This window comes from Aptenodytes patagonicus, chromosome 7 (assembly GCF_965638725.1).
Source record: "Aptenodytes patagonicus chromosome 7, bAptPat1.pri.cur, whole genome shotgun sequence".
NCBI classification, from domain to species: domain Eukaryota; kingdom Metazoa; phylum Chordata; class Aves; order Sphenisciformes; family Spheniscidae; genus Aptenodytes; species Aptenodytes patagonicus.
Window position 1 is genome coordinate 22618140 of NC_134955.1, and position 137220 is coordinate 22755359.

A 137220-nucleotide genomic window follows, 5' to 3' on the forward strand; every position below is an offset into this window, starting at 1 on the left:
TAAAAAATTGACAAAACCTGAAAAATGCAAAGTAACATAGACATTTCTGGTTTGACAGAAAAGCCCATCCATGCAGTTAATTAGCCTGCCAAATTGGCTTTTTTTAAATGGAAAATTAAAACTTTTAGCCAATCCCATTCTTCTTGTTGACCAGTGGGAGACAAAGCAGTCCCAGTGGAAGGTGGATATGTGGAAGAAACAGTTTCAAAAGAAACAGAACAAGTTAAAGGAGTTTATGCTATTTTTTTCCTTTCACATACCATGTGTAGATCATCTCTTTTGCAACACTCTCTCATACTCTGGTTTACTTCTCTAGTTTCAGTCATCAGTTGAGTTCTCAATAAGTAGCTAAATAGAAAAGAAGCTGAGAAATCTTACCACTGAACTTCTATCAACAAAGCAACAAAAAAAGGATACCTAGCCTTCCAGAACACAGCTGATACAGAGAAAATACATTAGCATCAATCTTCTAAGCTGAGTAATGCTTGGTATTTAGGAAGGTAGTTACAAAAGGCTGGCTGCAGCCTACTAAGACTAATCATTTGAGTATCATCTGTAGTCAATGAAAGCTTTGTGTTTGCATATGGGTTTGGGACATGCAGGATATGTGATGCCTGTGTTGGGAGAGTCAGCAGACAAACTCATCGTAGGTAAGTGGCACACTCTGCACAGCACTCCAGGAGGAGTAAAAAGCCTATGCAAAACATACGCTGGCTCCGGTGTCAGACCAGATCAGTTTGTAGCAACTATAGATTAGTGCTAACAACTAATTCACTTAGTTCTACTAAGTTAGTCCTACTACTTAGAACAAACCTCTCTCTATCTTGGTGTTTGGAGAATTTCAGTGGAAAATCAAAAGAGAGAGGATGACCCAAGAGTTACCAAGATGGAAATGTCTTACTGAACTTGCCAGACCCAGCAAAAAGGATTTTGGATATCTAGAATGACTTGGCACCTGATACTGTCATCCTCAAGCACATGAAATGATGTGGGATTTGGATGTATCAGGAAGCAAGGACTGAGCCTCACGCTACTATCTTCTAAGGATAACTTGCTCTCTTCCTGATGCCTAATAGGAACCAGGATGCACCTGATCAGACCAAACAAAAGATGTAGAGATTAAACTGCACCATTAGTGTGCAGTAATGAGATGACTGGAGAAGATCTCTCACATGCCACAGCTTCATTTCCATGCTGAAATGATTCACTTCTTTATCAAGTCCACTTGAATCAATATTTCATCCAGGGAAATTAAATGTGTGTGGAAGAACAGCTGGCATCTTGACCACAACCTATGCTATGGATGCGGATTTAAATACACAAGCCTGCAGAGTTAGATATTACTAATGAAAGAAATAGAGCAGAAAAACCATTTGCATATGGTTACTCTTGCCAAAAATGTTACAGAAATCCTGAAAGGTAAATGAAGAGTATTTAAAAGATATAAGAAAGCAGAGCAATCACCAAATACAATTTCTCACAGCACTGCTGTTTCACTTCACAAGTAGATAATTGATTTCAGCAATGTAGGAAGGGTGGCAGAATTATCTGCTTATAATTATCATCCTCACAGCTTTACGACTCTGTTACTTGTTTTCTGACTTTCTGGGAAAAAAATTTATAGCTTGTGAATACTCCTGTCCTCCCCTGCTCTAGACCAGAAGCAGTCACGATATTTTGGCATGGAACGTTCTATTTCTAGAAACTGCTAAGGTGAAATTTTGCTTATGATTTCTCTGTAACTTTCATTATCATTTTAAAATCAGCTCCTGCCTCACCCCTCCTCAACCGCAGGAGACAGGAGGAGGGTTGGAGAGATGGTGCTGAAGACGGCGGTCCTGTTAGGCACCACCTTCGTGCACCAGGGATGATGGCACTGCACTGGCGCCATCCGGCAAGAAGTTTTAGTCATTGCTAACACGGGCTATGAATTGTAGTTGGCTGCTGCAGATGAAAGACTCCATATCCCAATTACTCACTGCTCAGCTATCCCACACACCCAAGGTTTTCAATTTGTAATAAAAACATTTTGATCTTGATTCTCTGGAAAGAGGGCAATTTGTTAACCATGAACTGATAGGATTGCCTCTTGTCATACCAAATAGTTCAGCTGTGTTTTGAGAGCTTTGTAAATTCACTGTGGCACAGAAACTGGAAACATCTTCTGATTAGAGTTTTCCCTTGCATTTACAGGGAAGTCACCTGAAATCTAAGATATGATGTAACTTTTCAGCACAGATTTCAGTTGAATTGTCAGTGAAATGAAGATGTCAGAAAAAAATAATGAGGCATTTCAAGTTGGTTATGGGAGAAATCTTCACAAACAGCTATTTGCATTCATGTGAAGTGTTTCAGATTAATATTTATGTAATTATGAACTGATAACAGATTTACTTTGTTGTTGAAAAATGAAGTTGTAGAGGCACATGGCGAATCATTCAGCACAACTGACTGAGAAACCTTAAACCCTTCCCAGAAACTGACAAGAAGGGGCACACAGAAATGCCAGGCAATGCACTTTGATACTTGAACTTAAAGCAAACACCCTGAAATGAGCTTATAGTTGGGATCTGAGCACCTTACGGCTGTCATCACAGCACCCATCATCCATTGAGCCTTGCCTGGCGGAGAACAGTGTATTTTACTGAGGGCAGATCTACACATTTGTGCATTTTTACAGGGGAGGACAGGGGCTGTCCCCGGCTATGCAGGCAGTGCCAGGGTGAGGACATTCCTGTGGCTTGTTTCTGTTAATCTGATACATTTCTGTTCATTGTATGGAAGAATACAGTCTAAACAAAAAATCTGGCAGATGGGTGACATTTATGAGGTAGTTCAAACTAGCAGTGGAAGAATTTTACAAATAAATGCAGGTGATCAAGCATTTGAGAGGTTTTTCACAAGAAAATGTCAGCAAACTTCTATTTTTTAAATGCCAGGAGGAAAGATTTGGCAAAGCGAGTGCAGGTCACTGGGGAGCTGCCCAGGAATAACGTGTATCACTGTGGCCTTTCAGATGCCTCTGAACAAAATCCGAGCAGTGAGTGCCTGGTGGAGGCTGGGTGCTTGCCGGTACCGTGGCATTTCCTGCAGAGTCCCTGTAGGTCACACAAGCTTGTCCCCTTCCCCCGGTGCTTGCTTGGCAATGTTACAGTTGCTTTTGAATGCGGTAGCCAAAAATAGCTGAGTTTTTTCCTGAGGTGACTTTGTTTCTCTTGTTTTACAGGCTGTAGTCACACATGCTTTCGGTGATGACGGGGCACAGCTTTGTGCAGAGGGCATAGCTGATGGCTTTGCCTTCTTAGTCCCTTGTGTTCAGACCCTGCGTTTCTTTCCACGTAAGCTGCGAAACACTTGGCTGCTCTATTGGTGGCTGGTGGCGTAACCCAATGTTTATCTTGAAATGTGGGTGCTAAACCAAGCACCTGGGAGGTAAACCTTTGTCCCCTAGTAACCGTCCCCTCTAGTTTCTGTATATAAAAAGGTAATTTTCTTTATATCTGTCATTTTCTTGTCTCTTTATGTTACACGTGGTGATGCTAGAGCAAACTTAATGAGGAGATGGTGAAGTTGCAAAAGGAGTCAGTTTATCTGATTGTATTTGTTTTCCCTCACTGTTCTTTAAAAAATAATTATATGTGATTTGTAATATTTGCTGTAGCCTGGCAATATGTATAGTGGCAACAGATCAGATTCAATCTCAGATGAAGCCATCATCCTCAGCTAATGTGTGTGGGAGAGGCATGCAGACAACATTTTCAGCCCATTTATTCAGTTATATAATGGCTTTTTAAACATTTTCCATTTATGGTCTCTATTTAATTTACTCTAAGTCACAATAGTTTAATGTAAATCCAAGCCATAACATACACCAGACAGCTCAACCATAAATCAGACCAACCTTTGGTCTTCATGCATTTCTTCTTTAATGTAATAACAAAATGTCCATTACCTGCCCTTTAAAACAAGACTTGAGAAAATAAATCATTTTGGTTACTGCATAGAACAAACCAGTTCAGGGAGACTAGGTCTTTGCCCATAACAAATGCAATAAAGGTTTAGAAACTCTTCCTTTTAAGAATATTTGCACTCATCTTTTGTGTTATCTGGCTTCAGTCATGACTGAAAGAGAAAACATGGTGGGGAAAATCACTCCTGCAGTATAACTTTCAAACTCTCCAAAGTCAGGAGCACTGGAAGGCTCTTTTTGCAAGATTTCCATGTGTCTCATTAAGGGAGGTTTGGATTGGTGTCTAAATTAGGATATTTACTGAACTAAGCAAAACCTTGGCTCTAGTGTAAACAAGTCATAGCATGAGTTTCAGCAGTGTGTGCTTGCTCATTTATCTTCACTTTAGTGCTTCACTCCCTGCTCACCTTTTCCAATCACCATGTGGCTAACATACCAATCGAGGATTTATCTTTTTTTGTTAAATGTGTCAATGGTGAGTTACGTTATTTGGGCTCCAGCCTTGGGAGTCAATGCTTTTCCTTCCATCCCTCCTATCTCTAGGCCCTGTACCGGAGGCATGAACCAGAACACAAACCTCAAAGACGGGGCTCTAGGGGATGTAACCCAAACCCCATGGTTTCCACCGAAGAGAAGCACAGCCCAATGTGGACTGTGCTGGTTTATGCAGTTCAGTCAGGCCCCTCTGCAACATGCACCCCATACATCTCCCCCAAAAATGAGCAGAAAAAGTGAGCGAGGAACCTGGTGATGCCGGTAAGAGCTGTGTTTTTAAGAAAAGTATTGTGGTGCACTGACGCTCCCCCTGTGTCAGAGCCAGCAGATTCAGCTCGGGTGTGACTTAGGACAGGGTGCAGCGCGGGGGTGCCCTGGGTCATTGTGTGCAGCCAGGCTGGGTGCTGGAAGCAGGCTAGCCACAAAATTAGCACAGCCCCTCTGCTGAACTGCCTGTGCACAGCACCCGGTGCAGCACAAACGCATCCCAGGTGGTTTTACGCTTGCTGTCCGGGGCTGTTGTAGCTCCACGTTGTTAGCAGGGTTCATCTCTTACATTGTTAGGTGGATCACTGCTCTAAGAGTGATGTTTCTGGTGTTTGGACTGGCTTGCACACTTTGGTGTGGTACTGCCCTGCACTCTGACAGACAAACTGATCCATCCATCTGATCAGTAATGGGACCTGTAATGTCCCTGTAATGGGACAATGAAAGGCACATGGACAACTACTCCCCTAATTTGTCAATGTAGACAACCCATGTCATAACAGAATATGTCAGCTGGGCATGTGGATGGATCCGAGGTAGCTTTCATTTAGCCTGCTCAGGTACTGACGGCATTTGAACTGGGACTGTGTGCGGCCAACAGCCAAACCTGCCTGGGAAATGGGGTCAACCCCTGAGCAATCAGCCCAGGTAGCACTCTGTGCAACCACAGCTAGACCTGCAAGCTTTGGGTAAAAGCAGCTGGGGTCTGTCTTCACTGTGCTGCCTGCTGTACGTCCTCAGGCTGCACCCCTGGTGTCCTCAGTGCTCCTGGTGCTGACACCCACAGCAGGAAGGCGAGGGATGGCTGCGACGCTGGTGAACCACCTCGCTTCAACACCAATGGCCAGAGCTCAGCCTGACCCTCTACAACTGCTCTCCAGCTTTTCCCTGCGGTGCTCCCCACATTCTTCTTTAACATATTTCTTCCTCATTAGAAGGGGCACATTAAACTGCAGTAAGCCATATGGGTGGATGTTAAGGCTCTGCCGGCTAACTGATTATCCATGTGGATGCCTCCCTTTTAGCTGCAGGCAGAGCTGGGGACAGAGGTCAGTCCCCTACTGAAGGTCTCCAGAGAGGTGCTCCCAAGAAACCAAGATGCTGCGTGGTCCTTCTGCCTGGGGGAGAAGTTGGGCAGATCCCTTCTGTGGCATTTCTGAAGGCCATGTGCACTGGTGAAAAAAGCACAGATCTTTAAACTCCAAACTCCCAATATTTCAACCCAAGAGGCTTGTCCCCAAGTCTGTTGGGTTAAAAGCATAGTGCAGAGGGAGAGTGGAACTGCTGGGCCTATTTCTGTGTTAATGAAGACGGACTGTACCCTATATTTCTTCTCTGTATTGACTTTATCAGATTGAAATCTGATGGGTCTGGTATATTTGCGAGAGCCTTGTGTGCATTGTTCTGCTGTTTGGTTTTGATAAAATGTGGTATTGTACTTGATGTTCTTTAGCTACGTCAAACCTTGCTTCATGGCTAATACATGGCATTAGTCCATACCACAAGTTGTGCAACACTTTGCAGTAAAAATATTGATGCTTCTTGGGGATTAAGAGGGTTATTTCAGTATGAGTTTAAAGAAAGAAGGGAAGGCAGAATTGGAGGAAGCATAATTTAACTGCAAAATGAATTTTGGCAAGTTGATTATAAGGAAAAAGCCCCTCTTTCTTTACCCGTTCAAGCATTATGCATTCATCTGTTTCTGGATGCAAACTTTTTTTTTTAAACTTTTCAGTTTTAATTTCAAGCTCAAGCAAAACAGTAATGACAAAAAAGCAAAAATTTTTAGCTGGAAGCCCTTCAGAAAACACATCTAACCAGGGCTAGAGGAGAGAATGATGAGAAATTTTACAGTAGTCGGTCTCTCTCCCAGTGGGTATTTTCAGTAAAGTCTCAAGAACTGGGACTTCAAGCCAGCATGAACTGTGCAGTGTTTCTCTCACCTGACCAAATGCCTATAATTCTGCTGAAATGAATGGGGTGATAACGGAGGTGGATTTGGTCTGTTCTGCACAGAGCTGGCACTTGGATGTACTCTGGGAAGCTCTGATGGGAACTAAATGCATATGGCCTCTGTGGCTATATCTGAGCTGCTAAATTAAACAGTGAAGAAACAATCCTTGCTTGATTGTTTATGCCATTACACTCTCACAGCATCCCTGGCATGTTTTGTCACTTTCTCAAGCAGTTCCCAGCATGTTTTAGGACTAGCTGGGAACCTAGCAGTTCCTCGCCCCACTAGCAGCCTGCATGGGACGAGGGAGTCCGATGGCCCCGGGGACTGCAGGGTTTAGTTTGCCTGCAGGGGCATAGTGGCAGGATCTGCAAACTGAGTGGGCTTCGCAGTCCTGGGGAAGCAGGGGTGACTAAACCAGATGGCACTTGGGCACCCCAGGCTGAAGGATGCCTTTTTAGCTGAGCCCTTCATGAGTTTGCAGCACTGGGTTTTTGGCCTTTATGGCAAGAACGTGAGGTTCGTTTCCTGTGCAAAGCGCAAAGTTCCTTTCTGCCCTAGTGGCACTGAATTTATCCTGCTCCTTGTATTTCCTAGCCAAGGAGGCCCCTGTGCTCTGGAAGGCAAGGACCAATGCAGATGAAATGGTCCTGCTTACAGGAGAAATGCTGCCTCCATTTCTCTAGGTAGCAGTAAGATAATGCTCTCACATCCACCCTTTGGACTCTGATTCATGAGCTCTACCCATTCATGCTAGGCTGATCGAAGAGATTAGCAGCATGATGGGCTGCCACACCTGTCTGCTAGGGGTTATTGCCCTGCAACGGGGGCGACAACAAGGCAGAGTATCAGCTTCTGACGCTCTCTAGGTCATAGGCTGATAAATGCACACAAATTGCTCTTTTGCTTTTGGTTTGTATTACTCTGCCTTGAAACGTGGCAGTGTGTGGTGGTGATTCATGACCCCTCAGCTGCAGCTAAATAAAATCTGAAATTTTATTTCCAGCATAAATTCTTTGAGGCTGATTCTGGCTTTTAGTTTGTTTATTTTTTTCACAAAGCCTAGTACCTACTGAGACTGGCAGTTGCTGCTCTGATATTAGCACCAGTACTATTAACCACAACAATAGCAACAGCAGTGAGTACCTACATGAACCAGACAATGAGTTTATTAGATGTCACAAACACTTTTTATCATGCAATGCAAACGCTTATGTCATACAGCCTAAATGCTTTGACTCCAGCTAAAAACCAGACCATTGGCTTTCTTCCAGAGTATTTCTGAGTATCTGCAGAATAGCTTCGGGATCAGAGCGTCGCATGTCAGCCCAGAGCGGGGCTTTCCGAATCCAGCAGGTCAAAGAGGGATGTTCCACACTTACGCAACAATTTCTTCCAGTGAGATTGCTCCATCTCACTCTAAAACCAACACTCATACATATTAGAGGAATCTCTGCCCACCAGAGTTTGCATGTGGTGTTTTTGCTTATTAAATTCCTGAGTCCTCGGGTCATCATTTGCATTGTGTATCTTCCTCTCTTGGGCTGACAATGTTGCAGTATGAAAACACTGAGGCTAATTGTTCTGCTATTACAAAGGCCTCTTGAAACAAAACAGGTTTGGAGGATAATTCAGAGCAGGTGCTCAGTACATGGGAAGTTCAGATACCACATGAGGTTACCGTCTCTGGTATTGGTTACATTAGTCTCTAGATGTTTCAAGCCTTCATAAATAGAGAGGCAGCTTAGATACTCCAGGAGTATCTTCCATATCTAATGCTATAAGCATATCATTAATTGATGTTTTGCATAACTATGCATGTTTTTCTGGAAGTAAGTCTGCCTTTATTTTACTGGCACTGTTTTATAGCTGTTAGTATCTTTAGGGACATAGATTCAAAACTGCATTTAAGCACTGTGGATAAGTTGTCTTGAAAAGATGAAGGAAGGAAATCCTGCAAAGTCCAGTAGAAATCTTTTCAAGTCATGCATAAATACTTTATTTTTTTTGGTAGGATGTTGTAATCCATCCTACTGAATTTAAAAGAACGATATTGCTGTAGCAGAGCTTCATAGATTTTTTTAAGTTTTTACAGAAAGGTTAGCCGTGAAATTCTACAGAATTTCCAGGAGGAAAAAGAGGATATATGCCTTTATTACGACTATTTATACCCAGGCTGTAGTAAGAGAAACAAAAATTTTAGCCAGTGAAAGGAGAGAAAGCTGACCATCCTATTACAGATTCCTTGCAAAATCCATCCTTTTCCTTCAGCTGCAACTGTTAATTGGTGGTAAAAAAAAGCAAGCAAGGCTGCAGTGGAGTCAGATATAGCAGCAACCATATAAAGGGCCACTGCATTTTTAAAAATAAAACTTCCATATTCATATGACATGAAGGATTTTTAAATATAAACTTTGATTTGTTCCAGGGAACTTTGTAGTTGCAATCAAACCAGAATAAATCTAGGAATGTCAGAAATATTGCTATAAGTTATTCATGAAATACTGAAGCAAAACAAGATGGAAAATAATTGTAGAAACCAACAGGAAGGGGTTTTAAAGTGGGGTGTTTTTTTGTGCTTACATACATTAAATATATCTTTTTCTTCAATAAAATGTGAGTAACATAGGATGAAGGAAAACCTAACTATGATGCGGCAATTCCAAAATAGATCCTGCAGAAGTTGTGCCATGATTTTACCCTGAAAGAAAAGCTGGAATATCTATGTTTAAGCTAGTCTGTGAAATTTAGTGTTTGATTCAGATGGACATTCCAGGAAAATTACTTCCACATAATACCTGAATAGTTCAACTACAAATGCACTGGCAACTGTAGCAATATCTAATTACAGCATTCGATAGTCAAGCAACATTATTTTATGGTAATTAGCTTTGATAGCAATTCCTTGGTGTTCGTTTTATGTTTACTGTAAAACAGGCTCATAATAAAGTATGCTCATAGTGGCATGACTTTTTATAATTATATATATTTACATACTGTACCTCATCAATGCAAAAAAACCCCAACAAACCAAAAGAAATAGTCATACTTAGCAGCAGAATGGGTAGGGGAAATTAAAAAAAAAAAAAAGAAAAGATTTAACAAAACCCCAAATCACATGGAAATGAACACTTATCTCTTCCTGCTGTGATGCCCAGATGCATAGACAAGAATTACTTTCTGCTTTTTTTATTAACAGATTGTTTTGCAGAATTATATATGTTTGGTTCATTACCGAACTGTGAGCTATAATTAGGGATTTCCTAGGTGCTGTGCAATGACCTGGTAATTCATAGTGTTGTAGTGGCTCTCACATTAACCCCACCACATATATACGCTTGCAGTGCAGTCAGTGTTAGCAGCTAACTGATGGAGTAAATGAGCTGTAATTACTGCATGTGAAGAGTTAATGAAGAGTTGTTAATACACTCTGTAGTTATCATTTAGTGTACTACTCAATTATATACCTGTGAAGAGGAGCTTGCAGCCTGAACAGAGGATAATTTTGTGGATCATTTCTCTTTTTCAAAAAGAATGCTAATTTAGCATTCCTTAGGTGATAGAATTGATCTCCATAAAAATACATGGTAAGAATTTGGTAGAAATGGTAACTAATTGTGTACTGCTTTTGGAATATGCATTTATATTGCGTACATCAATGCCTACTTTCTAACTGCCAGTTAGGAAACATATGTATGTATATATATATGTGCATTATGTGAATGGGTGTATTTATTCATGTTTTTAAGACAGTTTTTAGAAAGGAATTCAAATATTTATACTAGTTTTAGGAGCATCATAAAGTTAGGTTTCTTAATAAATAGCTTGTTTTCTTTCTAGAGGTTATGAATCACATTTTATGTTTCTTAACTACCTAGGAGTAGTTCATGAATAATCAGTCATGCAAAGCTGTCACACTTGGTTAAATAGCTCAGTCCTGTTTTTACTGCTTCAGTCCTTTATATCTTTAATTACCTTTATTTAGCTGATATAAGTCACTCTAGAACACATGCTCTCCTAAGCAGGCCTATTTCTGCATGTATTCTGCAAAGTACTGATTGCACTTCTGGCTGAAGTGTGAAACACAACAATTGTATCTCTTTTTCTTTGGCATGGTTACGGAAATCTTTTCCATACTTCTTAACTCTTTTATCTAGAAAGAACTCGTTCTTCCCCCCCCCCCCCCGCCCCCTCTTTCTTAGACATACTTCACTGCATTGGTATTCTTGCTCAGTTGCCTTCTCATATAGGTACACACATTTTTGTTTTATGCAAAGTCCCTTATAAGAATATGTCATCTTTTCCAGCACCTTCACTACTGGAACAAACTTCCTTGGATATGCAGCCCAAAATGCGTTAATGAATTCTTCTCCCCTGTTTGCAATTGGATCTGCACTCGTCTGTGCCTGAAGAGCTTTGACTCCAAAACTGCTTCATACAGCCAGTCTCTAGCTGACAGCAAGATACTCTATATTTAAGAAAGCAATTCACTCAGAAGGGGTTTGATAACTTCAAACATAAACAACATTACTGTCATAATAAATGCCTGGAAAAGCCACTTGGCAACCTAACCTACTCAATCGGGTAGTTGTAATGAAAAAGTGATGATGGGTTAAAGTCATAGTAACTAGAAAAGCCAGTTGATGGCTGCCAAAAACACTCTCAGGCTAATGTGAATGTCACTTTCCATTTATTTTCTCATAATCTATCTGTCACAGTGGACAGACAGATTTGCTGTAATGGCTAGTGTCTGCAGATTAAATGTGATTAATTCTCCAAAATGAAAGGAGTGCATCTTCATGCAAAAAGTTAATTAGGTTCTAAAAATTGTCTTGCAAATCTCCAAAAGAAAGACAGACAAAAAACCAAAGAAGATAAACTAGCCAGATTATTTCAGGATGACAATTTAGTTAGATCTATTACTTCAGATTCTCTCCTCTTTTTTTGAGTATGTTTTAACTTCTGTTCAAGGACTACAGCTGATTATATATATGATATATACATGAATATAAACAAATGACTGTAGCTGGGAAGATGAAGTCAGGTGTGCTATATTTCTGATTCTGTAACAGGCTTGTGACCAAGGACAAGGTATTTCATGTTTCTGTGTTTTGGACTAAGTATATGTGAGGATTCAGAGAAGCTTTGCCTCTCACTTCTTCCCTGTTCCCTCGAGCTTTCATACTGTTTTCAAAATTTTCCCTTGAAACTTTCAGCTCATGAGTAATAAGGCAACATCTATAAAAACAATACCCACCATGAAAATATCTGCTAAAGGATAGCTGCAAAATGTCAAACACATCAAGTCATTAGCACCCTAAGCTTCTGATGCATCATCTGACATCAGCAATGCCTGCAATCAGACTGGCAGAGGCTGCTGTTCTGGCTGGTCTTGCTTTTTCAAATTCCTCTTTGCATGTTCACTGCCAACTGTACAAAACTGATACGCCTTTTTGATGAAACAAAGGAAATATTATTGGACAAGCTACTGATAACAATATGTTGTTATTTGCATATCTAAGTACTGGCTTGTGAGTAAGTGCTGTAGGCCTGGGAATGGGTGGGTTTCTGTTAGAGGTGACTCAGACCGTACCTTTGCCTAGTACGGGAGATTTAGTGAATAATAATCACCAAGTATCCTCCCATTGTATGTACACAGAAAGGTAGGAGCCACTCTTTCCAGTCCAGGGAAACCTTCATCACTCAGTATATATAGGAAAAAGCAAGCTTTTGCTCTAAAGTGAATTTTTCTTGGTGTTCCATGAAAACATTGATAATTTTCATCACAGAAAGTTCCATGAAATTTTCACAGAGGTTTTTAACCAGGTTTGGTGTTTCTGATACCCAAAATTGTTAAGACTTATGACCCCACTTGAGTCCGCTTCTTTGATTTTTCTAATGCAAATGTGTCATCTTTTCCAGGCCTCAGACAATGCAGCTAACAAGATCATTTGTACCCCAATCTGAATATATTAACCCTTTAATTGGGATCTAGTTCCAATATTTCCCCCTTCTTTCTCTTCCCTACCTACCTACTTACCTTACCTGCCTTTTATAGCATTGCCCCTCCACCTTTTTAGTGATAAATATCAATGTCCCCTCCAGCTCCCCTCCTCCAGTTCCAATTGTGCTTCCAACATTCAATCTATTTTGCTAACAAGTTGATAAAGCTGCTCTCTTGCACATTATACTGGGTACACCAGTGCTAATAGTGCAGAGCTGTACACCTACTGCTTATTTATTCCCTCCAAAGTAAAGCATGCACTTGGGAGTCAGCCTGGTTAGAACAGCTCCAGGTAGCCACCCTTTGAAGGGAAAATCCCAGGTAAAAATCAAAATGCCACAAACTCTTTATGACCCGTAGATGTGTTCCTTCTATAACAGGTGTTTCTGACAATGGAACTTCAGGTGCTTTTTGCACTGCTCCAGGCTTTGGAGATGGTCCAGAGCTGCTCTTGGAAGACCCTGGTAAGACATAGGTGTATTTTGCATGCAATAAGCCATCGTGTCACTTGTCCACAGTCTCTCTGAACTCCATCATTTCCTGAAAAAAAGGGGCGCTTCCTTTCAAGTCCTCTGATGGGTGAAGACATTTCTCAAGACATTACAGCTCTCCACCCACAGAAGAAATGAATTTGGAAGAGGTAGGCAGTGAGGCATGAGGGAAAACTCTCCTGCCCTGCATTTAGCTGAGGAGCAGGTGCTCTCTGTGCCATGCCTGGGCACAGACAGGGGAACATGAGTCCCGTGGCCCCGTCACGCCCACACCACTTCCAGGTTGTGGGACTGGGACATGGTGGTGATATGCAGGGGGCAGCATGTACCTGGGTTTCACCCTGGTGTGAATTTGTATGTGTGTAGCAGTGTCTGTAATCAGATTTGAGGGCTCAGAAGCTCCCTGACTCCCAGTTTGTGTATGCATGCTTTACCTCCAGCAAAGCTGTCCAAATAGTGATGTTATTAAGGAATCCTAGGCCAATGGGGGTTGTGCTCATGGTGATGAATACCAAGCCATGGAGATGACCCACCTGGGATGTTTTAGGAAGTACAAGAAGCAAGAGACAAAGGGATAAATAAAGAATGGGGGTAAAGCAGCTGTGTGCAAATACTCAAGTCAGCGGCTGGACCTTCTCCCCTGTGTTTGTAGTTCATGCAACACCCAGATCTTTCCACTGGCATGCTCACTGTAAGAGCGCTAGTGTAAAAATGGGACCTGGGTTGTTGTATGAGCGCTGCATAGTAGACTCATTTATGATGAATCTGTGGGAGATGATTCCTGCCCTCGGTCTAACAAAGCTAATCATCTTCTCATGGTCTATTCAGCAGTTTGCCTTTCCAAATTGCCCTGGCAATTTGGAAAAGTCGCTATGTGAGCACTTTTACAGATAACCCTACAAAGAAGTGAGAGTATTAGGCAGTTGATGGACATCTCTGTTTAGTAGTGGCATTTTTAAGAGATGATTGAGAGGGAGCTGCTGTGCAGGGGTGGTTGTGAAGCAGATGATAGCTCTAACCAGGGGGTGAGTGCTCCAGACTCCTCCAGGGTGTGTGCTGAATGCTAAAGGTTGCTGAGAGCCAAGTACCCCTGAATTCTCCTCTCTGCTGTGATCCAAAGTAGGGTGTTTTCATGGTGCCCTGCAGGTCCCCCTCTGCTAGGGCTGTGGCAACAACTGGAAAGGTGAGTTTTCAGAGCTCTGCAGAGGGCAATCCTACAGGCAGCAGCGTAGGTGCACCCATCCTGTTCCCTGATAAGCTTCTGGAGGGTAGGGTATGAACGCTCTGACCTGGTCTGCAAGGCAAGATTGAGTAGGTGATGATGCCCTCTAGTGACTTCCCAAAGAGAAAATAGGATGGTGCAACTAACAAGGGAATGTTTTTGATCTAGTATAAGACCTACGATGAGAAAGAATTCAGATCCTCGGTCTTTATTTTTTCTGTCTGACTGAGCGCAATTATTGTATTTATTGCCAGCAGCATGTTAAATTGTTCCAGCATAACAAGAGCTTTGAAATATTGGGCTTGGTACAGTTTGAGTTTTATCTCTCAAGCCTTTTTGTTAAAGAATTCTGCTCTACTAGAGTAGGGTTTGCATAAGAGAAAATGCACAGCTATACTAGTCCTCTTTAAATAAGGAAAGACCTTTTTATAATACAAGGGCTCTGTTTCCGTACAAACCTGCTTAGTCATACTATGACTGTTTCCTTGCCATGGGAATACTTGAAATTCAGGTTAAAAAATATAGTAACTGGATTTATTCCCTGCACTCACTTAGTGGACCTTGCTTCACAAGGGATGGGATGTCTTCACAATTTCTTTATTTTTTCCAGCTGAGTTAGGTGGAATCTGGATCAGACATTTTTATAAGAATAGTGTTAGTTTTGCAGGCAGTGTTTTCTGAATGGAGAAGATGAGTCATTTGTGAGGAGTGCAGGAATGGTGGATATAAAAGGTTTTTATTCAAAGGTGCTCTGATCCACCCACGCCCTCCCTTTGCTATGCCCTTAGTTTTTTGTGAACCCATCCATTCTGCAGAGATGATCTTGTTTGCTCCCACACTCCCATGTCTGTGCAGCTTTTCTTATTTCCCCCATAAATGAGCATTATGATTTTTAAAGCACTGCTTCTATTCACTTACTACCTCTAAAAGAGCTTCTTCCGTGAGATCTATCACACATACACATACTAGTTAACTATCATTCTTGGATTACAATTGGAGTTTTGCTGTTTGGTATCCCTTCTCTTGGGAAGAGAGCTCTTTGGCGGAAGGACTTTTTTTTTTTCTTCCCCTGGTGTGTGCTCTTATTACTGAAAATATGTCAATGCTGAATAAAAATTTCCAGATCATCTCAAGTCCAAAAACTCTGCTAGTTTCCTTGCTTGTTTCACCATGGTTGTTCATGGCTTTGTTTAGCCTCAGTCTGAGGTGAAGGAGTAGGAGAATGAGGAAGAGAAAATACATCCCCTTTGTGCTTGGCAAAGGAGCCACCACCCTACATTTTCAGTGCCTCTTACTTCTTCCCAGAACACATGAAAATGGCCAAACATGTAGTAAACGTAAATATTTTACCTTGTACCAAATCTGCATCCTCCTTGTTTGCTTCACTCCTTGCGTCTTCAAATACTTAGTCTGCAAGATCTCTAGGTGAGGATTGTCCTCCTGCTTTGTGGGTTATACCCAGCCCAGCATGGCCCTCAGCCCTAGCTGTAGCCTCTAGATCAACACCTTACTGGTGGGTGGTCAATCAGTTTGTGAGGGCTGCATAAAAAGCCTACAGGCAAAGTGAGGAGCAGGTAGTATTGGAGATGGGAGAGGTGAGAAGGGATGAAAAAGGGGAAGGGACACAGAGGAGAACAGAGGCAATAAATTGAAAAATGTAGGGAAAAGAGAGAGATACATTGGGCTTCCAATTCAACCAGGTTCTTTGTATCTCAGTACTTCTCCCAAAAGCTGGGAAGCAGAGGCACCATGTTTGCAAGGGGTGAACAGTAAGGAGGCAGATAAAGAAGGAGAGAAACAGAACAAAGAAAATTGTGTTGGAAATGGGGCAGACAAAAACCAGGTACGTATCACAAGATACCCGAGCATTTTATCTTTGCTGTCACTTGCCAAGTGACCATCTGAAATAATCAGTAGGTATTAATTAGATTAGCAACAAGAATTCAGTGGGTGGAAAAGCGGGACAATCTGCTTATATTATGCATGCCAGCACGTATGACTTCTGTGCTAATTCAAGGCGTCTGTTTTGCCAGTCCTGGGTGTTCCTTCAAGCTGACAGAAAAGTGCTCTGGGTGGAAACAGATGTACTTAATTAGGAGCAACACCAATCTGTATTTTATTACTTACAGTTCTCAATTAGAAGAGGGTTAAAAATGTGCTAGACCCTGTACTAATAGGTCCTGTATGAACAGGGCATCATGCCTGCAGAACCTCCCCTCTGGGAGGATGAAGTGAGGAGTGAAACACAGGGAGGTGTCTCTATTTATTTGGTGTTTGGTGTCCTCAAGTAAGACTGTCAATTATCAAAGTTAGTCTTATGCTTTGATCATACTTTTTCTTGGTGTAGGGGCTGTCTCTTTGTTATGTACACAAATCTTTAAAAAAACTAAGGCCCTACCTTGTTGCTACTACTATAATTCAATTTTTTTTATTAGTAGCTTTTTGTGCACAGGTTATTTTTATATATAGATAATGTTTCTGAAAAATGGAGTGAGTTCATGCAGTACTGGAGGAGGAGAAAGCAAGCCTCTGCTGATGAGTTTGAATGAGCAGGTCTCTTTAGGACATGCATTGCACAAGCTTAGGACTGTATCATACGGTCTTACTGGCCTTTATGTCTGCACTTGTGAACATCCCTTCAGCAATCACTCTGCCTGATTCCCCCCAATGGAAGAGCATTCCTTAAGGATGTGCCTCACCATCAACAGAGGACTGTTTCAATACATTCATCGTTTTTCCACGTACACAGTTATTACAGAGGGTACAGGTGCAGGACCCTACGCCTGTATGCCCACACAGGGTTAGGAAGAAGAAAGGTTTTCTCCTTGTCAGACAGGGTGATGCAAAAGCAGAAAGACTTTCCTAGATGTAGGCTAAATATTGGAGCAGGGATTTGTAACAGAACTGGGGAATGTCTCACTGCTATGTCCTTTTTGTCCAGCAGGGGAAAAAAAATTATTGAATGAATTAGTAATTGACTTCTGTTAGGAATTGCTGGGGGAGGTGTAATTTGTTTAACTTATCCCAGTATAATGGTTTACTGTGGACCTGGAAAATCTTATTTCTGAGTGCTCACAGTCCTTGTGTGTTGATGTGGTGGGGTTTTTGTTTGTTTGGGTTTTTTTAGTATCAAGTAGTCATTTCTGAAAATCAGGTATTTGAGGTATCTAAGTGCACGTACTCAAATCACAGGGCTTCTAAGTTCCCTGTTTTTCCTTAGTTTTCTTTGGTTCCTGAATGTTGTGATTTGATGGATCAAAATCAACCCTCAGGTTTTCTTAAATGCCATCCTACACTGCCTCAGTTAAGTTTTAATGAAAAATGCTGTTCACTGCAGTTGTAGTGATCAGCTAAGAACCACGCCCAGACCTCAGTTAGGAATTACTGTTCTACAATATCCAACAAAAATACTGTAAACTCACCAGATACTGCAAAACAAAACTATAACCTCTGTTGTTCTTGTCATTGGGCTTATCAGAAGTTCAGTCCCTGAGTTACCAGCACAGAATCGGGTCAGCTTCTTTTAATAAGGAGCTTTTGTTTTCATTTTTTCCTTCCTTTGGTCCTTTGAATGTCAGGAAAGTAATGCTTTTTTTGCATTATAGTTATTATTTAATTACCAGTTCTTCACAATTGCATTTTTTCCCCTATTGTGTATATTGTGAGTATTTTGACTTGCTTACTTTTTGGGTCTTTGCTACTTCCTACACAGGATAACTTTGATATCGGTTTTAACCTTCAGCATTTTATGCTTTCGGATCTACAGTTACTTTCATTGGTTAAAGCTCCTTTGGTTATTTCAGCCAGTGCTGCACTCTTCCAAGGTAAAATAATATAGGAAATAAACTAAAAATTTTGGAAGCTAAGAAAAGTCCAGCTGTCCATATTATTTATATAATACTCTGCTTTTTCAGGATACACTTCACATACCAACTAGTCTTCCAAATACTTCTGTTTAAAAAAAAAAAAGTTATTTCTTACTGTTCTTGCTCTGGCTATAATGATGGAGGAATACAGAACAATATGATGGTGCTCGCACTAGAGAGTTTATATTCTAAGCCTGAGGTAAGAAATGCCAGTAAGTCACAGAAGAAAATCACAAGATGCCAGCAATATAAACATTATTTTCTTCAGTAGGCATTGTGGCTAAGGAAGATAAATGAAACTTTTGTGAATGAATGAATTTTTTTATTTATGCTTTTTCTTCATACTGTATCTGAAAAAGCAGAATAGATAAGAGAAGCTTATTACCTTTCCAAGGGAATCAACACTTGGGAATGGATGGCTCCTACATTTAAGCAAGTTTTTCTTTGCCTATTGTTGATATATCGCAGAAAGATTGAAAGGAATAGGTTTGTGCAGGTAGAACTGGGAGCAGAGTTTGGCTGCAAAGCCTTGATGACTGGTGAGGTTACACAGAAGGGCAAGGACCTGTGTTGTATTTGCATAACTGACAGTTGAAAAACCCAATGCTTTCAATTATAAACTAAAAAGTGCACAAGAAACACTGAGATAGCAATTCCTTTAATCCTACACTTTCAGTCACATGATGGGACAGGACCACACTTTGAGGCAATCTGATTCTCTTCCCATAGATTTAGGATTCTGCTGCAATTCCCTAATTGCTGTGGAATGTTGGTAATAACAAGCAGGGCATTATCACTCCATCTGGATTGTACGGTACTAGAATAGTTTGCATTTCTTTAGTCTCATTTACCATGGGGAATTTAGACATAACCTGACTGGTGAACCTACATGACTAATATTCCCTTTTTAGGAGTGCAGAATTGAGATGAACGATGCTGGTATTTTTTTTCCTCCATGCTGTACAGACTAGGAAAGCCTGAGATTGGAACAGGGTCTTCAAATCCTTAAAGGATTAATTGCTTTAACCCCTAAACTATATGTACAGCTTGCACAAAAATCTTCATTCTCACCTTCAGTGTCTTGGGCATACTCTGAAGAAATTTATAGTAGAAACTTCTTTAATGGTGTAACACAGAACAAGTTTTCTCAGGCTTTCAAAATATATTGCATTTTTAAGAAATATGTAAGAATTTGTATGAATATTGAGAACATACATAATCTCTTATTCCTGAGACCTGTTTTGTGAATACTCTTATGGCTAGCATAGTTATCTGAGTGGCCAGTTCATAGTTCTACCATTCCTTCTAGGGTCTACTTCTGTAACACACAGAATTCACATGCTTCTTAACTTATGGTTTTGACTACTAAGACAGGAAAATATTTGAACCAAGGGCTTACCTGAACCAAGTCAAACTTTTAATGCTATAAAATCCACACAGATTATTTCTAAATACCACTTTCTTTTGAGCAAAATATAGTAGGATTTTTACAACAAAATGCAGGATTTCAGTTTCTCAGAATTAAGATTTGAGGAAGGTGTTGGCTTTTCCACTCCTCTGACAGGTGGGATTTACAATTTAAGTGGAAGTGTGTCATGCTGACTACTTTTAAATGCTTTATTGTTTATATCTCCTTTTTTTCCACTCACAGCAGAGAAATATATGTAATACAACAGAGTGGTCTGGATGGTGATTACCAGACAGTGGCAGAGAAAGAACTAAATATATTAAAGACAAGAGGATCATGTGTATGGCTTGAACTCTCTCTGTGAAATGCTCTTACCATGTTAAGGTGCAAGGCATGAGAAGCAAAATGACAGTACCTCCCTTGCATGCAAGTGTGCAAACAACTACATACCCTGTGTTTAGGAGGAGGAGAAAATTTCATCATTACATGGGTATTCTGTTTCCCAGTAGCACAGTCACCAGTACTTCCAATAGCGCATTATACATTATGACCCTAAAAGTGTAAAATCAGACTCACAAAGAAGTAGCTTTTTGTCTGAATTAGCTGGTGAAAGGTCAGGACCAGCTGAGGCACCTGGAGGTGCCTATATTTTGTATCCCCCCTCTCCCCTTCTTGTTATTCTGAAGGATGTGTACTGAAATGACCAGCTCATTTCCCACAGTCTATCAGCCATCTGATGACCGCTACTGACCTTGACTAGACTGGAATGACTATTTAGCCATTTAGCTGTGGGAGATAACATTAATCCAAGTTCTTGGCCATACTTCATCAGTTTCCAGGCTAGTGCATGTAGGCATGATGAACCTATCACAGCTGTGGTTTAATGGGTATAAACAATTAAGTAATTATAAATCAATGAGCTCTGTAACTCTGGTATTATAATAATTACATTTTAAAAGGCACTACTTAGTTACAACTCAGGGATTATTTACAGGCAATAATTAAGGTCAAACTGACTTCCTCCTGTTACACAGAGTATTTGTATGAGCAGCATGTCAAACAATAATTAATTTAAGGCAAACCTAATTGCCTAGTGTACTGAAGTGTGTCATTATCCTAGAGAATATGCTCTTGTGTATATCACTGGTTATATTTTAAAGAGAAAAGTTGTCTTTTTTAAAATAAAAATGCAAATTGTCTTAATATGTTATTTTTGAGTTAGAATGGTATAATTTCCTTCAGGTTTTTTTTACTCAGCTCACAGGAAGGGGAATAAAGTAACAGGAAAAAGAGTATGGCACATTCCATGTATGAAGCAATCCTATGAAGAAAGAATAGATGGGAAAAATTAGTGCAATCATTTTACAGGATTATTCCCTACAGTATATTTCCCAGTGCTTTGTCTGGTCTAGTTTGCAAAGATGCAAATGATGTCATTTTTATTGCTTCCCTTAGGGGAGATTATTCCAGTCTAATAACACTCACAGTTAGGAAATTTTACTGATGTTCAAACTGTTTTTCTTTACCTGACTTTACCCCATTGCTCCTAGTTGTAAACTCCCGCAGGCAATTCGGAATAGCTCCTCTCCTTCCTGGGTGTTCTGAGCCAAGCAATACACAAGTATTTTTTTTAATCTTTCATCGAAGTCTATCTAAATGATGGACGTTTGGGCCTTGGAGAGCCTCCAAGTTTGAACGCAGCCCTGTGTCCACATGTATGTCTGTGCATTTTCACATTTATGTGCAGACTCATGAAATGCTTACCCCAGACAATGCCCCCATGGTACCCACTGACGGATGAAGCATTCTCTTGCAAATTGGTTTCTTTTCCAATTAGAAGAAAAGTCACCTCCAAGGCTGGTAGCCTTGTGAATTCGTAGGGTCAGCACAGAGTCATAAAGGTGGGAAGGGACCCCAGGAGGTCTCTGGTCTGACCCCCATTGCAGAGAAGGGTGAACTATAAATGCAGACCATGTTGTACAGGGCTTTGCCCAGTTGTGTCTTGAAAGCCCTCAAGGGCATAGGTTTCCCAACCTTTCTTGGTGACCTGTTCGAACACTCCATTTTCTCATTGAAATATTTTTTCCTTTATACCCACTCAGAAACTAATCTTGTATTTGGTAGTCTTCGGGGATTCATTTTACATTTGACTTTTACAATACATTTCACTTTTCAGCAGAAACAGCAGCTGCGAAAGGTGGCAGCATGAAAAGTGTCTCGTGAGCTTCAAAAGGCAGCACAGGCTTCTCCAGTTTTGGGTCAGATGAACACTGTCAGGATACATTCCCTCTCTGGGTTTTGCTTTCCTGTCCACTGTAATTTGTTTAAATGATAAACCTGAAAAGAATAGTCTTTGGAGTAACATCTTGAAAAGGCATGCTTAAAATGGGCTTGTGTTAAAACACTTTAGAATTTAGTCATATTATGAGAGCCATTTCATAAAATGTTGAAAAGTTTCTGCTGTTTGATGAAATACTTAACACTACACGACCATTGGTAGTCACACTGTGCAGTCTTTCTGCATTATCTGTATGAAAAGTGGAACCTTCCACAGGAAATAGCCTTCTTCCTGGTCATGATGCCTACATCAGATCACCTCAGTGACATCTCCTAAGGGGATTCACTTTCAGACCCTGGTGGTACAACTAACTCTGTCGCCATGACCCCATGCTTCATTCCTGCTCAGTGCTCCTCTGTTTTCTCTGCACTCCTACTGCTGAACTGGCACTGAGCCTTCCCCAGCTCCACCTCACTAGCATAAACCTTCTCCTCTTTTTCATCTCCGTTGGCACTGGATAATTCAGTCATCTACTGGTGCCCCTCCCTGAAATATATCAATATATCTGGCAGACTAGACTTGATTATCACCTTGGAATTGCGCTCCTCCCAGCTGGAGGTGTCACTGATAAAGAGGTAATACCTATCCTTTTTGCAACAGAAAATGTAGTGAACATTCATTTTATTTTTTTTTTTTTAGCTAACAAGCTCTAGTTCTTGCAGTCTTTTGAAGCCCCCCTGCCCCTTCTTGCTCTCTTCTATGTCACTTCCAGATGCCATATTTGTTGAAGTGGGGTTCCCAGTCCTAGGCTCAGTATTCCAGCTAAAGTCTTACTAACAATGAAGACAGATATTTCATGTGTCTGTCAGGGTGTGCTCTGCTTTACGCATCCAAAGGTGATGTTAGCCTCTCTCATTTTTTTGTTGTGGCAGCATAATGTTTACTCAAGTGCAGCCTGTGCTCAGGTAGATCCCCTGCCTCCACATACTCAAAACTATTTTCTGAACAGTCATTCCCCATTCTGTTTTTGTACAGTTGAACGCATCTGTGTAAGTGTAGCATCTTCCACTTGACCCTGTTATTAAATTGTATTTATTTTTCTTCCAGTTTCTTGAATTTTCTTATTGATAACTACAAGAGTCAGCACTGTTTTCTAAGGCTGTTCTCCGTACTTTGTTCGGAAGTAAGGGTTTACTAAAAGGTAGTTGCAGTACTCCAAAACCCAACAGAACAATTTGATTAACATGTCAGATGGAGTTCTGTTTTGTAAAAGTCACAGTATTTGTAGTGGGGAAAACAGGCATTACTTTAGGAAGAGATATATGTGAAAAGGGAACAAAACAGAATGCCTGCTTTATAAATAGATGCGAGGGAAAAATTAAATGTCCTTATGATATAAAGTTTCCAAAACCCAAGGATGAAGTATTTCATACAAAGGCTGCCTAGGAAGCCATTTCAAAAATAACAAAATGAAAGAGCGACTGCGTTGGTTTTTCATTTAACAAAAAATTGGGTTTACAATAACTATTTTGTAGAGATCTACAGATACATATAGAACCCAAAATAATAACTGAGGGATACTGTAATATCCTTTAGCAGAAATATTTCAAATGGGACAGGCTTTTCAAAAAACTTGGCTTCTTTTTAAGAACCAAAACAATTAGCAGCATTCTTAGAGACTTTTAGCATGCATGGCTTTGAGCACTTCTGAAAATTTGCCTATAGAGGCGGATGCCGAGCACGTGAAAAAATTATCCTTGAGCTTTTTGGAAAATCTGGCTACATTTTAGACAAATGCCTGTTCTATGATCTCTTGCCCTTTGATATACCAAAGCTTCACATTGCTATTTGGTGAACTGCTAGTTGACAGATATTTATCAGGTTTTAGCTGGCTTAAAAAAAAAAAAATAAGGGGGGGGAGTGGAATTTTGGATTTTGTAGAGATGTAGCTAAACTTCATATTTAGAGGGAAAGTCAAACAGCCAGCCAAGTGATCAATCAAATTTCTCAGTCCCTTGAGAGGACCTGGAGTATACATTCCAAGCGCAGGCCTAGAGAGTCTTTCTTGCACTCCAATCCTTAGTTACATCAAGGCTTCATGATTTTACTAATGCTACTGAGAAATGTTTGCACATATTTTTCCACCATTAAATGGGGAGAAAATACAGCAACCTTTTATGCTGATGCAGGGAATGATTAGCCAGTTTGGAAAATATGTTACAGGTAAGTACCATAACTAATCCCACTGCACAATAAATTGTTACTAATAAAAGAAATAATAAGAGTATGTATACTTGGATGTATCCAATATTTCACAAAGAGCTGATTTTTAAGTATCACAGACAATTGCTATATTAATCTAAGTTTAGTGTAGCACCCATTTACTAAGGTTTCTGGATTGCATTCATGTTTTTCAGGTATACATTTTGACACAATACATCATTCCTATTTTCAGTCCTGCTAGTGCTAATGTTAACCTGGGAGTTCTTTTCCAGCCTCCCATCCTCTGAAGAGCACCTAAAGTGAATGCACAGAGTTTCCTGGAAAACTCCTTGTGTATTTAATTGACAATTAAAATCTTGTCGTGGCTTTCCTGTATTTCTGAACATATAACAGCCAAAATGCAATCTGATGCAAATCCAGATTGGATCAGCAGGAATATCTTGGCTGGCCTGAAAGTGTCCTAGGTGAAACTGTAAGGCTACCTGTTGAATTATACCCCCAACTGTTACATGGGCGGTAGTCAATGCCTGACAAACTGCCTGGAAGAACACTGAAAAAGGAAAAACATCCTTCTTCATCCATGTATATAAAAATGGCCCAGTTTTTTGAACATATGCCTCTCTTGCTGTACTCATGGATGTTAAATCTACAAGAGCAGTAATTATTTACAGCACTAGGTGGTTAACTTGCTCTTGTATCAACTACCAGTTCTATCCTGATTCATCGGTATTTAATTCTGCATTCCACATCTCTACTGACCTTTAAAAATATTTTTTGCTACCTCTCAGACAATTGTATATAGTAGGAATTATTTTAGATCTTATTTGGATGATTAATTCTTTGTTTTTCAACTTTGGTGGGAAGGGTAGACTTGTTCAAAATTACAAGTAAGTAGTTTCTGAGCAATAGAAGTGGCAGAACTGTGCCATGGGTGTGGTAATCTGGACTTCATGATAGAAGAAGACATTAATGTTTCTTTTTAGAAGTTATTTGTTTATTTATTCCCCATAGCCTCTTTCCAAAGATTGTACAAGAGATGCTTAGCTATAGCAGCAAGGTAAAGATATGATTGCATAATAGATATGGTTTAGGATGAGTTTTAATCTTTACTGAATCTTCTCACTAAATAGTGAATGATACATAGCTGATGGAAGAGATACAGGAGTGAAAGAGCAGCTGGTGTTTTGACTGAGTCTATAATATTGTAATTATGTTTCTAAACATGTGCCAGGTGCTTTAACAACTCTAACTAGGTTTTATTTTATGTGGATGTAAATAAATAAAGATTGTGGTTAATTTTCCTGTTTCCTGAAATAAGATTTCATAGGTGTCAGTGAAAACAATGTAACTGATGCCCAGAAAAAATAGGAGACTTACTTAATTATTGGAACCGTGCAACTAAAGTAATGGGGTGCTTGAGAGGTTGACTGGGTAGCTAGGGAGGAGGTGATTTAGCAGGCTATTTATAGTCCATCAAAGGGTTTGTACTTGTCTTTTAATAAGGACATGAAAGCCAGAGAATGACCGAATATAGCCTTCAAATACTTACGGCATGAACACATGGTGCGGACAATGATTGGAGCTAGCATGGGTGCGTATTGTATGGATAAGTCATTAATAATTGAAAAAAGTGTTGCAGATTGATGACAGAAGCTAAGCAGTAGGCAATGCATGGTAAAATGTAAAAGGAACAGATTAGATGTAAATAAAGGGAGGGGGGAGAAAATATTTGCATACAAATTTTTTGACTCAGCTGCTTGAAAGCTTGACCGGCATCATGCTTCATTACTTACTGTGCTACATCAGTAAAGGGAACCTGAGCAACAAATCTCATCTTGATTTAAATATGTGTTAAAGGCGACTAGGTGAGTGAAAGTTCCTGACTGGTAGGGGAGGTGCCAGGCATGCGGGGCTAATGGATGAACAGTCAAACCTGGAATAGCATCCAGGGACCCTGGAGAGTCAGTGGGAGTGGGGCATGGAGGGGGAGAAAGGATTTGCAGCTGACAATGGCACACATGTCAATTTTAGGAGAGCTTAATTATTACATTCTTACTAGTTTAACTTGATTTATATTTAGATGTTTATTTTAGTGCAACATAAATCAGATAGCATTAATAATAATATGGTATTATCAGCTCCTAAATAACTGTATTTAACACAGACTGCAATTGTCTCCACTGAAAGCATAAAAGTAAGCGGGAAAGAAACAATCTTGTTCAACCCACAGTGGAAAAGACTCGAGACTTTTGTGAAATGCAGTCGTATTTTCTATTTCACAAAATACTTTTTATATTGTTGGTTTAAAATGTCCTGTAAAGCCATACGAGATTATAACAAATCTCATAATTTTCCCTTTAAGTCTCTATGATGATGGTTATTGTGCAATTTGCATTTCAACATACAGTTATGCTTTCTGGATTCCAGCCCTACTGGAGCACGATCAACTTCAGGATAAACAACAAAGAGAGGATATAATTATATGTACTCACAGGAGATGAAAATTAAAACTGTTTTCCAGTTTATAGATGTCAAATGCACTTGAGACAATTAGCAAAATCATCTTTCACCATAGGTTATAGCAATTAATTTATTAAAGTGAGAGGTGGTCACCCAGTGCAACTTCTTAAGCAGTTGTGTTTCTTTCAGTGATAGGCAGAAGTCTTAAATCTTTTCTTTGCTGCAGTACCTAGCAGCGGAAACCGGTCCTTGCCAAGATCCATAAGGCTGATGCCTTATCCTCCTCTAAATCCCTCCTCAAAACCTTTTTCTGCTGTGATGCTCGCGAACCACTCCCACGGTTAGGCAAGTAGTGAGCTGTAGTGAAGTCTGTTTGCTTTACAGTTATTCAGTCTTTCCAATCCACTCCCACCTTGTGGTTTATCTGTTCCATCCATTGCTTTTATCCCAGCCGATAAGAACGCTGTTAGATCTCTGATGCAGGAACTTTCTTATTATTGTTTGCAAAACACCTAATTAAATTAAATCCTTTCATTTGGGGTTTCTAGGTGCAACTATAATATAAATAGTAAATAATAACTTTGTAAGATTAGCATTATCTCTAACCCAAAAATCTGAAAACAAAACTTCGGTAGTAGGTGATTTGCAGTGCACTGGGAGGAACTAAGCAGCGGAGAAGGCACTGGGGTGGTACAACAGAATCTTGTCACCAGACAAATCCTGCCCAGTAATATGGGGGAGTGCTGATAGATTTGGGGAACTGTGCATGTGTAAGTCTACAGAGCTTGGTCTCAGAACACCATCCAGACTAGGAAGTTAGAACAAAAAGTTTTAGAACAAAAAGTATTTCCATTATAAGATGGTTTTTTGGTACATAGCAAATTAAGTTCTCCATACTTAGGTCTGATTTACTGGTTGCGTTGACCACTTGCGCACAAAAAGCTTCCCACGTTAATGGAACTTAGGAATAAAATGTAACCTGGGAGTCCTCATGTTTGAACCATAATAACATACCTTGTCCTGCAGTGAAAAACGTTTCATCATGGAAGTGAAGAGCTCCTTAGTTAAACCTTACAGGAGAGGTTACAGGTGAAAGTGCTGGGTAATAACCTCAGTGTGACTTGGCTTTTAGCATGCCACCTGGGCTGTGATATCAATAATTGGGTCAAAACCAGCAATAAAAATGAATACACAGTGCATCACTAAACCAGGAGGAGAACACTATGTCTTTTGAGACCTCTGTGTAACTGGTCATACCTGTTCTAAAATGAGTACATTCTTTAAGAAGCATTAAAGGAAACTGACCTTACCTTAGTGTCTAATCATAATAAATGACAGGCTGGGTTAATTATTACTTGGTAATTCTTTATTTAAACTTTGTACTAAGATTCATTTGCAGTATATCCTTTCCCGCAGAACATAAAAGATGTAATTGTGTGCAGAGTGGGCGTGGTGTTTCCCTGGGTCAAGTAAGGAATAATTTGTTTATATACTTGCCCCGTATGAAAAAAATTCATTCATGCTGTACATGAATATCCCAGTTTATAGGACTGTTTCTATTAGTTGTTTGCACAAATTGAGGACAGTCACTTTCTTAATGCTTGGGGGTCACTTTTCTTCCTAGCCTGATATAAGGGAGCAAGATATAGATGTGTCTGCACAGTGCAGCATAACTTAATAAAACCTTCCGGACCCAGACTAGCTCTTCATCCTTTCCCACTCCATACATCAGTATTTCTAAATTAGCTGGCCTGATTACTCCATCTTGTAGTCTTGTAGGACTTTTTAACAAGTCAGGGCCCAGACTTTGCTTCCAGGCTGTTGATTAGCCATCCGCAGGGATGAAACGAAGTAATTTGTACAGAACCTTTCTTACTCAGCTGACTGAAGCTGGCGTTCTGCCTTCAAGAAATCTGTTATAGTCAGTACCTCACTGGATCACTTTTTTGAACCAAAACATATGTGTAGCTTTTGTATGTGCTTCATATGTATAGTTGTTGCACCAAGGAATTTGTGTGAATTAACACAGGCACTGGACATGTGGAATGAGACATGGGCAGATAAAAGTAAAAGTCACTTTGGAAAACATCAATGTAATTTTTACAAATAATGCAGAATCCGCCCCTGAGAAAGGGGGAATGCTAGCTAATCCTCAAGGGTTATGCTTATTCTTCTGAGAAATAGGAGTCTTCTTTTTATTTAATCACCTCCACCAGGGTTCACAGGCACCTACTCTGCTCTTTGGGGATCTCTGCACTGTGGAGCTCTCATTATCTCAGAAGGGTCCAGGACGTTTGGCTGTATCACAGAGAAATGCAAGCAATTACAGAGGAAAGAAAGTTGTTCTTCCAGCATGGGGAAAATGGATGGTCTGCCACAGGGTACTCATTGTTTCATGACACAGCCACTGTTTTTTCTGTTATCAGCCATATTTAGAAAGTAAATGTTTTTCTAAGCTCTGCTATTTTTCTGCCCTTTAGATACTCTTGTTCTAAGTCCTTCATCCCATATTTTTTTCTAATGTTTTCTTTCTTTTTGTATGTCTTAATGTCCCCTTGATATCTTTAAGTCTTTGTCATGTTTGACTTTTTCAATAGGCTTGCTTTTTCCTTTTTCATTTTCTTTCTTTCCTTTATTCTCTCATGCATATTCCTCCCCCTTTTCCCCAGTATCATATTTATTTATTAACTGCACTTAAGCACTCTCAATTGAGCATGAGGTCCTATTATGTTGGTCACAATCTACAAAGTGCAGCAGAAAGGAATTTTATCCTCCTTTCACTGATAAGGAAAACATGGCTCTGGCCAGTCAGTGTCTTGACCTAACCCATGTAAGGAAGGCAGATGCTTTCAGGCTTGAGACCATTTAGAATAGAAAAGAATAAAATATTTCAGTTGGAAGGGATCTACAATGGTCATCTAGTCCAACTGCCTGACCACTTTAGGGCTGATGAAAAGTTAAAGCATATTATTTAAGGGCATTGTCCAAATGCCTCTTAAACACTGACAGGCATGGGGCATTGACCACCTTGCTAGGAAGCCTGTTCCAGTGTTTGACCACCCTCTCTGTAAAGAAATGCTTCCTAATGTCAAGTCAGGGTTTATCTCCCCTGACGCAGCTTTGAATCATTCCCACGCATCCTATCACTGGATACCAGGGAGAATATCAGGATATCAGTACCTCCCTCTCCACTTCGCCTCCTCAGGAAGCTGTAGAGAGCAATGAGGTCATGCCTCAGCCTCCTTTTCTCCAAACTAGACAAAGTCAAAGTCCTTCGCCACTCTTCTTAGGACGTTCCTTCCAGCCCTTTCACCAGCTTTGTTGCCCTCCTCTAGACGCATTCGAGTACCTTAACATCCTTCTTAAATTGTGGGGCCCAGAACTCCACACAGTACTCAAGATGAGGCTGCACCAATCTAAATACAGTGGGATAATCACCTCTTTTGACCGGCTGGTTATACTGTGTTTGATACACCCCAGAATGTGGTTTGCCCTCTTGGCTGCCAGGGCACACTGCTGACTTGTTGAGCCTGCTGTCAACCAGCACCCCCAGATTTTTCTGCAGGACTGCTCTCCAGCCAGTCCTCTCCCAATTTATACTTGTGCCTGGGGTTACTCCATCTCAGGTGCAGAATCCGGCATTTGGACTTGTTGAATTTCATCCCATTAATCATCACCCAGTGCTCCAATCTATCTAGATAGGCCCTCTGCAAGGCCTCTTGTCCCTCAGGAGAGTCAACAACACCTCCCAGTTTGGTATCATCAGCAGACTTGCTAATGGTGCATTCAACTCCTACATCTAGATCATTGATAAATATATTGAACAGAACTGGCCCTAGAATTGAGCCCTGAGGAACACCGCTAGCGACCGGTTGCCAGCCAGATGTAGTCCCATTTACTACAACACTTTGAGCTCTGCCATTCAGACAGTCCTTCACCCAGCGCACTGTGAACCTACTCACCTCACAGTTGGACAACTTGTCCTGAAGGATGCTGTGAAGGACAGTACCAAAAGCCTTACTAAAATCCAGAAAAACTGGAATTTTCATGAGTCCCACTGATACAAGGCTATCAGTCATATCTTTTTTTTTTTCTTTTGAACACACCTTTTCCCTCTGTGTGCTCTCTCTTTTCTCTTTTCTTTTGTACTTTTCCAGAGAGAACAGTTTATTCTCTATGGTTACTAACCCTTGGCCACTTTGCTGAGTGGGTATCTTTCCACCCAAATCAGTGGCAATGATCTCAGGTTACAGGATGTTTCATCAACTACAGAACACCTGTGTTGCATAACTCAAGTAAGTTGAACAGTACACCCATCTTGAAATAACACTAGGCATACAAGTTAATTGCATAGTTACTGTGGAAAAAATGAAATTAATTATTTGGTGGTAACTATTCAGTGACTCTATCAGCAATGGCAGTAACTTGCTTGTTTAACTTAAGATAACACTTTCAGTGCTTGCTATTTTCCAGTAATCATGTAATTGACTGGTGTGCAAACAAAACGACATTTTGGAAAAATGCTTGCACATAAAATCCCAAGCTAACACAGCAAGAAAAGGTTACTCCTACTACCTCCATAAACATTACTGATAACAGTTACCATAGCTTATTCAAAAATAAAGAACCCATGTTCTGCCACAGGCCAATGGGGAAAGATGCACAACTGGGGGAGAAGGAGGAAGAAAAGAGGTGCTTGATTGACATATATAAATGAAGACCAAATAGTCTTTCTGGTTTTGTTGTCCTCCTCTGTGGTAAATGATTTGGGTGAGGGAAGATTTTTTGAGTTACATGGTGAAACATATGCTTAGCTCTATCTCATTTACAAAGCAAAAGGACTACTGTCCTGTCACTTTGAGTTATTACTACCTCTAACTCTCCAAAGCTAAACTTCTAATTCTGAGAGCAAGATAGAATCAGCTTCTGTTAATGGGAGTGGAAATTAAATAATCAATGCATCTAATAATTAGATTCTAAGTTTTTAACATGGAAATGAATATTTGGTTGATAAAAGAGAAAAGTGAACTTTAGACTTTCTAAAAATTAAAGAAAGAACCATTTTTTGGTCAATTTTCTTGAAAGCAGTTTTGAATCAATAGGTTTCCCAATGGATTTTAGCATCCATGCTTGCATGTGGACAGAAAGAACCACGGTTGATCTACATAAGGATCAATATCAAAATAAAGTAGCGCATGAATGAGAGGTTGTTTATTCAAATTCTAAAGTGGATACTCTTATTCCAAGATAAAAACTTAACAGTGTTACGTCACTTCTTTAGACTAGAAGGCTCCACCAGTTACAATGACGCTGTTACATGGGTACAACAAACTCCCTTCCTCTGATATGACACACTCAAAAGGGCTTTTTCTGCTTTTATTTCAGTTGAGCTTAACCCCTTTCTAGTCAGAACAATGTAGTATTTAATGCAGTAACATTACCATATTCACAATGGCACAATATATCTGTGTTACTGTATTGTCTTGAAATCACATTTACTCATTTGTACGCACGTCAGCATTTGAATCAGGCCTGTTATCATTTTTCCTGGGTGTCTGGAAGATTGGGATGCAGTGTCTTGAGTGCTAATGTAGGAGATCTTGCAGAAATAGTATCTACTAGAAGTTCACAGCAGCTGTTGTTCTGTCTGTGTTTCGTTAAGGTGCTTCATTATTAATGGAAATTCTAAGGGAGTTGTTATCCCATATTAACGCATAACAAGAGATTTCAATCAATTATTGAGTCATAATAGCTACTGGCATGGTGCTTTTTTCAGTAGTAACTGTTGGAGAGCAACCTTTGGACATGTTCCTGCAGCAACACCCACTCTTCTAGGGAAAAGGATTATCAATGCAAATTACAGAGGTGTGTTTATTAAAGCTTACTAATTTGAAAAATAAAAAATTTGCCGAGATGAATGATTGGTAAAAGCATCTGTCATCCATTTCAGGACCAAAAAAAGATTACAAGAATCATGGAAAGCAAAAGAGGTTTTTGTTAAAAGGGAGGTCTGGAAGCTGTAGTTGCTCATTTCTTTAGATTTGTTCTAAAGTGCCTATTCAAACCTCCATTTCAAGCATCAAGGGCTATTCTCAAGCATCTTAAGTATTTCTATTAGAGGTATCTAATTCATATGTTTTTCCCTTGTCATCTAAATTTTTCCTAGAATTTTGTACAGTCACCAAAAGCCTCGAGTAACCAAGCACCTCATCAAACCTAAGCCCTTTCAGGAACAAGAATCTTGATATGTCTTCGGAGGGTGTGAGCACATCAGGGCCAGGCTCTGAATAAAATATTTCTCACAACTAAGTGACATAGAAAAGTAGGTTTTTATATCCCATGTTATATAAATGACATTCAAAAATATCCAATACACTTTAATTCCTTCTTCTACTGGAGGGTCTTCATATCTGCATCTCCCATGACAAGCTTTGCTGAGTGACAGTACTTTAACTTCCTTCTGCTGACTCATCTTTCTCTAGTTCAAGCTAAAAAGAATTGGGACACAGATTCAAGTATCTATCTGTAAATTAAACACAGATTAGAATTCAAGACTCCCCTTCCCCATGTAAATGATCTATTGGTTGCTTGAGGATTCATAGGTGCCCACTGCTCTCTCTTTCTGAGCCAGTGAATAGTTTCACAGCGTCTTCAGCAAGAAGGAATGAGAGTATTCCCTCCAGATTTAGAATAACTGAAGTTTTAGCTCTCTTCATAGAGATGGGAGAAACTTGGTTTCACCTCCTCATTACAAAAAGGTACCAGGTTTTCATCATTCTGAATGAGACCATTAACTGCCTGGGTACAATTTGAAGGAGCTGGTACTTCCTTCTCCTCAGGAATAAATTAATAATCCGTGGTCACATTTTTTTCAAAGACAGTGCTTAGGCATCCATCTTTAGCAATGGATTCTAAGCTGAAATGTCTCAAATAGGAGGAGGTTCCTCTCTGCTATGTTCAGTCTAACACCCAGATATGGCTTAAGATTAAAGACCTACTGCTGTTCATGTTGTTTGCTACTGGTTGCTTATTCTACTTCACACACAGCTTGTATTTTAAAAACGTAAACCTCCTTATGCCTTTGAATAGAAAAGTTTATTACAAGGAAGTCAACTACAAGTATCAGAAACCTACCTCCTTTTTTTGGATAGCACTTTCAAGCTATAAGTGCTTGAAGGATGCATAAGGAAGTACAAAACCTTTACAGAGCTTAGGTGGATCATAGATGAGTCAAAGACCTGATGTTCCTTCTCTGAACAGGAACTCATTTTTACCCAACAGGGAAATCCCACCTTTATCCTCTAAGAACTCAAGCATGGAAGTCATAGTTTGGGGGAGGCTGTTGTGATTATATACTACTGTTGTGCTCACTTGAAGCTGAAATGACCAAATAGACTATTTCAGATAGTCCCAAGAGACTGTTTGGGTTATAGAAACTAATTCCCGAGGACATCTACAAATCCTGAAGAAGTGTCGTACCCTCTGCTCCCGAAATCACTGTCTTATGCTCAGCCCCTAATGGAGAGCTTGCAAGAATTCTGCAAGGAAGGCTTCAGTTGCTTACATTAGTCTCCATCCTGGTGAAATTATCTCTGGCCTGATCTTAGCCTTTTTGATAGTTTTAATCTTTCTATCCAATGTAAAGAGCATAGAAGACAGTGAGAATTTCCTCTATAGACGTTAGTAATATTAAAAAGTACAATTTCAGTGCACAGCTGACAAGGTGTGAAAATACAACTCATGAAACAGCATTTCAGTGATCCCTGCTGTACTTCAGCTGTCTGTCTTTTGTTTATTTCTTTGAAAACAAGTTTCTTCTCTTTGCAGAGTTTGAGCTCTGTCATTTCCACTTGACTGATACTTCAGGATGAAGTAGGATGAAAACATTCTCTAAAAAAAAAATACAGAAAAATAAAAATGAATCTCAGTCAACTGTAATTCAAAATAGTAGCTTAAGGATTTTAACAAAATATGCAAAAAAGAAATATCCTGAATCAATTATTAGTATCTTTTTTTAAAGGAGAGGATAATTACAACTTTAACTAAGCTGATGTTCATGGGATGGACCATAAAGTTCTTGATCTCTCTATTAGCTTCTAAGCACATTAAATTTGCATCTATGTCTTACAGCTTATTGTGTGAAAAACTATATCCTGTAATGGGAAATCTTCTTTTGACCTAGCTGACATCTGTAGCACAAGGCTAAGTCTGGCCACTTAGCTATTTAACTTTGTCAACTTCATGACACTTCTCCTGAGCTCTTCATGGCTGCTTTTCTCTAACGTGTGTTTTCTCTTTTTTTCAAGTGCAAGATTATTTTTATGTTATTCCCTGGTATATTACTTTGAATTTCTAGAATTTTAACACCCATTCCCTACGGTTTTTAGCCTGTTCATTTGCACTGTATTCCTCTGTTCAGGAATCCTGTGCTCATTCCTTGTGCTCATGATGGAAACTTTTTACTACATATGAATATTCTGTATTTCTTCTTTCATCCTGAAGCAGTTCTCATGTGTTGACACTTCTTTCATGGAGAAATCTTTGTAAAACTATCCCCTGTGTTGTTAGGACCAATTCTGAATGTGGTGTGAGGAAAAAAAATCAGAGACCTGTGAAGATAGGTAAGGCAGATCGGAACGTTGCAGAGATTTACAGAACTTTGGAGGATTTCTGGAAGTGAAGCTGTGAATGGCCTATCATTAATAATAAAGGAAGTAAGCAAAGTAGTTTCGGGAAATATTTTTTTTTTCCAGAGGTTAAGCCTTCTGATAAATGTCTTCATATAGATTTCTGCAGAGATTTCCACATACACAGGAACATGATTAGGGAAAACTCACGACTTGCATAATGCTGTTATATGGCATAATGCCACAAATTTGGTCTCAGTGTTGCAGCCTGGGAACCTTTATCAAGTTAGAGTTAAACATAGACTATGTCTTGTGGAGAGACATTAAACTTAAATATAGCTGGGATGACTGTCTCCCATCCCTTGTCTCCCTATGGGAATAGGTTGCATGTATTGTCATTTCATTTTATTTGGTATTTAATTTTGTGCAATGTGAGTTTCGGGTTACGCTAAGTTATTGAGTATTGTCTACTTGATCAGCCATTGTTCTCTTCTGGTTTAATTAGAATTAGTTCCTCATCTTCAGTATGTGATAGTTTTGTTTTTAACATTTCCAAAATTTAGGAGGAATGTGTGTTGTATTAACTACTTAAAATGTCTAGACCTTCTCTTTCAAATATAGCAGTCTTCCTTATTGAGGACTAGAAATTTCAAACAGGACAATACATCTTAATGTAGGTTAGTATATGACTTTTTTATTAATAATATTGGACTAACTATTCAGGCTACTAGGATTGTGCTGTTTTAATCATAGTTAAAGTATAGTAAAACATGGTGCTATTTTCTAGTACAGTGAAAGTGAAAGTGAACTTTGCTTCAATTGCAACAGACAGTGGTCATCATCCTGTTCATTTAACTGGGCTTATCTACTGATGTTGCTACCATTGCTACTAAATGTTTTCTTATTTAGGTGTCTGACACCTTACTTATATTCTCTCTTCTTGCCTTTACTACAATTAAATAATTTGTTATCATAATGTTTGCCCTTCCCTCACTTGAAACATTATTCCCCTTTTATGCTATGGCTTGAGGCTTGATAGACTGAGCTGTCACTGAAATGCTATTGAATGGGTTCTCCTCCCTCTATTGCTTTTCAGAAACAGCAGTTGCCCTCTTCCTACTCCTACACATCTCTTTGGATCCCCATTCATTTTAACCATGGCAAGCAAGCACAACAGTAACCTTGGGTTTTGTTGTTTGGTTTTTTTTTTTCTTTTTTCTGGCAACTGGATTTTCGGGTTCAAATGACTTACTCATCCAAGTTGAGTAAAAAATAAGTAACCTTTCAGACACCTCTAAAGCACCGCAGCCACAAGCCTCTAAGCATGTTTACATGGAGAAAGTATCAGGTGACAAGTGTGACAAATTCTTTACTTTGGCAATGGGATTCTCCAAATAAAAATTTAAAGCATGTAATTGGATTTAAAATGGAAGTCAGGGACCTCCAGCCCTGATTAAGTATTAATCGGTTCAGAAACATTTAAGTGTCTTGATTTTTAATTGCTAATGTACTTTCTCTTGAGGCCCTTCTGCTAAACTCCTACGTGGACACTCCTTTATTTATATACAAGTTGAAAAAACTACCTGCATTATGAAATCTCATTGGTTTTGGCTATGTTTTTCATAGGTGTAGTGCTGAACCCTTGTTTTTGTGGTGTATGCGATATTTCAGAAGTTATCATAACCTGAAGGCGAGGGCATTAAATAAAGTGATGACCGAAGAAGATGCGGTAGCTTGATTTCAAACGTGTGACACAAGTCATAAAAGGAATAATTTTTTTATTGTATGAATTCAGTTGCAGGGACTGTTAAGTTAAACTTAAAATAACCCTTTTAAAAGTTGTTGAGGATAATGAATTAGCCAGGAGGAGTTAGAGCCTGCTGCTGCCAACTAAAGTGCTTGGGGACTTGAGATAGAAGTGAATGATAAGAAGCAGCTTTCATGCATTCAAATAAATTACATGTTGGGCTTGGCTTAATCCTGGCATCAGAATGATCTCTGGGGTTTTCCCTACATTATCTTAGTTATGATTATGCAAATATCCTTTTAATGTAGCGACTCCTTAACAGGAAATTAGTCTCATACTTGCTCATATACTCTTGCAACCAACAGACATTTGCTTGCAAAATCCTAGTATGTCTGAGGTACAAAAGGCACTTTAACCCTTTAAGCACCAAAATTTTGCAAGCATGCAAATAACAGGACATGCTCGGATATGTCAGGGATGTAGCAGATGAATCAGGAAAGAGATAAGTTTCCTAACACAAAAATATTCCTGGGTTTGAAAGTTCAACCAGAATGCAAATGGTATTAAGTTTACATTTGGTTTCAAAGCTAGTAAGGAAAACAGGGGAGGGAGAAAAATCTTACAGAAAAGCAGGATTAAAACTGAATAAAACATGGAAATCAAGACAAAATAAATGTAATCATTAGTGTTAAATGCACAGCAACCTGCTGAGCCCAGGTAGTCTGCCATCATCATTCGTGCATATAGACGTACTTAAATTTATTGCAGTGATGTTTTCAGAATCTGCACCAAAATGGGGACCATGAGGGTAACCTGCTTTGACTGGAGAACAGGACCTTAAGAATGGGAATCAGACATTTCATCTGGAAAGATAGACGGCTGGTATCCTTTGGGAGGAGCGGAACTGAAATCACAAAAATTGTGTTGTGTTACTTGTGGTAGTATGTACCACATATGTAATGTATATCTCTAAGTAAGCAGGAAAGCTCAGTTCTTGATTTCTTGTTTTTGTAAATCTCTGCTAGGTGAAATTATCTTAGGTAACCTTTTTCTTAAACTGAGGGTTTCTAGTTTAAGAGGTCATCTTTTCTTTTAGGAAAAAAATACCAGCTAAGCATTTGATGTCAATCTGGGATACACTAGTGATAAGTTGGCAGCTAGTACTTGAGGTGCCCCTCACCCCCCTTTTCTTTGTTACCCCCCTGATTGAAACGCAGACAGCTAAATCCTCGGAGTTACAGAGGAGCCTAATGAAATTAAGCACGTAACTTTCCAATGGGATTTAGGGTAGTATGATTCATTCAAGCTCTTTTGAAACTCCCATTAAAGTGAACTGTTCAAGGCATGACCTTAAGGTAACACTTGAATCAGCCACAAAATCTAGACTTCCAGCTCTTTGCTTTAAATGTAAGACCTATTCTTTCTTCTGTATCCAGTGTATTCTGTTTGTAATTACCAGAAATTACCATTAGAGAAATCGGAGCTAATCTGAGGCTCATTAAGGAGCGAGAATTTATGCTTAACTATTTAAATAAATTCTTGTTGATCTGGTTTCTGGAGATTAAACTCTGTAATTTTATCTGTCATAGATGGGAGAAACTTGCTAGTACAATAGCACAGTGTCTCAGAGTAAAAAAACCCAACACACATATGTAAGTACAGAGAGAGTGGGTGTTTGCAAATGATTCCTCATTAAATCCCATCTAGTCAAACATGCTCAGTCCATTTTTGGTATTGAGCACTAGCCAGTCAGTAGTTTTTTCTGACTGCTCTAGCAAAACCTAGCAGAGGCTAGATTAAGCCTGAAGACATATAGAAAAAAAAAAAATTACTATTTGGAATTGATTTTGTTTTCAATAGATTAAAATCTTAAGAAATAGCCAACTGTTGTGGTTCCACTAGAAGTTTCATCTCCAAAATAATTTTGCAATGGTGCACTCAATATGCTGAACCACTAGCATTCAAATTTAGCAAAACATCAAAAGCAGTCAACCAAAAAATAGTGAGATTTTATTTACCATCTGATTTGTGTAGTGAACCCTTGGGTAGTACTAGGATAAATGCTTGAGAGCTCTTTTTCAGACTCAGGGACTTAGAAATTTGCTCTTTTAAAAATCATGTCAGGTAGCATTCTTCTGGAGTAATATTAAGCTTTTAACATTAAGCTGACTTAAAGCAAACATACAGATTCACTGACTTCTATGAAAGCTTTGATTAGCTGGTAGCAAAGCGCAGTCACAGGCACCTCTATATTCTCTGTTACAAAAGTCTACCTCAGCTCAGGACACAACCTGGGTCTGTAAGGCACAACTGTTATTTCACCTTACATGTAGGGAAAGAAAACAAAAACAAAGCCTGCAAGGGTTCACCTCCCCTTATAACAAAAGGGAACTGCAATTCCAAAGTGGCTTCAAAAATGAAGCATCCTCCTAATTTCTTTATTGCTTATGAATCTGTAGAGTACATGAATGATAACTCCCTGTAGTAGGGATACCTTAACTTGTATCAACTCAGAGTTTTTTTAACAATTTTGAAATTAAGAAGCATTAATATCAAACTATATATTTTCTTCTGGTCCTTGATAGAGAAGTAAGCCATCTAAAGTGCTCCAGGGTTTTTTTGCCAATTTGCCATATTCTGTAAAATGGCAAAAAATTGTTACAGACATATTTGCCAAAAAGTCTGGCAAAAAAAGAATTTAAAGGAAGGCTACTGGTTTATTTATATTGTTCCACTAGTCAGGGGGCTTTTTTAGATGTTAATTTTTCAATAATGATTTCAGAGTTAAAGGAAATAGGATGCCAGTTGTTCAGGCATTACAGCATTCACTAGAGGACCTATATTGGCATCGTAACTGTTTACTGTAAGTTAGAGCTGTATCTCAATGTTTCAAGATGCTGTATTCTGCAGTTTTATTTCCTTCTTGGAAAGCAAGTAGGATGTTTGCTAGGAAATTACTTTTACTGGGAAATACTGGAACTTAATTAGTATTTTGGATGACCCACTTGAAATGGGAATTATGTCATTTTTACATAAGCCTATCTGGTGATACTAAACCTAGATAATCGACTTTGATGGAGATCTAGTCTTTGCTGCAAATGTATAAAAATATCTAGCTGGCTTATTAGCCTACAATTCACATCAGAAAATGATCTAAACTTAAAAATTATGGGAGTTTAGAAGCTTTAAATCATATAGGAAATTTGCATATTTTTGTTCTACATAATTGGAGCTGAACTGTAAGAGCTTTCTGAACACTTTGGGAAACAGTAATCATTTCACAAGTTTATGAAGCCATTAAAGCTGTGAAGTAATTGATTTCTTTGTTGAAAGTTCACACACAGATGTGAGAAGAGCGTATTTAGCTCATTTCCATACCACTGAATGGGACTACCAGCATCTCGGAATCCTATATGAAAGAACTTGACTACAACTATAGAAATTTGATATTTCATGCAGATTTTAGAAAGGCTGCAGAGTGGCAAATTGTAGCTGGATGAGGAAGTGAATATTTGTAATTAACATGACCCCAGAGGAATATATTTGGCAAAAAATACCTTTCCTTGTGAGTGTTCTTTTGTAGTTTGTCATTATACATGCAGAACAAAACAACACCAAGTGTAAAATCATCTTTATCCTTACAAAACATCAGTATTATGGAATGATACAATTATGTCCTATTCTGACAGCATCATCAGAATACCACAGGAATTTACTTTTTGCAGAAATCTAGCAGTTTAAACAAAAAATTAAAGGTCACAATCAATAGATGGCAACTACATTTCAAGACTAAGTGGATTGTCACATCAAGAAGTATTTTCATTAGCATGCCCACAGGGAAGAAAAGCTAAGGGAAATACTATCTGCATTCCCTTCATGTCAGTTGCACCTCTGAAGTCTTGAAAATACTTAGAGATGTGTTTTGTGCTTAAGTGGAGCAGAGGAGTATGCGGCCTGTCCAAAGTCACTCTCTGATCTAAAAAATAACATTCTTCACTCAAGTTCTTACTGCAATCCACATACACTCACAAGTCACTGCAAAATATTTGCCACTGACAAACAAGTGTCTAATAATGAAAAAATGTATCAATAAACATATAGTCAAAAACCTGCAGTAACTTAGCGATAACCACTATTTCACAATAATTAAGGTCACCCTCTGCCTAAGGTTTAAAGGTTGCATACTGCAGGTACAGCACGTACAGTAGAGAAGGACAAATGTGCCTAATGGTCACAAGACACTGATCTTAATGAAACCTGCCAGTCTGTCAGCATAGCACCACTACTCTTTACGAATTTTAAGAATCAGGTAGCACAAGTATTTGGAGTTCAGAAATAAAGTCAATGGCATAAACCACAAAACAGTCGATGCTATTCTTTTGTTCCTAAAATGTGTAAGGAAATCCAGAAAAGAACAAAATATGGTTATTCCTTTAATGTAAGAATAGAATAGCAAAGATTTTGTTCAATTAAATTCACTATAATCGACACTGGTGAGTCTTGCAGCCCAATCATCGGGGGCAAAAAAAGAGGCCTATCTGAACTATATGGCAATTCCTTTAACAGCTCTTTAGTTGATATCTGACTGACAGGGACAGGAAAATTTGAGAGCAAAGCTTAGGTATTTCCTGTTGAGAAAATTTGAAGCATCCCAGAGAAGTGAGGGTATGTTATCTTGGTAGATGAGTACTCAGCAAGTTGCTGATGGCAGATCGTTCTATAATGAATCATTCCTGTGGAGTCGTAAATTCATCAGTTGAGGTCTTGATGTCATCTTTGACAGCTGCTGTTGGTCTGGTAACAGCAGATGCTGAACATGCTCTCTTGCGCAGCACAGAAAGGCAGGCTGTAGCTGCTACGAGCATGTGGAGATAAGAGGGATCTGGTTGCTGGCAAACGGGCAGCATAGCAGCAACAACTCTGGTGGCTACACCAGGCTGTCATGGCACAGGTGACCACATCTTACTTGCTTAGAAGCAGCTGGTACCCAGCAGGTTGGATCAGGCCAACAGGCGCTTGGTTTATACCATGATGCCTTACTGCAAATGAGTTTTGTCGGAGCCCAGTGACAGACTGTTACATGGGGACATGAATACCCACCAAACCAAAGCAGGATGTTTTTTGTGGAAGTTCAGCACAACGCAATTACCAGTAACTAGAGAGACCAACAGCATATGTTGTGCTATAATCAGTAGTCTGACATACATAACTAAAGAAAAGTCAATGCTCATTAATGGGGGAAAATTTATGAAGTTTCTTCCTGTCTTCTTGGTTTAGCAGAATACTTTCCACTGATTTCAGTTCTTTCTGAACTCTTCAGAACATCCACAGTGAATGCCTGTCCACAAGTAGCCGAGTAAGTCTGAATAGTCATCCCCATGAAATGGGGGAAGTGCTGTCTCCATCTCCAGCTTCAGCCATCTCCTCTTTTGCTCCAGCTCTGGTTCTCTTTGGACCCACCTCTGAGTTGATTCAATGTTTTACCAGTGGCTTATTAGGAAACAATACAATAATTTCCCCCCCCCCCCCAATTCCCGCAGTTGTTTTCTCTTAGGTCGAAGAGTTAATTCACCTCACAGAAGCTCAGAAAACTGCCAGAGATGGTGCAAGGGGAAGTGGTGGGAATGCATGGCCCCTAGCAGAAAACAAGGTCAATTGGCACTTACCCTGTCACAATTCACCCTTGGGACTAGAGACTCAATCAGAAAGTTGGTCAATCAAGGCTTAGACTGATGCCACTGGGGGCCATTCCAGGAGATTTTGAAAGAAGACACTAAGATTCATAAATATTTGAGACTGTATTTTAATGAGCAGTTTGATTAAATCTACCTTAGGCTGGCTAATCATAGGTCATAAAAAGCCATTTTAAAGTTGTAGTAAACAAAATCTTATTGAAAGTGAATGAATTTAAAGAAGTAAAGAACAGACAAGACCCAGAGCAGTCTCTCAGTAACAACTTCTAAATGCACGCTATAAAATTATGTGTTTCCCACTCATTATAATGACAATTAAGAGTATTTAAAAATACATATGCTACAGGCTTAATTTAAAAAAAATCCTATTAGCACGGCATGAATGAATCAACAGTTCAAACAATGCTTTAAACTTTATACCTAACTTCTAATTAAGGGGTTGTCCTCACTTTTTTCCCCCAAGAATAAAGACTACTATAACTTTCAGAAATGGAGACCTAGAACAAGTTAAATGATGTAGCAGTAGAGCAGGATCAACAAATGCAGGTTGTTGAAATATGAATTTTTAAAGCACGCAAACAAAATGTCACGTTAGTTCTCCATAGCTTTTTTCAAAATCTTTTTTTGCATCTGAATTTTCATTCCTGCTACTGTAGCATTTGACAGGATTCATAAATGGTAATGATTGTTCAGCATTTTTCTTTTAAGTCTCCTTTTCTTCTTGGATGTGTTTAACAGTCAAAACTGACTGCTGACATCTGTCAATCAGCCGAGTATAACAGCACCCCCTTCTGGTTTTAACAGTGTGAGGTGGAATCTGGAACTCCCATCATCATGTAAGAAACCTGTACAGGAGAAACAAGAGAAAAGTGAAAATATTCTAAAACTAGGTATTTAGTCATAAGAAATAGGCAAAGGAATATTAATGCCACTACGTTAGCCCAACCTATTCAACTGCAGGAGCTGAGGAGCAATTTTAGAATGGTTCTTGCAGGCCATGAGGTAGCTCTGTGCAGGTGTGTTAGCCAGCATGTCTTCATCACTGTATGCAGTGGCAGCACTCCAACTATCTGTTCACGCAGAGACTCACTTGACAGCAAGCCTCCTGTCCCACTGCTTCCTCCTCTACTGTGGGCATAAAGGCTAATGATCCAAGTACCTGTCTGTTCTGGGCTCATCCTGCCTGAGCAGCCATTTGTCATCTCTTCTGATGCAAACGTGGTGGGTGGAGAGGACTATCTGTTGGGCCAACTCTGTGCAACAAGTTAGCCTATCCTGTTTAATTAGACCACCACTTTGGCCTAGCAACTCCTTTATATTCTCAGTACTGGTATCTTTAAACTTGCTTAGATTTTCAGGAAGAAAAGTGTCCCAGACTCTGAAACGTTATGCTACCACCGTGTTTTGCCATACCAAGCTGTATATTGCTTATGTGAGAATTGCTTCAGGGATCCTTCATGTAAAGTACTGCCTGATCGTATTATCTATGTGCTTTTACTTTAAAATACTTGTTATGAAAACTTTCAAAACATTGATCATTGCTACATTAGAAAACAGAAAGTCATGGTAATTTGCTGTGTGAGGTAAACAGGTAAGACTAATCAATGAAACTTAATCAAATTGCAAGCAGCCATTTCTGCTGAAGGGAAAAAAAAACAACCCACCATATAACTAATACCACTGAGACAGACTGAAATCAAACCTGATTCTGCAAGCTGAAGAACAAAAGTGGGTGTTCAGGCATCTCTGCATAGATTAGCTTACTAGGCTGGGGTCTTTTTTCTCTGTTGGCTTTTTCTGGTAATGCTTGATACAATTTAGTTTTAAAAAGCAATTGCACTCCATGCTGTACATAGGTGCTAAAATGTGCACAGGACATACTTAACTATTAATACATTACATTACATTAATACAAGTTGCATTGTGTGGTAAAGGAGCATTATTTCAGGCATAGATACAATTGCAGTGGTAATGGAGCAGAGTGGGGGAGATGTGCAATACTGAAGTTTCCTGAGTGGGGAAGCAGACTGAAGTGATGGTGTCATCTGTAGTCTCTCCCTCCAAACAGATCATCTCTACAGATAAATTCACACCTGAATATAAATGTTGTTGTCATTTACAAGATCCCGTTTTCTCCTGCTGGATATTTTGAAGGATCTAGCCCATGCTGCTTCATCTGCACTGCGATGTCAAATAAGTAATCATAACACTCACACCTAAAATTAAAAGGAAAAAAAGGTGAAATGTAAAGTAAGGCTCAAGTCCTACCATGTTTTATGAAAATTAATAGTTTTCTTCCTTGAGCTTTACATCACCAATGCGACGGCCTGACTGGACAGCTCTATTATCATTTATTTCCATTACTGCGGTATGGAAAGTGCCCAGCATTTTTGCTACATGATCCTGATTTGCTGCATTTCCATCAGCAAATGAAGAAGTAAATTCCAAAAATGGGACTAGGGAAGACTACACAAACAGTATTGGCAGGTGTCATATAAAAGCAGAGATTGCCTGCAGGTTTCATATGAGGAGGGACTTGTCCATATGAAAGGAAAATGTTGGCAACCCTATCAGCCAGCATTGATATGAAAGGAAAACCAAGCGGTGGAATCATGGATGAACTCATTCCCAAAAGCTTCCTATACATTCAGTGAGGCCAGAACTTAACGTTCTGAATCATTGTCCATGGGTTGGAAATACACATGACATTAAGGTCATTAAGATTTTGAGGTATAATGGCAAAAGATATCTAAATTGTACTCACATTGTTTTGGCTTTTTCCCATGTTTCTCCCCATACGTAAACTCCGTGACGTCTGACCAATACAGCACAAGAGTCTGGGTATTTTTCCACAGCGTGTGCCATTCTTTCCTTGAGATCCTTCTCTTCTGGTGTATTCTCAATAATGGGAACCACTAGTGTATCATCATATCTAAAAGAAAAATGAAAGTTCATGTATTTAAAAAAACGCTGTGTTTGGACGTATGAAGCTTTTCCCTAAGAAAGAGATTCTCCTTTGACTGTGTAAAGATGTTAACAAATTCTCAACACTAGTGATTCTACGCTCTTCTCTTGTGAGTCACGCTGTAACATAAGAACTCTCAGGAACATCTCTCACTCCCAAACGTATGCTATGCTGGCAATACCTGAGCTACACTTGAGGCACAAAAAATAATAACACTTTAATGTATTAGGTGTAGCTGTTTGTTCACATACCACTTTGTAGTGGGGTCCCTTTACAACTTTTTCAGACTCTCTTCATCCTGTATTGGCATCACCTACAAGCTTTATCTCAGATTAAATTATTTAAAAGAATCACATCATGAAGAAGGAAATTAAGCTGTTTGCTGGAGAGCAGAAAAAAATTAATTTAGGTAGTCCAAAAAGCCCCCGGAAATAAGATTGTCCTGCTAAGGCATATAAATAGAAAGTAGAGTCAACACGTGAAAAATAAATTCTCTGTGATGGAGTCATTGGTGGGCTATATGTGATCTTAAGAGAGCCTGAGAACCCCAGTTCCAAAGACAAGATGATGCATGTTACTCAGTGGAACTTGCCTAAGAGTTTCTTCTAAAGGAGGACTGGGATATTTGGCATTGTTTGAGCCTTAATTAACACTGGCAGAAACTTGTTTAAATAGTTTTAATAAGTCCCCAGTTCAGGTTCAGATTTATCATTGAGATCACATAGATATTTCATGAGTGGATGCTAGTAGTACTTACTTTTATAAAACACAGAGAGAAAGCAATGGTAAAAATAATACAGCTTGTCATCCCTTAGTTTTCAATGCTGATGCTTTCCCAAGGAAGTCTATAAAAATAGTAAGTGTTTTTTGTAGGTTTACTTTGACTCTTACATATTCTGATCATTAAAATTAGATTTGGAGTGTTTGCTACTAGTGAGGCCAAATGAGCTAAGGGATTGGTTTCCTAGGTTCTGCTTTCTACTTGGATGTGAGTTTGGAAGCAGGTATAAATACCATAACTGATTCATCACTAATCAGTTTTTTGATTAAAAAACTTCAACCATAAGCTTTTTATCAAGAACTAATATCTATAAAACCCCAAGAAGACTCTGAATGAGTTAAATACTTGATCTCTCTTTAGTTTTATTGAAATATAAGCAGCCTACATTTAGCCAAACCTTCATATAAAATACCCTGGGATAGTCTGAGACTTTCAAAGCTATTTACTACGGATCTAGTTCTGCTTCTACTGAAGTCAAAGGTAAAACTATTCTGGCATCACTGGGATCATATTTAGGCCAACAAATACTTCTGATTATCCTATCTGTAGCATTTTCCTGGATAGCTTCCAGAAAAGGTTTATGTAATTAGAAACAATATGTTGTCAATCCCTTTCTTGAAAGATCCCATTCTGTACTATCAAATTTCTTTTGAATTCAATGGGGAGCCTTGTGTGAGGCAAGACAGTGGAATCCGTCTAGTATGGACGAATATGTACTTAGGAACCATGTAATCTGGAGCTTTGATTTCTTTAGTTTTTCTGGTAAATTAACAGGAAGACACAGGACAACTCAGAGGTATGGAACCCAATGTCTCCTGACTAACATTTAGGAACATTTGAGAATTCAAAATGCATATCCAAAAAAGAAGATTGTTGTGGATTTTTTAAAAACCAGTGTTGTTAGACAATTCAATATAAGGGGTGTCTTTTGCCACATTAAAAATACAAATGCTAATGCTGACAAGAAGGTAAAGCTGGCAAGTCAACCAAAACTGAATAAAATACGCCCGGGCGTAAAATCACACGCAAGACATATGGCTTGCTCCCTTGCCAAAGGGCAATAGTTAGTTACAAAAATTAATATCAAAAAGTGGAAAGAATTTAGCATTTCAATTTTTCATCTAATTGTCACATATTATATAAATGTTGTTTGCGGATCCCAATTCAACACTCTGTGGGTGGAGTCCTCAAAACAAGCCATCACACATAATTTGGAATAACTCAGCACTTACCTCAGAGCTCATCCTTGAAAGTAATAACATTATCTTTAATGAGCTGTTTATTCTGAATTTTCTTTCAAAGTCTGTCAAGTAAAATCTGAAATCCTCTACTCTCTTAACATGCCCTAAACTAGCACAGGCAGTGATATGTGAAGTCCACCCAAATGTATTTTGTATGTTATCAATCCAACCTCATGTTGGTTGGCTCCAGTTTCAGTTTAACATTGTATAGATGTGTTAACATCTCTGTTCTTGAGATATTTGTCAGGACATAGCTCTTTATTTGGTTTGTTTCTGTAGATCAACAGATCACAGTAGCCTTGACATTACAAGATTTTATTTCAGATCTCTTCCAAAGGCTTGAGCCTTTCTTAGGGAAAGCCAATGATTTATTTATTCCAGAGGTCTTTTTACTTCTTATTCCTAATACTTTATGTTACACACTTTAGTGCACATAACTCAAATGACTTGTCATCTATTTATATTGCTGGAAACAAATGATCAAATAGCGTGCTTCTTTTCTTAAACATAGAGAAGTACCGGTAATAGCCTCCTGAAGTACACTTCTGGATTCCTTTTATCATCTCCTGATGGGTAATACTGAACTCTCTCCCTGGGTAAAGAAGGGTAGCCATAACAGCAGCCTTGGAATGAGTATGGATTACTGCGCCTGCCCCTAAGAACAGAAAAAGAAGAAAAAAAATATATTTTTAGAATTAATTTTAAAATGTGTCTATTAAGAAAAATTCATTCACATACTTCATTCATTTCCTTTGGCTAGGCATCTTAGCAAATGGCGATCTACTGTATTAAAGAAAAAAATATACAGCAACCTAAATAAAGGTATGAGATAATTACTCATCTATAAAGGATAATTATGGATTGTCTTAGGATAAAAGAGTTAACTTTTAGTTAGTGACAAATTCCAGGAGAGAAACTACTTGCACAAATTCAAGGAGAAACACTACATTTCTTTACATACCGCAATGACTGCAACATTGTTAACTTTATCAGAGTTTTGAGATTCTAAAGAATTCCCAAACTTATTTGTGAGACGAAAGTTTAAAGACTTTTACTTTCTTTTTATGCTAGTACTCTTCTTCAATTATCCACTGATTCTCTGAAAAAATATTTATTGTTATCTTACTGTGTCATAATGAAAAGATAGGTAGACAATAATTATAATTTACTTATAAAGTTTCAATGTTGCCAAAAATATGAAATGAGTTTTCCTCAGGTACACATACAAGCTTCTTGTGCAGGAAGATCAGAAGAGACTCCCTAAATCCTTTCTAAAGTAACAAATGTAAATCTTACACAGCAGCAAAAACTCTCTATTACTGTCCACCTGCAAAAGAAAAGTTTCATACTTTTTTCACCTAGCCGTAATTTAGAACATTTGATCACAGCCAATGGTTGTAAAAGGATCTAAAACATAGTTGCTGAATAGGCAAAACTACTGGTATAAAACTGCTGTAAATCCCCCAGCTCCTCCCACAACCTGCTAATGTACTGCACTAAAAATTAGTGCCGAGAAGATGATCACAGGTATAGCTGCACGAGAAGATTAAAATGTAAAAGACACTCACAGGATGTTACCAAGGATTACCTTCCATTGTACATATTCCTTTGCAAATCAATTTATTTTATAGTTTCATGTTTATTTCACTGTAACTTCCATGTATAATGAATATGGTATTGAATTTCAATTTTGTTGATGTGCATATACAGTGTTTCAGTCATTGCTGAACTAAAAACATTTGCTACGCACCTCTCATAGTGTAGGCATTCATAAAAAGAGGTGTGCACTGGCTTTTCTTTAATTTCTTGTGCGGTGGAGGACCACTGACGTCTTGTTCGTTCATGTCACAAACAAACATATCTTCTGGCTGTAAGAAAGAAGAAATTATTTTGACCTGTGATGACCTGAATAGTTTTGTTTTCCTTCTAGGGAGACAAACATATACACCATATATTTAATATAGAATGTGATTTTAACTTTGTAAAAGTGCTGTAACGCACCGCATTTATTCTAGCTTCTAATACTATTTACTGACATTGTGTAATGTGAATTAATATTAGGTACTCTTTTCATTCAAACTGCTGCCAAGCAGGTATTTGTAAAACTAAAATTTTCTCAGAAAGGAGACAGCCTGTATCTAAATAACAGACAATAGATCAAAAGGAAAAGTAGTAACTGATTCAAAAAAAGAAATTTAGATGTACTTTTCCTTCCCCCCTTAAAGAACCAACAAAGGATGTGAATTAAACCTACGTATAATATATTTAACTTGTAGAACTATTTTTTTAAACCTTGCTTTTAGTAGCTTTACATGAATGTTTGCATCAATCAGCTACTCACAATAGTACAAAGAATTGTCCAGGGCAGCAATAAAACTTTCTTCTCTAATCTTCTTTTACAAGTCAGCAGGAAATTCAGTTGCAAAAGATTTCTTTACTCACTGTGCTCAATCCGCTGCTACTGCTAGCAAAGAACAGACCACCACAGTCTTGCCAAGCTATGCCTTTGCCTGCCTTACTTGCTAACAACCCCAGCGAGCACTGCTGCGAAACCCCAAGTTTCTATCAGTGAACAGATTCCTTGCATTTACGCTCAGATCTATAAAACAACAAATCCTTTCCACATATTACTCTATTGTGGGGAATTCCTGCTGTCATATAATAGTTATCATTTACCGTTCTCCCCTCCACTTATCTTTTGGGGCTTTTTTGGAAAGGAGACAGATAGACAAGGTCACCTTTTCACGGGGAGAGCCCATCTATTTACTGAGAATATCAAGACAAAGATTTGTAATCACTCAAATGAAAATAGAGATGAGGTGTTAATGCTTAATTACCTATGTACCACAGTAACTTGAAACTGTAGCCAGCCAGCTATAAAGCCATTCAAGCTTGACAAAGAATAAAGCTGGACTTCAGTCATGTTCAAATCTCAGAGTCTTCTGTGTTAATTTAAAGCAAAGAGATCAAGACTAACCTACACTGGCCACTGAAATACATGTTGGCTTGCTGTGCTAGTAGAGTACTGGGCAAAATCCTCACTTGTTTCAATAAGGCAGTCAATAGTATAACAAGTTTCTAACTTCACATAAGGAAAAGTGAAACTCTAAACAAAGGTACTTTCATCCATCTCAAGATGATCTCTGAGGTAAAAATACAGTTCAACGTACCTGTATTCTTTCCTTTTGGACTCCTGAAGGAGCGATGTAGATTTCATTCCTAAGAAAAGTTACAGACAGGGAAAATCAGTAAACACAGGGTTGTTCAACTGCACAGGTATTAGAGCTCTCCATCCACTGAAAAGGAAATAGCAAATCTAGCCCCTCATAATTTAATAACTTTCTTGCTCCTTCGATACAAGTGCATATGAAATCTCTAACTTGCAGGGGTACAAAACTGTGCTTTCAACTTGACAAGAGATCTGAAACACATGTAGGAAGTGCAGCCTTATTTTTCCTACAAAGAAAAACACACAGCCTCCCCCGCAATAATTCCAAACTCAAATCCCCAGAATTCAGAATAAAAATAGAACAAGAGAAATTGCAAGCACATACTGATCTATGACAAAACAGGTGACAAAACTACTACTTAAAAATCCACAGACTACCTATAAACAATATTAATTATCTCTAGTATTCTACAATGTAAATACTTTTGGTTTTTGTTATAACTGCATAGTTTAGGTTTTTAATGCATTTATATATTTATTTGTATCGATAAAAAGATAACACTAATTCAATGTAATTAGATGACTGAAATTCAAGTAGCAGCACATCACTTCTTGCAAGGTTTACATGAACAAGGACTATAAAAAATTGATTAAAATTATCTTAATATCTTCAATATTTTCAATAATAGCAAAAAAAAAATCAGATTATCTCTCTCTATTGTAATCACTACTCAGTTTCAACAGTAATGTACTAAATTCAGGAGCACAGAGACATCTAGTGAATAATTAGTCAAGTTACAGAAACATTTCCTAAGGACCATGAGATGTTTATATTTCTGGACAAGAGCACTTAGAAGAGCAACGAAGCTGGTGAAGGATCTAGAGAACAAGTCTTATAAGAAGCAGCTGAGGGAACTGGGGTTATTTAGTCTGGAGAAAAGGAGGCTGACAGGAGACCTTATGAAAGGAAGTTGTAGCGAGGTGGGTGTTGGTGTCTTCTTCGAAGTAGCAAGTGATAGGACGAGAGGAAATGGCCTCAGGTTGTGCCAAGGGGGTTTAAATTGGATATTAGGGAAAATTGCTTCACTGAAAGGGTTATCAAACATTGGAATAGGCTGCCCAGGGAAGTGTTTGTATCACCATCACTGGAGGTATTTAAAAGACGTGGAGATGTGGCACTTAGGGACATGGTTTAGTGGTGGACTTGGCAGTGGTAGGTTTACGGTTGGACCTGATAATCTTAAGGGTCTTTTCCAACCTAAATAATTCTCTGATTCTAACTCTTCCAAAAATACAACTCTTAAGATGATGTAGTGGTAAAACGGCTGTGAAGCACATCAAAATGTGGCTCTATCATATTTGTAATTTTTAACATTCATGAATTAACACTGCCAACATTGCATTAACTTAGTCAATTCCTTTGCATGAGCAAGATGATTGACAGTGCAACATATGGGGAAATCAAGTGGTAATTCAGTTACTAATGAGACACATGCATTTTTTCTTAAAACAATTTTCTTTTTTAGAAATTAATCACAAAGGGAAAATCTGATGATGAAATACAGCCTTTGAAATACAGGACACCAGACAGAGAATTCCAGATACATTTTTAATATGCTACCCCATGTCCAAATTGGCATTTTTATTCTGAGTAGTTGATACGAACTGCACAGTGAGTAACGCTGATTAGGATTAGCTGGTAAGACCAGTTGTTAGAATTTCAATCAAATTTCAGTTGTTCTTTCACTATTTCCTATGTAACAATTCTAAGCTAGTCTGATCCCTGCCTCATAGCTATTAATTTTGAAACATAGCTACTGTTACTGTAGGTATAAAACAGCACAGCCACATAGATTACTATTCCTAGACCATGTACAATATTGGTACAAACTCAAATATGTATTTCGGTGTAGTCTGAGCAACCAAGTTATAGAACTGCTGAAGAAAACTGTACTACTATATTAGTGTATTCTCTGTTGACACCATTTCTCTTGCCACAACCAACATGAATTGCGCTGAAATGACGAAGAAAATAGGCAACATTTAGCTACTGATGAGAAATTAGTGCTAGAAAGATCTTTCCATAGACGAAGAACTTTAAAAACAAGAATTAACCCTCTTATCATTCCTCTCATTATTATTGCTGTTGCTTTGCTTGCAAAATCAAGCAAGGAAGTGAAATGACCTGCACAAAGCCATTAGAACAGCACAAATATTAGCATTTAGAGCCTTTACTTCAGAGATATATCTCTCTCTCATATATTTGAATAGCAATAGCTGTTTGTATCTGCATGCAAGTGTATGTCAGAAAAATGAGAGGTCAGACACTTTCAAGTTAGAGTGTCACAACACCCTGTGCCTGGGCACAGAATTGCAGGCACTGTGCAAGGTGTTTTGCAGAATGAGGACTTCTCTTTTTTCAGTGGCCACTGAGAGGAGCTCTGTCTCCATTAAGAGCTTGGAAAGTATGAATAGGGGGAAATGAGCAAATTAAAAAGCAAAGTGGTGCTCCTTAGTAGTGGATACACACCAAAAATTGTTTTGCTGTTACCTGTCCTGCTACAATTATATGTTAAGAACATGTCCTGAGAAATTATCTCAGTAGAACAGTAATTTCCCTCTTAAAGGAAATGTCTTGCCTGTAAAATGTCTAGGGTGGGATTCATCTCATCTAACCACAGGCATTTGAAAGCTGTGTGCCTGGTGTAACCCACTCTAAATTCCATAGTCAATGAAATGAAAAAGGGGGAATGCATTGTTCCTTAAAGACAATTCATTTACCTTAAACAAAGATAGGAAAAGGACGGGAAAAAATCACTCTCTGAAGTTGGCTCTCTCCATTGAAGGGACTGCAATGATTAATTCAGACTAGCCACCTCCCTTCTATAAGGTTAAATTTGGCGTACTGTTCATTTGCTCCTCTACATTCTTGCTCACTCTTGACTTTCAAACATTTTTCATGTAACTGAAATGCCCTCACCAACTACTAAACACAGTCCTCCTCTCTCTCTCTAACCATCACATTCTTTCTCTTCCATCTGTACTTACCCATGTTTCAAGCTGATTCCTCCACCAGTTCCTGTTACCCAGCCTAAACCATAAAACAGTCTACAAAGCTCTGGGATAAGATTTCTTGGATGTAACTTCTCCTAAAAATAAAGAAATTAATTAAAAACCATCAGAAACATCACAAACCTAAGAATTTCAATTCTGAAATTGAGTTCAAAGGGGTAGTATTTTCATACTGCAGTATGACAGTCTAATTTATGCTTAAGAACTTCAGTTACAAAATGACTGAGTGTTTACACAATGCCCTTTACACTTTGCAGGGGCCATTCACACCTTGAAATGAACAAACAAAATCCCCAAATAAAATGCATGTCTGATTATCCTTCACAGGAAAGGTCTCATCTCAAATTTATTTGAGTGCAGCGGCCCACAGGTATTACACCAGCGAGATTAAGTCATAGACTATTGCCATAAAAAAAGAAAAATAAATGCATCTAACATTATTCATGTTGAAAAGCTCAACTAGTAACTTTTCCCATTGAATCAGTTTTCTGTAGGTTTATTTTGCTTGATTTACAAATTTCAATGGAACAGACTTTATTAGTTCTGTTATATCATACTTTTACATAGCAGTGAAAAATACCATAGAAAACATAGGACAATTATTTGATGAACTTCACATTCCTACATTTTTACAATGTGAGGTTACCTCACATGCAGTTTAGCCAGAAGACAAATTGCATTATTTTAATATTTCTTTCAGAAGGAAAAAAAGTTCTTAAATTTTTCCATATTCCATTGTTTATTACCTCAATAAATATATCTATATCTATTAAACAAAGGTATCTGTAGTGTCAGAGATTAATTCCTAGTTAATCTAAACCAGAATGGCTTTTCAAGCCAAAACTATTTATTGGAAATCCTAAACATTACTCTATACTGAACATATAAAACTAAGAAAGCTGTACCTAACAGGTAGCAGTCTTTGATAACTGAGTACTACATTGGAAAATTAAAAATTTCGAATGTTGGAATAATTTACATGAGAAATATAACCAGTATACACAGAGAAAACTGTGAGATGCTACTTTAATTCACGCTGTGTGCTTGAATTTATGCATTTGCATGTTGTCTTGAGTATTTCTTTCAACTTATCTGAGAGAATAAAATGCCAAAGTCTTCCCCCATTTACCAGTGTAAAAATAAAAATCATATGTGCTTTCACAAAGATCCTGATACAACTGAAGTTGAATTCCCATGAAGTAAGGAATTAAACAGTAGAGAAACAGAGCAGTAAATTTATTTATGCCAATTTATCTCCCTGGGATGGGGTAAGATTTCCACTTACATTACCACAGTAATACAGCTGGTTTTGTTTCTTATATGGTGTGTGACAGAAATCAGCAATTAAGCACAGCAGATGTGCTCCTTGCATTGTTTTCAACAGAAAAATGGATTAGTTTTAGGAAGGCTAAACCCTTAGGTCACCAAATACAGTCCCCTGCTACTGCAGCCAACTCTCACGTAACTCTTTTTATATAGTGTAGCACCATATTCTTCAATGGCACTTGTTTCTGAAGCGATTATCTTTAAAGAACTGGGATTTAGTTCAGATGGTATTCCTGCCTGCTCTGATTTTGCTTCTATTATTTACAGTCTCTTTTAATATATTAAAAAATCATGTTTATTCATTTCAAGTGATAGAAACAAGACTCTAACCAGCTCTCCTAGAAACTTATGTAAGAAGTTAAGATTTTTAAAGCACCCTGAACCTTCATCAGTTCACATTACCTGAAACAAATAGAACAACATATACAAGAGTACATGAAGGAAAAAGACCCTAGGCCAAATAAGCAAACTCCTACATTTACAGTGACAAAAATCTGAAATCTTCCCCATTCACACAGCTGAAAATGAAACCACTCCTTTCCAGCTCTTCACCACCAAAAATAGTAATATACATCAAGTACACTCTAACTAAACATTCCTCAAATACTACTGACTCTGAAATGTACTGTGAATCTGAATTAACGCGTTGTATGTTTACAAATACAAAACAAGCACACAGTATGTGTAAATTATGGGTCCCCATTTTGTTCTGATTTATTTATACAGAATTAATGGCTGTACACAATTTTTATCTATTCACCCGTCACAAAACTGAGTCCCACAGCATCCTGTTTTGACTCTTATTCAAAGTGGCATCACTGTCTATTTCTAACCTATGTACTACACCGGTATTTTTCATTTCAAAGAAAAATTCTCTCTCTTCTACTTTTGATGGAATAAGCTTATATTAAACAAGTTTATATTGCTATTACTTATTGAATGTACACAGCCATAAAACAATCTAGATTATAACACTCCTACAGTTTCATATTTTCCTTGTTTGATGAATCTAGACATTTACTGCAAAATTAATATTCATGGAAGAACATGAGTGCTTTTCACCACTTTAAATCATTAAAAACAATTTTTAAAAGTTCAAATGCAGAAGCTACTTTCATCAAAAACATATGAAAATAAATATAATAAAGGCATTTTGACTATTTTTCTGAAGAATTCCAGGATTATAAATCAATCCTCAGAGTTTAACAGTATTGTTCCAGGATCAGTGGATACTGATTATAGCCATAAACTATCTAAACAAAAATATTACTGTATTTCATGTTTAAAATTACTGATAATAAAAATGACAGTTCTTTCCATAACTAAAAAAGGGTACTTGCTGTAATAAGCCTGGGAGTGAACATGTGTGAAAGCAGTAGGCAACTCAACAGGATTATTCTTTGTCAAATCTCAATTAGCAGTACTTTTAAATTCGATTTTTAAGTTGAAGTACAGATGCCATTGGTTATCTCTTCCTTCATATCTCCAACTCAGGATCTGGCCCACTAGTTTTCTGATACAGCTAACATGAACAATTTAGCTTTGCTGCTATGCTGTTACCATCTTAGGCTAAGTTTCTACATGCTGTTAGGTATGAAGGAAAACTCCACAAATTTCCATGAACTGAAAGAAATGACTACTTTTTCAATCCATAAAATTATTCTTTTGAAAACAAATTTGCTGGTAAATTTCTAAACAGAAACTGACTGAAAGTATTCACTGAAAATTTAGAATATTTCCAGCAGTCAAATCATTTCAAAAAATTATTATTGTATTCTGCAAGACTGTGGTTGCTCAAGCAAAATTAGCTTTTTCCTATTTTATTCAAATTATTGTACCTAATATGATTTAAAAAACAAACCAAAACAAACCCATCCTCCCAACCCAAAACCCCAGAAAACAATGTGGATCTAATATAATGGAAATCAAGGTGGACTCAGGCTACTTATGGAACAAACACATTTGTAAAGGTTTTGGGGACAATTTTCAAAAGGTGTAAAACTGAACTACAATGTGGATATTTTAAGATATTATAGTAAGAAAACAGTGCCTGAAATATGTATGTCCCTTTCATAAATTGCTTAGAAATCATGTATTTTCCTCAGAAATAAGCACAGACTGCATAGATGAAATCATACCATTGATATTTCATATTGATGGGTAGTAAATCATGATGAGGTTTCTTCGAATAGCTGCATAGTGATAAGTTTGATGTGTTAAAACAGATTTGTGTTACACTGCACACATAAAGTGAGAAAAGTGCTGTTAATAAGCTGGTAGATTTCTGTTTAAAATCTGTCTTTAGCATAGAAATGGGTCAAATAAACCAAAGTAGCACAAACAATGTCATGATCCTTTAAAAAAGTTTATTTTCTACAACACCTTCAGCACCATACAAGGATTCTATAATGCAAAAGGGAGTTTTTTTAGGTGAGAAAAAGAAATAATTGTAATGAAGAGACAGGAAAGCAATGTGGTGAGGATTCCTACTCTGCTTAAAAGCTTCAGACTGTCAATTTTTATAGCAAGTACAGACCTCCAACTGAAATTGATCATTTATGGTGTGCCTTTTTTATGTTTTGAATTTTTTTATTGTAGCAATTAGAAGCTTTAATAGTTTTTTAAAAATGACAAGTGATTAGCTGCTCTACTGCTCAGCTTAGTAATTTATGCCCATGAAAGGACATTTCCAAGAGAAACATTTGTTTAGCAGCAGGAACCCACATTAGGGGCATTCTGTTAACACCCACAGAATAAAGAGAACAAAAGCGAAAAATAAGTAGCACATACCAAAACTGGTAGGCAGGTAGTTACTTAGTACCAATAGCTTTGCTGAAACATTAAGAAAAAAGTGCTGTTGTCCCTGTTATCTCCCCCACCCCGATACCACAGTGACTGTGAAGTTGAAGACTGAGTGATCCTTGAGGGTCTAAAGTAAGACCATAAGACTTCAGCAAAGGGAAACTGGGATTTTGTGAGTCCCTCAACTGTCCCCTGGCCCTTAGAATCACAGCAAGCAGAGCCTTTGTTTAATGCAGCCCCTCTGAACGGACAGACCACTTGCATCTTGTTGCAGTTGCTACAGGGGGCTGCACGCCACAGGAAAATGCTTCCAGTTGGTGTTGGACTTGCAGAACCAGGCATGGGGAGGCAGTGGCGGCAGCATGGGAGAAACGGACACAGGTGCAAGACAGCGGTAGTGGTTCTGAGGCAGCAGACAGGGAAGGTGAAGTGATGGAGACGGCAGCCTGGGGCAAGTTTGACAAGGTTTGGAAGCTCCTGCTTTAACCTCATCTTTAAAACCTCCAATGACAGTGAGTCACAAACTCCTTAAGCAATCTGTTTAACTGTCCCAGGTTAGAAATATTTTTCTAATGCCTAACCTAAACCTTGCTTGCTGAAACTTAAGTTTGTTGTCTCTTACCAAACAGTTATGGACATAAAGAAGACATCCTTCCCCTTCATCTCTGTAACAACATTTTACGTATTAAGACAACAACTCCATTTGCTCTTTTTTTTTTTCTTTTTTTTTTTTGACTAAGCAGATTCTTTCCTTCTTTCCTAACAGGCCACATTATCTAGTCTGCCGATGATTCTCCTCTCCCTGTTGTTGGTCCACACTGTTCTTGGTGCTTGGGCTGGTCTCTTGACCAGTTCCACATACAAACAGGACAGGTATTTCAAGCCTCGTCCAGGTGATGCTCCCATACGCTCTAGCACAATGTTTGCTTCATTTGATGAAGTACAGCACTGCCAACTCATGTTCAGGTTGTGATGACTTATAATAATGAACAGTTACCAAACTACAAAAACCCCTAAACAATCAAACACGGAAAAAAACCCCAAACAAACCTAAAAAACGCCCGAGTTACCATAAATAAATAAAAAGGTCCGCAAGTCCTGTAACTGCAGCCAGACTGTCAGCTGGCAACATTTTGGGAAGTGTAGTAAATTTCATAACATCTCTATACTCTCTGCTAATTAGTAACTACAAAGGTTACTAATTACTAAGGTTACAAGAATAGCCTCAACAACTGCAATTGCGAACTGCTATCTTGGAGCTGACGCAAAGTGCTCCATGCCAGGCGGCGGGCAGAGCGCAGGGCCGCCAGCAGCACCAGGGGTGGCACCGGTAGCCACGGCAGGGCCCGGGCACGCCGGCAGGGCCGTTGCCAGTTCAGTGTCCCGCCTCAGGCCTCCAGGAGTCACTCCCAGCCGGAGAGGGGACCCTGGGGCGCTCGGCCCCGCCTCCAGGCACGGGGTGGCCAACCCCACATCTCGCGCCTCCGGCTGCTTAACGGGGACGCTGCCGGAACGAGGCGTGTGCGCCCGCCCCGCTGCCAAACCCTGCGCCCCTTTAAAGCCCACGCGGCCTCAGGGGCAGGCGCCGCGTGTGGGGTCGGCGTGTAGCCCCTTGTTACCTGCGCGGCGTCATGGTCTTTGGCAGCGGCCGCCATGGCGCCGGTCGGATGGCGAGTGCAGGGGTCCTTGCTCGGGGGCTTCTTTCGGGGGCCGCGCGGGCGCCTGCCGAGCGCTTGTCTACCCCTGGAGGGTAGACCGAGCAATACCCTGGTGGGCGGCGCGGGCCCTGCCCCGGGGAGAATGCGGACTGGCCAGGGTGGGATGAAGAGACCATCCCCCTTTCTCTCCCCCCACCCCCCCCGCCAGGTCGGGAGGGCAGGAAAGGGCGAGTAGCGGGAGAGGAGATGTGGGCGCACGCTGGGGGCGGAGAGGCAGGCACGGCTGAGAAAGGTAAAAGTGTATCGATGGTAGGCATTTGCTCGTACCGGGGGTGATAGGGGCAGGCAGGCCCGAGCAGGCGAGTGGCTGAGTGGCCACGGCTGGTGCTGCGGCAGGGCTTGCTGCTGTGTCAGGTGCAGGCAGGTGGCCAGCGGCAGGGCAGGGGGCGTTGGTGAAGCCGCTCCTCGGCGCTGAGGCGGCTTGGCCGCTGGATGGGGCGCGTGCCGCTTTTTTTTCTGCTCAGGCAGTGAGAAGGACAGCCCCGGCGCTGGGGAGCGCAGGGAGGCGAGGAGAAGCAAGATGGCAGCTTCCTTGTGGCTGAGCTGCGGCGGCAAGAGGGTGACGAGGCTGCTGCTGGGGAGGCGGCCAGTTTTGGGCGCTGGCGTGTCTTTCCCCGCTCGAGGAGGCTGGAGGCGTCTGCACGGGACCCGAGAGCTACAGGGTGAGTGATGAGCCCATCACTCGATGGAAGGATCCTGCACCCTTCGTTGTTAGTCGGGTGCCTGTGCTGTTGGCCTGCTGCAAGCGTGTGTGGAGGAGCTGCGGCGTTAAGTTAGGGATGAGGGTTGGTGGTGCTGGGGGAGAAGTAAAGGCTACGCAAGGTGGTGGGGAGGTGTGAGTGCCTGGTGTTACCAGGTGGGTGTGTAGAGTGGCAGGGCATTTGGTGTACTGAGCAGGAGAGACTGAGTAGCAATGACCGATTGGGAAGTGGATGAGAGGCTATGGAGATGGGTTAGTTTGGTAGGGTGCTGTTTGGTTTGGTCTTGAAGTACTGGAAGTACATCAGGAAGGGTATGGGCTGATAGGAGAGAATTTGGAGAGGTGTGAGAATTATTAAAGGTCTAGAAAATGTGATCACTGAGAAAAAACTGAAGGAACTGGAGTCTAGAGAGGAAAACAGATTGATGGGAGATTAGGCCTTCAAATATGTAAATAATCTGTTATGGATAAGGAAAAAAGTGCTTACAGTTGAAAATAGTTGAGTGTTTTCTAGGTGTAAGTATAGTTAAGTACTGAAAGAGTTTTTGATTTTGGGTGTTGTCCCCCCCCCGCAATGTTTGGAGATTCCACCACCTTTCTGTCATCTGTTTATTCTACAAGTAATGTTTCAAGTAGCTGGAGAAGGGCATGGAAGCTATATTTTATGTAATTTTTTTTTTTTTAAATGGAGAAATGGAGTTTGACTTTATTAATTGCATGTCTAGCATACATTGCTACATAGAAGTCAACCTATGAAGTTATGGCCTTTCAAGATACTCTTTCTCTTCTCAGGAGTTTGTTGTTACAGAATTACCAGGCAGATCTTCTACTTACCTTCCATATTTTCCTCTAAGAGATGTGGGAAGGGTTTTGGATACCCACGTGAAATGTGATCTTTTCTTTCCCTACTTGATCTGTTAGTTACAACTTCTAAAACATTTAGACAATAATCAGGTGCATTTTTATTAGGTCCTGGTGTGATACTGAGCATAAAATACCTGAACTCTTTGTTTGTTAAGTGCACTTATAAAGAAGTGAGCTTTTGCTAACCTTGTGAAATAAAACTACATGCATTTTACAATAAAACTCAGTAGTAATTTAGAGACTTGTTAATCATTGTGTCTTAGATCTCAGTATACCCTTCTTTCCAGCACCGGTTGTCTTTGCTGCTTTGCAGTATGAAAATCTCTTCCTCTGCAAAACATGCTGTGTATGATATAGGGAAGGCCATCCCTGTTCTTGAAACAAATGTTATTTATTTTTCAAATTTTATTAGAGAAAAATTGCTTCCTTCATAAAATGTTTGTCTTTTTGTCCAATGCAGGATTAGCTATGTCTACATTAGTGTTATTGTCTAACTCCTTAAAGACCTCTTGTTTACAGTCCTTCCAGGCAATCTATTATAGTACTTTATATCTTTATGGTGAGAAAGGCTTATTTAATATATAGCTGGAGTTAAATTATTAATTTTGCATATGGAAATCAGTGAAATTTTTTTCTTCCTTACAGTAAGCTTTTATGTATTAAGGTGGATATATCACACCTTAAACTTGTTCAGGCTTTCCTCATTGACTTGTTTCTTTGAACCCTCAGTATTCCTTACTGCTTTTCAAGGTGGTGCATATCTGTGACACCATTTTTCTTAAATGTTTATTGTAGTCTCTAAAATGAAAACAAAGAGAAAAGCCATACCTTCTCTGGTAAAACACAGCTCTTTCGGCAAATTCACCTTTAAATTCTCAAACTAGGAACAAAGAGTGAGTCAGTTTTATTTTAGTATTAGTTTTATTTCTCCACTTTTCTGTTTCTGAAAATGCCAATATTTGAAGCATTGGTTCATGTGGATCTAGTTTTGTTGTGTCACTTTAGTTTTTTGCTTCTCTATGTGTTTCTGTCCCTCTCTGTGGTGGTGGTAGGGGAGGGAGAAAGCTGCTTTGCGTAGTCAAAACGATTAATTCAGAATTGAATTCCTAGTTTGTTGGTTACAAGGAAGGAAGAAAAATAGAATGAACCTTTATGTTGGAGGTCTGTCAACTTTTCTTTGTTTTTAATGTTTCTTAATCTTATCATTGATGTCAGGTTGGAGTAAATCTTTCAATTCCCTACTGACTACAGAGTATGGCTTAAGTTATGAAATATCTCTCCAGTGGAGCACATTAAAGCATTTGTCTTCAGTTCATTGCAGGTTTTTTGGTTTGACAATGCTGTAGCTGTTTCCATGTCAAAGGAGGTCAAAAAGAAGCAATGAACCTGTGTTATGCTGAATAAGCTTAAGTACAAAATTCACAGTCAATGGGATTCTCAGATTGTAGTTAATAGGATATTAGAGAAGTCTACCAGTCTGCTCTTCTCTTAAAGCTCTGCTCTTCAGTCTGTTTGATACACAGCCTAAATAAGCATTGAATCTCTTCATGGAGAAGGAAGGAGGCAGAAATGTCATGCCCAGACTCAGCTTAATTCTTAAAATGTGTCACCAAGAACAAATTCTCTCAGATACACAGAGGGTTTTCTTTAAAATAGCAGCTACTGTTTATGTGAAGTTTTTTTTTTAAGTCTTCCTCCTTTTTTATTCAGATAGTTGATATGTAATAACACAGTTACTGTTGATAGTAAAATTAATAGATGGTGACTGGGAGTTCAGAACTTTCATATGCTCATGGTTCTAAATTCTATTATGCCGATGAACTGTGTCTTTGAATCATAGAATCATTAAGGTTGGAAAAGAACTCTAAGATCATCGCGTGCAACTGCCAACCCAATACCACCATGCCACTAAACCATGTCCCTAAGCGCCTCATCTACATGTCTTTTAAATACTTCCAGGGATGGTGACTCAACCACGTCCCTGGGCAGCCTGTTCCAATGTTTAACCATTCTTTCAGTAAATAAATTTTTCCTCATGTCCAATCTAAACCTCCCCTGGTGCAACTTGAGGCTGTTTCCTCTCGTCCTATTGCTAGTTAGGATTAGCTAGTTACTTCACAGAGTGCTTGTAAGGACTGCCTATATAATGCAACTAACCTACATGAATGCAACAACTCCTTTTATTAGCATGTTTTTTTTAATTTAATGAGGGAAAATATTACTTGGTGAAGGGAATTGCTTTTTTTTAGAGACACATTTAAGCCTGTTTTTTGGATGTGTATGGTCATTAAATGAAAAGTGACTAAAATAGGTTTGAAAGGAGACATTGTTCTTGCGTATCTGTTGCTGAACTTCTCTGAATATATGCAACTCTATGCATGAGTATTAAATGAATGGAGAGGTTGGTGAGCTTGTGTGACAGTGTGCTCCCCTGCCCAGCCTGATCTTTATCTCCTGTAACCCTGCTCAAGGAATAACTACCGGGGCGGTTGTTAATGGATGCTGATAGTGATAGCTGTCCATTCGAAGTGGATTCGGGAGCCAGATAACAACACAGTAACCAAGGGCTCTTGTGAGAAATACACCCACCTAACCACAGTTATCAGTATGCAGATATGACTGAGTCAATCATCTTACCCCTATAAATAGTGAGCAGCCCAAGAGCCCTTTGAGCTCTTCTGCACAGCAGTGGGCTGCATGACAGGATCCCCCCTTGAGTAGGGACGCCTCTTAAGGTTGCATGGAATCGTAGAATAGTTTGGGTTGGAAGGGACCTCTAAAGGACATCTAGTCCAAACCCCCCTGCGATAAGCAGAGACATCTTCAACTAGATCAGGTTGCTCAGAGCCCCATCCAACCTGACCTTGAACGTTTCCAGGGTTGGGGCAACTACCACCTCTCTGGGCAACCTGCTCCAGTGTTTCACCGCTCTCAGCGTAAAAAATTTCTTCCTTATTTCTAGTCTAAGTCTACCTTCTTTTAGTTTAAAACCATTACTCCCTGTCCTATTGCAATAGGCCCTGCTAAAAAGTTTGCCACCATCTTTTTTATAAGCCCCCTTTAAGTACTGAAAGGCTGCAATAAGGTCTCGCCGAAGCCTTCTCTTCTCTAGGCTGAACAACGCCAACTCTCTCAGCCTTTCTTCATAGGAGAGGTGTTCCATCCCTCTGATCATTTTTGTGACCCTCCTCTGGACCTGCTCCAACAGGTCCATGTCTGTCTTATGCTGAGGGCTCCAGAGCTGGACACAGTACTCCAGGTGGGGTCTCACCAGAGCGGAGCAGAGGGGGAGAATCACCTCCCTTGACCTGCTGGCCACGCTTCCTTTGATGCAGCCCAGGATACGATTGGCCTTCTGGGCTGCGAGCGCACATTGCTGGCTCATGGACAGCTTTTCATCCACCAGTGCTGCCAAGTCCTTCTCGGCAGGGCTGCTCTTAATCCTTTCATCCCCCAGCCTGTATTGATACCAGAGGTTGCCCCGACCCAGGTGCAGGACCTTGCACTTGGCCTTGTTGAACCTCATGAGGTTCACATGGGTCCATTCTCAAGCTTGTCCAGCTCCATCTGAATGGCATGTCGACCACACCACTCAGCTTGGTGTCATCTGCAAGCTTGCTGAGGGAGCACTTGATCCCACTGTCTGTGTCATTCATGAAGATACTAAACAGTACTGGTCCAAATACAGACCCCTGCGGGACGCCACTCATCACTGATCTCCATCTGGACATTGAGACGTTGACTACTACCCTCTGGGTGTGACCGTCCAACCAATTCCTCATTCACCGAACAGTCCATCCGTCAAATCCGTATCTCCCCAATTTAGAGAGAAGGATGTTGTGGGGGACCGTGTCAAAGGCCTTACAGAAGTCCAGATAGATGACATCCATAGCTCTTCCCTTGTCCACTGATGTAGTCACTCCATCACAGAAGGCCACTGGGTTGGTCAGGCAAGACTTTCCCTTGGTGAAGCCATGCTGGCTGTCTCAAATCACCTCCCTGTCCTCCATGTGCCTTAGCATAGCTTCTAGGAGGATGTGTTCCATGATCTTCCCAGGCACAGACGTGAGGCTTACAGGTCAGCAGTACCTTTTTAAAAAACGGGTGCAATGTTTCCCTTTTCCCAGTCACCAGGGACTTCACCTGACTGCCATGACTTTTCAAATATCATGGAGAGTGGCTTGGCAACTACATCAGCCAATTCCCTCAGGACTCTGGGATGCATCTTGTTGTGTCCCATAGACTTATGTATGTTCAGGTTCCTCAGGTGGTCTTGAAGCTGATCATCTCTTACAGTGGGAAGGACTTTGCTCCCCCAGTCCCTGCCTTGAGGTTTATCCACTAGAGAGGTGTGCAAAGAGCGATTAAATAATAATGGAAATAGAAATAATGGGAAAAAACTATGTAATACCTTTACCTAACCTCTGAAATATTTATGGTTGAATACCTACTTTCTTTTACAAGTGTAATGATTTATTCTTTCATAATCCTGTAGCAATGAGAAAGACGAGGTCATGTTTATTGAATGTATTAACATTAGTGAATTACAGAACATGGGTGGACACTTTTAATTCCCTTAAATCGTTGTGTATTAATTGAAGTTTCACTTCTTCTTTGTCTTCTCTGGGATCTTAACCATGGTAACTCTTAGGACTTGGAAATAAGGATGAGAAGCATTCTCACCCCAGGTGACACGTGCTTTTCAGCTCATAATTCTAGGTTTTTTCCTTACCCTTTTTCTTCTGGATAATGAGGGGGGAAAAAAAAAGGATTAAGTTTTTAAAGCTGTTCCTGCTTACTCCAAGCAATACAGCAACTGGGGGAAATGTGGTGTTATTTTCTATTGAATCATAATAAGCCTTAGCGCTGGGTATTAGAGAAAAAGGAATATGAAGCAGAATTGATTCTTGCCATTGTATACAATGTACTTTCTATGTGTCTATTTCTGTTCTCTAACTGAATACAGATTCAGATACAATAGTTCAAGAAAGAGCCTCAAAAATCAGTCAGGTGCTGGAAAACTACTGTTACAAAATAGTATCTAAAAAGATATATTTATTTGGCCTCATAACTATCCTTAAAAGTTCAGAAAGATAGTATCTCTTGTATTACAAGCTCTATGTCAGAATACTACTTTGGTATACTGGATCAAATGACAAGAGATGTAGCTTGCCGCGAAACCAAGGAATGTGCTGTATAATGAGCCCTGTCCTCAGAAGAATCCCATTTGCATGGCATGCAGCTTGCTGCTGTGCAGTGCCACTTCTCTCTGCTAATGGGTTTACTAAGCAGATTCAGTCAATTGGCAGACTGAAGTAATCTGCTAGCTAGCTGTGTCTAGTACATGGTGTTGCAGAGCCAGAGAGGTTGTGGTGTTGTGTTGCTTGAATACATTGCACTTTTCAGATCTTTTTATTTGGCTTGTCAAAGAAGAGAAAAGGCTAAGAATTTACTTGGTCTCTGTATATAGACACTTACCCATGAGAAGGATCTCTAATGAGAAATCTTTCAAGCTTTTTAACAAAGACGTAAGATCCAATCACTGAAACTTGAAATTAGGCAATTTCAGTCTGCAAAGTAGATATAGTTTCCTAGCAGAAAGGATAAATAAACATTGGAAAAGTTTATCAGTGAAAGAGGGGGATCATCAGTGTCTGGAGTACTAGGGGGGCTTTATTAATTTAAATTTAATTTTTATTAATTTAAAAGATATGCTTTAATCTGTCATCTGGAAAAAATTCCACAGCCTGTGGCAAAGAGGAGGACGAGAGGAGAAAGGAGGATGTAGTGTTTGTGGTGGATTTTGGCAAGACCAATGAAACTTCCAGTCCAGGAATTCAGGACTCTGAATTCCCATTTCTTTTTTTTTAATGTTTGAACTTTTGGGGAATGGGATTACATGCTTTGCCTTGGCATGCTCTTAATATTGCAGTTCAGCATTAAGACAGAAGTCATAATCAAGATACAAGTATCTAGCCTTTGGTTAAGAGTCAGAAACGATTCTAACAATTGGCTTAGATATGTTCTGCACATTTACACCCCACTCTGTCCTCACACTTGCATGGCCATGACTAGAAGCCTGAGGATGGATAAGTACTCTGAGACAGAAGAGAAGATGCCAGCCTGACTGGTATCATACATTCATAATCATACTGCTGACATACTGCATGGCTGGGAAGAAAAACTATGGTACATACCACTGAGGAATTTGTGGGTGGAGTTATACTATCCTCTGTAGTAGATCATGGTTCATCAGCAGGGAACATATCAATACCTTTCACCCAGTTTCTCATGATTGCAGCAGTTTTGGCCTCTATTGAGGACTGAGATAGTGTGCGTGCATGTGTCTCTGTGTGTGTTCTCTCCTCTGGGCTTGCTTATATCTGACAAGTCTTATGTTCAGACGTCCTTTGCTGCCAAGCAAGCAGGAAATGAGAGGACAAGTCTTTAAGACTCATCTCATTCACTTGTGTCTTGGAGTAAATGAGCGGCTGTGGCACAGTATTTTAGCCAAGGTTTTGCTCAGAGACCCTGACAAGGGCAGAACTAAGCATATGCAGGGCCATGTGCAGAAAGCCCCCAAAAATGGAAATGTGGTTCGGTTTAGTACATATGCCCATGATACACAAGAGGCAGGGGGTGTTAGCTGGGTCAGCTTTGAAATTTATGGTATTTTGGGGGTGAGGGGGGAATAAAAAAAAAAAAGAAATCACAGCTTCGTGCTAGCTGCTTTTTTTTTTTCTAATGTATGTTTGTATTTTATAGCTGCTTTTTAATTCTACACATGATGACTTGTGTGTAGATGGAGCTCTGAGCAAGCTGTAGATTTTTTTTCTGTTTACATTTCTGTTGGACAAAAATTATATAACACTCACTTGCATCCACTGTAGGATTGTTCAGTAGGTCAGGCTGAAATGAGGAGTACTTGATATACTAGTTTGTATTTTTTTTAATAACGCACTAAGACTTGGTCGTGGAGAAAGTTTCCATTAAAAATTAATTGAATCACTCATGCTGCTTCAGCTTTATTTAAAGTCATCTTCAAGTTGGCCCTTGTTCTTTGCGTAACATACAGGTTCTATACTTAGTGCCTTTTTGCCTTGGTGCTCTTGGGAGTGCATGCTTGTATGTAAGCTTAAAAAGTGCATCATAGTGAATCTTTTGTTCAGCTGTCTTTCAGATTCATGCACTTTTAGTTTCATTTGTGTTAAGCAGTTAACTGAGAAAATAATTATACTGAAGAAGTATTTAGTCTAGATAATCATGTGCTTGTTTTACAGGTACGCCTGGTATTAAAGTTCTCATGCCTGCACTTTCTCCTACAATGGAAGAAGGAAACATTGTGAAATGGTTAAAAAAGGAAGGTAAGGTAGCATTTTCTATGGCCACATTTGTTGTAATTCTTCAGCTGTATAAATCTATTCTGTAACAATAAGATCATTCTTTCTGGTTCTACCTTAGTATTTTGAAGCAAAATGTTTGGTATATGGATGTTGTCTTCTTGAACAATACCTGCTTTGAAATTGTTGGTTCTTAAAACATTTTTCCTTTAGTTGTCTTCCAAAAGGTTGCATTGATCATATTTTTGAAAAATTTCCATTGGGCTGTTCCAGGGTGTGAGAGTGTGTGTGTGTTGTTTTTAATTCCCAGTGTTGTCATGCTGATCAGTAACTTTGGAAATCTGAGAGCCTTTGAATTTGGGGAGGGTCTCTGTTTCATTGTTTGGCTGCATTATGAAATAACATGAAAGATATGGTATTCTTATAGTTGCTATTCAGGGCTTACTTTTTTTAATATCTAAATTATAGTCTCTAATTAAAGCTGATAGAAAAATTTAAATTACTTTCATAACCCAAATTCCAAATGGGGAATCTCTTTCAAAAAAAACCCAAAACCTAAAACAAAAACCAAACTACTCCTCCAAAAAAAGCCCTAACAACTTCAGTTATCTTAGGTTCTCTGTGCTCTGACAACTGAAAAGTAATGTACTTCTGTTAAAATGTTGGAGCAGCTAGATAAATAGTCTGAGTATGTTTTGTCTTCACATAGGTTGTATGTAAATGAAAAATGATCTGCAGAAGAATCGGCAGTCTCTGTTCTGTCAGGAGACCTTTCTCCCCTCTCGTCCTACCCTTTCCCCTCCAATTTAATATTAAAACTGGATTTTGACTGTAGTTTTGGAGCCCAGGTAGCAGTTGTCCATTGGTATAGGATGCATTGAAGAGTTTTAGATGACTGTAGGAATATATCTTCTCAGGCTTTTTTAGATTTGCTAAAGGGATGAACACGTTTGGAGAAAAGAAAATCTCTTAAAGCATACTATCTTTGACAGACACAATTTGGTGAGCTAAATGTGTGTTTTGACTATTCTGCCTAGATAAGCCATTTCCTTTGGCTTATCCTCTTAAGTGTTGATACAGCCCCCATCATTGTGTTACTGGAGTACTTTGCTTTTATATATTTTTGAATACATTTTGAGAGGTGGCTGGAAGGCAACTTGTTGTTCCAGTAGTGGACAAGACTTTTTGCTTGTAAAACTTCTAGTAAGAATTTCTGCAGAATTTACTAGGAACAACAATATGGCAGCCAACGTCTGTAAAAAGTAATTGCACCAATGTTCTTGAAACTTGAAGCTTCAGTTAGTCAAGTATCAAGTCCAAGATTATGCAGAGTGGAAGGAATGATCCAAAGTCCTTTTTCTATTCATTAGTTGTCAATAACTGTAAGACATTAAAAATCACAGTAGTCTGTTTTACAATAAATATAGCATTCAAAATTGCAAGAGAAAGCAAAGAAGGGAGGATGATAGGAGTTAAAGTAGATTCCAGTTTGCTCCACAACATGAATTAATTGGTTTTTCTCATAAAAAGGTCTTAGGACGCAACAGCTATACGATGGTTTTTCTCAGTCTTTCCACTACCCTTCCACCCAAACACAAAAGGAAGAAAAAACTCCATACCTATTTTAATTAAATTAAAATCAAATCTTAATTGATGGTTGGACTTTGAGAGAAAACTATTTTAGGGGTTTTTATTGCTCTACTTTCTATTTAGAAATAAGACCAAAACTGAATATAGTATTATTGGCACATTATTATAGTCTTATTTGGCACATCTGTGACGATAATTAGTTCCTATGGATTTTTTTTTTCCTCTGACAGTCTGGAAAATAAACATAATGACAACATTAAAAAAAGTGAAGATAAATTTTGAAGAAAAAAGCAAAGTGATTTAATGCTCCTTCTGTCTGCAAGGGATGCTTATAACTACATAATCCTCCAGTGAGTTGGCCATCTAAATGTAGTGGCATTACTGAATATAAATGTCTGATAATCTCATATCCAAGAAAATAAATATTTTAAAGCAATTGACAGAAGAAAGGTGATTGTATATGAAATGTTTTTCCCACTGTATAACCAGCAGGGGTCAGTAAAATACTATTTTGATAATTTTTCTGCTCTGTGTAAATATCAAATGTTTTCATTTTACGGTTTCACAGGATGGACAGATGATTTCAGTACTGCAGAAGGAAAGATGCTGAATTTAATTGACAGCTTTACTATTTCCTTGTCATTGTTAATGCAGTTTCATATTGATTCCTGTGGGTAATAAAGTTCTCATAAAAATAAAACTGTGTTTCTAAAAACTTGTCTTTATGAAGTATGAATTTAATGCTGATGAAAGATGATAGATTGACAGCCCAAGGGACTGAAATCCTCTTGTTATTGTGGGCAGGAAACAGAATAGGCAGCAGTGCTAGCAGTTTCCTCATGCAGTGTAACTCTGCCGCCTTCTGAGACATCACCTCCAGGGAGTTCAGTCTCTATGCTCAGTCAACTTTGATTTGATTTGCAAAGAGTACATCAAGGAATGCAGTTTGTGTCTTGTGATTTGGATACTTGTCTGTCAGTAATTGAACAGAGCACGTAGGGTATTGAATGCCAATTCAATGTGATCTCCTAGAGGGAAACTCGCTTCAGTAGGGAGCCTAATTATTCAGCCTAGCTATAAGAACTGAATCAATTTAAAAAAAACAAACAAACCCCACTCAAGATTTTGCAAGGGCATTATATATAATCTCAGAGAGCTGCCATTCAGGCAACTTCTGGTGCAAATACTGCTCTTTCATTAGAAGGCGTAAGAGCCAAGATATGCTCTGCAGAAGTGTTCTTTCCAGTCCTATTTATTGGGAAAGCTGATTTGTAATTGACATCAAAGCGGGCATCGATTAGGAGCTATCACAAATTTTGCAGTCTGTAATGAAAATAACTATGATCCTTTCTATTGCGCTTGGGTACTGAAACACACATGAGGTTTTTTGAATGTTGCTATGAAATAATCTTCATAAAATTGCATTTAATCAATTGCCTTCCAAAGTTATGACCACTTCTTGGCTGCTGCAGTGAAAGGAAAACAAAAAAAGTAGTGGAAAAGTGGTTTGCCCAGTTCTCTGAAGACTTTTCCTCTTGCTTTCCCTGTGCAAGGGAATCCTTAGCTTTCTGCGAACAACCGCACGTACCCAAGTTAAGAGATACATCATGTGTGACAAACACATGGATGACGGTATTTGCTTTGGCTAGCTTGCACTGTTGGAGTTACTGCTGCATGTTGCTTAGCACTGAGATTTCTTTTTAATGGTGCAGAGCACTTACAGTCTGATTGCAGGTTGGGAGAAGAGAATAATTAAGATACAGGGTTAAGCTCCTTTCTGCTTGACTGTCTTAGCTCTGTACATTACAGAATTTGCCCAACAATTTGATTTCTTAACATCTATAAAGAGCTTACCTAATGATCTGATATATGGGCTATTTGAATTTGGATTTAAATGGATTTAAAACACTATAGAGCTTGGAATTTTGACTTCCTGTTATAAGCTGTTTATACTCTAGTTATTGCAAAGTGCAGTGCGGCAATTAGATTATTAAATTAAAAAGATCAGGTGCTACTTTGTGTATTCCCCTGCCAAGTTCCATAATAGGAACATTTATGACTTACAAAACTATGTAAGTGAGCTTTGAATGTTTCCATTGTTTACTACTGCAGAGATCACAGGGATCATACAACGCTTCATCTTCCCCTTCTAATTCAGGTAGTCCTGAAACAGGAAATAATTATTAAAAAAAAAAAAAGTGTTTATTGCTTACCTAAATACAGGTGGTAACCTGCACTAGGTTTATTCTGATGCTTAAGTACAACAGAGAGTGATACCAGGAATTAAATAAATGCTTAGACAGGTAATACTGTTGCAGCATTTCTGGTACTGGGGAAATATTAAAATTTTACTTCGTATAAAAACTGTAGTCATGTGTTAGGCTTGTATGTATTGTCCCTATTTTTCAGCGCTCTGTAAGGAAAAGGTTATCATATTTTGTTGGAGGCCAAAACATTCAACTACCTCAAAGTTTTTCAATGTAATTTCAATTTTAATGTTGGCCATCTAGTCAGTATTGACCTGTTGAAAGAATCCAGATGCATATCATCTTTATCATGCACTAGCAGATACAGATATTCTTCAAAAGCAGAGGAAACTTCAAAATTAATCATAGATTTGTGTAATGTAGCGAAACCAATTTCTAACACTTGTGCATATTTTTATTTCACAAAGGTAAGTATGTTTCTAAAAGACTTTTTTCAACTATATAGGAGATTGAGGAAACAAGACATGCAGACATGCTTTCCAAAGAGATTAAAGTTCCTGAGGTTTTTATTTGAATATCTTTAATAGTGTAGATACAAACTAGAGAACTGTGATACTTCGTTAAAGATGTTGCCTGTGACCATTGTCTTAAAAAATTACAGTTTTAAATAGCTTGCTTTGACTTATGGCTAGCAATGAATATGGAAGGCTCAGGATTTTATTCATGGCAGTGTTACTGAGTGATGATTATGTGGAAATAAATGTCATTGTGTGTGTACTTCCTCTTGGAAAACCTACTGTAAACATAAGTATTTGGAATATGTTAATGTTCTGCTGCAGCAGTTTGTGTCTCTGAATCTTGGTGGTTTTATTTGGAAATGAAACATACAATATGATAAATAAAGATGGGGGATCAACTAGCTATAGAATATATTAAAGAATGTAAAATGGCTGTATTATATGGATAAATATTTATCTTCCATGGTTAAATAGATCTGAAGGGAAGTTTAGGCTAAGTATTCTTAAGTTCTGTTATATTTTGCAGGTGAAACAGTGAATGCTGGAGATGCATTGTGTGAAATTGAAACAGACAAAGCGGTGGTTACCATGGAATCAAGTGATGACGGCATATTGGCTAAAATACTGGTAGGGATTCTGCCTTTCTGAGTAGGATGATAAAACTTCTCTTCAGACTGTTGTTTAGCATATTGCCTCAAAAACTAGTTTAGAGAGGTATGTTGGGAGAGAAGAGAGTGGGAAAAATGTAGAGATTGAGAAGTAAAATGTAACAAAATGAGTGGAATGAACTTGAAAGGGAAAATTCTTGGCTGAACAGAGGTGGTGGTTTAGAGTGAAGATGCTGCAGTTACAGAATTCTCCACTAGGAGAACAGATCCAAGACCCCAGTGAAAAGCTGTATTGAACAAAATCCTTTTTGTGATAGGAAGAAGGGGAGACACCTCCCCCCCTCCCCTCTCCCCCCCCCCCCCCCCCCCCCCGAAACAGAACAGAAAAAGAAACCCCTCTTGCATCAGCAGTAAGACCTGACTGAGAGATCCAGCCTTTAATTTGAAACTTTAATTGACAAAAGTAATTTTTATGGAGCTATAAATAAAATTGAATTTACTATATAGGTTTTCATTAACTGGATGCTCATTAACATGAACTAGGGAGACACTTCTTTGACTTTTCTTCTCTTCACTGAGATCCTTTATGTTCTGTGGTAGAAATATTTTTACCATTTTAAACTGGTAATATGAAGGGTGATACTCTTAAAACGGTTATTTTTGTTTTGCATGATTTGTTTAAAGGGTTATTAGCTCATAATCTGTGTAACAATTTTGTTAGTGTTTTCTTAAAACAGTTTTTCAGAACCTGTTGATAATTGGAAAATATTATTTCAAAATTAAATGTGAGATTCCTTTTAAGCTATAGAATCTTTTCCCTTCCTAACATATAGGCGTCAAATATCAGATTAGAAGTATTTTGTAGACTGCAATGCGTCTGAAATGCAGGAAGAAATAATAAGAATTCCACTGTGTTTAGGGTGAAATGAAGTTAAAGTATTTCTAGTTTTAGTATGCAAAGTTGTGTAAGCACAAAGCAATGATTTCTTGAAGCTTAAATTAAGATTTCAACTAATCCATACCTCTTCTGGAAAAAAAGTTGTTTTCTATCCATTTTAGCTCCATGTGATCATGTCTTTTGATCAATAAATAACTATAAGAACTCTGAAACTTTTCTAACTCTACTCAGTACTCTAAATCCCTTTGTGGAGATGATAACCACTACTTCACTCATGCATGAATGCATGACTTTCATCATAAGCATGAATGCTTATCTTAACAACTCCATGGAACTGTTGGACTTTAAAAGAGCTGACTGTTGTAGTTCCATACTAAACAGTGTATCGGGTGCTGCCCTGCAACTGTTGCTTTATATACATGCGCTTGTTAATAATGAGACTATTTAAAGCTTAATGGCATTCAGTCAAAATTGAAAAGGATTTATGAAGAGATACTATTGTCTGAAAAATGAAATAGGCATGAAATTTAAATGTCTGGTTCCTTGATGTTTGCTTTGTTCCTTGATGTTTGCTTTGTTCCATTGTTTCACTGTGTTTAATACAAACACTTCACAATCAATTTAAGTTTACGTAGAAAGTGGGAAGAAGAATTAAAAATTGGGGGGGCTGGCTTTCCACAGAAATCTTATGCTGTTTCTGAAGGCTGTAGTTATTAAATTTTGTTGTGACCATAGTATTGCTAGTAAAATTTCCCTGGAAGATATTGCAGTTTTTGGTCTTAGCACTTAGATATATTTGTAATTCTAAAAAGGGTGGGTATTGACTATATTATTATAATTAGTTAACTGCAAAAACCTGGAAGAGAATACAGAAGATCAGAGTGTGATCAGAATGGGTAAAAAGGGGTGGAATTTGGCAGTGTAAGGTGCAGAGTCAAGGAGCTATATATAGATAAGTAGGTTAGAAAAGGACAAGTCATTGACTACTGCAGCCTCCTATACTGACAGCAGCTCAAATTTACCTAGACCATTTGCTGACAGAGACTCTTCACATGCTATAACACCATTCTGTATTTGCATTTAGAAAAAATATTTTCTCAGTCATCAAAAGTAAATCATTGTACAAAAGTAAACTGTCTTATTCTCTTGATGCAGTGGCCACAAATTGCAGCTGATAACTGTTCCATTTAACACAATCATTTATGTACTGGAAGACTCTTAACATATCTCTCCAAGGTATTATCTTTTGCAAGTTTGAAAAAGCTCGAGTTCTTCAACCTCCAAAGGATTGCTTTCAAAATTCTCTTTTGTTCTGTTATAATCCTTCAAGCTCTCTTTAACGATTTGTCTTGGAAGTATGGTGCTCTAAACTGGATTAAATATTCTATCTGAAGCCTCATCAGGACTTTATAGAGTGAAATACTTCTTGAGTATTTAATGGAGCATTTCCCAAATGAAATACGCTATGCTTCTCTCACCCTTCCTTTTTTGCAGCGGTGTCCGTATTGACTCGTGTTTAGCTAGTAATCCTGTGTAATCCTGGAGCCTTTTCTGCTTAACTAAAACAGTGTTATTCTACTAACAGTCCTACAGTCATTAAGAACTAAGATTGCACTCTGAAAGGAAATGCTGTTGAAGGCAAACTTTTATAGTAAATATTATGTAATTTGGTCAGGGAGATCTCATCGAGGGAATATCTACACAAGAGGTGTGGACTGCATAATTATATATAGGCATACTGGTATTAGTTGCAATCTAGCTACTTAGGAAACAATAGAATGGGCATAGGTACAAACTAGTTCCTGGAGCCATCAGTGTAGAAGAGAGAATTCTACCTTATGCACAGTAAGACACGTGTTTCTGCTGCTATTAAAAAAGCTGTTTGGGTTGGTATATTAGGTTGCCTATCTCTGTGTCATGGTTTAACCTCAGTCAGCAACTGAGCACCACACAGCTGCTCGCTCACTCCCCCCTGGTGGGATGGGGGAGAGAATCGGAAGGGTAAAAGTGAGAAAACTCATGGGTTGAGATAAAGACAGTTTAATAGGTAAAGCAAAAGCCACGCACGCAAGCAAAGCAAAACAAGGAATTCATTCACTACTTCCCATCGGCAGGCAGGTGTTCAGCCATCTCCAGGAAAGCAGGGCTCCATCACGCGTAACAGTTACTTGGGAAGACAAACGCCATCACTCCAAACGTCCCCCCCTTCCTTCTTCTTCCCCCAGCTTTATATACTGAGCATGACGTCACATGGTATGGAATATCCCTTTGGCCAGTTGGGGTCAGCTGTCCTGGCTGTGCCCCCTCCCAGCTTCTTGTGCACCTCCAGCCTTCTCAGTTGGTAGAGCATGGGAAGCTGAAGAGTCCTTGACTAGTGTAAACACTACCTAGCAACAACTAAAACATCGGTGTGTTATCAACATTGTTCTCACCCTAAATGCAAAACACAGCGCTGTACCAGCTACTAGGAAGGAAATTAACTCTATCCCTGCCGAAACCAGGACACTCTGCTACAGTTGTATTTTCTTACAACAGCATGTATTTGCATATTTATCCTTTGCAAAAAAAGGGAAAGTGGTTTCCTGTGTGGCAGCACTTAAGAAGTGATGGTCTGTTTAGTATCATCCATTTTTGTATAAGCGAAGGGAACATCCTTTGCAAAAATGAAAGCATCAGAATAGGTGGGGGCTGGGTGGGGAGAGAGGTGATGTAAGATGGAACTCAGCTGCAAGTGAAGTCTATCAGGGCTTACAAGAAATTGTCATTAGTGTTTAATTTCTACAGGATAACTTGCATTTTAAACACTAGTTTATATAACCAAGTAAGAGTTTTGTAAACCTTTTCCTTTTAGTTTACATTGCTAAATAGTAATTTTTCCCAGATGTTCAATTTTTTTGTAGCACCTTGAAACTTCTGAGTTTTTGTGTTCAGCTGTTGAGAAACATATCTAAAAAGTTTCAGAGAATCTATTCTGCTATCCCATGACGAAATCTCATATCAGACATATTTTTAAATGTGTTTTTAGTCTCCATATAGTTACTTTAATAATTGCTGGATGAGTAATGCTTTCACTATTTTAATTCTGTCCTCTTCGATTTTGAATGTTTCTGAAAATTATTTTGCATCTAATAGCCTTGACAAAAACTTATGCAACCTCTTCATTTTTTTTGATGAAGTACCTATTCCGCATTTACAGATACTGCTTTGTTAGATTGTGAAGAGGAGATATGGGGATCGTCTCTGTCAAAAGCATTAAAGAATGATTCCCAGAGACACATTAAGAAAAGAATAGCAGACTCCAATATTGATTTTACAAGTTTCTTTAATAGTAATTCATGATGACTACAAGTAGCATTAGTATTTCAAAAGCTGCGTTTTTTCCTGTTTCCTGTCTTGTATTCTGAATGCATTCCAAATTCCAAAATTTTTGTGTGTGTATTGCTGTTGTGGCATGTTTTTTGATAGATCAAAACCAGACTCTCCAGCGACTGTGTGGTATCAGTATCATGGAGCAGTGACACTCAGCCTTAGCCAAGATATCCACATCATCCAATAACAATCATATGCCAAGAGCTGAGTCTGAGAAGGAGATGCCAGAAGGTGGAAAATAACTATAATGTCTTTCAGATGAAGGGAAGAGAGGCAGCTTTACTGGAGTAACATGAACAGATTGTTATGCAAACCCAATCTTTAATGGATTCTTTTAATCCCCCTTTCTGGAATCTAGAAATAGTGGGCTTAAGTATTACAGTACAGAATAGATACACAAATAGGCTTTTATTCCAGTCTCCTAAAAAGTACAGATGAAACCTGATGTTTTGGAAACTGAAATAACAGGGGAGCAATAAGATCAGAAATTTTCTGATTTTTTTTTTTTTCCCCCCTAGCTCAAGTATGATCCTTAGTTGTCTTTTCTGCAGTATCCTGTGGATATTTCTGCACTATATTGGGTGTTCAGTAGACGTTTGTGTAAGGTTTCATAGAATGATTAAGGTTGGAAGAGACCTCTAAGATCATTGAGTCCAACCGTCAACCCAACACCACCATGCCCACTAAACCATGTCCCTAAGTGCCTCATCTACGCGTCTTTTAAATACTTCCAGGGATGGGGACTCAACCACTTCCCTGGGCAGCCTCTTCCAATGTTTAACCACTCTTTCAGTGAAGAAATTTTTCCTCACATCCAATCTAAACCTCCCCTGGTGCAACTTGAGGCCATTTCCTCTTGTCCTATCGCTAGTTACTTGGGAGAAGAGACCAACACCCACCTCGCTACAACCTCCTTTCAGGGAGTTGTAGAGAGCGATGAGGTCTCCCCTCAGCCTCCTCTTCTCCAGACTAAACAGTCCCAGTTCCCTCAGCCACTCCTCATAAGACTTGTTCTCCAGACCCTTCACCAGCCTCGTTGCCCTTCTGGACACGCTCTAACACCTCGACGTCCGTCTTGTAGTGAGGGGCCCAAAACTGAACACAGTATTCGAGGTGCGGCCTCACCAGGGCCGAGTACAGGGGCACGATCGCTTCCCTACTCCTGCTGGCCACACGATTTCTGATACAGGCCAGGATGCCATTGGCCTTCTTGGCCGCCTGGGCACACTGCCGGCTCATGTTCAGCCGGCTGTCAACCAGCACCCCCAGGTCCTTTTCTGATAGGCAGCTTTCCAGCCACTCTTCCCCAAGCCTGTAGCGTTGCATGGGGTTGTTGTGGCTGAAGTGCAGGACCCGGCAGTTGGCCTTGTTGAATCTCATACAGTTGGCCTCAGCCCATCGATCCAGCCTGTCCAGGTCCCTCTGCAGAGCCTTCCTACCCTCGAGCAGATCAACACTCCCGCCCAACTTGGTGTCGTCTGCAAACTTACTGAGGGTGCATTCGATCCCCTCATCCAGATCATTGATAAAGATATTGAACAAGACCGGCCCCAGTACTGAGCCCTGGGGAACACTGCTCGTGACTGGCCGCCAACTGGATGTAACTCCATTCACCACAACTCTCTGGGCCCAGCCTTCCAGCCAGTTTTTGACCCAGCGCAGAGTCCACCTGTCTAAGCCGTGAGCCGCCAGCTTCTCTAGGAGAATGCTGTGGGAGACGGTGTCAAAGGCCTTGCTGAAGTCCAGGTAGACCACATCCACAGCCTTTCCCTCATCCACTAGGTGGGTCACCTGGTCATAGAAGGAGATCAGGTTGGTCAAGCAGGACCTGCCTCTCATGAATCCGTGCTGGCTGGACCTGATCCCCTGGTTGTCCCGCTCATGCCTTGTGAGAGTCCTCAAGATGAACCGCTCCATAAACTTCCCTGGCACCGAGGTCAGGCTGACAGGCCTGTAGTTCCCCGGATCCTCCTTCCGGCCCTTCTTGTAGATGGGCGTCACATTGGCAAGGCTCCAGTCATCTGGGACCTCCCCCGTTAACCAGGACTGCTGATAAATGATGGAGAGTGGCTTGGCAAGCTCCTCTGCCAGCTCCCTCAGCACTCTCGGGTGGATCCCATCCGGCCCCATAGACTTGTGAGTGTCCAGGTGGCGTAGCAGGTCATTAACTGCTTCCTCTTGGATTATGGGGGGTTCATCCTGCTCGCCGTCCCTGTCTTCCAGCTCGGGGGGCCGAGTACCCTGAGGATAACTGGTCTGGCTGTTAAAGACTGAGGCAAAGAAGGCATTGAGTACCTCAGCCTTTTCCTCATCCTCAGTGACAATGTTCCCCCCTGCATCCAATAAAGGATGGAGATTCTCCCTGGCTCTCTTTTTGTCATTAATATATTTGTAAAAACTTTTTGTTGTCTTTAACGACAGCGGCCAGACTGCGTTCTAGCTGGGCTTTTGCCTTTCTCATTTCCTCTCTGCACGACCTAACGAGATCCCTGTACTCTTCTTGAGTCGCCTGCCCCTTCTTCCACAAGCGGTAAACTCTCCTTTTTTTCCTGAGTCCCAGCAAGAGCTCCCCGTTCAGCCAGGCCGGTCGTCTTCCCCGCCTGTTCTTCTTACAGCATATGGGGACAGCCTGCTCCTGCACCTTTAAGACTTCCTTCTTGAAGATCGTCCAGCCTTCCTGGACCCCTTTGCCCTTCAGGACTGTCTCCCAAGGGACTCTCTCAACCAGCGTCCTGAACAGGCCAAAGTCCGCCCTCTGGAAGTCCATGGTTGTGGTTTTGCTGCCCCCTCTCCTTACTTCACCAAGAATCGAGAATTCCACCATTTCATGGTCGCTAAGCCCAAGACGGCCTCCAACCACCACATCTCCCACCGGTCCTTCTCTGTTTGTAAACAGCAGGTCGAGCGAGGCACCTCCCCTGGTAGGCTCCCTTACCAGCTGTGTCAGGAAGTTGTCTTCCACACACTCCAGGAACCTCCTAGACTGTTTCCTCTCTGCTGTGTTGTATTTCCAGCAGACGTCCGGGAAGTTGAAGTCCCCCACAAGAACAAGGGCTAGCGATTGAGAGACTTCTGCCAGCCGCTTGTAGAACGCTTCATCCGCCCCTTCATCCTGGTTGGGTGGTCTATAACAGACTCCCAGCAGGATATCTGCCTTGTTGGCCTTTCCCCTCATCCTTACCCATAAACACTCGACCGTATCATCATCACAATTGTTGAGCTCTAGATAATCGAAACACTCCCTAACATATACAGAGCCACCCCACCGCCTCTCCTTCCTCGCCTGTCCCTTCTGAAGAGTCTATAGCCATCCATTGCAGCACTCCAATCGTGAGTCACCCCACCATGTTTCTGTGATGGCGACTAAGTCATATCTCTCCCACTGCACAATGGCTATCAATTTCGCCCCCAAACATTTTATGTTTATAACTTAATGTTTATAACATTAAGCTGTCTCAGGTTTGTGGATGGGGAGATGATTTCTTATTGAAAAGACTGTCCCTCCAAAGGCCACTCAAAAGTTTCAGACGTCATGTAATTGATGGGAAATAAAGAATGTTTGATGCATCTGAGTTATCAGCATCTGGCTGAAGTTTAGTCACTTCCTAAAAGAAATGAGGCAAAAATTTTACATTCTTTGCCAACTACAATTCTGCACCATCTTGACTGAGTTCAGTATGGAAAACTGAGTCACATAAACACGCTATTTGCCTAATGCTTTGCTTTTTACCTTTAAAGATAGAATGTTCATTAGATTAAATGAATTCAGCTTCTGTAACCCTTCTTGTTTTTTCTTGACTGTATAATGTAAGTATGTTTGGTTTAAGAAAGAGCAGGCTAACAGTAAAATAGATACTCATGCATATATTTCTTTTCTGTCTGAATAGGTCTTTTAATGATCACATCTGATTCAGTGTAAAATGCAGTAAAAGATTAAATGAATGAAAGTATTCGAAGGGTACTTTCAGAATGGTGATTATTTTTTCAGTAGAGTTGCTTCTTAAATTAACACTGACTTTTTTGCCTAAAATACTTATTAGTTCAGTTTGGACCAAAACCAGATGACGAATGACTGTTTAAGAGCTGGATTTAATATCCATCACCATTTTCTCATTCATGACCTAAATGAGAATTGGTATGAACTGAAACTACTTTGTATAAAACTTCCACTGCAGAGTAAGCCAGCATAAGTTCCGTCTACCTTTCTTCCCAGTGTAGGAAATAAATATCTGCTTTGGTATATGTGTGTTAGTGACTAAAGCGCTGTCCTGCAGTGGCAACAGCTCCGAGGGAGCTTTATTCCTCTGTGCACTTCATCTCCTCCAATTTTTTTCTCCCTGTCACAGCTCACGTGTGCTTTGTTGGTTTGTCAGCAAAGTTAGGATCTTTTTTTAACTCTTCTTGGCTATGCATACACACAGTAATAGAAGTATTGTGAAGCTACTTATTTCAGCTCTTTCTACATCTGAGATTCTGGGGTTCATTGAGATTTAGGCAGAGAGGTTTTCTGGTATTGTGAATTAGGAAAACGTAGAAGTGACTCAAAAATCCAGGAGATGAAAAGTTAAGCAAAATAATAACAATTCTTCTTTGTCTATTCTAGTTCTGAGCTGCAAAGGCTGTGTGTTTAAAAACATGTTTTTAAAAAAAATACGTGCATACACTTTTAAAAAGTATAAACTCTGCAGTCATCTGGGCTGGAAACTTTTATTGGAAAATGAGGAATGCTGGAGTTTTCACATAACTGTCTTGGAGTGGTGAACATGAGAAAAAACACAATTGGCTTGTTCTGAAGAGTGAGAGCTGACAACGTTGATGGCCTTGAATGCTCATATAATGTTGGGTTATAAACAAACCTAACTAGTGTAAGTGTTTTGTTATGTTTCTGAAGGCTCAACCATCCCTGTTGGATTTCTGCATGTGTTGTCTTAGCACCATTAAAGCACTCTGACACCAAAATTGTGGTAAGGACTTGACACCACGTCGCAGTGCTTCTTGGTCTATTCAGTTACAATATGTAGACAGCTTAAAAAATAAAAGCGTTCTCTGTTGTATGTGCAAGCCTTTGTAAAGGAAAGAGAAGATATGCCAAAAACTTTGGTTTATTCTTATTTTGGGAAAAAAATGTTAACTGCTGCATATTAGTATGTTATGGGGAGTATTTTGAACTTGGGGGACATATCTGTTTTGCATCATCATTGGTATGGATTAAACATCTGGGTATTATGCTGATAAACGTAGTTTTTCCAAATACCTTGTTTGGTGCCAAGTATGACAATACTGTAAAATTATTAGAGTGAATAACTTCAATATTTTGTATGTTTATAGCTTTGTTTTCTTTAGTTTTTCCCAGTTTTTGTGTTTCAGTGACTGGGTTAGGTAGGTTGTGTTTGTACTGGCTTCAAGCTGCTGTTTTATTTGATTATGAGTGGTAGTGACATTGCAATTGTACATAGTTTTACAAATCTGTTTACCAATGGGCCTTTCTGTGGTAGGATCTTTCAGCCTTAGACAAATCAGTTCAGGACTTTTGGTTGGCATTCTGTCATCCCCAAGTACTTTAAAGTCATCTCAGTAAAAATAACATACGATCAAGTCTTGATGGACTCTTGAGACTTTCTTCTCTCAAATAAAGCTTTTCAGAATATTAATGAAGAAGAATGCATCAAGAGATCAGAACAAGAAATATTGAACTGTCTTAAATAATTTTTTCATGTAATAAATACTCTTAAAGAAGAAGTGTCACACTAGAATTTACATAGTGTTCATGGGGGGGAAAAAGAAGTGAACTGACAAAACTGTAAATGTTAAGATGTTTTATCCCAACATACTGAGAACAAATTGCCTTTACTGTTCCTTAGGTCCAGTGTTGGTCCTTCTAGCAAGGGAGCTGGGTAATCCTGTGAAATCTGATACATTCTGTCAGTGGAGTTAACAGTGTGCAGACAACAATATTATCTGAGTAATAATGTTATAGTATTTGCATCTGCCTAGTCTTTACAGCATTCCGTTTTATTTGTTAGTGTTTAAGTGCCTAGAAAACCCAATTAAGGTAGTAAGAACAGTGAGATACCTGATACTGTGTATATTTTTATTTTGTGTGTTTGTCTTCAGGCTTTTCAAATGATAGTGATTTGTATTTTCTTGGGTAAAATGTCAGCATTGCAGATACATACCAGCTCCATTTGAGGCAAATGTATGTGCAATATGGCTTTACGGTGGAAATAACAATGTCCATTTGCTTTGTTAGGAAATCAACTCTGTATTTGGGCTGGTACAGTCTAAGTTGTATTTGACTACCTGTGGTTCTAAAGGGGTCTTTTACATTTGGCCTGATGCCCTGGAAATGTTACTGCTTTTGAGAACCTGAAGAGTTGTACTTCTGCAACCATTTTAGAGACTGTAGGAGGAGCCCTTCATCAGCTTAAGTTAACATGACTGCCATGCCTTTATCTGCCAAAGCATCAAAGAGGTATTTTGACTGTGATACAGATATCTTTTTGTTTTTAAAGGAACATCTAGAATAGATCGGCCTTATCCAATCTAATTAGATTATATTTATATTAGATTAAATTATATTTTTCTTTCTGTAAGATTTCTGTTCAGATGTTCTTTAAAACAGTGATTTACATACCACAAGTGATATGCTATCACTTTCTTGGTGGACAGTCTTGTTATTTGGCACCAGTTATGTTAAAATAGACAGAGGTGGAAGTTAGTGGAAAGTGAATGCTATCTTTTTCAAAAAGAAGTAATGCGGCACTGTTGTTGTAGGGTTTTGGTCTCTTTTTGTTCCCTTAGCTTCTGAATTTACAAGCTTGTGTTTTAAAAATTAACACTGCTAGATACAGGGTAGATACCTCAAAGTACATCTGCTCAATGTGTCCAGTAAAATTTTCAGGCTCTGTTCACAAACATTAGGCATCCACATGTGTTTTCAGTAGCTAATGTGACTCTATTCTTGGAGGTATTCAGTAGTCTGTAACTTGCTTACATTGATTTCTGAATGCTAACTTTAGATGTATGGGATTTTGGGGCATAAGTTAATATTTTTCATCTTATAATAGCAACTGTAATTAATTTCAGTCATAAGTAACCTTATTAATAGTAGGAATAAAATGGGATATATTTTCTTGATGAAGTGTCATTAATATGCCTGAAATTTTCACATCTACCGTTTCTAGTCATATTAGTCTAGACAGTGCAATATATAACTTAATGTTCTCATTGCCTTAAATTTAGGTGGAAGAAGGAAGCAAAAATGTACGCTTGGGCTCACTAATCGGTCTGCTGGTAGAGGAAGGACAGGACTGGAAGCAAGTTGAAATACCAGCTGATGGTAGTGATCCATCTTCTTTGGCTCTACCAGCACCTGCTCTTACCTCAACTCCTGCAGATCCTTCAGTTTCAGTCCCTCCTAAACTGGAACATCAACCTGGAAAATTACAGTAAGTTTCTATGTTTGTTATGAAACGGAACTTTTCTTTAGTTAGACCAGTAGAGCTGAAACAAGAAGACTCTTTTGTCCCTTTTTACCTAGTATTAAGCTGTTAGTTTAATGTTTCAGTATGCGTGAGGTAATAAAGCTTGCCTGTCCAGAATATTTCTTTGCTTGTAAGCCCAATAAGTCAATTTGAACAACATAGTTTTATTAGAACACCTTCTATGAATGTGCTTTTATTCTGACGTACAATTGCTTTATGAAGGATTCTAAGCTTCAGTTAGGAAGTTGTGTTTATATACGATGGACACTAATGCTTATGCATCAGATGCTCAGTTTACCTGTAACTTGTTTTCGATTTCTTTTTTAGGAGAAAAAATAAACCCAACAAATGGCACAGTGCAAAACCCTTCCAAGCTCTTGCACTTTTGATATTAGAAAAAATTTCTTCTTATTTTCATAACAGTGGAATGCAAAAAAACTCAGAACTGTGGGTTTACATGCTCTTTGTTAGTTTTATTTTGTTTTGATCCATTAGGGTACTTAAAGCATTACAAACATCTTAGAGGGGGAGTAAATTAACCCCAAAGTGTTAGTCAGGTAACAGTAATCTATAAATCACTGGTTTGTGTCGCAGGATGTACCTTATTTGGAGGTATCACTCCTTATTTGGAATGAATTGTGATAACACAAAAGCTGTAAAATTACAGCCTATTAAAGAAAGGAATAGGAAGCTATTTTGATGGCATGTGCTATGCAAACTGTTTCGTTTTGGGGTTTTTTTGGTTTTCTGGTTTGGTGGGGGGGGGGGTTGGTGTTTTTTTTTTCTAGTTTGCTATGTTTACTTTTGCTGTCACCATTTAGGCTCTCTCCATGCGAGTAGCAGACAACTAATTGAGGTCATTGTCCAAATATTACATGTAGTAGGAGGATGATCCAAGGAAAGGATCCTTGGAAGGATTAAGTCTTGCATTTTAGTACCAAAGAACATCAGAAGTGCATGTTTCACTGCCACTGTTAATTAGAGATATATCAGCATCTTTGGAATCAAGTGATCATTTATGACATTTTTTTTTTTTTTTTTGGCAAGGGCTTATGGACAGTTCTTAAAACTCAGTGTGGTGCAAATATAGTCTCCTTTAGGAAATATTGAATTGGAGATTTTGTGGAAAGACTTGACACCAAGTATTTATTCTTTTATGAAAATGTTGCTGCTTTTGTATCTAAGAATTCTGTAATCTCTTCTCTACATGTTGGGTTTTTCCTCATTTCAGAAAGCAAATCATGCTAAGATGCACTGGGTGCTCTGTAGCTATGTACTGTGCTTTGTAGTTGATCACTGTTTCTGTTTCCAGGCAAAAATGTTACTGTTGAGCATACCCCATCTAGGTCAAGATGGCAGGTACAGGTTTACTAGTATTATAGTATATCTTAGGTATATGCTGATTAAAATGTTTGAGTGTGGGAGGGCTTAATATTTAGTCTTCTAAAGCAGATACTGACTTATGCAACTACATCTCTATGGCTTTTGCTTTCTGAAAAAGTAGCCATTTCATTAAATCAATCCTATAAAATAAAATTGAAGCTAGGGCAAAGGTGATGTTATAATTAGAATTAAGCTGCATTAATGATGCAATTATAGCTAGCCAAACAAATAATAGAGATGAGCAACTCTCTTGTCTGAGCTCCTAAAACTTTTTTTTTTTAATGTTACTATAACAAGCTGGTTGTAAAAAATGTATTTGGTTCTTCACTGATGACCCTTTTCCAGAAGAATCCACAAGTATATTGTATTGCTGCTGTAAGAGGAAAGTTTGGAGATGATTTATTTTGATCTCTAAGGTCATTATTGAGGTTTTTAAATTCAACCTTGCATTAAAGCTTGGTGAAGGGGCACAGTCTGACTTCAGTGCTAGGATCACAGCCTTTGCATAGAACTCTGTTTTCTTCCCTGGCTGTTGCTTCTGAAATAGAGCATATATTGTGTAGTTTCTCTTGATATACATTAAATGAAATAAGTTAATCCTGTTGTTTAAATAGTTTATTTTTCTCTTCATTTCTTTAGGGTTCGCTTAAGTCCTGCAGCTCGCAACATTCTGGAGACACATGGACTAGATCCAAGCAATATTACACCTTCTGGGCCTCGAGGAATCTTCACTAAAGAGTATGTAGATATTTCAGTAAAGCTACAACCTCATATTCCCTTATTTCTTCCTTTGAACCTAGAACAATCTCCATGAACTTGAAAAGCCCTTTTATTTAAAAAGCCAACTTTTAGTTCCATTTTTTTTCTGTGGGGGAATGGCTTAGTTAAATTTGAAAAACCTGTTGAGAAGATACGGCGAATACGTTAGGCAATATTGTAAGAAGCCTTTAATTAAAACAAAACCCAACAACTTTTTGTTTTTATATCCCATCTGAGCTGCATGGTACTGCTGTCACATTTCCTGCAGCTCAGCCTAATGGTGGCTATCAACTCCTAGGCACTGCTGTTAGCTACCATTGTGGATCTCAAGAATTTTGCTATTCAGAGATGTATTCAGAGCCAAAATAAAATACCAGTGGCCTGTTTTCATCAACTCCTTTTCTTTGGGGAGTTCAGATCTTTTGCTGCTTTCACTGAAGTTCAGTTAAGAAGTCTGTCAGGATTTAATTTGTTCCCTTTTTTATTAGGCTGGGGAGAACAATGAAGTGTAAGAAATCCAGAGTTCTGTTTTTCTCCCATCTTTTTTTCCCCATCTTTGATTTAAAGAATGTTTGTTTACAAACCTGTGGTTTGTTATGATCAGACTTCTAGTAGTTTACTATACTTTTTGAGTATTCTGATGTAATGATCAGCACTCAAGCCTTGGAGTGAGGAACTTGTGTATAAAAACGTGTTGTGGTAGATCCAGAGCCCTTAGCCTTGAAATGGTGCGTTATCTTCACATTAGAATGTATGTTATTGGAGATGAGGATTTTGGCAGGAATACTTACGCTTGTTCTCAGTAAAATTATTCCTTTTAACAAATGCCATCATTCACCTACACAGACCTTGTTAGCTGCTGTAATTTTGGTTCCATTCAAAGACAACCAGGTCAGTGTAACCGGGAATTGAACCCAGAGAAGCACACGGTGCTGTTTTTTCAAAACTTTTTCCAATGGTCTTTGGCTGAGTTGAGATAAAATAAGGAGTTGAATAGATATAATATCCTATGTAACAGCAAATTATCAGAGATAGTTTTTTCTTAATTATGTAAGTGTAATGGTAATTTATGATGTGTTACTAGGCTATGGCAGGTGGAAACCTTCTAGGACTTTGAGCCACCTAATTAACATTCCCAAGTTGTCATGGGGATGTAGCGAAGATTTTTCTGTAGCGATGAGAATTATCTAACAAAATCTTCTTTTTTCAAAACTTTCTTCCTTACAAAAGATTCGACTTTGAAATGACGTTTCAAGATACAGACTGTCTGGGTGTTTTTTAACCATTCTTTTGAAATGGTGTTAATCTTTCAGATGCCTACAGGCTCTGCTGTTATGTTCAGTTTGAAATGAAATGTTTGCAGATTTTTGTAGAGAGCTGCTACAGATATTCAGGGAAAGATTTCTTTTGCTAACTTGAGATTACTGTTAAAATACATGCCATGCTTTATAGTTGAGTGACTCATGGTCTCTTTTCCAAGTAGACTAGCAATTGATTCTTTGAGGGAGTGTTGCAAGTTCACTTTTCACTTTTAAACTCTGAGTTTCCTTATTGAACAGGGCTCACGCTCACCAGATTACAAGAAACAAAGAAAGATAACGAGTTATGTAAGCAAGCAAGATTCTTTCCCCCCAACTTTCTATCTTTAAATTCAATTCACTATAAAACTTTTAACAGCAATAGGAGCTTTCACTTAATAGCTTTCTCTGTCATAATTACTCCCTTAGTAGGCTGATACTTCATTTGTCTTACGTATCTGTGCAAGGCTGAATTGTTGTCTTCCTGCTTGTTTTTGTTTTATGGAGTGGCAGCTTTTTTTGATTTTTAAGCAATATACTCTGCTTTCTTCAGAAATATACTAGAAAATTGATGTGTCAGTGCAAGGTAACTCACAACTTCCATCAAAAATTGCACCATGTTTCCTAGTCATCAGCTCAGACACAGTGTTTGGGAGAGCTATGTTAAAATTGTTTATTGTTTCAGACTACTTCTGCCCTTTCTCATCCTATTTACTAGTGATCTAGGGATTTATAAATGCAACCATAAAAAGGTGGTGGTGGGGGAGCTAGTTACCAATAATAACTGTGTTTTTCTGAGGCCATGTTCCTCCCATCTGTACGTTCCTACCAGCTGTCACTAAGTTAGTGTGATTTGGGATCTCAGAGCTGCTCAGGCATTTGCATTTTCAGCTTGCAAATAAGGCACAGAGCACACATGTAGTGCTGGTTTTCCAGAGAGTCCTTTCATGTTGTATGTATTGAGTGCAGACTTACAGTGGAATCTGTGCTGTGTGCAATTTGTCAGCTGCCTTTATGGAGGAATGAGTATAGTGCAGTAAGTCTGATACCTGGAAGTTTCTGATGTGTAACATTCTCTATTTACCTCTTTCCTTATTCCAGGAAATCTTTTATGAATTGAGTAATGGGATGTTCAGATGAAAGGGGATTGGTACAGTTTAGTAACAATAACTGCCACCAGAGGAAGCTAGTGTCAATCTGTTCATGTCCTGTTGCACCACTGGATCCTTAGTGATTTTTAGGTCTGTGTATAACCTCTAACTTGTCCATTTTAAACAAAGTATATTTTGAGCACAAAATACTCAGTTTACTTTTGCCATTCTTTGGATTTTGGCTAATGTGAAGTGGAAAGACTACACATTTCTGTAGTAGTGGTAAACTGAAATGTAACAGTTGCCAGTATCTGCATACTTCTAATAACAATGGTTTGGTAAGCCATATATTTGTTTAATAAATGTTTACCAAGCTCTGGTATCTTTTCTGGGGAGCAGACTGCTCCCTTTCATATTTGTTACATCTCTCTCTCATCTTTCTCCATTACTATCCTGTGTTGATAGAGGTTTTATAGAGTAAGTTGGAAAGACATGTCCTAGCCTTCCTTTTCCCGTTCTAATAAAATACCTATTTGCCTGACTTGTACTGAAATCTGTTTAACTTGATTTGCTTTGGTGCCTCCTGCAACTCTACTTATATGCAGGCTCGCAATCTTGCACCTATGACAGTCGTAACATTGTTGTACCTATTTTTCTTAATCAGTTAAATCATGTGGAATTGGGGGGGGGAATTATTTTTATATGTATGTATAACAAATATTTATATAATGCATAAAAATATATGAAATACAATTTTATATATGCACATGATTTTTATATAATGTATATTTTATATATATTTATATCTCGTACTCACGCATGAGTTTCAAAAACTCCTGAGTGAATGTTCTAATCTAAACCCTCTCAATTTTGGCAATACATTTTTCAGTTAACACACTAAAAGCCACCAAAATTATTAAAGCATCTTGACTTGGCTGTGACAGGTAGGACCATCTGGTTTTTTTAATTTGCATAATATATAGAAGTAATTTTAAAGCATTTCTTATAGCTTCTTATATATTTTAAAGCTAAAAAGCTTTATTTTATGTATTATGGGATATAATGAGCAGATGGTCTGTCTTACGTCTGCCAAGTTAAAACCCTTAAGTAATTTTTGGTAGCTTCTAATATGTTAACTAGGAAAATTGCATTATGTCATGCAGTTACATTTTTGTCTCAAATTGTAATGCTAGGGGATGATTTTCATTCAAGGAAATCTTTTTTTTTTGCCTATATAGTAGTTATGTTAAATACTAAACACTTATTTTTAAAACAAAGTTTGGCTAACGTTAATTTGGGAAAACAAGTAACAACTTTAATAATGACAAATTTACATCCTGAGCTCAGTCATTTTTTTTTATTTTTAATATCATTTGCTGAAGTAGGTATTGAAGCTAAAAATAAATAGAAGCAAGTCAGCAATCAGTAAAAGGCATTGTATAGAACGTACAGAGCTTTTCAGTTTTCAGTTCTTAGTTCTGGAGTGCTACTTTCTTAGGAAGAACTAAGAATGCATAATGTAGTTCTGAAATTTTGTCCTTTCTACAAAATTTTAATAACACATAAACTACTGACTCTCACTCAAGAATAGACTCTCACTCAAGCAGTAATCTGATGATATAAGGTAGCTTTGTTGCTTAGTATTTATGGCTTATGTTTCGAAGCCATGGTATGGTTGTAAGTAGTCTGATTTTTATGGGTTTTTTTCATTTCCTCTGCGAGTTTATGTAATAAAACTTAGTGTACATTGTGGTGGTGTCTTCGTGAAATGATAGAGATTTATCTAGGGTATATGATCCAGACTTTTGTTATCAGATCTGGAGTGTAAAGAGAGGAGATCTATGACTTGTACAGCTCTTCTGACAAGTCGCTAGTATAGCTGCAGTTACAACTTGAAAACAGAAATTTTACGATAGCTTATTTTCCTTGCGATTGGCAGTGGTGGTGTAAATGCAGTCTTTTCTGTTTAGCCTCATAGGTGCTAATCTTTAGCATGTTGTTTTATAAATACAATGCACCTAGGGTAGGTGTAGTATTACAGCTTAAAGATGGGAGTTTACTTATGTCTGTCATACTGTGCCCACAAGAGGGAAGTTTTGTGGTGGTAGCTATATCAGTATAAAGACCCTGGGAGAATGCTTATAGAGTAGATGAGGTTCAACCACACCTGGGACTGTTAGACATTACTCAGTTTTTGGCTGTGATTCTTCAGTGTGGTGCTATCTTTCAAATTGCTTATGAAGTATGGACTTCTATACTTTCTACACCTGTTTGTGCATATTTGTCAGAAAGGTACAGAGAAATGAATGATAAATGTACTACTTAATTTTCTGTGAGCACTAATTAATTACATTAAATTCAGATGATTACAGATAGATTAAACAGCTTTTATTTGAGACTTTATAGGCTGAGTGTACTCTGACATCTTATTTAGAAGAATTGTTAGTGCAAATCACAAATTACCTCGTACACTCACAATTAGTCATGATGAATGTTATGCTTCTCTAACACAAATGTTTTCTATTACTGTTCAAGCCCTTTTGTTCACACAAGTTAATGAGAATTTACTAAAAAGATATCACAAGGGAGACACAAAATTCATATCAGTTAATAATCACTTTGATGTTTGGTTTGACAACAGAAACTTAAATGCACAGAAGTGGCTAATTAATTAAAATAAGTGATGGAATAGTAATACTTCGGGAATTTTTGAAATAGTTTCTTTGTTGTCAGTATTTCACTGTGTTTAATCACCAGGGATGCTCTCAAACTTCTGCAAGAGAAGCAGAAGGGTAAACCCGGTGAATTGAAACCTTTGGTTTCTCCAGCTCCTCCCCAGCCTACTGCAGTGCCTTCTGCTTCGCAAGCAACAGCTGTGACTTCTGCTTATCCAAGGCCAGCAGTTCCACCAGTTTCCACACCAGGACAACCTGCTGCACTGGTAACGTTTCTGTTAAGTCCTCAACATTGCTATAGCTATCGCCATGGCTACTTAAGTAGCTATATGAGATTTCCAGAACTGGAGAGATGAAGGAAACTAAGGCCACCCAGATGCCAACCCCAGTCATGTGCAGTTTTTAGTATGTTTGAGTGATTCTAAAGCAGTGTAATTCAAACTGCAGAGCTCTCGAAATTATGGTCTGCACACTACTTTGTGTAACTTGCAAATTGAAGCCATGAAAAAATTTACATTGCAGGCCTTGGAAAGGAGAAAGTCAGAGAGACAGAAGTTTTATTTCAGTCCCCAAACAAGAAGATGCCACTAGTTTGGAAATCAACAATACACCCTTTCCCTCAATCCTTGCAGGATCAGTATGTCAGTGTATATTTCCAAACTCAGAGAAATTTGAATCCTGATTTATATTTACTGTACTTCATTTGTTTGTTTTCCTGTAATATAAATATATGTAAATGTCCATTGATGAGTTGTCAAGAAGTGAGGAAGGAAAGGGCTTAGTGGTTGCTTTGAAGAGTAATTTTGCAAACTCTAGCACCTAAATACAGTTTCTACTTGAAATGTTAGAAATACCAGAAATTGTTTTTTAAAGAATAAATGCCCGTGCTGAAATGCACATTAGTAGAAATTGAAAAGCTTTTGTGAAAAATGGGGGGAAAACCTTTCTGGCTCTAGAACTAAATTCGAAGTATCTTTACAGGCTGAAGTTTACAATGTAGCTACAATTCATAATATTCAGAAAATGCTGCTTTTTTTGCACTCTACAAAGAACCAGACAAAGCACAGAAAGCTCAAACTTAGATATTTTTCCATTATAGAAAAAAAATGTTTCTATGATTGCACCACAACATATATATTGCAATTTGTTGCGTGTTGAGTACTACTGAGTATGTAGTATATGTGCTATAGATTAGGTATACAAAATAATGTTTTACAGAATCACTTATTTTCTTGCTTTCTGTAGTCACTGATATTTCAAGGGATTCTTTGAAAGTTGACTTGCTTCTATGAAGAAGTTGAGAAAACTTCTGCATTGAAACATTACTGAATATATCTGGAAGGAGAGAGAAGAATAAGAAAAAAGATATGCAGTAAAGCCTGTCTTAAGAAACCACTCAGGGAACTGAAAAAGCAGTAGCTTACTGAGGAAATGTTCCATTTAAATTATAATAGAATAAAGCATATTCTGAGCAATATGCCAGGTCTGGCAGATAGAACAGTGCTTATATACTCTGGCTGAGAATTAATGCCTGAATATTTGGAAATTTTTTTTTTAAGCAGTCTGCTAGAATAGTAGGATTAATTCTATACTGTAAAATGAAACTATCTTTATTCTATAAAACCTGTTGTGTTGGTCCAAGTTAAGTGGAATAGACTAGAACACTCAATTGTTTTAATCATATTAATTTCAGTAGTTGGAAAGCATCGCTTTTTTATATCATGGCGATATTTGAAGTGAGCAGGAGTCACTGATGATAATGCATCAATGCTGGAGTCCTGTTTCAGCAAAGGGGAAATGTGTTTGCTCTCTTGATACTTAATATGCAGCATATGATTTCTTTCAGGGCGCATTTACAGAAATCCCAGCTAGCAACATCCGAAGAATTATTGCTAAGAGATTAACAGAGTCTAAAACTGCTATACCTCATGCATATGCTGCTGCTGACTGTGACATTGATGCTATTTTGAAATTAAGAAAAGAATTGGCTAAAGGTTAGTGATTAAACTGATTTACTATAACATGTGGTACTAATGCATAGTTTGTCTTGTTTACATAATCTTGCCCAGGAAGTGTAGATTTTTGTATAGGCAGAACACTATGCATTCAAATAATCTTTTTCGGTATCCTGTATGTTGGACTCAAGCTGTAGTTCCCTGTGATTATTGAATTGGACAACTTACCAAGACAGACCAAGACCTTCCTTCCTTACCGTAGGAAGACAGAGTTGTTACTTTGCCAACTAACACAACACTCTGTAGACAACTGCAGTCTAACATAAGACTACGCATTGTCCAGTAGGTTTTTCTTTCCTTCCATCCAGATGCAGCAATATTTAGCTTCTTGATGGTGAAAATCTCAAATGAATTCATGTGAAAGATAATAGGGGAAGCTTCAGATTAAAATACACTCATGCTCTGTCTTTCTGTGTACAATGTTAAAATTTAGTTTTGCTGGTCTCTTTGTTGAATTTACTGGAAAAGGAAAGCTGATGCAGCCTCTCAAATTCTGGATGAGAATGGCTTTATCCATGGTGAGGAAAGAAAGCGAGTTTTTAGCACATGCCAGCCAATGCATGGTAAACTCCTCTTGAAGGCAAAGTAATGGTATTAATGTGAAGGAGGCAGGGTTATCTCTTTCAGTGAAATTTATATAGCTTAAAGCTATGTTAAGCTGTTGGAATAGGAATCTGTCCCACAAAAAACTGGATAATTTTAAAATACACATTGAGAATTGGATTAAAAGCTATAAATCTCAATATATATATGTGTGTAAATCCCAATTTTCATAATGTGTCCACTGTTTCTGATTTATACAGAAATGTTTATGTATAAGATTAAGAAACTAAATTTTCCCTTTTTGTCTCAACTTTTATTCACTGAAGTGACTTGTTTAGAAAAAGTTCTTGAAGTTTAAGGTCATAATCAAAGATCGCTTTGTTTTTGCTAAAACTGTTTTTGTTCTTGCTAAAATCAGCTGAGTGTACTGTGCAATAAGATGTTTTAATAGTTTCAAAATTAACTATGCAGACTAGAATCTTCTTTCCCAAATCTCAATTCAACAAAGTATATGTGACATGCATTTAAAAAATTGAAGATTTTTCAATAGAATGCTCTTCAGGCAGGTACTTCATTTTCATGCATAATATCACAAAAGTGTTGTTTGCTTAGTGTCTTTTTGCTTAAGGACTTCTACTTAGTCGGGTAAAAAACCTGAATGAAAATTTTTATTACTTTAACATCATAATATTCTTAATTTAAATAAATTTTATTATATTTAGAAATATTTGGTCAATATACTGATTTTAATGTTGTCTACAGGAAGTGGCTGCAATTTCATAGTTTGTGAAGGTATTAAACCAAAACCTGTGGAAGCTCTTTAGGAAAGCATTGTTTTATATTAGGTCAGTTCTTGCAATTGCCTGCAGCTACTAGCATTTTGCCTTTTTTTTTTTATTTGGTAGCTGGTTTAATATTCCGTAAAGAGGACACCAAAACAGTGCAATCTATTTATAAATACCAGTGTCAGCAGTATGGAAACTAATGTTTTCATAAAGCTTTGACATCTGTAAATTAATTTGACCAAGCCAGATTTACAGCTGAGTAGGTTAGACTTGTATTAATCTGGGGCATCTTGCTCTTCAGTAACTCACCTTAAGTTAGAGGATTTTCTAAAAATTCTATCTTTCGACTCAGAGATAGTGAAGCCTGAGGAAAAAATTATTTTGAAATGTAATGTTTCTTTTTTCCATCACACTTACAAGGCTATTTTCCATTAAATACACATCTTGAACAAGAATTTAAATGACTGTAATGAAATAAGATCAGAGAGAGAATTGTTGAGCAGTTGCACAATAAGACTGTATTTTTCTCAGCAAGGTCTGTCACCAGTCTGGTAAGCTGTGGAAAAAATTAATGAATGAATTCACTGTCCTTTTCAGTCACATCTTGCATCTTCACTTATCTTCTAAGCTGCTTGCAGAGGTTATAGATTTTTGGAGATATTTTTCTTCACAGAAAAGCTGGATTAAACAGTTGAAAACCTGTGCTGCATGTTTCTGCCTCTAGTATCTTCATTCCCTCTGATGTCAAAACTTGAGTTATTTTAAGCTGTCCCAATACACTGATAACATTTTGGCATCAGACCTGTAAAACAGTTACACAAGCACAATTGGGGTGATGTTGCAAAGTAGGAAGCAGTAGCTGAGGGGAAGGGAGACAGGCCTGGTTGGGGGCAATGCCTGCCTTCAATTTCCTGCTTGTCCGTGGAGTTCTAACTAATTCTAATACATTGAGAAATGAGGTTTGGCTGCAGCTATCCAGGAAGAGTAGCCTTCTCAGGAAATCTATCTGGTTTTAAGGCAGAACTTGATAAATTAGTCAAGATCATGTGTTATGATTGACTGCAATATCTGTAAGTGATTCTTCTGGTCTTAAGTCTATAAAATGTGGAATATTCTTTGTGAAGAATATTTATTTCTAGTGTCTGAGGTTAGCAATATCGTTTATTGAATTGACAGTATCTTATCTCTGCCTAAAATGACATGACATCTGTTGTGTTTTATCTGCTGGAAGTCAGTTGAGATCAGTTGATGTCTACTTTATCAGTTGCAGCCAAAATAATTAGGCATAGCTCTTTAAATTAATTTTAATTCTTTTAGAGGAGAGATCCCTTTTCAAATCAAATTGGGAAAATACTGATTACTTTTGATAAGTTTAGCTAATTATGCTGGTGAAAGAATCATTTATTTGTTTACAAAACTTGACCTTTCAATACCTACAAAATTTGGATACTATTCCAGGCACGCAGATTAATCTCTACCACTTTATAAATTTAATTTTCATCATTCATTCCACTTCATGAAATCTCATTTTCCACACTGTTAAGGCTGCATAAGCAAGTAGTGAAGTTCTGTTTGCTGAAGGAGACATGCACACATACACCTCATAGCCTGGTACTAAGTTTGTCACTTGGGTAAAAAATTCTGAAGACCTGTTATTTTATAATGAGGAGAAACAGTTGGGGGTTTTTTTTGTCCTTCTAAACTTTGGTCTTTAAAAATAAAAGTATGTTTCTAAAGACATTCATGGGAGAATACAGCTGTCTACACAAGAGAAAGGAACATAATCTCACATGGATTCTTTTGGTATTGTTCAATTAGTCCTTTTTTCTGGTACCATTTAAATCATTTGTTCTCGATAGTTCAGCTTTTAGATGTGTATCCTCATTATTACACCAAGTAGTAGAAATAGAATTAATAGTGTATGCTGTTTTAGACATTACCACAATAATGAAAAATGAATATTTATAGGTCTAAGGCAGTGATGTGACATTTCAAGTTTTGTTCTGCAGCTGCATCATTGCTATCGTGGTTTGAAAGCTTATAGGTTCAGGTTCAAATGATAGTTTTCTGAAGCCATGTGAACTCTGCATTCAGTATAGCATAGCAGGATAGTTTTAATTTACATTTTTCTTGCTATACTGATTGAGAAACTGAGTGCTTTCTTCTCCTTTATTGAAGCATTTAGAGAAGAGTGTGAAATCTGGGGTCACCTGTTGCTGACCTTTCTGTGACTAACCTGCACAAATTAGGTCCAGTTCTGAGAAATGCTGCATGTTCGAAGGTTTAACTGAAGCTTGTGAAACCTAGAGACTTTTACTCACAGAATCAGGCCACAAATATCTTCACACTTGTACAAGCCAGTTAGAGGGTTTTTAGAGCCAGTTTTGGCACTAGCCAAAAAAACTGACCTCAAATCACAAGGATTGTTAGGGTGTAAAAAGAAAAACACTGTTAATCATCAATTATTGCACGTTCATTCAACTTGAGTCATAACTTTTTACTGAACAATTTTTTCAGAGGCTGCATGTAATATTAATACTAAAGAAAAATCTACCATTTAGAATAATGAATTACCTTCAGCGTTTATGTCAGTTTTGAGACTTTAGTTATCATCAGTCAGTTACTACTTTCAAAGCAAAATATAGTAATGACTTCGAAAAGTCATGTAAGAGTAAGAGGACCTTTTTATGATAAAGTTTTCTAGGTAGTAGGTAGGGCTATGTTTAACAAAACTTTTGAAAGGATGAAGAACCTAATCCAAGCTGACAAGGAAGAGAGCTTGAAAGATTGACAGGCGAGGAAATAAGAGTTGTTACAACGTATTGCTGTGTATCTGAAGGCTGCATTTCTTGAAAATAAGAATGAGGAGGAAATAAGTCTAAAGGAAGAAAAGATGTCAGCTTGGAGGGCTTTCAATGTAAGTAGTTCTGGAGTTGGGAGAGTGAATTTGATGGGTCCCACAATCAGTTTTTGAGCTCTGTTCTAGAGGGTGGTCCCCCTAAGGTGGTGGTTCTGTCAAATTGCCGTAGCTAAGCAATGTCTTAGAGAAACCTTAAATGACAGCCTGGAAATAAAGTGTATCATGTATATTTAATTTTTTTTTTATGTTAAGTTTATTCTTTTATACATAATTGGAAACACAGAATTTTAATCATGATTTGTCAAAATAAAACTTGTTTTTCAATTGAAGCTTTACTGGTAATTGAAATGAATTAAAGTGAATCTGAAAGAAAATGTGTTAGTTTCACAGACATGATGAGTCCAAATAGTGTTTCAGGTGATCTTCTGGGGTATCTGCAACTTGAAAAGCATTTGAACATCCTAGAGGTAGAAGATTCAGTTTGGACTGATGTCAAATAAGAGAAGAAAGGGGGAGGGTGGTTTTTTTTCTAGCTAGCAATGAGCAGTAATAAAACAGTTTATGGTTTTTGTGAATAGATATCCTGATGTCACATCCCTTTTCAGTTCTTGAAAGAAAAAACTGGGTACTGAGCTTTGGAAAATGGATGGGTGTGAATCTTTCATTGATAAGGCACTTGTACAAATGCACAGGGAGGTAGGAGTTGATATTTCTTGGTATCCCAGGGAGATATAGACTTTCGTGTGCCCCTTTATTCTTAGGTGCAGAGTACTTATTGCACAATGTGCATTAAATAACTTCTCTGTAATAAATAACTTCATAGAGAGCAAAATGTGGTTTTCTATCACTCAGGAGACAACTGTCAGTTTTAAGTCAATGAAATACAGACTCCAAAGTCACATAAATCCTTCTGACCAGTGACACATTGTGAATTGGTAATCTTAAAGTAATATGTTTTTATTACTGTAGCTTTGGGTGATGATCCACAATTAGTTGTTCTTCAGGCAAATTATGACAAAATCTTTCAGTGATTTGACCAAAACGTTCTTGGTGCTGTTCACCTGTCTTTATTTCTTCTTACAAGTTTTTGTTTGTTGGGATTTTTCTAGCATGGTGAAGGAGAATAGCAGTAGAACAAGAGTTGAAAGATATCTTTAACCTTTATAGTTTTGGTGGGGAGTTTTTTGTTCTTTGTTTTCCACAGAAATGGTATTGTAGTTGCCCTAGACAGAGTGCCTAGGTCTTCAGAAGCTTCCTTGGTCCTATCTGTAAATGTTTTGTATGACAAGACCAACATAACTCAAATGAGTAATTTTCTTGTCTTCAGGGAAGGGCAGGCACATTAGCAATCCAATATTCATTGTATATTATTCCAGATATAGCTATAGGTAGGTGGGGGTTTTTTTGTTGTTGCCTCACATCCCCCACCCCGGAATGATACTACAGCTTTTATATGTGGCATCTCTTCCAGCTTAAATCTTTAATAGGGTTGCCCCACGTGGGTCATCTAGATGCTAGTGCTCTACAAATTTGATTTACTGAAAGCTTTGCCTCTGGGGCAAGGTTAAAAAACAGCTTTGTTGTTATCACAGTGTGACATCAAAAAGTACCTTCAAGGTCCAAGTTAAATTTCTTAACATGAATGGGTTATTGTGTGGATGTGTAGAACAGGGTTTTCAAGGTTAACCTAATGAAGTTAGCCTTGAAATGTTCTGTATACAGAGGCACCAGCTAGGTTTTAGACACAGATAAGTGTTCATGTGGTGATATGCGTGTCTGACAAAGAAGTTGATACTCTTTTCTCTCTCCTTGACCCATGTTTTTGCTGATAAAACAAAAGATCTGCTTGCAACCAGGTATTTCTAGCAATTTAGACTGTTTTGTTTTTCCTGGGGGGAATCCCAATATAAAGATCTCTTGATGCGGCATTATAGCACAAGACACAAGCCCTCCAGGAGTGTTAGTGTACTTCATAGTCATTTGCTGTTCCTGAGGCTTTACCCTGTGAGTAAATTTTCTCTCGGCTTAGGGTCACAGAGCTGTACACCTAGGAACTAGAATGCTGACATTGGAGGGCTACTGTTACGTACTGGTGACTAGCTCATGCTTGTTTCTCCATTTGTGAGGTCCTAAATTAAATTAGACTGGTATATTCAGATTTTCTAGATGATGATACAGGAGCTGATTCTCCTTTCACTGGAGTTTTGAATGACTACTTTTTAATGCAAGAGTACCCAGGTCATTTTTCTACCTGATTTTTTTAAATGATATCTTATTCCCAAGTTAATGTCAAAGACAATTTATGATGTTGATATTTTCTTTAAAGCAAATATAAGGCACCAAAGGTCACTGGACAATAACATACTTCTGATTTATAGATGAATAAAAGCTCATCTCTGCAATTATTCTACTTATGCATCACACTACATAAAGAATAGTAGTCTCCAGTATTGTCTCTGTGTATTTAGATCCTACAATAGATTTCTTTTCTACATAGACAATAAATATGTAAAACATGAAACACACATGGGCTGCTACTTGTAAGAATGAGTAGTAATACTCAAGTTCGCAGCTTTTTTGACCTTCTAGTAACAGCTAGCAAGAATGTCTCTGCTCAGGAGATGCTTGATGATACTCCTTTTGTCCCAAGGGGGAGAAAAGTTTTCTTGCTTTTATGATTGTAGTTTGAAGATGGGTTACTTTCTGGCAATGTTTCAAAGAAATAAATCTGCTGAATCACTGGAATCTTGTCGTCACACAAATGCTGATAAACAAATCTTATGAGCAATGATTGTTTTCTTTTTTTTCTTTTTGCAGATGACATTAAAGTATCTGTAAATGATTTTATTATCAAGGCAACTGCAGTTACTCTGAAGGTAAGTGGATAATTGACTTAAAAAAAAAAAAAGTTTTATAGTAAACTACCAAGGAGACAAGAGAAGTATTTTGTGAGCCTATATGGAGATATGAACGCGATCATAGCAAAGCTTGTAATTCTTTATCACTTAATGTCAGGTTTATTTTAAGCTCTCCAGGTGAAATTCTCTACAGTCTATGCTGTGGACTGTAAAAATGAGAACTTCTTAGTAAAGATCCACTTACTACAGTTACCATCTGCAGATAACAGTAGATGCTTTGTCAGCAGACTAAAGCAATTGGCAAGATGTCTTCTATTCTTTGTTGTTGCATCTTATTTTCTCTTACAGTTATAAACAAATATTTATCCAAGTCTTATACCAATTTTGTGTATTACCTCAGATGTATTCTGATGGCATATTCAGTGACCTCTGCTTTGAATTAAAAATTCTTCAGGCAACCAATCTTTGCTTATTGTTAAGAATTGTCACTGTTCCCTTTGTCAATGTAAAAGTTAAACAATTGCAATACATCCTGAAGTTAGATCTTAAATTTCATTAGGGTCTACTTACTCCATACCAAACTACAGAGGCTTCACAGTCTCCATAAGCTATTTCCGTGTTCTCTGGGTAGAACTGGATACATTGCCTTCCAATTTGTGTCGATTGCTCTGCTTGGAAAACACGCATAGTGCCACTTAATTTTTTGAAACTGAAAGGTTTCAGAGATCCTTCTTTAGGAGAACTCCCACGCTTTGGACTTGTCTCCTCTTAGTCCAGAGTGTCTCAAATGTAATCACTTATTTCCAAACTTGTGAAAAGAAAGAACTGTGATGGTTTCACTTAGATGTGGAGTGTTTTTGGTTTAAATTCAGTTTGCACTTAATTTTAGATTAAGTCATAGGTGGGAGCTCTGACCAGCCTGAAGGCCAGTATTTTTAAGGTTCAGGAGGAAATAGTGTCTTTTAGTGATCACTAACAGCTGGAAAAGATCTTTGTCATGTAGAAAGATAATTATGGGGACATATGCTTGATCCTCAAACTATCCTATGGAGTTTGCCCTCGTCATCAAGGCAATGTACTTATGTATGACAATGAATGAATGCAGACTTTTGAAGCAGTTTGGAATTGCCGTGGATTTGTTACCTATACCTTCTTGATTGCACAGTGATCAAACCTTCTAGCTATATGGTAAATGCCTAGAAAAGCTAAACTTTTCTGATATCATTGCGTTGTTTCAGCCGCGGGTTCTAAAAGCTACAAACAGACAAGATAAAGCAGAACAAGGATCCAGACTAGTTGCATTACCTCACAACAATATAAAAATATCAGAAAGGGAGTGAGAGCCATTTTTCTCATTTGTGAGGATTATTTTAACTATTCAAAAGCTGAAGGAGGAAGTTACATTTAAGTTGGGGAACTATTCCCATGGATATATGGAATTAAGAGAGAACACTGCACTGGAATGGAGTTGAGTAATTTCTAGCCAAACATGTTCTAAATATTAATGTATAATTGAAGAGCTATAGATTTTGACAGAAAATAGGATTCTAGGCAGTTTCATAAGCAAGTGCCTGAGAGAAATTCTGGGCATTGGCTAGACTGGAAAAAACTTCCCAAGTTATTCTATACCAGAAACAGAAGGAGGAGCTGAATATGCTTGATATGTATTTGTTAGATGTGAACATAGCAAGAAGCTTCTTTTTGTGGTCTAATGAGACCTATGCGAGGAAATGGTGACATGCAAAAATTACTGTGAACTGCTAGCTGCGAGCGTGGGGTAGCAAATTGCTGTGCCAGAGAGCAGGTGAAAGGAACAGGAGACAGAGAGAGGAATGAAAGATTAGGTTTTGTGTTTTTTCTTTCCTACACAAAAAAAGACCAGTCAAGAAAGATCATGGGATGTAATCCTAGTTTACAGTTCGTCTATATGTGAATGAATGGCTTGAATACAAGCATTCAATGTACTTTTTATTACTTCTGCTTATATAATAAAAGTTTTCTGGTGTTATTCATAGGTTTTTTGAATTGCTTCCTGAAACTTAAAAGATGAGTAGCTTCCTGTCTGTTTAACTATTAGGCTGCTTTACTGTACTTTGAAGGAGCATACATGTGGATTATGCATGTTGTTTGTTGCCATTATTTAGAACAAGATTTCCTTATCTGCCATCACAAAATAACCTAACCAATGAATTCCGTAAATATGATTTCTCTTTCTGATATACAAATAAAAATATTTAGTCTGTGATTAGATTTGTATTCTTTTTCCTAATATTTTCAGCTGACACTAATAATACAGAATTTGAATCTTGAACTTAAGGATTAGATAGTTCTATGCTGCAAACATGAGAAAGTCATCTGTAGTGTGTAACTTTTAACTTTCTTACAGGGAATTCAACAGACAAACTTAGTAAATTATAATGCATACAGCTTTGTAAAATCAGTACATCTTTGGTTATAAATGAGTTGGTGTTCCAGGTCTGATTCTGAGAAGCTGGAGTTCTTGTGCATTGGGTTAGAAGAAATTGAGGTGTTTTGTTTTCTGTGTTTTTTGTTTGTTTGTTTTTATGGGACATTAATATTGTGTTTTTATGGAAGTAATGATTAAACTATTCTGTCCTATCCTATTGTTACAAATCTATGCTAGCATTTGTTTGACTATTAAAATAATAAATTAAAAAACCCAGATTTAACTCAGTATACCAGGTTCATGATCAAGCTCATGTCTCAACTACTTTCTGTCAGTGTTTCAGGAAAATATGTGGACTGCTAGTTTAAAAAAGAAAACACACCTCCATCTGTTCCTCCCCACCCTGAAATTTGGTGGTGTGAATACATTTGCAAGTTTAAATTCAAGGTAGTTTTATTGACTCTCTTAATTTTCTTTCTGAACAATGCAAGACATGCTTTTCTAGCTTGAATGAACTGACAGCGGCTGGTTTTACAGTTTGTGATTGGTTGGCAAACACCTCAAGATACTGCTTGTATCTTGAGGTGCTAAATTTCTCCTTCACAGTTCTTAGGATCACAAGTCCAATTACGAATTCTACTTTTGGGCTTGGTCTCCCCATTTGACAGCCAGAGGTTTGTGAATGTGCCAGTGGGCTCACCAGACGATAGCCCATTAGAAAATTTCTGGCTTTCTGGAACAAGGAGGGAGGAGTAAGGCTGGAGGAAGGAATGAAAGCTTCCAGGCTGATATCCACAAGTGGTTGGGCTTAGTAACAACAGTCGCTATAGCAGGTGTCCTTTAAAAATAAACAGTCTTTCATTGCTGAAGTGATGGGAGAAATAATAGTCTGGCCTACATCAAAATTAAGACTATTCTAATCATATTGAAGTTGATAGGAGAAACTCCTTGTCCCTACCATCTCTTTTGGATACCTTATATATAAGGTGTATATATATGTCATATTTGCACAACACCCACTTGAAGGCATCTTACAACTGTGTATGCTGTGGGACGTTCCTGAAGTTTATTTAACTAGAGGAATATGACCATCCTTTCCCCCCCACCCTCCCCCAACATACATTCTGGTGTTGAAGAATAGGAACTGAGAAGTACTGTTACACCGCTTCTTCTAGGAGTAGACTTAGTTTAGATAGAGATAATGTGTCCCTCCTATACTCTTTTCTGGAATACTTTTACTATGAAGTCAACTTCGTAATTCCTAATTTCATTAAGGTCATTAAATACTAATCTTGGATTTATTGGAAATAGTACCTTCACAGTTGGGTTTTTTTTTCCCCTGAGCTGTTTCAGCTTTATGGTAAACTCAAACATCATTGAAACTACCAGTAAACATATCAATTTTAATTGAGTCCGCACACACACACAAAAAAATAATCTGCTGCATTTTAGGAGAACCTCATCTGAACAACAGTGAGTGTACCTGCAGCATATTCTATTTGTAGCTTCCTTTGCTGGGAGTCATGCTTGAGACATGAGTGGAAAACAACACATGGGTATAGTAGGATGTCCATTTCCATGCTTTTTAAGTCAATATCCTGTGATTTATTTTTGGGGAGAAATGACACTGCTTTGTAGCTTTGCATGCTGGGCATCTGTAAGGTGGTATCAGTGACTCCTGAGGGAATTTGTAGGCTTTTGTTAATTTTTTTCCAGCAGCACCAAAAAACATTCTGGCTGCCCTGCCATTTTCAGTTCCTGGAGCATACATTCATGCTTTTTGACAAAATAAGTTTAAATAAAATAAAATAAAATAAAATAAATGCAAGCTAATCATGTACATCTATTCTTAGACCCTCATAGTGATTTTTTTTTTCTGTCTTGCTCATGGCAGTCCTGATGACAGATGTGACCTGTTCTTTTGCCTTCATTTACAGACAGCAGTCTGTGATGCACTAATTAATTTGGTGAATGCCTGTATGTAGCTATGTGTCTTAAAGGATTTTCCTTTTTCTTGATAATTGATTGCACCATTGTTCTTAACAGCTGTCTTTTTTTACTCTCGCTCTTCTAGCAAATGCCAGATGTGAACGTAACCTGGGATGGAGAAGTCTGCAGGCAGCTGCAGTCCATTGACATTTCTATTGCTGTGGCAACAGACCGAGGTCTCATTACACCAATCATAAAAGATGTCGCTGCCAAGGGAATAAAGGAAATTGCTGCCTCTGCAAAGGTAGGTCTTAAATGTATGGTAGGCTGACGAATATAGTAGCTATATAGTTTTTTGTAGCAGAAAATGTAGCATGACCCAGATACACATCAGTAATAACAAAGGCAGTTTCAAAATGGATCTAAAGTAGTTTCAGCATTCCTTAGACTTCAAAATTATTATTAATTTTGCAACTCTGTTAATTTTTAACAATAACTTAGCCATCGTGTTATTTAGTTGAATGCTGGCTAGACTGTTTGAAAAATAAACCTGTACAGATTTCTGTGATTTAATATAATTGTATTTCTTTAATCCTCATGAGAAAGCTAGATAATGTTAATATCTTTCTAGTATTTCCAGTCTTCGGGTTTGAGATTTTGTTTGTTTGGGAGGGTTTTTTTCCCCCCTTTGCCAGAAATTTGCTTGTAGCTGCTTGTGTTACTCTCTGTGCAGTTACATCATGGCGCTCATTTCTGTCTGCATTTTTTCAATATGTGGTTCAGTTGAGAATGTCACCTGAAAGGTAACATTAAACTCCTCAGACTAATGAGCAGTATTTTGCATAGACCAGGTGCCCAGTTAGCGACTTGAATCTGTGGCAGTTGTTGCCAGTCACAGAAGTAGTATTTTGTGGCAGGCAAAAATACAATGAATGATGAAATGTCCCAACACAAGCCTTTTTTTGTTATTTAATGAGTGCTAATCAAAGGCCTACGGTATCTGAGAAATGCAATAAAAGTAGCTGCTAGGGCATAAAACTGTCCCGAAACTAGACACAAGTTGCACTTTGTAAAGTTTTGTGTTTTACTGAAAGCTACAGAAGTCATAATTGTTGGTGGAGGGGAACAACCAACAAAGCTGTAGCAGAAAAAGGTGTAGGTGTCATGCCACAAAACATTCATAACTGGATATTTTTAAGATTTTTCCAGTCCATATTGCTTACTTCATGTTGAATGTGTTGCAAAAGCAAATCCTTTCACTAATATAATAGCCAGCCAAGGAGGGAGGTCAGCTGAGATTGTTATATTATTCTGTGATTAGTGATAGAATGACAAGAAGAAAACCATTATGAGGAGTATAAGTTGTACTTTCATTATCATCCCCAATATCTGTGATACTGTGACGCAGTATTACAAACCTCTCTTACCATAAATTAGTGTCCTGCAGTTCCCATGATGGGAATGTACACTTACATTATGCTTAATAGCGCTATGATAAAGTTAAGCATTCCCCTTTCATTTTAAATGGAATGTGTGTAACATAGGTCACACTACCCAATATGAAAGTCATAGGGTCACATAGATTGCAGGTGTCCACACCAACAAAATTTTGCTTTTCAACTTCTTCACTGAATTATTGAAATGAATATGTACCTGACCTACACACGTGGGAGGCACAAACTGAAACTTCAGCTGCTTCTCTACCGGTCTCCCTGTAGTTTGGCAGGCACTTATTTTGTGTAGATTGCTTATATGTCCCCTTCTGCTGCAAGTTAATTTTAACTTCTTTCCAGGTCATGTGCATCCTAGCACCGTATTTTCATCATTCAAATAATGCAATTGCACATACGCATTACGCTTATATTGACCCTATTGTGTGAATGCTGTTCCCATGGCTATTGTCTTCTGGTTCACTAATTATTCAGAGATGAACAAAGGCCTAAAATAAAATTCACTGTATCCTTTTAACTCTTAAATTCACAAGGGTGTCAGTTTTGTAAAACTTGGTGTAAGCTTGAATAGTGGGCGATTCATTAGAATGAGATTCTCTTAAACTTCTTGGTGTTTATTTCTAAGCTGAAGTCATTGCAGTCATTAAACTACCGTGGCCTTTCAGAACCCTTGCCTGAAAGATGTTTAGCAATGTATACAGGGAAGACAGTTGTTTACCATGACCAACAGAGTTATATTACAACATGAAAGTGGATTAATCCATGTCAGAACTATAACTACTAACCAACTCATTATCTGTGCGGAAGTTTATCTTGTAATGACTCTACCTTCACCCGCATGCAAACAAAAAGAAGTCAATTCAATCATAGTTTCCACTTGCTGACTCTGGTCCTTAAAGGCAGGGGTGAGGTTTCATAGAAATTACGTCTTGGTAGATTGAATTGAGTGTTTGACAGGATATTTATTGAACGCATGTAGAAAATCCCTGGAAAGCAGAACAGACAATTCCTGGAAAGCAATCTAGAAGTTAAAAACAAAAAAAAGGAAAAAAAGTCAATTCCTAGAAAGAACATGGAAAAAATCCTAGAAAACAGTGGTAGAATTCCTAAAAAGGGGGTGGAAAGTTCCTAGAAAAGAGAAGGGATTCATGGAATAATCTTCAAGAAAGTTTCACAAATACGATGTATCACTTTTTTCATGTTGTGATAAAGTAGATTTTGTGTTGGTTTTTTTTTTTATTCACTTACACCAAAATTTCCCTAACATAATTAAATGATTGGAAACTATCATTAGTTTTATTATTTTTTACCAGAAGAAGGAAAATATAAACAGACTGTGTTGCTTTTATCAGTCTTCCCAGAAGCAGATCTGAGTCTGTTTCCCTGACTGCTTTTGGAAACAGTTATTTTTGTCTTAAAATGTCATAATGCTGCAATTGTCACAACATGACATTTTCCATGCGCTTTTCCACCTGCGGAATAAATATGATACAAGCCAAAAACGCTAAATGTATTCTGTATGAATAGGATAGATCATCTGTCCTACATATATTCCCACTTCAGTCTCTGCTGTCAGTTGAACAGCTCCTCATTTTGAAAAGGTTGCTACTAATGGAGAAGTCATCCGACGCATTTCCAGTCACCACCTTTTCCATTGTGTATTCACAGGGTGTTAGGAACGGGTTGGTGGCTGAATAACTGGCTCTTGACCCACCAATGAGTGCCATTTCTCTTGAGGTCTACACAGTCCTTTCTTCCTTATGTGACAACTACTGTAAGAATTATTCATCCTGATTCCCACTGCTTCCATCTAAGGAGACCTCTGAGCTAGAAACATCCTAGGTGGGGATAAGGTTTTTTTTTCTCTGTGATCTTATCTTAGAACATAGTATGAACTTCTTGGGCTGTATTTTGAACAAAACGTTTGTGGACAGTTTCTTCTGTTATTTTTAGAAGTAGAAAAGTCTCACAAATGAAATGGAGGTCACAGGAAGGGTGGTCTTTAAGGTAGTTGAATGCTTAGTTGGAAGAAATACATTCTCTCAATCTGCTAGAAAGTTCTGAAGTGGTACATGGCAGTTTCTTTAAACAAACATGTTAAGAATACTGTGAATTTCTCATCAGTACTTCACTAGATATTTTTATCATCTAAAAACACTAGGGAGAATGGTGGTTCCATTGTGAAAACTGGGGCAAGGTTTGTAAGGTGAGAGAACAGCTTTTATTGAACAGCCAATATTGTTAGGAGAATGAAGTTTTGTGTCCTAGTCTTTTTGCCAAATCATTGCAGCTACAACAATGATGTTGCTGAGGTGCTACCCTAAATCCAAAAGCAGATGACTTTTTAATGGCATCGGTACTTATAATGTCTTACTGAAGTAAAAAGAATGTCTATTACAACACTTCAATTTCTTTCCTCTCTCCTTTTATTTTTCCCGTAGGCTCTAGCAAAGAAAGCAAGAGATGGAAAACTGTTACCGGAAGAGTACCAGGGAGGATCTTTTAGGTAAAACTCTCTAGCAGCACTTAACACATGCAGTGTGGGTTCAGAACTGTTTTATCCCCAGGTATTCCACTGTGTGTTAATCCATTGCCTTGTAAAATCTTGCTCCATTTAGGATGAAACTCCATGTAATGATTCTGAGGGCCAGATGTAGGCCGAGTGTCCTGTATCAGGGGGAAACAATTATCTTGTTACAGGTTTATTTCATCTGAGCCTCATGTGAAATTCATGTTTTTCATACAGAGACTAATCTGACTTTTATTTTTGAACCTAATTCAGTTGCAGAAGAATTTTTTTTTTAAATTGCATTCTGTGGTTAGGAAAACCCATTGATTATAGTTTTAAAATAAATATTTTAAAAGGAGTTGTTTGGCAGAGGTATTGCAGCAGACAGTGATGTCCAGTTTGTCTTCACTCTTCAGAGGAATGTCTCTAGAGGGGCAAAAAAAAGTTACTGCAAAGTTGCAGTGTTAACTCTTATAGTTTACTTTTAACTGAAACATTAAAAACTGAGTAGATCAATTTTAAATAGTAGCATATATTTAGTAAATATTTTTTCTATAAAATATACTCTGCAAAAAGAGCTACTGAACTCACTGATGAGAAATAAATGGCATGTGTAAAACACTAGCATAAATATAGTGACACAGTTGCACAATTAATTTCTCAGCTTTTACACTCCCCAAGTTTCTGAAACTTTTAATGTACTGTATTTTATGACACAGTATGATCAAGCAACATTTTTTGTTATATAAACTTTAGCTTAGCTCACTTTTTGTCAATTTTTTAAAAGCTAATTCTGAATGCTTATGTTATTATCTGTTCCAGAAGATACAATTTTTTGATGAGAGTAATACTACAGACTTCTGCAGAAACATTGCTGTAATGTATATTAATGTGCCTGGCTTGCAACTGTCTGCAGTATGTGGCTCTTATGCTGGAGGAGTGGTCAAAAAAATCTAAGCCTTTCAGTAGAAAAAAATGTGTGGAAATGCAGCAGTGGAGGCTTGGATGTCTTCATCAACACAAATGGCCCCTGAATGTGAATAACTGTGGGCATTTCACTGGTAACAGATGGCAGTAGTGAGAACAGCTGTGTGAGGTGTGATCATCCACTGACAATCTGCTCAGCTTGGTGGCAGAGCTACAAGAGGAAGTAGAAAGCTTAAGGAGCATCAGGGAGTCTGAGAAAAAGGCAGACTGGTGGACCCATGCTCTGCCCTCCCTGAGACAGAAACAGGAACAGCCACCAGAAAAAAAACAAGATCAAGGGGATCCTGTATCCTCCCCCTGCCAGGCAGAAGGCAGTAGCTTAAAGGAAAGGAGTGAATGGAGGCAAGTCCATGCTTAGGGCAGCAGGCGAACACCCTCCTTGCCCACCTCGTCTTCCCAGGTGCCTCTGTACAACAGGTATGAGGCTCTGGATGTGGAAGGCCAGTCAATGGATGATGTGGATGATGGTCCAGCAACACCAGAGGTGTTGCCAAGATCAGAAAGGCCTACCCCCCGTATCATGACCACCTCCACAAGGAAGAAAAGATGGGTTATAGTTGTAGGCAACTCCCTTCTAAGAGGAACAGTGGGTCCAATATGCCAGACAGACCCTCCTTTTAGGGAAGTCTGCTGCCTCCCTGGGGCCTGGGTTAAGGACATCACTAGGAAACTTCCTAGCCTGGTACGGCCCTTGCACTATTACCCGTTACTGCTCTTCCATGTGGGTGGTGATGAAGCCGCAACCACGTCCAAGGGCAATCAAAAGAGACTTCAGGGCCTTGGGACAATTGGTAAGGGAATCTGGAGCACAGGTTATTTTTTCCTCTCTCCTTCCAGCTGCAGGCAGTGACATTGGGATTCACCTTTGTCAAAGGGGGAAGAGGGTCATCACTCACAAGCAAGCGGGGCTCATTGACAGAGCTTTAAACTAGACTTGAAGGGGGAGGATGTTAATATCAGGCTTGCCCGTGACAAGCTGTGGGATGACATGCCAAGGTTAGAGGGATGGGGTGCTAGCGAGGGCCCTCAGCCTGTTGCTCTGAGACGTGCTGGCTACACTGGAGCACACTTGTCTTACGGAGATGAGCCAGGGGCTCCTGAGGTAATAGGAGCCAATAGGGAAACACCAGTGAAATACCTCAAAGGAATTAAGGGGTGTTCCTCTAAGAAGGTGGCACGGCCAACAGCCCAGCTGAAGTGTCTCTACACCAATGCACACAGCATGGGCAACAAACAGGAGGAGTTGGAAGCCACCGTACTGCTAGAAAGCTACTACCTAGTTGCCATTAGTGAAACTTGGTGGGACGAATCCCATGACTGGAGTGCAGCTATGGATGGCTACAGGCTGTTCAGAAGGGCCAGGCGAGGAAGGAGGGGTGGAGGGGTTGCCCTCTGCATCAAGAAATGGATAGAGTATGAAGAGCTGTCTCTGAAGAATAGCCACAAGCAGGTTGAAAGCTTATGGGTAAGAATTAGAGACTGAGGCAACAAAGAGAACCTTGTGCTTGGTGTCTACTACAGGCTGCCCGATCAAGGGGAGCCTATTGATGAAGCCTTCTTACTCCAGCTACAGGAGGCATTGCGCTCACAGGCTCTCATCCTGCAGGGGAACTTCAACCACCCCAACATCTGCTGGAAAAGTAGCACGGCGAGCTGTAGGCAATCCAGGAGACTCCTGGAATGCATTGAGGATAGCTTCTTAAGCCAGGTTAATAGACAGCCCTACCAGAGTAGTAGTAGTAGGTCTGTATGCAGTACTGGGCCTGATGGTCACCAACGCAAGCGAGCTAATCGGTGATGTCAAGATTGGAGGCAGCCTGGGCTGCAGTGATCATGCACTGGTGGAGTTCGCAGTCCTGAGGGATATGGGTCAGGTGAAGAGTAAAGTTAGGACCCTGAATTTTAGGAAAGCAAACTTCAGCTGTTCAAGGAATTAGTCAATAGAACCCCCTGGGAAACTGCCCTCAGGGACAAGGGAACAGAACAGAGCTGGCAGATCTTTAAGGATGCTTTCCATAGAGCGCCAGAGCTCTTGATCCCCAGGTGTAAGAAATCAGGAAAGGAAGGCAAGAGACTGGCATGGATGAGTCAAGACCTGCTGGTCAAACTAAAGGACAAGAAGGAAATGCAGATGCAGTGGAAGCAGGCAATCTGGGAAGAGTACAGGGATGCTGCCCGGTTGCGTAGGGATGAGGTCAGGAAGGCCAAGGCGCGGCTGGAGCTGAACTTGGCAAGGGATGCAAAGAATAATAAGAAAGGCTTCTACAGGTATGTCAGCCAGAAAAGGAAGGTCAAAGAAAGCATACCCACCCTAATGAGCAAGACTGGCAAACTGGTAACAATGGACAAGAAGGCGGCTGAGGGACCAAAAACTTTTTTGCCTCAGTCTTCACTGGCAGCCTCTCTTCCCACACCTCTCTAGTGGATAAACCTCAAGGCAGGGACTGGGGGAGCAAAGTCCCTCCCACTGTAAGAGATGATCAGCTTCAAGACCACCTGAGGAACCTGAACATACATAAGTCTATGGGACACAACAAGATGCATCCCAGAGTCCTGAGGGAATTGGCTGATGTAGTTGCCAAGCCACTCTCAATGATATTTGAAAAGTCATGGCAGTCAGGTGAAGTCCCTGGTGACTGGGAAAAGGGAAACATTGCACCCGTTTTTTAAAAAGGTACTGCTGACCTGTAAGCCTCACGTCTGTGCCTGGGAAGATCATGGAACACATCCTCCTAGAAGCTATGCTAAGGCACATGGAGGACAGGGAGGTGATTTGAGACAGCCAGCATGGCTTCACCAAGGGAAAGTCTTGCCTAACCAATCCAGTGGCCTTCTGTGATGGAGTGACTACATCAGTGGACAAGGGAAGAGCTATGGATGTCATCTATCTGGACTTCTGTAAGGCCTTTGACACGGTCCCCCACAACATCCTTCTCTCTAAATTGGGGAGATACGGATTTGACGGATGGACTGTTCGGTGAATGAGGAATTGGTTGGACGGTCACACCCAGAGGGTAGTAGTCAACGTCTCAATGTCCAGATGGAGATCAGTGATGAGTGGCGTCCCGCAGGGGTCTGTATTTGGACCAGTACTGTTTAGTATCTTCATGAATGACACAGACAGTGGGATCAAGTGCTCCCTCAGCAAGCTTGCAGATGACACCAAGCTGAGTGGTGTGGTCGACATGCCATTCAGATGGAGCTGGACAAGCTTGAGAATGGACCCATGTGAACCTCATGAGGTTCAACAAGGCCAAGTGCAAGGTCCTGCACCTGGGTCGGGGCAACCTCTGGTATCAATACAGGCTGGGGGATGAAAGGATTAAGAGCAGCCCTGCCGAGAAGGACTTGGCAGCACTGGTGGATGAAAAGCTGTCCATGAGCCAGCAATGTGCGCTCGCAGCCCAGAAGGCCAATCGTATCCTGGGCTGCATCAAAGGAAGCGTGGCCAGCAGGTCAAGGGAGGTGATTCTCCCCCTCTGCTCCGCTCTGGTGAGACCCCACCTGGAGTACTGTGTCCAGCTCTGGAGCCCTCAGCATAAGACAGACATGGACCTGTTGGAGCAGGTCCAGAGGAGGGTCACAAAAATGATCAGAGGGATGGAACACCTCTCCTATGAAGAAAGGCTGAGAGAGTTGGCGTTGTTCAGCCTAGAGAAGAGAAGGCTTCGGCGAGACCTTATTGCAGCCTTTCAGTACTTAAAGGGGGCTTATAAAAAAGATGGTGGCAAACTTTTTAGCAGGGCCTATTGCAATAGGACAGGGAGTAATGGTTTTAAACTAAAAGAAGGTAGACTTAGACTAGAAATAAGGAAGAAATTTTTTACGCTGAGGGCGGTGAAACACTGGAGCAGGTTGCCCAGAGAGGTGGTAGTTGCCCCAACCCTGGAAACGTTCAAGGTCAGGTTGGATGGGGCTCTGAGCAACCTGATCTAGTTGAAGATGTCTCTGCTTATTGCAGGGGGGTTTGGACTAGATGACCTTTAGAGGTCCCTTCCAACCCAAACTATTCTATGATTCTGTACAGATTAACCTTTTCCACTCTTTTCAGTAACTATAACAAAAAGGAGGACGTGGTGGGTTAGCTTTCTCTCTAGACAATCTGTCACAAAAGAGCCCAAGCCTTTCCTAATATACCACTTCCTAGTTGGTGACACAGACAAAAATGTTCAAGGGAGAAAGGCATGATGAGGCTTTCCTGTGCCTGAGTGATATCTAGTTGCCCAAAATGTATCACTTGATTATCAGCAGCCGTTGTAACTTAAAGTTGTGAGGTTCAATCTAAAAGACATTTGGCTTGGAACAGGGACAGACAAAGTTTATTTGAAGATATCACTTTTCTGTCCTACTTTCTGCCTTTAGTGCGTGCAATGCAAGGATATATTCCTGTAAAGAAATGGGACTTTTAAAAAGGTGCATTCGTTGTAATTGCAAAAATCCTAAACCCTTGAGAGTCTGAATGTGCCCAACTGAAATCCAATTCAAATTATTTTAAAGTTAATTGGTTTGGCTTTGGGAGAGAATTGGGTCATAGTAGTCATTGAATATAGATTATTTCTTCTAGGAGATATATAATTTTTGACATTACTGGTAACTCTTTTCTCTTTCATTTAGTATCTCCAACCTGGGCATGTTTGGCATCAATGATTTCACTGCAGTCATAAACCCTCCTCAGGCTTGCATCCTAGCTGTGGGCCGAGCAAGACCAGAGCTCAAGATTGTGGAAGATGAAGAAGGGAATGAAAAACTTAAGCAGCATCAACTCATGACAGTGACTCTTTCAAGTGATGGTCGGGTGGTAGATGATGAACTGGCTTCAAAGTTTCTGGAGACCTTGAAAGCCAACATAGAGAATCCAATGCGACTTGCCTTGTGTTAAACTCAGTGAAGATTGCTTCTTGTTTTGACAACATAGATAACTGTTATGTACTTGGGGTTGTTTTTCTGTATAAAGGAGTAAATAGTGACTGTGAGATGGACAGTTAAAATATTTAATTTATTGAATTAACGTGAAAAACTTAATTTTCATGCTTTTAGTCTTTTGCAGTGACCAGGTTTTACACTGTAAAGCTAAAAGACTTTAAAGTTAACATACTATGTTTCTTTAAACACTTAGTACTAATGGCACATAATGTTTGCGTAGAAAAGTCAATCTCCTCTGTAAAGGAAAATTCAGGGAAACTTTATGAAATTTAAAAGGGAATCATAGAATAGTTAGGGTTGGAAGGGACCTTTCTTTAAAGGTCATCTAGTCCAACCCCCCCCTGCAATGAGCAGAGACATCTTCAGGTAGATCAGGTTGCTCAGAGCCTCGTCCAACCTGACCTTGAATGTTTCCAGGGATGGTGCATCCACCACCTCTCTGGGCAACCTGTGCCAGTGTTTCACCACCCTCAGCGTAAAAAATTTCTTCCTTTATATCTAGTCTAAGTCTGCCTTCTTTTAGTTTAAAGCCATTCCCCCTTGTCCTGTCACTACAGGCCCTATTAAATGTCTGTCCCTATCTTTCTTATAAGCCCCTTTAAGTACTGAAAGGCTGCAATAAGGTCTCGCCAAAGCCTTCTCTTCTCTAGGCTGAGCAATGCCAGCTCTCTCAGCCTTTCTTCATAGGAGAGGTGTTCCATCCCCCTGATCATTTTTGTGGCCCTCTTCTGGACCTGCTCCAACAGGTCCATGTCCGTCTTATGCTGAGGACTCCAGAGCTGGATGCAGTACTCCAGGTGGGGTCTTTCCTGTGCTGAGATGGGATGCTTTATTTAAGGGCTAAATATCTAGCTTTTAGAATGAGGAAAGCAAGAATCATAATTGAGCAAAGTCCTGCTATGAGTCCTGGTCAATACTGAGATAACGCAATAGCTAAATTCTATTGCTGCAGTAGAAAGGTTTTCAGAAGACTTTTCTGGCGTGTTGTGCCATCCAAATTAGATTGAAATTAGATTTATGAGATTTTGACAGATATTTCAATGGCTTCCTACATAAAGAGCAAAGACATTACAAACCAAAAAAGTTTTGGTTTAATTTCATTTACATCACAGATTTAACTGTTCTTTATCTTCTCCTTTACTATAAGCTACATTGAAGAAAACAAGATGACTGTGGAGATGAATGGGGAAAAGAAATGACAGGAAATTCTGAGACTAAATTAGATCATAGATAAAAAATAATTTCTCAAAATACTAAGTAATCTGTGAAATCCATAGATTCATTCATGTAATTAGTACTCATTAAAACTGTAGGTGCATCTATTTTTTTCTAGTATCTTAGATAACTGCATGATCTAATGCCTTGCAGAGAGAGGTAGAGAGGAGAATAAAGTTGTCTGAATAAATGCATTCTCCGTAAAGGATGGAATCTTGGCGTCGTTGATTTTTAGTTTTTGATGGAACCAACATTTAGTGAAAACAACATTTTGTGTTTTTTTAAAAAAATAATAATAGGTTTTCTTTGACTTAATTTGGAGACAGTTACATTTTTTAAACTTATAAGTTGCCCCAACTCAGATATCTTTTTCAGTACCACAATATATAAAAACAATATTTTTTTCAGGTGCTCTGTGATATATTGTGCCTAACGTAAAACTTAAGTAAATTGTGCCAGCAGTATTGTGATGAAAAACTAGCTTTGATCTCTTAATCTCATAGAGGTTCCAGTATGAAAGGTCAAATTTTGCACACTGAATATTTGCTGACTAATGCTGTTCTTAGATAGAATAAAAATGTAACTAGAAAGTGTTTCATCATCAGTGTATATTGAATTGTAACTCGGAGGCTTAAGTGCAGTGGCCTGAAGTTTAAATTAACAGAAGCAGATTTTTTTTTTCTTATATATAAATATAGAACCATGTATTATATGTGTTAGTAATAAAATAACTGCATTTACAGGACCTGGTGAGAATATAAATTGTCAGTAGAATTCTGGGAGTTTGTCTTATTCTAGTTTGTGCAAGTACTTTTTTTAAAGATTTGGAGGACTTGTTTGTTGAGCTGCTGCCATAATTAAAAAGCTAATTGCAAGACAAAACCTTTTGTTAATACTGAGTTGAGAGTTTTTGCTAAATGAATTTGCTTCTCTGGCTTCTTCTGATATCACAAATTTCATAAACTATTAAATCTAACAGTAGGGAAAGATTTTGATTACCAAATCTAGTTTACTGTGCAATAATGGACATACCCATTCTGTATTTCCAGGAGTTTGTCACTGATAAATTATATTCAAGATTGGGTGCTGAAGATTAATTTGCAATTTTAAATGGTTAACCATTAATTTTTCCGAAGTTGTTTGTCAAGCCCGTATTACTTTGAAGGGAAAAACCCTACCAATTTATATATTGTCCTTAATAATGTACAAGAAGTTCTCATTGTTTGCATAGCTAAATCTGTTCTGCCCAAGAGAATTTGCAGACTCATTTAAAATCTGATATACTGTTCTTCATTTTTGTATGTGGTGCTCTAGTGGTGGTGTGTGCTCCCCAGCATTTGTATATTATACTCTTTAGCTGGCCATGGTTAAGGGCTCTGTGACTGATGTGTACAACTATAGTTTTGCGTGTATGTGTGTTCATGTAGTGCGAGTCAGTATGTTTTACTTTTGCTTTTGGAGCCACTAGAAGGCACTATTGTATGTAAGTATAGAATGTTTATCATGTCTCATTCATGTGGGTACCAGTACATCCATTATACTTTCCCTGTTCAACACAAACAAGTGAAAACAGTGTTACTTTTTCTCCAGGTTAAATAAACCTTTACGACTTTTGAACTAGGCAAATCTCAGTAAAGCTAATACAAGCTTTAGTTCCAATTTCTTTACACCTGCCTGCTTGCCAGCATTGTCATTTGACATACATCCATATTTATGTGATTTGTCAGTCATCAGCCTGTGAAGGAAATTTCTGGAATGCAGACGTGACAGCAGTCAGATTTCCTTAATTCAGAGTAATCATACCATTTGGCAATATCTACCACTTCAGCAGAAGTGACACAACAAATAGTTGCCCATACAGATTAAAATAAAACATTTAATATCTTCCTGAAGAATTTAGGGATTTGGGGATGGGGGCAATGGATAAAATGGCCCAGAAAGTGAGCCATATGAAATGGTTATGCTTACATTTGAAGCAATGTTCATCTCCATCCATACAAAATACAGTAGACACTCTTATTTCAACTAACAATTAGTCCCATTGGATACAATAGAATTTTAAAGTTGCGTAGGAAGCCATAAATATGACAAATAATCCAAGAAACAGTCACGTGCTTTTATGTGCTGTGTTTTACAGGAAGTTGCATATTGATATCATTAAAGTATATGCAATTGCAGAGTGAGTTAGGGGGAAACTAATTCAGAATTGTTGGAACTAAGTGTCATGCTTGATGTGTTTTTCATATACAATAATTTGTGCCATAAGGTGACAGAAAATAAAGAAAAAGGTGCCATTGGGATTGATCATGTAATAGTCTTATGGTGGTGACCTGTAGGTTTGAAATGGATTTTGCTTTTTTTTTAATTATTTTTTTACTTTCTTGGCTTTTCTTGTATGAATTCTCATTTTTCCACTGAGGTTGTGTCCTGGATTACATCAGACCATAACAAATACTTCTTCCTCCCTAAAATCCACTGAAAATGTGTGTTATTGTAATTTCTTTGAAAGCAGTAGAAATAAAGCACATGAAATAATGGTTGCACAATGACCAGTGCCAACTGGTCAGGTGGGTCAGTCTGTTTCTGTCAGAAGTACTCATTGCAAGCCCCTTTCAGTACCACTCAGTTTATCCTGGCAGTTTCAGGTACGGGTTAATCAGAGTAAGGTTAATCTACTTGTATGTTAACCAAAAACAGGCAAGACTGGGAGCAGCCCCTGGGAAGCTTAATTTCTATAATCTGTGCTGTAGACTTTTATGGAGAAGAATTTTGCTCTCACAGGTAGACAATCCAGTATCTTTCACAACCACTGCTTCAAGGATATGAAAAGCTGTAGCATAGAATTAAAAACTTTGCATAGGAAAAGGCAAAGCTGAGATGTGGCAAACATGACCGCATACACATTTAAAAGCTTTGGTGACTGAAGAGCTGAACAGTATCCCAATGTCATCTTTTGGCAGAAGGAAGCCACGTTAGAGTCCCCTTGCCCAGCAGGCAGTTTTCCATAAGCAAGTAGGTTACATGACACTAAAACATGTATAGGTTACTGAGCTGGTAGATCATACTATGATTCGGTTTTTAATTCAACTGTTTTTATCTTTGTTTTTAACTAGGTCCCTTAGGTCTCTGTTGTTGGTGATGATTCCCCCCCCCCTTCCTAAAATGTAAAACTATTGTCTTAAGAATTCACAAGAATGTACATTATTGACTTGCTTATCAAGGAATGTAATGTCTGTGTTCAAAATCCTCTTTGATCTGTTTCCAGACCCCATGCAGTCCATACAGCTGCATAAGCTAGAAAAGAATGCAGGTTGTCATGAGAGACAGGCTCTTTTCTGGTATTCAACCAAGCTGCCCCTTTCTGTAACCCACAAAACTGTTTGTTGTGGTAGTGCTAGATCAAGAGCAAGCGTTCTTTGAAACGTGTAGTAGTGTTGGTGGTGTCATTTGCAGACTAACACATGCAATGGCCCTCGGTCTCACACAGTTGGATGATCCTATATAACTTGAATGCAAGATTGTAAATTGACATTGAACATTCTTGCAAGTTAGGTGCTCTTTTTTTAGAAGAAAACTATTAGGACTCAGACCACGGGGGGAATTTGAATGGAACTGCTGTGACTGTACAAGAGTGATTTCCAAGAGCATAGCATAGCAAGAAACCATTCTTCATAGGATTAGGACACCTGTTGTCCTCTATCTGGACTTCTGTAAGGCCTTTGACACGGTCCCCTGCAACATCCTTAAAGATTAGAGATCAAGAGAAGATTCTCTTATACCTTAAAAGTTCCTCTCATGTGGCCTAGACCTAGATAGGAAGAAAGGGCAGCTGTGAACATTTTTATTTCTGCTCACTGTTGTATGAAGAATATACTGAATTGTTAGTGCAGCAGATCTTCTCTCTCCTACAGTTTCATGATTTTTGCATTGGCTATGTAACATTCATTACAGTGTGCTGTTCGCTTCACTTTGCAGGGATCTAAGCAATTGAACCCTGTAGGATACTCTGTTGACCTAGTCATCAGCCAATTCCTGTTTCAGCTGCCTATCTTAAGAAAATATGTGTAATTATGTTTCATTTTGCAAGTTTGGTGCACTTTTAATTTCTTCCCTGCCAAATAAATTATAAGCTTAAATATCCATGGAGGCTGTTTGCTTTGTGCAGATGCTTATACTTGCTGTGTCATGTCTCGGTCTCCATTAGTAGCATGCACTGAGTTTCTCTAGGTTTCAGCAGACAGCATCACGCTGTTTCCTCTTCCTTGCATGGAAAACAGGAACTATAACGGAGCCCTTGGTTGATCAAGAAAGAAACTCTTCTTATGCTCTTCTGAAGTGTGAGAATTCTGGCTTATAGTGTAAATTTCAACCAAATATTCTGAGTGCAATACGTTGCTTACTCGCGCATTTTGGCAAGGATTCTAAAGCACCTTTACTATTCACTTTATAGTACAAGCAATACACAGATTCAGATGAAAATAATATTCACACTTTTTTTTTCCCCCAAGAGTATTTAGAGAGGCAAGTTATGTACAGAATTATTTTGGGAGTCAATTCACAATGAATTGGTTGTGCCTACAGAAATTTATCAGATGTTATCACATCTTGCATTTCCCTGTTGACAAATACAGAAGAGTTACAGCTTTTTCAGGCAGATTGGGAGTCCTTCCTCTGTCCATTCCTATTTTGAACCTAATCTAGCTATCATAGTCTTCAAAGCAGGTGATGTCTTACTCAAGCTCATAACAAGGGCTAATGATTCTGAGTGACTCCCAGCCTGGAGCAGAAGAGACATTTTGGGATGTGCTAAATTATCGTGAACAATGTTCTAAGGCACTTCCTTGGTTGCTTTTCCTACATATTTGTATGCTATCTGACAGGCTCTAACCGCTCTGACAGCTGCAGAGGAAGGCCACAAACGGAGGGTCTAGGCCCTCATATTGAAATCGATAATACTAATAAAGGAGAAGAAATGTGATTATTGGCTCCTTTTCACAAGATTTTTGTTAATAGTTCCATTCCAATGCCTTTAGCCACAATGTAGCTAGTTTCATTGACTCTAAGTTGAAGGAAAGGGTTGCAGTTTTACCACAACAGAACTACTGCTGTAACAAGACAGCTTTTCCCTACTGTGTGTTGGCATAATGACTGTGTTAATCATTAGTCTGTGACACCCTTAGCTGTATTAGGGAGGGAAGAACTTTGCTTATGAAGGTCAATACTCACTGTTTACCTGGAGATTAGCAATTGCATTTTTACCAGTGGCACCAATGCCACTATAAACTTATGAAACTAAATTGACCTCTCAGGAGTGTCTTAAATATTATTCCCATGGCTTAAATATAAAGTGAGATCTGAGCCAAGAGAGAGAGGTGTTTTGGCCAAAGACTACGTTTCAGCAATTGCAGGAAGACATCTTTGTTTTGGAAGACAATCCCTATTGTGCAGGGTAGAAAAGATGAAAGAAAGTCAAAGAAAGTAGTCTTTTTCACCTGTACTCGAACATCTTTCTTTGTATAGTATTATATCTATTTTATTGCTTATTGGGGAATGCCTGAATTTTTTTTAAGCCATAAAGTATAAGCAGATGATCTCTGTCCATGTAATTGTCTTAAGCAAACTCTGAAGGAAATAATACTTCAAAACTTTAATACTCCATAACACATTTAAGAAAGGGAATTTTACTTCTTGGACCTCCTTTTAAAGCATGTGTGCATACTTTGCATATGTGCCTGTACATGTCTGTATCCCAGTATGTGCTGAGATGGACTGGTAAAGAGGGCCAGCTGCTCTTTCAACTGCATTTGTTAAAGCCTTTCAGATTCAGGCTACAGGATGAACAGAAAGACAGGCTTCTGAATTCCCCTGCTGAGACTTCAACATTTCTGCTTTCATGTGTGTGTGTATAGGTACAACACTGGGGGAAGCCTAAGAGACACCCGCCCTGATTACATTTGAAGAAAGTAATTGCAACATTGCATCTGTTGCTAGAAGAAAGACAAGTATGAGACAGTTGAAATGATAGCTAGGAGCAAATACTCTTGGCTAAGAGAGATACCCTGAAGAATCTATGAAGAAATCTTTGTGTGAGAAGGCAGCTTTCCCTTATACATACCTCATCACAGTATTTTGGGGGGATGTGGTAGTGGAAAGAATTGTCTTGTGTGAGAATAATGTGTCTAGTACTCTTGGAGAGGTTTTAAACATTTGTTTTTGTTAAAAAATAAAAAGCAATCAACTAACCAAGCAAAACCTGCAACTGTTGTGGAGTACTTTATTAAGTTTGTTGATAATTCTATGAATCCAGAAAGGGATATTCTAGAAATCCCATGGTATTAGGACTGATTTAGGCATAAGCTAAGCCATTATTTTCTCTGCACTTTTCTAAACCTGAGTCCTATTTAATTTTTAAGCTGTTTAATGTGGTGATTGTCTGCTTGTGGATGTGCACTATATCCGACCCAGTAGTGCGTGTGTATACCATTTATGTCAAAGTAACTAGTTGTGGATGGTAATTACCAATTTACTTTTAATTTTAGAATTGACTAGACAGGCATCAATGCCACAGGAAATGCCATCTTTTTTTAAAAAAAAACCAAACTATTACTGTGTAGCCATATTAGTGGGTAGTGCTTGCTCCACTGAGATAACAGTTTGCCTAACTACTGACAGAAAGCAAGAGAGATTAGGACAGGAAAACAGTAACTCTGTAGAGAACTCAGTGGCAAAAGAACTCTGGATTCTTGCATACCTAAAGACTGGAGAGGGGGGGCTGTGTTTTGGTTTTTTTCAGTTTTCAGATTAATTAAACACAGAAAATTTTAACTTTGTCTTGTTAAGTGATAATTCTTTGCCATACCAACCACAAGTTCTAATTACAAACTCTAGAATATGTTTTTCTGACTCTGGAAGTTTTAGGGGGTTCTTCTGAAGTTTTTGTGATATTAAAAATAAATGTTTTCATGTGGTTTGCTATTATTCTTATGGTTATTTAGAATGCTTGACTGGAGTTTCATATGTGAACAACAGATTAGACAATTATGGATTGCAATTTTTTTTTGCTTAAGGTGTGCAACTGCTAGATGAGTTTTCTGCAGTAGTCACCGATGGTAGGAAATGTAAAGATGGCCTTTCTTTAGATTCTCAACCAGGTGAGAACAACATCTAATTTTCTTTTACTCAATTTCTTTTTTCATTTAAAATTAGTTTCAATGAATTAGTAGCCTAGTTTACCAAAAACATTTATAAACATGCTGATGTTTTCACAAAACTGTGGATGTATATCATTAAAAATGTATAACATTAAAAATGTTTTCATTAGAATTGCTATGAACATTTCAAAGATGTTAATTTGAGAAGTTTTGATGTAGATGTAGGTTTATATAAATAATAAAATGTATGCATAAAGATTATTTTAGTACTGGCCACCACTTTTTAAAATAAGAGGTCATTTATGTGTCAGTTGTTTAAATCATTTCAAGTATTTCTTATCTGGCAATGCTTAATCAGTTTTTCCAGCAATCCTAGAAAGCTTTGGCTCACCTCACCGTGAATTGCTAAGAATTTATGTTATCTCTGAAATCCTTATACAAAAAGACCTTTTTAAGGATCCTGTAAATTTGAATAGAATAATTTTAAAAATGTTTTTGATTACAGTGAAAGATATTTGGACTTGAAAGGAAACTTCAACTTTTTTAGAGTCTGTGAGGACTAAACTTTATCAGAAAGAGTTAAAATTTTTGAGAGTTTCTGACTATCCTTTCCTTAGTAACTATTCTCTTGCTTATATGTAAATAGAATCCAGAGTTGTGAAATGAAAATATTACCAGGACTGTCCACAGAGGTGCCGAGAGACTGAAAAGATTAGGATAGCAGCTCCAACTACCTCTTAAAAAGCTGCCTTCAGCTTCCAGTGATACTGTGAAATATCAGTGAGGAAGCATATGCCCTTTGTGTTCACGTGTCTTGGGTCTCTTGGCACTCAGTCTCATCTCTTTCAAGCAATCAAATTGTGAGAAGACAAAGAAAACAACTGACCATACAGCAGAAAGCTGAAGCATCTTTCAATCATTTATCAGCAGTCCTGGCTAACTGGGGAGGTCCCAGTTAACTGGAGGTTAGCAAATGTGATGCCTGTCTTCAGGAAGGGCTGGAAGGAGGATCTGGGGAACTGCAGGCCTGTCAGTGTGACCTCAGTGCCAGGGAAGGTTGTGGAGTGGATCACCTTGAGTGCCATCACATGGCACGTACAGGACAACCAGGTAATCAGACCCAGTCAGCATGGGTTTATGAAAGACAGGTCCTGCTTGACTAACCTGATCTCCTTCTATGACAAGGTGACCTGCTTAGTGGATGAGGGAAAGACTGTGGATGTTGGTTACCTGGACTTCAGTAAAGCCTTTGACACTGTTTTCCACAGCATTCTCCTGGAGAAACTGGCTGCTTGTGGCTGGACAGGTGTATTCTTTGCTGAGTAAAAAACTGGCTAGATGGCTCGGCTGAAAGAGTTGTGGTGAATGGAGTTAAATCCAGTTGGTAGCCAGTCAAAGTGGTGTTCCCCAGGGCTCAGTATTAAACAGTTCTGTTTAATATCTTTATCAGTGATCTGGATGAGGGGATTGAGTGCTCCCTCAGTAAGTTTACAGATGACACCAAGTTGGGCGGGAGTGTTGATGTGCTCGAGGGTAGGAAGGCTCTGCAGAGGGACCTGGAGAGGCTGGATTGATGGGCTGAGGCCAATTGTATGAGATTCAACAAGGCCAAGTGCCGGGTCCTGCACTTGGGTCACAGCAACCCCATGCAACACTACAGGCTTGGGGATGAGTGGCTGGAAAGCTGCCTGTCAGGAAAGGACCTGGGGCTGTTGGTCAACAGCTGGCTGAATATGAGCTGGCAGTGTGCCCAGGTGGCCAAGAAGGCCGACAGCATCCTGGCTTGTATCAGAAATAGTGTGGCCAGCAGGACTAGAGAAAGGATCGTCCCTTTGTACTTGGCACTGTACTTTGGGCCCCTCACTACAAGAAAGACATTGAGGTGCTGGAGCGCGTCCAGAGAAGAGCAACAAAGCTGGTGAAGGGTCTAGAGCACAAGTCTTATGAGGAGCAGCTGAGGGAACTGGGGTTGTTTAGCCTGGAGAAAAGGAGGCTCAGGGGAGACCTTATCACGCTCTACAACTACCTGAAAGGAGGTTGTAGCGAGGTGGGTGTCAGTGTCTTTTCCCAAGTAGCAAGTGATAGGATGAGAGGAAACAGCCTCAAGCTGCAGCAGGGGAGGTTTAGATTGGATATTAGGAAAGATTTCTTCACTGAAAGGGTTATCCAACATTGGAACAGGCTGCCCAGGGAAGTGGTTGAGTCCCTATCCCTGGAGGTATTTAAAAGATGTGTAGACGTGGTGCTTAGGGACATGGTTTAGTGGTGGACTTGGCAGTGGTAGGTTTACGGTTGGACTCAATGATCTTAAGGGTCTTTTCCAACCTAAATGATTATATGATTCTATGATCTAGTTTAGCTACTTGGGGACGTTATAAAGATTCCAGGGATTAAAGGTGAGAGAAATTTTACCAGGGAGTTAGATTTACGTTTTCCTTGTGATGATTTTAACAGTGTCCCTGCACATTTAAGATAACAGTTTCTCCACCACCATAAATGTGAAGGCTGGGTATTCCTGGTGTAGAGCTTATTCTGACTGTGGTAGAGATGTTCTAGAAGCACTTTGTCCTTGTTTGTTAGAAGCAAGTCTCGAAATCTCAGCCAGTTTGTGAATCATATGCTTAAGGCAAAAAACCCACAGCCCTGCTGCCTCCTTTCTGTAAGCTTGGGTTGCCATCCTTTCTCAGTCGTTAGCTCATCTTCCCACTGGCTTTGAATAATCCCTGCTAGTGCTGCTTCTCCTTGAAGCCGTCTTCTATGCTTACCAGCCCTGTGTCAGGAACTGGTTGATATTTATATTCACAGATTCTGCAAAAGGAGAAAAGCAGAGGCTTTAGGTAAAAATTTGTGACTATTATATATATATATATATTTGTGAATGTTGTATTCATTTGAGTATCCAGAAAACTCTTTGAACGGTTTCTTTTGAGCTAACTACTGAAAGCCTGTGAAGCAAGAGAAAGTATTTAATTAAGATTACTTTATTTCCTCCTTTGTAAACTGTTCACTACCCACTGTAATCCAGAAGTATTTAACACCCCTTCAAAATAATTCCTTTGTCTATCTGTGAACTGTTTTAATTCTTCAAGATTCACTAAAGCAAGACTCATTAATATAAAGCACACTGTGTTTTACAGTTTAGAGCAGGGTACCTGTAACTGTTGCCAAATCACTTTGTTAGAAGCTGTTTACTGAAAGATATATAAAATACACCATTGTGGAAGCTAACATGGTTTATAATTTGCTTTTACTGTTTTAATTTTTTTACCCCCCAAGTTGGGATTGTGGTGGCCCTTTACACCTGTTTTAAAAAAAAAAAGAAAAAGCTAAAACAATAGGGGACAATAGCTGCTCTTCAGGAGTGGCAGCTAGAGACCAGGTTGGATATCCAAAGGTGTCTAAAATAACACTGAGGCTTGCATGTAAACGAACTCTCATCACTGAGTTATATTACTGAGTAAGCATGGAGAGAAACAGCTGTTAGGTTTTGACTTGCTGTTTCTTGTTTCCCTAGAGAATGAACTTGAATGATTTTGCGTTTGTTTTTGTTTTTTAACAGGACCTTTTGTACTTTCACTGCAATGTATGATACAAAAAGAATCAATTTTTCCTTAGACTTGGAGACATGTTTCTAACAACATCAGTAGCTGTGCATGTCCTGAAGATAAAGATACACATGCTATATACCACTTCTGCATTCTTGACAGAGAGCTGCCTCATACACAGGTAAGAAATCAGCTTGCAAGCTACTCTCAAAATGAGAAACAAAGGACTTGCTGGAGAATAGCTTGATTTGATTATCTTTCTGATAGGTTTCAGATCATTTATAGCAGTGAACTGAAGTTCAATGAAGTAGAAACAGCAGGAAAGAGACACTTAATCTTCACTTTTGATTAAATCTGATCCAATCTTCAGCATCAACTACTGTTATCTATAATTTGGAGATTTGGATCATGAATCAAAGAGGAGGAAAGTTCTGTCTAGTAACTCCTGGCACAAAGCTAAATGTTTACAGATGACTGTTGAGTTTTAAGTGTAAGTGCCCAGGAAACTCCAAACTGCAAACACAGTCTCACCCCAGATTTCCAAGGACTGCCTGCTTACCAGGTGCTTACCAAGTGATTTACTGAGGCATATGAAAGAAAATACAGAAACTTTTTAAAATCAGGAACTGAAAAACATGTAGCTGCTATTAAAACTGGGTAAGATGTGTGCAAACAATAAATTAGAAGTCTGCTCTGATTTCATATCGAACACATCCAGCCAAGAAGACAACGGGACTCCTTTATTGAGTATTTAGAGTGGAAATAGTGCTCCTCAGCATAACTGCATTACATAGTAAATTAACATGAAATATAGTTACTTCCTCTGTATGCATTTTTTGATTTTTTTAAATGAAGAAGCCCTCAACCTAGACTTAAACAAAGAAGAAAATCCTACTATAAGGATATGGACTTTTCCCAGCATACATTTCCCAGCATACATAGGACTTTCCAAAACCTAAGAATAATTAGGTAGGCATCTTCTAAATACTTTGCACGTACACAGTAAAACATTTCTTTAGTGAATAGTAGGCTGACACTAGAGCAGGAAAACAGTAGGGAAAAAAGCAAGAGATGCCGGTACATGTTGATGCGGATTACAATACTGTAGATTTGTTGTTTTAAACCAAAAGCATGACATCATTAAACCAATGCCTTTGATTTTAAACACCAAAGCAAATGAATTGCTATAAAAGGCCATGCACTGGATTTTTCCCAGTACTCTTCCAACTGATTATTTGGAATAAGAATTAATAATTAACATGATTGTATTTCATACAGTCAGTCATGTAATTAAGTCCATAATTAGGCCTGATTTTTAGAACAGATGAGCATGTAATTCCTATTATATTCCAAGGAAGATAAATTGTCTGGAGGGGGAGTACATGCCAGCAGGTGAGATAGAAGGTTACAGAAGGAGACCATGCTGAAGAGGGTTATGGAGTTTCCAAGAAGAGGAACATATGCCAGAGACTAGAGATTGGTATCGAAAACGGAGATGCAGGTCAACTGGCTGGCACTGTAGGAAGCAGAGCAAGTCTGGTGAATGGAGGAAAAAGTGAGTTGTCCAGTGACTCACAGCCAACCTTGTCTCTCTGTTTCAGGAAGTGTTCAGTAAGCTCCAGAACAGAGCACTTACCTTGCATGCTGCTTCTGCATCATGGGGTTTTATCCACAGTAGAAGTTAACATTTGTACAGCTGCCTTCACTCCAGCCATTGTGAGTATATAATGCAATGATTCTTTGAGATTTCTTATGTGGACTCTATTGAGCGCATATGTGATCAGCAGGATAGAGATGGAGTTATTCAATGGCTTGTCTGGCCTAGTTCAAGTATCCAGCAAGGACAATTTGTGCCTGGGATGCCAGCCAGGCACTTTTTCAGTTCGTGTTGATGGAAAACAATGCCTCCTTGTCTACAATGTACTTAATAAAAATAAAACCATTTCAGTTCCAAAGAAAATAGCTCTGATTCTGCACCTCTTTTCTGCTCCATAAAGCGGTGTCCCTGTGTGAGTGTTGTAGTCCTCTGTTGTCACATTGTGAGAGGTTACTTTGAAGTGGCTCAGAGCAAAATGGCAAGTTATTAAGTGCAGATACCCAATCTAGACTGAATGGTTTGTTATTTTGCAGTTTTTCTTTTTTGGCTGCTGATACACTTCAGCTCTTTTGGTGCCTTGTGTGTAATGCATTAGGCATAAGTATTGTATTGGGTAAAAGGTAACTTCCTCCAGGAATCGGTGGAGAACTTGTGAGATGCCTTGTCCTCTGAACACTGCCATGAACAAATGGTATTCATTCTAGATGTTACAGGCCTGTTTCTGCGGGGAAATGGACAGGAAAATATTTCCAAATCATTTTAATTAAAATCCCAGAAGAATCAGGCCACATCTTTATGCCTCAGACATATTCAAGAGATACAAGCACTTTTCTTTGCCTGTATCATTTGGATGAAATGCTTTAGAAAGATATGAGCAATAAGGGTCTATTAAGCCTTTGTACATGTGTGATGTGGCAGCAAGGATGGAAGAAGCTTCTTCAGTTTCTCTCAGTCTAAGGAGTATAGTTGTTGCCTTCCACGCCACTCTGAGATGTCTGCAGTATGGGACATCACCCCACCACATGTGGAGGACAAACCTGCAAAGGCAGATATACTGCTTTCTCTGATACACAATTGTGCATGGTTTAAAGAAGTAAAGATTCTCCCAAGTGAGCATCTCTTGCAATCCTTTTTAACAAGCTATAGACAACAAAACCATGGTTTATTTTCATCATTCCCTTTACATTTTTAACAGCTACTGAACCTAAATGAGTTTCTGCTCACAGTATCACATGTTGATGCCAATGCTAAATGCTAGCAACCCATCTAACCTGACTTTCCTTTAACAGAAAAGATACCTGCCCTGGTGGTCTTGACCAAAAGTTGTTTGCTATAGTGTAGTTTGCTGTGCACTTGTGTATTCACCATGAGAACACCGTACTTCAATGATTCTCTGCCTTTACCTTCTCCAGTGATTTTATTCAACTCTGACATTTCAGAGAGTCAAATGTGTTATCCAGACTTCAATCCCCTGTATGGCAGATTCTTTTATAAAATTGCTATTGCTCTTTAGCTGGAGGAAAAAAAATCTGGATTTTACACAGAAAACAATCTTTCAGGATTATTAGCAGTAGGGTGGGTACTTGAGAAAGAAATATTTTCTCTATAATAACTAGATACATGTTATTGTACGTCATCCCTAAGGTAGCATGATTAAACTCCAGTGGGGTATCAGTCATTCCTTTTGGAGCTTTGGAAACATTTCCAAATGTATTGTGCTGCAATACATTTGCATTGGGGCTGCATTTCCACAGTGTATTGTTTATCATGAATCTACCAGAATTTTAAGCAGCCGTACCCTCACATTCTGATGTTAAAATATTCTATAGTACCTACTTCACCAAGCAATTTACTGTAAAGTAAGCTCTGTTTTCTAGAATTCATCAAAGGGTGTGGAAAACTGTCTAAATTTGCCTGCACTAGGGGCAGAAGGCAGAAAGTTGTACGAGGAAGAGAACTGCTGATACCATAGACTGATTAAAAAAATCCACATATTAACTTCCTGTGTTACCTTATAACAGCTGGCGTGATGCAGAAAAGGATGGCTGGAAAATGAGAGCCATTTGCAACTAAGTATGGGCATAGGTATTAGACACATCACTCATAAGTTTTCAAGTTCCAGTATGGGGAGAAGGAAACAGGAATCAAAGCCTATAATATAACTGTCCCCTAGATTTGGAAGAAACTTGCTTCTTATTGTGACCTAAAATTTCCACAAGCCTTTTTTTATCTCCAGCACATAATAGAATAAAACTTTTACTATCCTTAAACTTTAAGAAAGTCAGGATTTCCATCCTTGACATTTAGATCCACTGCCAAATCACAAAGGTAACTGCTATCTTTAAAGCAGCGCATTAATTTCTATGGCAGTGGATAAGCTAAAGAAAAAATGGCAGTGTATTAGAGAGAGGGTAAACACTGCTATTTCTTCTTCAGAAAAGTTCCATTGTGATTCATAGCTAAGAGGCCTCATCTCTACTGTTTACTACAGTGTTACTGCATCTCACCAAATCATTAATTACAGTTTGTTTTTAAGAAAGGAAAGTGCTGTCATTGCTCTTGTCTTAGCAGCAGAATTATTACAATATGCTGATGTGTTTGGCGGCGTGCTAGCAATTTCCAGTTTCTAAGAATGCAAATGCACTATGACCTACAAACACCAGGCTCTTCTCTGTAGTTTTCATAGACTCCAGAAAGAACAGAAGCTTGCTTTGCTGTGCCTGCCAGGTAAACATATGGTGATCAACCACAGCATTGTGACTGTTGGCTACAAGTAAAACAAGGCAAGAATTATCAACTCAATCTTCTACTCAGGGGTCATTGATTTTAGGGGTAGAAAGGCAGAACAAGGGGCACATTTCTGCTGAAAGCAACCAGGAATGGTTCTTTGGTGGTTCATTTTTTATTTGTATGGAACTAGGCATACGGCCTCTGTTTGCACATTGCTTTGCAGAATCTACCTGTCATACCTGTTGCTGGCCTTTCCAGTTCTGGCAAACCTTCTGTACCCAGTGTTTTATTTTTATTTTCCAGACTGCCTGCTTTTCTTTTCTCATATCTCTTTCCTGCTATTGCAGTAGTTTCATTTTCCCTTACCCTGTTCCCTTGAGGCAGTTTTCTTCTTTTCCCCTGCTCTGGCATCTATAAGCATTTTGCTGGCTGGATCTTATGCTTATGTGATGACCCAGTAGCTCCAAAGGAGCCATGGTAAATCATAACTGCAATATTGCTGAAGACCTTAATGGACACTATCAGAAGACGTTATCCTTATAAATCTGTCCAGAAAAGAACTCTTAAGGAAAACCACCCTTTTCAGAGTGCTTAAATGAGATTTCTGAGGGTGAACACTTCCTTGGAACAGCCTCAGGTTGACCAAGAAGTCATAGAGGGAAGTTGCAGAAAATAATCCTGTTGGGCGTGTTACTTGGAGCAAAGTCCTTACTTGGAGAAATAGCTCCAGAATTATGCATATTAAATAACATATTCCTCATGAAGCTTCTCAGACTGCAGAAAGCCATTTGTTAAGAAAAGTGAATTAGAGGTATCAGACCTTGGCTGTAGGCAGCTTGTCTCCTGGAACAGACCCTTTGGAAGTATATTATAGCCTTGTTTCTGGCCCTGTCTTCTCCTCCTGACTGGACTCCCTGGATGGACTCTCTACCTGGTTCATACTTGCCTTGCCTGGAAGAGTCGATAAACCCTTATTAGCAGCATCTGGCTCTGCCCACTGTTTTCAGTCCCTGTGGGACTGCTCTGGCCCTTGCTGCTCCCAAGAATGAGTCACTTTTTGATGCAGCTTTTGAAGACCCCAATGCACTATGGCTTCCATGTGCAACCTCCCTTGATGCAGCTTTACCAAGGTGAAAATGTGTTCTCAATTCCAGATCAGCCTCTTTTAGTTCCAGTCTTTTCTTAATCTCAGTTTTTATCTTTGTTTATTCAAGTTTATCTCAACTTTTATTGAAGATTAATCTTTGTATTTTCATAAAGATATCTTCCTAGCAGAATGTTAGCCTTCCAGCACATCCGTTACAGAGACCTTTTTTGCCTTTCAAAATACTGTTGTATTCATTTCTTATATGCTGCTTTAATAGATGGGAAGTGTAGTCTCAGAGATCCATTTATAATGTACCCATCTTTTCACTTAACAAATACGTTTTCATTTTTACCCCAGTTGCCTGTGTATACTTAGTGTACTAGAACCAGTTTAATTTTATCGCAGCATTAGACCTCTGTTCTAAAAGCCAGAGGTATAGCAAACTCAGGATGCTGTTACTTTCTGCCTTGCTAGGTTTTAGATGCAAAAAGCTTGTTTGAAAAATATTAGGCCACAGAGAACTTTCTTCTAAGTAAGAAGAAATACAGTGAGTTGCCAAGTGCACTATGCCTGGAAAAAGGCAAAATAAATCCGAATTAATTTTTAGGGTGTTATAGTAGGAGTTCATCCTTTTCTTGGACAGCTATTACTTCTTCAAGAACAAGAACAAAAGTGTGGGATGGGTTATAATGCAACAAGATCTTACTCAAATTGTATCCATAACTGCTGAGTATTAGTCTTTAATGTTGCCATTGTAAGCTGTTTTAGAAGCTACATAATGAATGAGAACACAAGAGTGCTCTCAAAATTTTGTAGCCCTCACTCTCAGTAGCCTGGTGGATGATGAGGTATCCTGGAAAGCTTTATTGGTTGAGTCAAAAGAATACCTTTGGAGCAAAATGAAATGTTACAGACCTTCATTGTGTTTACATGTTTTGACACAATTAGGGCAGCCTCTGGAAATTTAACTTCGAAAAGCTTTTTATTTCAGAAAGCCGTCACTAGATAGGTACAGATTTAGCGTGACAGTCAGTGCTAAAGTGAGGGTAACCCTTGAGAGAGGGTGCACTATGTAGCCATGTATAATCATACATTTTATACAGTATTTACTCTCCAGTCAACAATATACAGTATATAAAGTATTTACAGTAATTTAGTTGGTAGAGTGCACAGCTTCACTGTTGTAGAGATTAATGTGTCTTATGGTGACAACAGTTTTACAATGTGCCGTGGTTTAACCCCAGCTGGCAGCTAAGCACCACACAGCCGCTCACTCACTCCCCCCTGGTGGGATGGGGAAGAGAATCGGAAAAGTAAGAAAACTCGTGGGTTGAGATAAAGACAGTTTAATAGGTAAAGCAAAAGCCACGCATGCAAGCAAAGCAAAACAAAGAATTCATTCACTACTTCCCATTGGCAGGCAGGTGTTCAGCCATCTCCAGGAAAGCAGGGCTCCATCACACGTAACGGTTACTTAGGAAGACAAGATGCCATGACTCTAAATGCCCCCCCCCCCCCTTCCTTCTTCTTCCCCCAGCTTTATATGCTGAGCATGACGTCATATGGTGTGGAATACCCCCTCTGGTCAGTTGGGGCCAGCTGTCCCAGCTGTGTCCCCTCCCAACTTCTTGTGCACCCCCAGCCTACTCGCTGGTGGGGTGGTGAGAGAAGCAGAAAAGGCCTTGACTCTGTGTCAGCACTGCTCAGCAGTAACTAAAACATCCCTGTATTATCAACGCTGTTTCCAGCACAAATCCAAAACATAGCCCCATACTAGCTACTGTGAAGAAAATTAATTCTACCCCAGCCAAAACCAGCACACAATGGCAGATTCACTTGGTAGTCAGCCAACTAACTAACTAAGCTAGGAAAAAAATATGTAGAAGATTTAGTAGAAGTTTTTGCACTTTTAGTAGAATGTGTAAAGCTATTAGTGTTCACAAAACTTGCAGGTGACCCATTAGGAAGACCAGGGTCTTCCAGGTGAAGTTTGCTTTGTCTTATTTAATCCCAATGCCTTATCTTGTGCTTTCCTTTCCCCATGGCCTTGCTTTCATCTCTTGATCTCTTTTCTTCTTTTTTTCCTTCCTCTTACTCTTCCCCTTAATGTGTCTCATTTACCTTTTTTTCTTTCTCTGTTCTCCAATTTTGTCTCCCGGCACAGTCATTTCCACTGGTTCTCCCATCATTCTGTTTTGTGTGCCTCTCAATTTTCCATTCTAATTTTCTTCTGTTTTCATTTTTTAAGTCTCTTTTCCCACTCTTATTTTAGGCCTCAACTTTACTGTTAGTCAAGTGTTGCCTATTCAAATTTGTATTTTGTATGAAATATGAGAGGATTTGAATGGAAGCAAGTGATCTTTCATTCATATCAACAGTAAGTATTGTTATCCTTGGCTCTTCTGCTATTTTAATAATGGTATTTTTTTTTCTCCAGTTGTTTCCATGGATTATTAGGTCTTTCATACTTGAATGTTAATTTTAAATCTCTTCCAAGTTGAACATCTGACCAAGATTTTAACTACGCTGTCACATCTGAAAGGAGAGGCAAAGTTTGTCTCTCTGCACAGTGCTAATAGTAGCATTGAATAGTTTCCAAGCCTGTATAATATACTACAGTGACTGGCTTTTAAGACTGTGCTGGAAAGTTAGCAAAGATGATAGTCACAGCAGAATAGTGGAATAAGCAGAGGACTGGGAAGGGACTATATAGTGAACTGTGCTGTGGGAAATGTTCCAGGTTGACTAATTGCCTCCAGCCTCCCTAGAAAGCTCCTTGTACAGCTTCAATTTGGATTGTTTCAAACTTACTGTGCCATGTTACTGCATGCTGTTGAGCAGCTGCTGAGATCCTTCTTGGAGACTGCTGCACTTAAAAAACCAAACCAAAGCAACCCTCCCCTCTCTCCCCCAAACAGATATTTGCTTGCATGCTATTTATTAGCATGAAAATATAGTTTTAGAGATTTCTTGGTAAAGCAGTGGATGTAGACTGCAACATAGAAAGTATGCATTTTGAAAACACCCATTACTATAACCAACCAGATAGTAGTATCCAGCCACTGCTGTGATCTCATTATATAGGAAGCATATTATGATCTCCTTTTTACACTCATTATTTTTACTTTTTTTTTTAGACTTGTTCAAGTAAATAATACAGTTTGTCTACACTAAGTTAAGAGGCACTCCTTGAGCTGTTGTGTATAACTCCCTTTTTACAGTTTGACAGAGGGTTGGTTCTCCACTAGTCTCAGCCTGTGCAGCTCCATTGACTTCATCTGGGAGCTTTCAGCCTAATTTTTTGTTCTAATTACATATTCAGCAATATGTAGTAAAAAGACTCTGTTGAACAATCAGTGTAAGCACCATTCTTATTAGCTAGCAGATTCACGGAGGTTTTGCCCAAGACATGTTTTCTAGAACGCTCTAAGTAAAAAAAGGACTTCTAGCTCATTATGACATACAAAATAGTATTATAAAAAGGGAAATCTTTTTAGCTATTTTGCATTTTTAATGCATCAGCTGGTCCATCACAAGTCTGTCTGGTTTGTCACCCGTAGATACAGTTTCTAGCTACATTATTTCTTTTCATAATATTCTTTGGGCTTTGTGGTTAATTTTTGAAAGGAAACAACATGTTACGTACTTGGTGTCTTTGAATCATTGAAGTTCAAGGCATTGGGAAAGAGGTTCTCCGTAACCACTTTTGCTTGATGACTCAATGGCAGCTGCCATTAGAAAAAGTACTGTGTTTCCCCAGGCAGGACATTCCTTTATTGGACTCCTCTGTACTGCTTGAAAGTCTGAGCTATTTGATGAAGAACCATCAGTGTCTGAATTGACTTTCCTACAGCTCGCAAAGTCTGTTAATGCTGGGGACGTGCTATAAATGCTGGTATAGAGAAACATAAGGAACATGCTTATTGCAATATAAATCAATTGCAGCTGTACGGTTTACCAGAAATTTAGTGTGATATTGATTTAAATAATAGAAACAAGGCCATCATGTCAAGGATGTTTACTTTTGCCATGTAAGTTTTCTTAGAAAATAAATTAAATTAGTAA

The 137220-nt window shown here is 38.8% G+C and overlaps 2 protein-coding genes across 3 annotated transcripts; one reads left to right on the forward strand and one right to left on the reverse strand.

The window, feature by feature from the left end:
• Nucleotides 1-42799: 42799 nt before the first annotated feature.
• On the reverse strand, nt 42800-59781 carry APIP (APAF1 interacting protein). Its single transcript, XM_076344337.1, has 8 exons — nt 59681-59781; nt 53910-54010; nt 50863-50911; nt 49443-49560; nt 48212-48347; nt 45470-45637; nt 44799-44921; nt 42800-43550 (listed from the first exon to the last, which is right to left on the reverse strand). The coding sequence occupies exons 1-7, from the start codon at nt 59714-59716 to the stop codon at nt 44822-44824; spliced, it is 708 nt and encodes a 235-aa protein (XP_076200452.1). The 5' UTR covers nt 59717-59781; the 3' UTR covers nt 42800-43550; nt 44799-44821.
• A 61-nt stretch (nt 59782-59842) lies between these two features.
• PDHX (pyruvate dehydrogenase complex component X) lies at nt 59843-119585 on the forward strand. 2 transcript variants are annotated; one of them, XM_076344336.1, is made up of 11 exons: nt 59843-60011; nt 68624-68707; nt 73525-73625; nt 85116-85321; nt 87380-87478; nt 92646-92829; nt 94410-94557; nt 101584-101642; nt 106106-106264; nt 109853-109917; nt 115522-119585. In XM_076344336.1, exons 1-11 carry the CDS (start codon nt 59966-59968, stop codon nt 115784-115786), a joined length of 1416 nt encoding a protein of 471 aa, XP_076200451.1. In that variant the 5' UTR covers nt 59843-59965; the 3' UTR covers nt 115787-119585. The 2 variants fall into 2 exon arrangements, with proteins under 2 accessions (XP_076200451.1, XP_076200450.1); XM_076344335.1 differs by lacking the exon at nt 59843-60011 and adding an exon at nt 60209-60441.
• Nucleotides 119586-137220: the final 17635 nt, after the last annotated feature.

Bases quoted from the DNA above. Each gene is read 5' to 3' on its own strand.
- APIP (XM_076344337.1), bottom strand. From the start codon at position 59,716: ATGGCGGCCGCTGCCAAAGACCATGACGCCGCGCAG. The intron at 48,348-49,442 runs GTGCGTAGCAAA...TTCTGTTCTTAG, and splicing joins GAATGCCTACACTATGAGAG to GGGCAGGCGCAGTAATCCAT. The intron at 44,922-45,469 runs GTGAGTACAATT...TTTTAATTTTAG, and splicing joins TGGGAAAAAGCCAAAACAAT to GTGTGAGTGTTATGATTACT.
- PDHX (XM_076344335.1), top strand. From the start codon at position 60,300: ATGGCAGCTTCCTTGTGGCTGAGCTGCGGCGGCAAGAGGGTGACGAGG. The intron at 60,442-68,623 runs GTGAGTGATGAG...CTTGTTTTACAG, and splicing joins CGGGACCCGAGAGCTACAGG to GTACGCCTGGTATTAAAGTT. The intron at 73,626-85,115 runs GTAGGGATTCTG...CCTTAAATTTAG, and splicing joins GCATATTGGCTAAAATACTG to GTGGAAGAAGGAAGCAAAAA.